The 109,964-nt window shown below is 51.5% G+C and overlaps 6 protein-coding genes across 7 annotated transcripts; 2 read left to right on the top strand and 4 right to left on the bottom strand.

Annotated features, from left to right (window-relative positions):
* Nucleotides 1-26,113: 26,113 nt before the first annotated feature.
* Nucleotides 26,114-28,542, bottom strand: RITA1 (RBPJ interacting and tubulin associated 1; the record flags this gene model as incomplete). The annotated part of the gene is made up of 3 exons (XM_084271861.1): nucleotides 26,114-26,500; nucleotides 27,055-27,814; nucleotides 28,310-28,542. Coding segments are annotated over 2 exons (777 nt in total), but the record flags the coding sequence as incomplete, so codon positions are not given.
* A 66-nt stretch (nucleotides 28,543-28,608) lies between these two features.
* DDX54 (DEAD-box helicase 54) lies at nucleotides 28,609-34,761 on the top strand. Its single transcript, XM_084271934.1, has 20 exons — nucleotides 28,609-28,671; nucleotides 29,294-29,435; nucleotides 29,521-29,591; nucleotides 29,677-29,862; nucleotides 29,952-30,001; nucleotides 30,121-30,162; nucleotides 30,379-30,474; nucleotides 30,625-30,746; nucleotides 30,954-31,015; nucleotides 31,170-31,301; nucleotides 31,635-31,845; nucleotides 32,299-32,433; nucleotides 32,680-32,901; nucleotides 32,990-33,063; nucleotides 33,174-33,371; nucleotides 33,547-33,692; nucleotides 33,771-33,884; nucleotides 33,971-34,075; nucleotides 34,275-34,378; nucleotides 34,475-34,761. The coding sequence occupies exons 1-20, from the start codon at nucleotides 28,627-28,629 to the stop codon at nucleotides 34,690-34,692; spliced, it is 2,475 nt and encodes an 824-aa protein (XP_084128060.1). The 5' UTR covers nucleotides 28,609-28,626; the 3' UTR covers nucleotides 34,693-34,761.
* Nucleotides 34,762-35,241: 480 nt separating this feature from the next.
* On the bottom strand, nucleotides 35,242-36,845 carry CFAP73 (cilia and flagella associated protein 73; the record flags this gene model as incomplete). Its single annotated transcript, XM_084272067.1, has 6 exons — nucleotides 35,242-35,310; nucleotides 35,392-35,550; nucleotides 35,806-36,027; nucleotides 36,132-36,332; nucleotides 36,423-36,545; nucleotides 36,687-36,845. The coding sequence occupies 6 exons, from the start codon at nucleotides 36,843-36,845 to the stop codon at nucleotides 35,242-35,244; spliced, it is 933 nt and encodes a 310-aa protein (XP_084128193.1).
* Nucleotides 36,846-36,993: 148 nt separating this feature from the next.
* Nucleotides 36,994-45,994, bottom strand: VSIG10 (V-set and immunoglobulin domain containing 10; the record flags this gene model as incomplete). The annotated part of the gene is made up of 8 exons (XM_084272066.1): nucleotides 36,994-37,160; nucleotides 38,626-38,789; nucleotides 39,196-39,208; nucleotides 39,668-39,778; nucleotides 40,291-40,584; nucleotides 41,399-41,680; nucleotides 45,157-45,441; nucleotides 45,910-45,994. 8 exons carry the CDS (start codon nucleotides 45,992-45,994, stop codon nucleotides 36,994-36,996), a joined length of 1,401 nt encoding a protein of 466 aa, XP_084128192.1.
* A 1,393-nt stretch (nucleotides 45,995-47,387) lies between these two features.
* Nucleotides 47,388-49,881, top strand: PEBP1 (phosphatidylethanolamine binding protein 1). Its single transcript, XM_084271941.1, has 4 exons — nucleotides 47,388-47,553; nucleotides 47,839-47,948; nucleotides 48,559-48,659; nucleotides 49,085-49,881. Exons 1-4 carry the CDS (start codon nucleotides 47,419-47,421, stop codon nucleotides 49,300-49,302), a joined length of 564 nt encoding a protein of 187 aa, XP_084128067.1. The 5' UTR covers nucleotides 47,388-47,418; the 3' UTR covers nucleotides 49,303-49,881.
* Nucleotides 49,882-50,602: 721 nt separating this feature from the next.
* TAOK3 (TAO kinase 3) lies at nucleotides 50,603-99,220 on the bottom strand. Of its 2 annotated transcripts, XM_084272213.1 has the most exons (20): nucleotides 99,135-99,220; nucleotides 97,727-97,937; nucleotides 93,797-93,868; nucleotides 92,666-92,767; nucleotides 92,170-92,215; nucleotides 91,126-91,222; nucleotides 87,703-87,816; nucleotides 86,548-86,639; nucleotides 84,498-84,591; nucleotides 82,990-83,071; nucleotides 77,165-77,332; nucleotides 74,189-74,395; nucleotides 66,843-66,977; nucleotides 58,682-58,918; nucleotides 57,958-58,086; nucleotides 56,738-56,941; nucleotides 53,857-54,096; nucleotides 52,779-52,991; nucleotides 52,330-52,512; nucleotides 50,603-52,243 (listed from the first exon to the last, which is right to left on the bottom strand). In XM_084272213.1, exons 2-20 carry the CDS (start codon nucleotides 97,844-97,846, stop codon nucleotides 52,082-52,084), a joined length of 2,697 nt encoding a protein of 898 aa, XP_084128339.1. In that variant the 5' UTR covers nucleotides 97,847-97,937; nucleotides 99,135-99,220; the 3' UTR covers nucleotides 50,603-52,081. The 2 variants fall into 2 exon arrangements, with proteins under 2 accessions (XP_084128339.1, XP_084128338.1); XM_084272212.1 differs by lacking the exons at nucleotides 93,797-93,868; nucleotides 97,727-97,937; nucleotides 99,135-99,220 and having other exon boundaries at nucleotides 92,666-92,681.
* Between the last annotated feature and the right edge of the window lie 10,744 nt (nucleotides 99,221-109,964).

Genomic DNA, 109,964 nt, shown 5'->3' with positions numbered 1-109,964 from the left:
CCCAAAGGATGTGTCGGTTCTTGCTCACAACAGAGACTTCCCTCCTCTGGCACCTCACGTTCCCCAAAGAGGGTCCATGCAAAACAGATCTTGTCAGTGCAAAGGGCTGATTTCCCCCTCCGAGGGGCACAGAAGCTGCGATACGGTAGCTTGTTCTCCCTGTGTTACCAGAAGTCATCTGAGAGTGGGGAAAAAATTAAAAATCAGGTTCTTTTCCTCATCCATGATGGGATGCTGAAGATTTGCTGCATCTCTTTGCTATGATGAAAAAAATCCTCATTGAATTTACTGCTTCGGTCTTGCTAGAAGCCCCTCCGGAGTGGGTAGTCCACGCCAAAACCTGCACCCATGGAGAGAAATGGCGCTGGGTGCTCCTGAGAGAGGCAAGGAGTGGGAAGAAATCAGAGAGCCCTTCAGAGATGCAGAGCCACGACTGCTTTTCCCACCCTCAAATCAAATGAAGATAATGTTATGTGGGGTTTGTGAAGACTTTCCAGATTGCATACTCAGATCGCTGAGAATCCTGCGGCTTTTAAGCCTATTTTTCTTCCTTGCTTCCCCCATAGCCTTAAAATAGCACTCAAAATCTGGACGAATGTTTGAAGGAGGCTGATTCCTCCCCCTCACCCCTTTCACACCTTGAAAGAGCAGAGATCTCGGGGAAGAAGAGAATGACAGAGAGCTTATTTATCCACAGCACCGCAGTGGCAGTCTGCTGGGGCTGTTTGCTTCTAACTAAAAATGACAGCAGCAGGCAAAAACCAGCAGCTTTGTATTGCAAGCCCTGAAAACTTCCCAAATGTTATTGTCTGAAAGCTTGTGATGTATCTACGTTTCAGAGAGACATCCTCCCTCAAACCACAGCCTGACAACGGGAACCTTCCTGCCCAGAACGCTTAAGGGAGCTGTGGAAGGAGCACGTCCTCACCACAACCAGGTCTTGCCACTGAAGATCGTTACTGCCCAGAAGACAACCATTTCCCAGTCCTCCTCGCCAGCCTGATGGATCGTTTGCCGCCAGACAAAACCCACTGCAGTCCCTGGGGCACAAAGCTGGGTCACAGCAGAGGCAGAGCTCAAAGTGACCTCCAGCCCCCAGCCCCAAAGACCTCAGGTGTTACCACGAGCAGACACAGAGCTATCAATATTCCCCTCCCCACCCCCCCAATATTTCCTAAGGCACGCAAGCGATGGGTGTGCCAGAGCACAGCGTGCCCCCTCTCCTCATCACACCCAGCCTGCTGCCTGAAGATGCCCAGAACCATCTCACAGTGTTCAGGGGATGTTGAGAAAAGCACAGCCAAGGCGTTGATTCTGTGCTGCCTCTTTTGTGGGAGGAGGACAGCACTCCCATGTTATCAGAGCAGTACAGTACACAGACATGTGAGAACACCGTTTAAAAACATCCTGTGGGTAAATCAGCAGAGGTTTGTAGCGTGAGACAAAAGCCCAAACCACTGCACCCTCCCAACAGATGTCCAAACTGCTTTTAACCCTAAGGTAGTTCTTTCACAGAGACCAACCTCTCTGAGAGGGATGGACACTAGGAAAAACCCAGGATCCCTTTCTGCATGACACACCGAGTGCTCGAAGCTCTCAGTGAGATCAAGGTTGTGCATACGAAAATAGCACTCAAAGATGCAAATCAGAAACAAAAAAAATAACTCTAGAAAGCAAGATGCTTTCTTCCTAAGCCAGACATCTTTCTAGGAGGCACAGACAGAAAACGTCCTGGTGAAGGGTTCCAGTGGGGAGCTGCATTTTGTGGATCAGCTCCTTCCCCATCAGGTACCAGAAGGTTGATCTAGCATCCCTGAGGCAACAGCATCATCTGGGTAATAAATAATAATAAAAATAATAATAAATTTGAAAGGCAACCCTCTGACTGTTTGCTTGGCAGCCCTCCAGCTAGCTAATTTCCTCAGCTGCTCCCCTGATAACAATGACACAGACTAATGCAACCTCCGCTCCGCTCGTGCTGCAGAACATCCCCGATGGCATTTACCATTAGTATCGAGCTCAATGAGATAGGAGGATCTCTCCACAGGACTCCCGTAATCCTCCAAGTAGATGGCAGGCAGCTCTCTCCACCACATGGCAGCTGCCGGGTCGGGAAGCAAGCATGCTTGTGTTCAGAGGTGGGGAGAGGGAGACAAGCAGGACCCGATGTTCCTCTCTCCCTCTGTCCTTCCCTCCCTCCTTCCCCTCCGCAAGCCGAATATCAATTTCACCACTTCCTCAAGGGAAGGCTTTCCTCTCTTCTCTGCCGTTTCCTCCCCTCCCCTCTGAGGAAGGTGGCTCAGGGTTAAACCATTTCCCCACGGCTGCCTTGGCAGGAGGAAGTTTCTAAGTGCAAGTGGCTGGAAGGCTGAGCTGCAGGACAAAGAGCTTTTAACCACCAAGCCTTGCTTGACCACCACGCTCGTGCCCGTGCCGTGCTCTCTTATTCTGGCACGCAGTGGAATCTGCTGGCCAGCAAACACAAACAACTGATGGGAATGGGAGTGGAAGTGCTGACTCGTCACAGCAAGGAGCCCCCCCACCCCCCACCCTCCACCCCCCTGTGGAAAAAAAACCCAGGAGAAAATAGAAATTTGTGAAGTTGATGGTACAAGGGGCGTGACAAAGTAAACGAACTGAGCTGTTCGCAGATGGCAAAGCTTCCTTCCACACTTGCGTAACTTCTCCCAGACGCTCCCTGGAAAGGGAGAGAGGGGGAGGGAAAAAAAAAAGAGAAAAAAAAGAAAAAGCAAAACCAGCTGGCTGCTTACACAAGGCATCCGGAACGATACTGCCGGGACTCCAGCACTTCCATTCAGTGCAGCAGAGCATGCTCCTGTGTAAATAGTTTCCATATGTCATCATTACAATAAAAACCAAAAAAACAAAAAGGAAAGAAAGAGGAGCATAAACTTTCCAGAGCCCAAACCTCTCCCTCTGCAAAACAAACTCCCTGCTCAGGGGAGGGAAAAGCTCTCTGTTGGCTGGGAGTGCAGACAGAGTCCTCGGGTTCGGGGGATCGAGGGCAGAGCTGAGAGCAGAATGAGAGTCATAAAACATCCAGAGGAGCCCAGGATAAATCACCCTTCCCAGCCAGGTTATTACAAGTCAAACTGAAGTCAGTTTGGACTTTCATTGTTTGATCTTTGGTGTCTGTGCTTGGTTTAATAAATAATAATTACAAAAAATAATCCAACAGACTAGTAACGTCCTCCAAGTTGAAGGAGTCACACGTCACTCCGCAGGGCAGCTCGAGGCTCCTCAGAGCTCCCCAGTCCGGCTCCATCAGCCACCTTGCCAGATGTTCCCCTTTCCGGAGAGTTTATGGCGCTGCGCTGACACCGGCTGAGATGCCTCTGGTTCCCTCCTCGGCTGACTCCAAAGTCACGTGCTGGACTCCCAGGGCTTTCTCCTAAGAATTTGGGGAAGGCCTGGGTGGAGCTGCCGGCTGCCCTCCTGCGCAGATGGCAGCATGTGTCCTGTGGTGAGGGCGATCTGTGAAGCGCGTGCGGGGCAGGGCGTGTGACACAGCCCAGCCAAGCCACCCTTACAGGCCGACCCGCCACCCGCACTGCCCGCGTATCACATCTGTGGCCAGTCTCAGATGGCAACACGTCAGCCTCAGGAGCTGCCCGTGCAAGCAGCATTTCTCCATACACAAAAGAAGAAACGCTGAGGGCTTGGAGACAGGGCTCAGCTTCATTCACATCGCCTTACATGGTTCCTGTGAGCGTGTGCACCCAGCAGAGCAGCAAGGGAGGCAAAGGGAGCAGTGAGCAGTTACCTCCCGCAGTCGTGCTCCAGGCAGCTCCAGTAACTGCCTCAGAGACATGCCAGCTGGTAAAACACACCACATGGCACCAGCCACAGGGCCACAGAAGAGGAGGAGGACATGGAAAGAGCAGGCCAAACTGCCAGCTACCCTCAGTTTCCTCCTCTGTTAAACATAATCTGGTACCAACATTGTCCTTTCCTCTTGCCATGGTGTCTGTGAGAGTGGGAACTGCCGTCACACCCATACCCCATCCCCTGCAGACACTATTTCTTCTTTGGGAAGAGGCGTGAATCCTGTTAGGGACCACACTGGCCCGCTGTGTGTTTTCATGGGAGCAGTGTTTGGCAGCTCCAGGAGGGCCCGATGCCCAAGGCAAGCGTGGCTTCCTGGAGCTGAGCAAACATCTTAAACACGTGCTGCAAGAGCCATACTGACACACAGGCTGACCTTTCCAGTGCAAGGGTCTCCCTGGCAGGCTGGGGTCCCTCTGCAAGCAGGAAGCAGGGTGCAGAGCAGCCTGGGATTCACTCAGCTGCAGCCCCTCACCCCAAGGACTCCTGCACAGCTTAATTGGAGCTGTTGCTTTTCAGGCTTTGCATTCTTCGCTGCGACACCACCTCCATTCCTCATCCCATCCACCCTGACTGTGTCTGTACCGAATTACTCAGTCTCAGCTAGTCACAGAGCTTGGGCTTTCAGTTAAACACCACCAGGCATCCAGCCACACCGAACACGTGCTGGTGGAAGGAGGCTCTCTCCCAGAAAGAGAGCCGCATCAACAGAGCCACACAGAAGCCACTGAAGAAGGTGCAACTCCATTAAAACCCCAACACACCCAAAGGAAATAAAGTAGATGGCTACCCTTCCCTACCACAACCTGTACAGGTACCTCCACCCCAAAGCCAAGGTTTCAGTAGTATTGCAACACAACCCAGGCACAGCCCTGGCCACGAAACAGCCAAGTCCTGAAGTCTCTAAGCATGTTGGAGTTGTACCAGCACCAACAACAGCATTTTCCCTTCCAAGTGCTTACACACCATGTAGCTTCACCTCCAGAGGATTTATCTTCCCTCCCTGTTCCAGCATGGCTGATAAGAACCTGGTCCTTTTCTTTTCAAGTGCTGAGGCACAACCATGTATGCATGTGTCTCTTCAAGGCCAGACTCACCTACCCAGGAGGGGAAAAAAAGCTGGAAGCTGCCTGGAAAGCACAGCTGGTTTGGCACTTGGCCACACATCTCGAGGTGAGAGAGACAGAGAGTGAAATCACTGCCTTCAGTGCCCGAATGCCAGTTCAGCACCTGCCAAGGGGAGCATGGCAGGACTGATCCCTGCCACTCAGAATGTCCTAGCGCCCATCCTGTTTTCGGGGGATGTTATGGAAAGGAACTTAACAGCCGTGAGGAAGTCAAAACAATTTACTATCCGTTTGTTGCCTAGGAAAACAGGGCATTTCCAGCAGCGTGCAGTGCCAAGCCCTTCTGTTGCAAGAGGAATAATACACTCCTGAATATTCCAAGTGAGCGCAACTGAGTCATGCTTTTCCTTCGAGACCGCTGCACAGCAGAAACATATGCAAAGGCCTCAGGGCTCTTTGTCTTACTATACTCTCACAGCACTCACTTGCTGTGAAGCTCAACAAATGAAGTCACTTCAGTTTCCTATTTAACACAGAGAGGTTTTTTAAAACAGATAATAATACTGGATGTTGCCACTTCCTGTTAGCAGCACGGGGCGACTGAAGCCTACCGAGGATCCAGCGAGCTGGCTTCATGCTATCATCCACCACCACCAAGGATGAGCAGACATCCCTCAGCACGGTAAGCCACCTGTTATGCATTATTGCTTATCAATTGTGCTGTCTTCTTATACCAAAGAGAACTTGAGCCCTGCCTTGTTTAGCTGGAGGAGCTGCAGTGCTAACACCTGCACTGCACACATGTAAAAATCCTGATGCGTGAGCTGACATGGTGACAGAAGAGCTAAAGCATGGTAGGAAGTGGTTTTGTCTCAGCAGAAGGCATGCCTCCAGCAGAACCCCAGCCCTCACTCAGAGCAGGTCAGAGCCTGTGTTCCGGTAGCTGCTGTGCTGCTCGCCCACCGCTCCGAACGGGCTGAGCTCTGACAATTCACACAGACATTCACTTCCTGCACCACCCTGCTGGGGGGAAAAAGGGACATTTTTAAGGAATAAAGGTGGGGGGAGAGAAGGAAGAAAAGTAAAAGGCTTTTAAGAACATGAAGATGAGAACAATTCTGCCCATCCAGGCCAGCCAAAACTGGTCGGTTGGAGATCTGCATCTGGGCAGCTTACTGCCTTGTCTCTTCAGGGCACCTGCTCTCCCTTGGTCTCAACCCAGAGTAATTCTGTGACTTGCTTCCCCCCCCGCCCCCCCCTTACAACAGTAGTTCTGACCAGAAAACATTTGCTCGCTGGACAATTTTCACTCCTGAATACACATCAGCAAGAGGCAGAGGGACAGACCTCTCCTGTTGGGGCTGTTTGGGACCTGCAGTCAGGTTAGCGGGGGGCTTCCATGGCTGAAGACAAACTGATGGATGCTTTGTCACCCTTTGGAGAGGCTGTTGGGCCCTGACCTCCTGTAGCTCCCTAATACAAGCCCATGCAACTTGAAAAGCTGCTGCAGCAGTCAACAGGGAAAGGGAGGAGGATGCTCCTCGATCCACAGAGCTGCATCCTGTAAGGACGACATTACCTACCCGCTACCTCTTGCTCCTACGCCTTCCAGCAGCACGTGCCTAAGCCCTCTCCCACAAAGCTCCTTTCTGACAGATGGGTGACTAAATCCTCCTGCACAAGCACGGCCACGAAATACCAGGGAGACAGAACAGGCACTGCCACAGTCTCCGACCACGAAACACGGAGTACCTGCTTCTTAAAGCAGCCGCAAAGCCAAGACCAAAGCATCTTTTAATCAAAAAAACTCACACAGAAGAAAAGGCTGCATTAGGAAAAGGACAATTAAGAATCCTGCTTGTGCATTAATCCAAACCGCCACCCGCCGGTTTCATACCCTTTATTTCTGATCTTAACAAATGAACCTCCACACCACAAAAAGGAGAAGCCAAAACCACAACAGAAGGCTCATCCACAGCCTTACATCACCCTCCCTTTTAGCAGCCAGTGTGCGTTGTAATCTTATCAGCCGGATTGTATCACAGCAACAAAGGCCTCAGACACAGAGATAAAATAGTTCTCTAACTGGAATTACAGATCTGGGCCATTGAGTGGCTTGTGAAACAACTCCTTCTGCATGGAAAAACAAGAGGAAGCAATAAAGTTTTTGGTGAACCTGCCAACAAAAGGAGAGACCAGCTCTGCTGAAGGCTGCGGCTCGAGAGAGGCCGGGCACGAGACACACACTCACATTTCCAAGGCATGGGGTTTGAGGAAGGGCCAGAAAGGGAAAGAGACACGATCAGGATCCCTCAGAGCATTTCTTTAACACATCCTGTTACAGGAAAGAATTTCCTCTTTTTGTCCCCAAAAGGGGAAACCAATGCCCCACAGCTTGAACACACTAGAGGTCTGCTTCAGCATCAGCAACTGCACAGCATCAGCGCTTCAGGAGCACGTTCCTCGTTTCAATTCTCCAAAGCAGAGCCTTTGGATTTTCCTGCTGCAGCTTGGAAAGATGTTTGATTAAGCTGCAATCTGGCCTTTTTAATGAAAGCAGCGTGCTGCCAGGTCCAGCTGCCGGTAGCTCTCTGGGGAAGTTGCAAAGTGGGAAGCCCCTGGGCAGTGGGAAGCACCTGCCTTACGCAAGACACTGGTATTCCTCTGGGCAGCAAACCTTCTCCATGGGCACCCAAAGCTGGAGCAGGACTAGAATGGAGGAAGCAGCAATAAGGATAACCATAGCATGGCAAGCCTTTAATTGTCACGACAGGCTGAGGTAAGCTATTGGTAACGGTACTGTAGTGAGAGGTATGTAACTGCGCTTTGTGGGGTTAGAACAAGACTGTCTGCTGCCCTGGTTCTTCTGAAAGACAGCACTGCCACATCTCCTCTGGCTCACAGTCGTGGCTCAGCCAGGAAAGGGAAGCTGCCAACTTCAGGGGAAGTAGCACTGAAAGGAACAGGGAAGACTCCAGCCTCTAGTGCTGTGCAACCCCTACTAAGGAGGGGGAACCTCCAAACTTCTGCACATTTGGTAGAAACCACTGGTGGCTGGAACCGAGAGGGTACAGGTACTGGCCAGAGGGGAAGGAAGGAGTTAAACCATCCGTGTGACACCTGCAGACAGCTGCCAGGGAGCTTTCCCTCAACTGGTCCTTACTCCATGTCCCACAGCCCTCTCAGTACTGTGTCTGCAGAAAATGGACAACTTTGACATTGGAAGTCTCCGACTCTTACAAAGTGGCTCCAAACGTTACGGTCACTGTCAAACACGTATCTCATTCTTTGTCTGGATTTTCCCAGTTTCAACCCACAGACATCATTCCACTGTCACCCAGTTAACCAAAGCCACCCTCAAGCCTCTTGGATGAGCAGGAACAAGGGCACCAGAAGCACACCAAGCACGAACACATGGATTATGCTAGAGCCAGCACAGACGGCAACTACCACAATCATTACTCTTTGTGGAAGGACCATCATCTCCCTGGAGAAGTGCCCCACGTGCTCAGGTTCAGGCTCAGTCCAGCCTCTCACCAAGGCAGCCCTCTCCACCCTTGCAGACACATCGCCCTACAGCTGCCCTTCACAACACACATGTGGCTTGCCTGCACCCACCTAACTAAGCACTCCTACTCACTCACCTCCCCTCCTCCCTCGTACTCTGCCCTCAACCTGTGATACCTTCTAGCTTGGTCCATAATTACTTCCTCCCTACTTTCCAGATCAGAGAGGAAGGTTGCAGCTGGCAGAGACAAAGTCTCACCCCTGTGACAGTCTCTGCTAATAATGTACCTATTCACTGACCGGTCCTAATAACCAGCTGGACTTTCAGACCCCTCTCTCATCCAGTTTGCAGAGCCATTTAGCTACACAGTGTTGATTCACATTGTTCATTCTCTCAATCGAACCACCCCATGAGCTCTAGAACAAGTGTCTTTGCAGAACAGTGTCAGTCTTGTAACCTCACCAAGTCTGTCAAGGTGTGACTTCAGGCTCACATGACATTCACTTGTTCATAAATCCACTCTGGCTGACATGAAAACCCTCCTTCAAATTCAGATTATTACAAGAGTTACTGCTGGTTTCCCATCATCTTGCCTGGAAACCTTGTTTGGCTCCGGCTGGCCTGCAGTGTCCCACCTGGTGCAGAAGATCTCCTGGGGCTGCAAGGAAGTCACTGTCGCAGCAGCACTCAGACTGCCTCAGCTGCAGCCTCAGGAAAGCCAGAGAGTCCTGGGATGTTTGAGATGCTGAGCTTTGGAATGAGCTGGTTAATCTCTCCTGTGTTTACTGTGGGGATGGAAGAACAGAGCAGAGGATGACCAGGTCATCTGCCTTTTAAACACACACAGAGCACAGGCAGTATCTCTCCAGCATTCCCATGGTGTTACTGACCAAGCAGCACCAGATTGTGACAATAAAGCCAGTGCTGGATACAGGCTTCAAACCCCCGCACTATGACTCAAATCACAGCAGCCATCCTCTTGTCACCCTCAGGACCTCTCAACAGCCACACAGAGCTGCGGTGGATCCACACACCCACCTTCTCTGCCTCCCTCCCTCCCAGGCGAAAGGACAATCGAGCAGCAAGGTGCACGAGCTTCCTGGGAGCAGATGGATGGAATCCCAACGCTGCTCCTAACAGCTCTCTGCAAAGAAAGCAGGCATGTGAAAACCAGCCAGCTTCCCAACACACAGACAGCAATCACGCTAAAGACACGGGGAGAGCCCAGCGAGGTCCAGATCAAAAGCCGGAGACATCGGAGGCGAGAGAAGGACCTGTCCAATTCGCTGCTCTTTTCCCAGCTTAAGGATCAGAAATGGAGCGTTCTGGCTCATAAATTCTACTTCCAGCAAATTCAAGCTTAAATCCCCCGAAGGCAATAAGGAAAAGGCAATCAACAACAACTCTAACCACTTCACAGATGCTCCTGTTTAGTTTATACAGCACTTCTTACAGCATTCAAATGGGTAAAATGGGATTTCAACGCAGGGGGGCTGACGGCAGCAGGCAGGATTCCTCGGTGAAGATACCAAGGGCAAAGGAAGTTCTGAGGAGCATCATATTGGTTATGATGAGTGAACTCAGCGTGCTCAGCCTTTGCTCATTTTCATCTGCCAGTAAGCAAGCTTGGCTAAACCGAACATCCTGCATCTACAGTGCCTTAAAAATCCACAGGAATCACAAAAAGGAGGGGGAAAACGAACAAACTGATGTGTTCCCTGGGAAGCCATGAAAAAAATAATCACTATTTGTTTCCAACTGTTGTTCCGCTTCCTGAGCCAAATGTTCTCAAGTCAGCTGCGGTGGCTGAGGAGTGACCGGTTGGAGCTGGAAAGTTGTCGATTTGAAACTGCAGCTTGAACACTTTCAAACTCCTTAACATCTTTTATAGCTCCACGACCACCTGTTCGACAAGCAGAGCCCTCCGACGCCGCAGCACGTGCCCCTACCCCTGCATCTTCTGAGTACAGCAGCCAGCTCAGGGAGGAAGCTCTTAGCCTCACCCCTCCTTCTGCTCTCACACCCAAAAAGATGGGAGCTGGAGGCAGAGGAAAGAAGGGAACGTTCCCTCCCTCAAAGCATCAAGGTCATCACTCCTGTCTTCACAAAAGGAGTGAGAAGGATCATGGAATCACAGACTGCGTTGGGTTGGAAGGGACCTTCAGAGCCCATCTAGCCCAACCCCCTGCAGTGAGCAGGGACACCTTCGCTGGGTCACTCAGAGCCCCGTCAAGCCTGACCTTGAATGTCTCCAGGGATGGGGCCTCCAACACCTCTCTGGGCAACCTGAGCCAGTGATCCACCACCCTCATTAGTGAAGACTTTTTTCCTAATATCCAACCTAAATCTACCCATTTCTCATTTAAAACCATCGCCCCTCATCCTATCGCTCCATCCACTGTCCTGTTGCTACCCACCAGGTAGCATCATAGAGTCATCGTGGAAAAGACCTTCAAGATCATCATGTCCAACCATCAGCCCCACCCCATGTAACCTCTGAACCATCTCCCAAGGCACCACAGCTACCTGCTATTTTGAACAGCCCCAGGGATGGTGATTCCACCACCTCCCTGGGCAGCCTGTGCCAAGGCCTGAAGCCTCCAGGCTCCTCAACCCCTTCGGCAGCATCCTCATGCAGGATGATACCCATCCCTTGTGCTCTGGGAGATGACAAAGGAGAAAGAACCATTTGACTCCGGGATAACTGAGCGCTAACCCGAGCCTTCTTTACCTCGTGTATGCTTTTTCTCCCTCAGATTTGAACAGCGTGGGCCATTCAAGATGAAATCACTAGGTTGGGGGGGGGGGTTCTACACTGACAGAAAGAGTCAACAGCGCAGAGCTTGTGTGTGACAAAGCATCCCAGTGTGGGGCACACAATGCAGGCATTGTGTGGGCTGATCTCCTGCGGGGCTGAGGAAACACTGCGGGCTGGGGGGAGAAACCCCCCAGGGCGGCTGCGGCTCACAATGCCTCCTGGTACTTCACTCTGCTTGTGGTTTTCCTTCTATAGGTACCGGCATTACAGAGTTATGTTGAGAATGTCTCCATACAAATGCTTTTGTGAGTCCTGGGCAGCACAGCGCTGTTTCTTTTCAATGGGAGGCACCGGCTTTACCTTCTCCTTACAGCACGCGTTTAATCACCGCCAAGGCGGTCGGTCCTGCCTTAAAACCCAAATTCTCAAGATAAATGACATTCCAGGGCATGAAACACATTCTTCTACTATTCCTAGCACCGTATCAAACGAGCCCCTACATCTCCTAGAGAGCAGCATTTCCCTCCTGCCTCTGAGTTTACGGAGCTCATCACCCAGCGAAACAAATCGTACCGAAGGAGAAAACAATAATCTCCTTATATTTTGGGTGTTCGTTTCCCTTTCCAAGATTTTCACCCCTCGCTCATCTCAGAGGCAGTTTGGCTTCGCTTTGCTTGCTTAAAACATTCATTACAAGTCATCTAGGCCAGGAAAGGATTAGAGAAGCGCTGGCAGAAGTTGCCAAACGCAAGGCTGTTAGGTCGGAGAAATGAGACTTGGAGCGGCACGAAGCCCAGCGCCAAACCGCTGCCTGTGCTTCAGCATCAATTCCCCTCCCTCTAAATGTTAAGCAGGGACATACTAAGACAATCAAATCGTGGGCAGCAATGTCTTCTCAACAACAGCCCACCTGTCCACTGCCACAAAAGGTGTCACCTGCACTTCACAGGAGGGGACACACTGAGCACAGTGATGTGAACTGACCCAGGTACGAGGACAAGTGGCTTGAACAGCAGAACTAGACTAGATCCCTGGCCTGCACCCTGGCCACGCTTCACCTCCATGAACGCGGCAGTGCTGCTATTAGAACTAATCAAAGGCAAATTGGTAGAACTAGGAGATGCAAAAATATCCTGAGCAGAATCCAAGCAAGCCACTGGATAATCCAAAAGGCTGTCTGAGAGCCTGGCCCCCAGATCCTGGGACCTGCCAGGTCCATCACAGGTGTCCACTTGTTACCTTGTCCCCTGCTTCTTCACAGCAATTAGACACAGCGTTTCATAAGTTGTGCCCAAGCCCAAGTAACAGTACCTGAGCTTACTTTCACACAAGGGACCAAGCCTACAGATCCTGAAGGATTTATTAAACCCGTTAGACAGCTGCCGTTTAAAACGCCCACTTGCCTTCAAAGGCAGCAAACCCAGCACGCTTTCACAGCACTCAGAGTGGTTTCCCAAAAGCATGGCTACCAAGGGTCTGTGTTTCCCCAGAGGCCAGGTATTGATTCTCTGTTTGTTCCCTCAGCCCATCAGGGAACATGCCCTCCTTTTCCACCCCGAAGTCTCTCATGGTGGACTGCACTGCTGCAGGCAGCACCATGGTGCCTGTTTGGGGAGTGGGGCTGCTGACCAGCTGAGCTGAAGCTGTGGGCTGTACACAGACGGACCTGCTGTCATGCTCTGTAACACAAACACCTTCTGGAACCAGATCCAATGCAGAAGAGAATCTTCCTGCTCTGGGACACATCAGTTACCAAGTGCATCAAAATCCAGGTGGCTCCTACATCACAGAAGAACAGAGGTAACTGCCCCCGTCCTACCTCACAGAAGAACAGAGGTAACTGCCCCAGTCCTACCTCACAGAAGAACAGAGGTAACTGCCCCCGTCCTACCTCACAGAAGAACAGAGGTAACTGCCCCCGTCCTACCTCACAGAAGAACAGAGGTAACTGCCCCCGTCCTACCTCACAGAAGAACAGAGGTAACTGCCCCCGTCCTACCTCACAGAAGAACAGAGGTAACTGCCCCAGTCCTACCTCACAGAAGAACAGAGGTAACTGCCCCCGTCCTACCTCACAGAAGAACAGAGGTAACTGCCCCCGTCCTACCTCACAGAAGAACAGAGGTAACTGCCCCCGTCCTACATCACAAAAGAGAGGTAACTGCCCCAGTCCTACCTCACAGAAGAACAGAGGTAACTGCCCCCCTCCTACATCACAGAAGAACAGAGGTAACCACCCTGATCTCGGGCTGCCCCCAGAAACATACATCTACCTGCTGATTAATAAGTGATTTCTTTATTCCCAAGATGAGTTTGTTGTGCACCACATCCCTGAATGCTGTAATTATGCTCTGTGTTCAGAAGCATCAGATGAGTTTCCATCAGCCAATTCTGCCCAAGCCTCTCATCCATCTCATCCATCGAGGAGCTGGGTGGGTGTGCAGCAGACAGGGAGAGGCCCTCCTTCCACAGCACAGACCCCGGGAGGATTTATGGGCGCAGCCAGCGCTCTCCTTACCCACTGCCACATGCCTCACCTTGGGCAGCCCCTCCCGACTCCACCAACACTGAAACACAATTTTCCACATGCTCCTTCACAGTGGCACACAGGGTCATGTGCAGACACAATTCTTCTACCCAAAAGGCCAGGCTGGCTCCAGTTTTCCTGACAATTTACTCCTCAGGCAGCAGAAACTGGGATTGCAAAGGCTCAGCTGAAACCTCAACATTCAAAGTTCTAACTTCCCATTTTCCAACAATCCTTCCAGAAAACATCGCCCTTCACCAGTGTGGTTGCTCCCCCCAGCTCCCTCCACACACACAATAACTCATTTTTATCTCAATAGCAGATGCAGTCGCTTCCCTGTAAGAACCCAGGGTTTAGAGATGACTTCTTCCACTTGCCACAACCCATTGTGTGGGAGAAACAGACACACAATATTGTATTGTTCCCTGTACAACACTTTGAGCTGTACTTTCTGCTCCCAACACACTGCAACTCCACTTGAGGCTACAGCAATTTTCATGCAGGAGGCAAAGGAGAATCTTGTACCTGATCTAATACCAGATAAACCAAGGCACACTCATTTATCGCTCATGGTTCCCATCAGCTCAAGGAGAGACACTGTCCCAGAGTTTCAAGGCCATCCAGTGCTGTCTTTGTACGTGGAAAACACACCCCACACCCCAAGGTAGTTCTGAGAACCCCATTCAGATGCTTCCCAGGAGTTTGGGTGAGGAATTGGAAGTCACCAAACCCTGGCTGGATCCTGCCATGTTCAATAGGTGATTTGGGAAAAAGCTACACAAGGATTGCATCCCCATCTTCACCTCCCACAGAAATTCAGTTAATATTAGTCATTCACCTCAGAGAGGTGTGGGGAAGCTTAATTAGAGTGTGTACAGCACTCGGGAGATTCTCAGATAAGATGTACTAGGGAGGGGCAGCATCCCATTAATTAGTGTGGATTGAAGGCATGGAAGTGTTTCCGTCTCCTTCAGCTGTCAGAGCTTGGAAGAAGAATTAGGCAGTGCCACAGCCCTATGTGCTGGAGTCAGAGAGCCCCCAGCACCACGTTCCTCTGGATGTGGTCTGAATTCCCTTGCAGGATCCTGACCTTTCGTGGTGGCTGTGGACAGGAGCTCCCTGGAAGATGTGCATCCTGCCATGAGTCGAGGAAGGCAGAGTTTTAATATTCCTCCCCACGCAAGTATTTTCTCCCATTAAGTGCTCAAGAGCTGTATGATTAGGGAGATTAATTTTTGCAGCTGGACATTTGCTTTAAGAATGTAATTTTCCACCCAGTTTTCTCATTCAGCTTGCTTTCATTCTAATCCCAAGGCATCCCCTTCCCCCAGAAAGGGACTCTTCCACCAGACTGGGAAAGCCATTCGCTCTTGCACTGCAGGCCTTTCTTTGTGCCCTTACACCAGGCTTGCTTTCAGAGAACCCCTTAGGTACTTTATATCAACCCAGGAACTCGCCTGCATTTCCAAACAATCAACACTGAGAGCTGGAAATTCAAATTCATGTGCCAAAGGACCTGGTTATAAAAAAGCCACCTCAGGGATATTTTTTAAAAAAAAATGATTATTTTTTAAAAAAAGCACCAGAAGTTCCTTAAAAAAAGGTGGGAGGTGATACACTGAAACCACCTGGATACACAGTGCTTAGGGAGGTGGTCATGGGGATTAAAATTTAGGGAGGTTCACTGACACACACAACAAGAGTGCAACTTAATTACTACCAACCTGGAGACTCATGCTTAGGCACCTGGGTGGGGACATTCACCTTGTCTTCCCCTCGGTGTCACCAGGGAAGAGGATGACAGGTCTCTCCCTGCAAACAGGGCCAGCTGGTATCAGCTTTGTGTTTAACCTGCTACCAAATCCCCAGGAGTGGAAGGCTGGGCACAGGAGGGGGTGAGCTGTTCCTCCACATTCTGCCTGGATATTTTACCACGAGAGTTTAGGCACAAGGACGACAAAACCAGGGGGAAACAGGCTCCTGACCTTCCCTGTCCCCATGCCCTCATCATCACCCTGGCAGGCTCTCCCTCTCCTCAAAATTGCTTCTCACACACTCTTTCTTTTTCCCCCTGAAAAAAGACAAACCTGGAATAAAGCCACGAAACGACAGAGTTCTGTTAAAGCCACGAAACGACAGAGTTCTGTTAAAGCCAGCGGAGGCAGAGCAGAGGGGAGATGTTTGCATTCCTCCAGCCTCCACCAGCCTGTTCTGGATTTCACAGCCCATTTTCTTTGCAGGCAGAGAGGAGAGCTGGACCACACGTTCTGTTTCTTAAGCAAGATCCTTGTGTGAGTGATGCTGTTATTCCGCTCAGTCACTAATTTAAGCTTCCCGCTTCCGAGAGATAAATGTGCCTTTCAAGTTGTTTATGCCAGCCTCCCCCTTCTGATCTTTCATCCCACTCTGGCAGTACCCACTGATGTCAGCAGGCTCCCTATCGTTCAGCATCACTTGCACAGAATAAGCTTTCTATTTTTTCCCCAGCAAATTCAACTTTAAAAGTGATTAAAACATATAGCCAGAGTAATGGGGTTTCAATACCAAGAGACGCTTCATTCAAAGAATTCCAGGAAATGACTTCTCAAAAGCCACCCAGTTATCTTTTAAGAAGCACAAAATCAGTCCCTAAACAATTTCCCTGTTATTTCAAGGGAAGCAGATTGTGGAATTTTATTTTTTTTAAGAAAATACCTTCATCCTCATCCTTGTGCTTTAACAGAGTCACGATGGCTTTAACCAAATGCTAAACCCCACAGAACTTCATCTCTAAAGGGACGGGAGGCGGGTGGAAGAAAAAGATGAGTGATTAAAATTAGTCACAAGAAAGCCTATAAATATGCCAGAGGATGCATTCTCTCTTCTATTTAAGTTAAAAATAGAGAGCTAAACTTTAAAAAGACAAATAGATGCAACTGGAGCAATGATGCAGCAGGGAAAGTCAACTGGGCAATTCAGCCAGGGGTGTGTATTGCAGGGGTGTGGGAGGAGGAGGAGGAGGAGGAATGTTCATTCCCAGGAAGAAGCTCAGGAAGTCACAGAAGGAGCAAGTTAAGAGAACTCATGTGATTGCAGGAGAAATCAAACGACAGGGCCAGCACAGACTAGAGGTATGACACAGGGATAAGAGATATAAAAAGGGATGCCAGGCCAGGAAACGATTTGTTTGTTACAAACGTTAAGCTTGTGGCAGCAAGAGCTTGAACAGGATCACGAGGCCTGTGCGTACGCCTGCAATGTCAACTGGAAGTCAGAGGGACGTGTGGAACCAAACTGCCCTGAGCCTTTCAGCGACCCACAACACACACCAGCCGCTCGCCAACACGCTCAAACACATCTGCTGCCACCGAGGGCGGGGAGGGGGCTTGAACTGAGGCACACCGGGGAGAGAGCAGTGCTTCTAAGAGATGGAGACTTTCTGTTTCCTCCTCTGAGAGCTCATAGCCTGGACCTGTCCTGATAAATACCTGGGGCTGGCAGGAGTGTGAATATACAGTCCAGGCTCCTTGGTAAGAGTACACTGAAACATGATTCACCATCAACACGCATCCCTTTCTGCATTGCAAAGCCAGAAAGTAAACTACAAACAGGCAAAACAGTTCACAAAGGGCAGGTGGCTCTGCAGCCCTCGGAAAATACAGTGTGAGTAATTACAGTCGCTGCACCTGAGAGCTCAGGGCAGTGGCACAGCACAGGGGGCCTGTGCCAAGAGCAGGAGATGCTCTGGGTGTCTGTGCAGGAAATGGGAGTTAGGCATAAGGACAGCGAGGGCAGGGGTTTTATGTGGAAAGCGCCCAAAAAAAGCTGTGTTAAGAGACGGCATCGGTGGGACCCGTCCGTCCCCGGCGCCCAGAGTAAACAAGCAACGCAATGAGCAGCTTCCTGATGTGGTTTTCTCAGGCAGCCGCCGGGCCGCCAGCTCTGGGAGTTCCGGGTCCCGGCAAGCCCAGGGAAAAGCCGCCCCCGCAGAGAGGGAAACAAGCCAGGCCACGGCAGCGGGCAGGACAGAGCGACAACGCGAGCTTACTTTCGTTAGGCAGCTCCTCCCGATCCAGGTCATCTAGAGGGGCCGAGGTGCTGCTTCCGCTGTCATCCAGGGTGAGGATGAGGGGGACGTCGTCATCCATGCTCACGGCCATCCCGTCCCTTCAGAGGCTCCGGGAACTTTAAATAACGCCTTTGCCAGTTCCACTGGGAAAACGCTGGGGTCAGAAAGGCTCCTCGGGAAGTCTTCCATCGGGACAGCTCTCCGGGCGCAAGGAGGGGAAACCGCGCGCGCCCATCCCGGCAGCAGCGTTCGGAGGAGGCCGCGGGTCCGCGCTGGGGGCTGGCGGCAGCGCTCAGGCGGGATTCACCGGCCCGGGCCCGGGCGGCGCGTCCCGGCCCGCGCGGTGCGACAGAGGCGAAGGAAGGGGCTTCCTGGGGAGCTGCGGGCCGCGCTCAGCGCCGGGCAGGCGTGACGCATCCCGAGCGGCGCGATGCCCAGTGCGGCCGCCACAGGCGGCTCCGGCCCGTGCCGCGCCACACCGCCCCGGCGGCGGGTGGAGAGGGGCGAGCGGGGGCAAGGAGCCCGCTTCGCCCCCACACATGGGGCTCCCGTGCGGCGGGGCTGCGGCTGTTGTCAGGGATTGCTCTAGAGGGCGGAGGAAAGGGCAGGGCCAGGGCCCGGCCCCGCTACCGGGCTGCCCCGCAGCCGGGGCCGCCACGCAGCCGCTGCTGCCCCGAGCCCTCCCGCGCAGGCCGCGGCGGGGGCGGGAAGAAGTCCCGGCGGACACCACGTCCGCCCCGGCAGCGGGCCGAGCGAGGCGCTGCTGGGGACAGGCCGCGGGCCGAGCCCCGCCGCGCTCCGCGGGCTGGCGCGCAGGACGCTGGCGGCTGGGCGGCGGGCGGAGCGGCAGCGCCCGGGCCCCTCCCGCGGCCTGGCGGGCAGGAACGCCGCGAGCGAGCTGCCCCGGCGCCGCCGAGACCCCGCACGGCCCCGCCGGCCCGCGCAAACCGGCCCCCTTCGCCCCCCCCCGGGTCCTGCGGTGCCCTCGGGCGGACCGCGGGCGAACCCGCCCCCTGCCAGCCCCTCACGCCGGCAGCCCCGGGGACACCCGGACCCGACACGACACGACCCGGCCTGGCCCGGCCGAACCGGCGGCCGCCGCGACACCGCTCCCAGGCGCCCGCGGCCCGGCCCCGCCGCTTCCCATTGGCCGCTGTGGCGCGGGCCTCTCCCGGAGAGGCTGAGCCTCGCTCCCGCCCCGCCAATCCACGCTCTGCGCCCGCTCCGCCCCGCCCGCCGCCGGCCTCGGCTCCTGCGAGAGGACACGGATGATTCCCGCCTCCTCCCCCCTCCCTCCGCCTGACCATTGAGCAGCGGCGCTGCCCCTCCAACCGGGCGGGGAAGCTGATTGGCCCGAGGACGCGGTGGGCAAATCACATCGAGGCCGAACCGCGTGAGAGAATGGGCGGGCTCTCCGGGGCAGAAACACGGGCCGCCATTGGCTGCATTGAGGCCCCACCCCGAGGTCAGAGCGGTCGCTTAGCAACGGCGGGACGCGGGCCGGGCAGAGGCGCCGCTGCCCCCGGGGCCCCACCGCGGTCCCCTCGGGGGGCTGCAGGGGAATGGACGGGCCCCGGGGAAGGGCAGCCCGGCCCGGGAGGCCGCGAAGGCCGATGGCCCCGGCGGGCCGGGGGTTGCCACGCTGGGAGCGAACAGCGCGTCGCGTCGCACATCAACCGGCACCAGCTCCCGGGAAGGCGCCGCGGCAGACCGGGCCTGGCCAAGGCTCCTGCTGAGAAACAAGGGAGGCGAGCAGAAGAAACGTAATACTGCCCACGCATCAAACCAGCTCTCGTAGCTGTTTGTAGCACCTAGAGCTGGGCACGGCTTATTCTGGAAGCCAAGCAGTTTCCAGACTGGCTGGTACTTGCTGAGATACAAGACAAGGCATCAGGGTTGAGTCAAAGGTGAGAGTGTGATTTATCACCGTGCTGAGCAGACAGAAAACTGACCAGTAAAGCAGCACAGGCAGGAGTCCTGGTGCAGTTCAGGCCTCTGAATCCACAACTCTTGCCTGAGCTGAGCATCAATGATGCTGAACAGGGCGTCTCTGGGGCTGGGAACCAGCTGAATGTTTCCTCCATCTCGCTGTATTCACAGAATCACAGACTGGTCAGGGCTGGAAGGACCTCAAAGATCATCATCAGATCAAGTCCTACCTCCTGCCATGGGCAGGGACACCTCTCCCAAGCCCAGGCTGCTCAAGGCCCCATCCAACCCGTCCTTGAGCACCAGGGGGGCAACAGCCCACCACCTCCCTGGGCAACCTGTGCCAGGGCCTCACCACCCTCAAAGTGAAGAATTTCTTCCCAATATCCAATCTAAACCTACCCCAGTCCAATTGAAACCATTCCCCCTCATCCTATCACTCCCTGCCCTTCTAAAAAGTCCCTCCCCAGCTTCCTTGTGGCCCCTTCAGGGACTGGAAGGTGCTGTAAGATCCCCCCGCAGCCTTCTCTTCTCCATGCTGAACAAGCCCAACTCTCTCAGCATGTCTTCACAGGCCCAGTGCTCCAGCCCCCTGATCATCTTCAGACTTGGCATTTGCCCCACACAAGCAGCAGCATCCTACAGGTAGCGCAGCCCACAGCAGCAAAGCATCTTTTGCCCTTGTGCTGGACTGTGCACCTCCAGTAGGACAAGAGGACAGGACAGGAAAGCAGGAAATAGGAGTGAGAAGTGTGGTATGAAACCCAAGCAACCCATCTGTGTTTTAATCAACAATGTCCTTGTGGGGCAAACAGCAAGGAAGTGCCAGTTCTGACCCCCTGACAGCCTGGGCCACTGTGGGACAGGGAAGAGCATGGCTGATGTGATGGGCTCTAGTTTCCCCCATTGATTCCTTGGAGCCTGAAGATGGCAGGGGGGGTAAACTGGCCACCCTCAGCCACACAATCCACTGTCAACTTGTTTTCCAGATACCAATCTCTGCTTCCTCTCCCCCACACTCCATTAACGAATTGTGTGCCCTGCTTTTGAGCTCAGCAGTCTCTGCCGTCTCACCCCACCCGGCCTGACTCATCCATCCACCTGCTGCTCTGGAACAGGGCTCTTGCTTTCCTCCCAATCCTTAACTCTCTTGTCTCCATCTAGCGTCCAAACCACGTTCCAGTTTCTCTCCCAGCCCACTTGAGAGCTCCACAGGTTTAACAGCTCACACGTCACCGTGCCAACATCCAAATCATGATGAAGAGGCCTCAGCTTCCCTCCAGCACCCCCAACACCTCCTCTGAGAACACCCTGATTGCTTCCATGCCCCAAGAGCTTTTAGCCAGGTGGAGAAAAGCTGCCAGATTGCTGCAATGCAAAGCATGGGAAGGACCCCCAACACTTCCTGCTCGTCACAAGTAGCATCACCTGCTCAGGTTTCAGTAACATTGGGTTATTCTTGCCTCCTATCTGCCAGGGCACCTGGAGCACTGACTCCCAGAACTGCTGGCTCCCCAATCCTCGGACTGGGAACCTCTTGGAAAGTCCCACTCAGGCACATTTCTGGGTTTCTGTGCTTTTGGGAAGGTTCAGTTCAGCAGCTGGGGGCAGTTCTCCCTGAATTTGGGATGGACAAAGCCCTGAAGGCTGCAGCTGGCAGAGAGACAAAGTCTAACCCCTGTGACAGTCTCTGCTAATAATGTACCTATTCACTAATAACCAGCTGGACTTTGAGACCCCTCTATCATCCAGTTTGCAGAGCCATTAGCTACACAGTGTTGATTCATATTGTTCATTCTCTCAATCCAAACGCCCCGTGAGCTCTAGAACAAGTGCCTTTGCAGAACAGTGTCACTCTTGTAACCTCACCAAGTCTGTCAAGGCGTGACTTCAGGCTCATAGGACACTCACTTGTTCATAAATCCACTCTGGCTGACGTGAAAACCCTCCTTCAAATTCAGATTATTACAAGAGTTACTGCTGGTTTCCCATCATCTTGCCTGGAAACCTTGTTTGGCTCTGGCTGGCCTGCAGTGTCCTACCTGGTGCAGAAGATCTCCTGGGGCTGCAAGGAACTCACTGTTGCAGCAGCACTCAGACTGCCTCAGCTGCAGCCTCAAGAAAGCCAGAGAGTCCTGGGATGTTTGAGATGCTGAGCTTTGGAATGAGCTGGTTAATCTCTCCTGTGTTTACTGTGGGGATGGAAGAACAGAGCAGAGGATGACCAGGTCATCTGGCTTTTCAACACACACAGAGCACAGGCAGTATCTCTCCAGCTTTCCCATGGTGTTACTGACCTGCAATCACCCTTGAATTCCTAACAGGTCAGCAGCACCAAACACGTCTTTCTAATTCCCAAGTCCTTCCCAACACCTTTAACACTGCTGACCACATTTTTCTCCCAGGGGATCTTCTTCCACTCCCAGGGTCTCTTCCTTTGGTTGTGATATAACAGCACAGCTCCTATCACGTTGGCCAGTACTGGCACGTCTGCAGTGTGGCTTTTTGCTGCTCCTCCAACAGCTTTAAAGCCTCCATGAGCAGCCTCATTCCATACAGATCTGGGCATGCTCTCTCAAGCATGTAAATAATTTTCCATGTTTTGAAGTCTTGCCTTTTGCAGGCACTAGACGTAAGGTCCTGCCACTGGCCTTGGATTTGAAAGGAAGGGGCTTTGCCTCTGTCCCCTCCCCACAACGCTGATGCCAAAACTCCCGTTGGCAAGCTGCTTGTGACCATTGACTTAACACAGGCAGGGCTGGAGTGGTCACTTGTCTGCACCCACCAGCGCTTAGGGAAAAGCTGAACATTCAATAGCACTGGCAGGTAGCAAGGCAGAGCCACGGAGAGAAGGGCAGGCGTTCCCCTCTTCAGCTGTACTTCCAGCACCGCTCAGTGCTCGGGAGAAACCACACTCCTCCCTGTGCCATGAGAAGCAAACTGCAGCGTTTCCCCTCCCTGAGGTGCCCCTGGAGCAGGCTGCCTGCCTAACCACAGGGACCAGGGCGAGCCAGACCCATCACACCACAGCCCTTTGTGCCTCTCGCTCGGTGCGGATCCTCTCCAGCCAGGGTGACCTGCCACAGGAAGAAGGGACAGACCACGGAAATACCGTGGCCACCCATTTCTCTGGAGCCCTGCTCCTACAGCCAGCGGCTGCAAAAGCTGCAGAGGATGGCATTCCTTCCTTCCTCCTCCCACAGCAGGCTACCCTGGGAGTGCCAGAGCCAGCTGGCCCCCGCAGTGTGACCCTGGGGACCTGGCAGCGCTCCTGCATATGGGATTCATCCCTTCACACGAATGCCACAGGGATTCCTCCCCTGAGCTAACGGTGAGCAGGCACAGATCTGTGTGTTCCAGTGAACCCCCTCACTGAGCAACGTTACCTCTGTGCAACAACCCTTCCCAAACCCACTGGGAAGAGGGAAAGTGTTCTCAGGAAAGCAGCTGCAGTGGGAATACACCACAGACCATCACAGAGTCACAGGTACACGCACACGTGTGCTCAGCAGTGGTATAGGAAGCACAATGAGCAGCTAAGGTGTCCAGCCCCCCAGGACCGGAGGGGTATCCCTGTACGGAGATACATCCCAAGGAAGCAGGAAAAGCAGAGCCTCTTGCACCAGGCACCACCAGATTGTGACAATAAAGCCAGTGCTGGATACAAGCTTCAAACCCCCGCACTATGACTCAAATCACAGCAGCCATCCTCTTGTCACCCTCAGGACCTCTCACCAGCCACACAGAGCTGCGGTGGATCCACACACCCACCTTCTCTGCCACCCTCCCTCCCTCCCTCCCTCCCTCCCTCCCTGGCGAAAGGACAATCGAGCAGCAAGGTGCACAAGCTCCCTGGGAGCAGATGGATGGAATCCCAACGCTGCTCCTAACAGCCCTCTGCAAAGAAAGCAGGCATGTGAAAACCAGCCAGCTTCCCAACACACAGACAGCAATCACGCTAAAGACACAGGGAGAGCCCAGCGAGGTCCAGATCAAAAGCCGGAGACATCGGAGGCGAGAGAAGGACCTGTCCAATTCGCTGCTCTTTTCCCAGCTTAAGGATCAGAAATGGAGCGTTCTGGCTCATAAATTCTACTTCCAGCAAATTCAAGCTTAAATCCCCCGAAGGCAATAAGGAAAAGGCAATCAACAACAACTCTAACCACTTCACAGATGCTCCTGTTTAGTTTATACAGCACTTCTTACAGCATTCAAATGGGTAAAATGGGATTTCAACGCAGGGGGGCTGACGGCAGCAGGCAGGATTCCTCGGTGAAGATACCAAGGGCAAAGGAAGTTCTGAGAAGCATCATATTGGTTATGATGAGTGAACTCAGCGTGCTCAGCCTTTGCTCATTTTCATCTGCCAGTAAGCAAGCTTGGCTAAACCCAACATCCTGCATCTACAGTGCCTTAAAAATCCACAGGAATCACAAAAAGGAGGGGGAAAACGAACAAACTGATGTGTTCCCTGGGAAGCCATGAAAAAAATAATCGCTATTTGTTTCCAACTGTTGTTCCGCTTCCTGAGCCAAATGTTCTCAAGTCAGCTGCGGTGGCTGAGGAGTGACCGGTTGGAGCTGGAAAGTTGTCGATTTGAAACTGCAGCTTGAACACTTTCAAACTCCTTAACATCTTTTATAGCTCCACGACCACCTGTTCGACAAGCAGAGCCCTCCGACGCCGCATCACGTGCCCCTACCCCTGCATCTTCTGAGTACAGCAGCCAGCTCGGGGAGGAAGCTCTTAGCCTCACCCCTCCTTCTGCTCTCACACCCAAAAAGATGGGAATGTTCCCTCCCTCCCTCAAAGCATCAAGGTCATCACTCCTGTCTTCACAAAAGGAGTGAGAAGAATCATGGAATCACAGACTGCGTTGGGTTGGAAGGGACCTTCAGAGCCCATCTAGCCCAACCCCCTGCAGTGAGCAGGGACACCTTCGCTACGTCACGTCACTCGGAGCCCCATCAAGCCTGACCTTGAATGTCTCCAGGGATGGGGCCCCCAACAACCTGAGCCAGTGATCCACCACCCTAAAGTGGTGGTTCTAATTATAGTGAAGACTTTTTTCCTAATATCCAACCTAAATCTACCCATTTCTTGTTTAAAACCATCACCCCTCACCATATCGCTCCATCCCTTGTCCTGTTGGTACCCGCCAGGTAGAATCATAGAGTTGTAATAACTAAGATACAGGAATCTCCCCTTTTGAAATGTTGTATGGGATGCCATATGACCCCAAGTAAAACACCTGGTGTATTTGCCCTTGTGCTGGACTGGGAAGGGCCTCCACTTCCCCAATCCTTGGACTGGGAACCTCTGGGAAAGCCCCACTTGGGCACATTTCTGGGTTTCTGTGCTTTTGGGAAGGTTCCGTTCAGCAGCTGGTGGCAGTTCTCCCTGAACTTGGGATAGACAAAAGGATCCCTCCATAGGGACGTGCAGGGAGAACCTGCAGAAGGCCCTCAGGCCTGCAGGAACCAGTGTGGGCCATCTCACCAGGCTGAGCAAGAGGCACTTCATGCTGCCTGCACCAAAGAGAAGGCCTGGCCCCAAGGAGAAACACACTGTGCTTACCTACTGTCCCCAGCCCCAGGAGCAGCACCCAATGTGGCACATGAGGGAGCCAGCTGTGAGCTGTGCTGCCACCTGCGAGCTGTGCTGCCACCTGCATCCAGAAAAGCTGCTGGATCCAGACATGTCTCACACTGAAGATGAAGGGAAAAAAGGGAAGAGGGCAAGAAGGCCAAGAAATAAGCACAAAACCTATCTTCTGTCCTCCACTCTTTCCTCCCAGCAGGGCCACTTGCCCCCTGGGGCTCAAGCTCTCCCAGACCACAAGCAGCAACAGCGACAGTGCTCCATGAAGGCCTGAGCCAGCCGGGGCTGGCTGTTGGACTGAGGACAGGAGAGCAGTGGTATGACATGTCTCACCATTTCAGGTTGAGCTCCGCTGCCTTTCAAAAGCAAGAATGACCTTTCTTGCCAATGGACCAGGAGCATCCCTCCTGAGCTGGCCTTCCCACCTTCAGGGCCCTTTGTGTGCTGGAGAGGGTCAGGGCCCACTCCTCAAGGTGCCAATAAAACCATTTCCAGGGCCCTTCACTCGGCTTGTTTTGCCCTTTGGTGAATCTGAGAGAATGTTCTACTGCATGGAGGGAGCTACCAAACCCCCAGTGACTCCCCTGTGGTCCCTGACATCAGCAGCTCATCACCGCAGCCCCCACTCCCAGGGGAACAGTGACACCCTGCACCCTTTATCCACCCCCCTGCCTGTATTCCTGCAGGCTGAGTTGCTCTTTCTCACCTCAGGAATGGGAATGGAGGAGCTGCTTTGCCCAGACAGGCTTTGGAGACACCAGCTGTGCCCGAATCACAAAGCAGCACCCTACGGACCGAACACGAGGTCCCAGCACATTCTCCTTGGATCATTTATTTATTCAGTGACAGGTGTGGCACTGCTGGGAGAGCCCCTCACAGCCCTCAGTACAAACCATGGGACTGCAGCTCCACTCAGCACATAATCACCAGAAGCTGCTGAAATCCCTGTGGCCAATCCTTCTGTCACAAACCCCAACCAGCTGAAGGACGTCCCACCAGTAGGACACAGGCTGATGCCATTCCTCACCTCTTCACTCCTCCTCCCTTCTCCTTCCTTGCCAAAGGAGATCATTAAAGCGTTGATGAAATGGAGCAAGGCCAGCAGAGATGGTCAGGTCTGGAGCATGCATCCCACACGCTGAGGGAACAGGACTCGTTCAGCCTGGAGAAGGGAAGGTTTGAAGGTTTTGGGGGACTCAGAGCAGCCTCCTGGTACCTAGGAATAAGAGGTGATGGAGGTTTAAATTGAGCTTTGTGTGCAGCAGAATGAGAGCAGACACAAATGGAAACAAGAAAGGCTCTGACTGGATAGAAAGGGAAACTTTTCACCCCAAGGACAGCTGAGCAGTGGGAGGGGGTGTTGGGACCCCTCTATCCTTTAGGGTTTCCACCACCCAACTGGACAAAGCCCTGTGTAGCTTTGCCTGAGCCCACAGCTCACCTGCCTCAAGCAGGAGGTTGGGCTAGAGACTCCCCCCAAGTCCCGTCAAGCCTGAGCAATCCCACGATCATATGTGATGTGCAGGACAAAGCAGGACACTTCTACCCCTGGAAGTGGTCAGTGGAAGGTGCCTGTCAGGGCTCTCGGACCTTGAGTGTCCTTGGCCAGCCCTGCTTGGGACCTCCACCCCAGTGGCACTCTCTGGGAGCCTCCCAGAGCTGTGCTGGAGGTGTACCTGTGCCTGGACAGCCATAGGCAGCCCTTTTTCCTGCTGTTCCCAGTTCCCAACTGGACTTCCCAGAGAGAAGGAACCTGACTCGTTACCACACCTTGTCTGACGACCACCACGCTGTTGACGGAAGCTGCTGTTGCCACCAAGCTTGACCCGCTCCGGTGCTGCAGCCACCCTCGGCTCCCGGCTCATCCTCCCATCCTTTACTCGCAGCCACAGGAGATCTCGGGGGGTGCGCAGACTCGCTCTCCAGAACCTCAGGACCCACCCGGGCAGGTTCAGGCTGTAGCTGTGCCCAGAGGGACACTCGGCTTCACTTCCAGGGAGGCCGGGGCTTGCAGCCGCCCGCTGCCGTGGAGGTCCTGGCCAAAGGAGGTCTGGACGTGCTCTCTGACCGGCCCCTCACCAGCCAGCCTCGGGGGGTAGCGGGGGCCGTCACAGGGCTCTGGTTTTTACACCTTTCTGTCCTGGGATTGTCCGAACCCGGGCTGAGCCCATCTGAGGGGGTGTTCAGCCGGCTGAGAGACTGGGAACGTCCTCTGCTGCGAGCACCCCAGCCTTCAGAGCCCAGATGGCCCTCGGGACGCTCCCAGGCGCAGGACCGGCCCTTACAGCCACCCCCAGCCCCGGCTGCTGCCGGAGCCGCAGGGGCTTGCGGGTGGACGGCTCTCAGCGGGGCCGCCCTGGGGCGGGGGGCAAGGCCGGGCTGGCCCCGGGGGGCAGGCGGCGGGCTCCAGAGCAGCGGGTGGAGCTTGGCTACATCTTCCTTCCTCAGGCACGGCGCGGCCCGGGCCAGACCCTGGGACTGGGCACCGAACAGGGACTCGTCGCAGAAGGACGGCGTGTGGCTTCTCAGCCTTGGCGGGAGGCAGGGATACAAAGGCCGGTGGTCACCAGGGCGGGCAGCCACGGCACCGGGCCCGGCCGCGGCACGGGGGCGAGAGCCCCGGGGGGCAAACCCGCCCGGGGGGCGAGAGCCCCGGGGACAAACCCTCCCGAGGGGGACAAACCCTCCCGAGGGGGGCAAACCCACCCGGGGGACGAGAGCCCCGGGGACAAACCCTCCCACGGGACAAACCCGCCCGGGGGGCGAGAGCCCCGGGGACAAACCCTCCCGCGGGGGACAAACCCTCCCGGGGGGGGCAAACCCGCCCGGGGGGCGAGAGCCCCGGGGCCCCTGAGGATGCGGTGGGGGGTGCGAGCTTTACCCGCGACCCTCCCGAAGGCTGCCCGCCCTCCATCCCCCCCCAAGCTGGGTCCGGCCCCGCTGGGCAGCCCGGAGCCAGCGAGGCTTAAGCGAGCCGCGAAGCGCCGGTGCCGGCCCGAGGAGGAGACCGGCGGAAGCCGCTCACCTGCACTTGCTCCTCGGCCGGGGGCCGCCGCTACCGGGAGGAGCCGCCACCGCCCAGGGAGGCGCGAAGGCGGGTGGCGCCGGGCGGGCCCCCGCGGGGCTGCCGAAGAGCGACTCGTCCGCGAAGGACGGGCGCGCCCGGCGGGAGCCCCGGCCCCGGCGGGCAGCGGGAGCGGCACCAGGACCCCCGCCCAGGGCCGGCCCCGCCGCGCGCATGGCCACGCGCCGCCCGGGGCGGGGGGGGGGGCAGGCCGAGATGAGACGAGCCCCGCCCCTTCCGGGCACGCGCCGCCGCGTGCTTCCGCCGCCCCGACTGATATGGCGCCGCCGCCGCGCGCCCGCCGCAAGCCCCGGGACGGGCCGGTAGGGACGGGAGGGGCGGGGGGGGGGGGCGGGGGGAGAGCGGGAGGGAGGCGGGATGGGGCCCGGGGGCGGCGTCACGCCGGCGTCCCCAGCCCCGTCTGCTGGAGTCCCCTGCGCCCGGTGCTGGCACCCGCGGTACCGGTGTCCCCAGTGCCCGCGGGCTGCTGGGGCTGGCACCGGTGTCCACAGGCCCCGTGTGCGGCGCCACCAGTGCCGGTGTCCCCAGTGTCTGTGTCCCCAGTACCGGTGTCCCGGTGTCCCCAGTACCGGTGTCCCCAGTACCAGTGTATCCAGTGCCGGTTTCCCCAGTATCTGTGTCTCCAGTGCCAGTGTCCCCAGTGTCTGTGTCCCCAGTACCGGTGTCCCCAGTGCCGGTGTCCCCAGTACCAGTGTCCCCAGTACCGGTGTCCCCAGTACTGGTGTCCCCACTGCTGGTGTCCCCGGTGCTGGTGTCCCCGGTGCCGGTGTCCCCAGTGCCGGTGTCCCCAGTGCCGGTGTCCCCAGTACCAGTGTCCCCAGTACCGGTGTATCCAGGGCCATTGCCCCAGTACTGGTGTCTCTGTCTGCCAGGCCTGGCCCAGCCCCTCCGTGACCGCAGCTGTGTGCCCCTCGCTGTCCCCAGGTCCCCGCGCCCCCGCTGCCCGCCTTCCCCACCGCCGAGGAGGAGGAGGAGGAGGATGGCGCCGATGCCGAGCCGGACACACGGGCCATGGTGCGGGCCCAGAACCAGAAGAAGAAGAAATCTGGGGGCTTCCAGTCTATGGGTGCGTGTGGGGCAGGGGGTGGCCGTCCCGGTAGAGGGACTGTCCCCTCCTGCCCAAGCCCCCTCACGTGTCCCCGTCCCCACAGGGCTCAGCTACCCCGTCTTCAAGGGCATCATGAAGAAGGGCTACAAGGTGCCCACCCCCATCCAGAGGAAGGTGAGCGCAGGGGGGATGGTGGGATGCCCGTCCCTGGGGGGTGGCAGCAGGACGGGGATGGTGATGGCAGCGCGGTGTCTCGCAGAGCATCCCCCCGATCCTGCGGGGCCGGGACGTGGTGGCGATGGCGCGGACGGGCAGCGGGAAGACGGCCTGTTTCCTCATCCCCATGTTCGAGCGGCTGAAGGCGCCCAGCCAGGCCGGGGCACGGGCCCTCATCCTCTCGCCCACCCGCGAGCTGGCCCTGCAGACCCTGAAGTTCACCAAGGAGGTACGGGCGGCAGGGGGGTCGGTGCAGGGAGTGTGGGGGTGAGGGGTTTGCTTTGGCCCCCCCTGATGTGTTTCCTTCTCACCCCGCAGCTGGGCAAGTTCACGGGCTTGAAGACAGCCCTGATCCTGGGAGGAGACAAGTAAGTGACCCCCACATCCCTGCCAGTCCCCTCTTCCCTAAAGCCTCCCGGAAACCTGGTGAGGGGCTGAGCTGCCCAGGGCCGCCCAGCACCATCCCAGCCTCTCCCCACTCTCACAGGATGGAGGACCAGTTCGCTGCCCTGCACGAGAACCCCGACATGTGAGTGGGGGCGTGGGGAGGGGGAATGGCCCCCAAGAGCTACCTGCCATCTGCATGTGCCTTGCTGTTCCCTTGGAGCATCTTCCTGCGCTCCCTGTGGGGCACAAGGCGGTCTCTGTGGGTCAGGTTTGGGTTGGATTTGGGCCCTGCACCCAGGATGGTGTGGGAACACTGTGTCCCCCCAGCCTGGTCCTGTCACCAGCTCTGTCCCCGCAGAATCATCGCAACGCCCGGGCGCCTGGTGCACGTGGCGGTGGAGATGAAGCTGAAGCTGCACACTGTGGAGTACGTGGTGTTTGACGAGGCTGACAGGTCAGTGGGGCACAGGGGGGTCCCTGGGCTGCCTGGGGCTGGCAGTGTCCCTGCACACGGGGTGAGTGGTGCTGGGGACGAGGTGCCTGGCAGGGCTGGGCATGGCAGGGCCTCACAAGCGCTGCCACATCCTGTGCCCCTGCCCCCCAGGCTCTTTGAGATGGGCTTCGCCGAGCAGCTCCAGGAGATCATTGCCCGGCTCCCAGACTGCCACCAGACCGTCCTCTTCTCAGCCACGCTGCCCAAACTGCTCGTTGAGTTTGCCCGGGCCGGTGAGGAGTGTGGGGTGGACAGTGGCTGGGGAAACGGGGCGTGGGGGGGGGGGGCCTGGGGGTGGGGACATGGCACGGCCCCAGACCTGGGCTGGGCCCAGGACTGCCAAACCCAAGCTGGATTAGTGTTGGGCCAGGGGGTGGGGTTGGTCCCAGCAGAGCATCCCACCTGTGACCCCTTGTCCCGCGTGTCACCACACCCCACAGGTCTCACCGAGCCGATGCTGATCCGTCTGGATGTGGAGTCCAAGCTCAGCGAGCAGCTCAAGGTGCGATGGTCCGTGGTGGGGCTCCAAACAGGCTTTGTGCCCCCAGCCCCCTGCGAGCCACCCTGCGGTGGCTCCAGACTCACGAGGAGGGGAGAGGGGGTGGCTGTGTGTGTCGGGGGGACACTGGGGGCTGAGCTCAGCCCACTTTTTGCAGCTGGCTTTCTTCCACGTGCGTGGGGATGACAAAGCAGCTGTGCTGCTCCACCTGCTCCGGAACGTGGTGAAGCCCCAGGACCAGACGGTCGTCTTTGTGGCCACCAAGCATCACACAGAGTATCTCAAGGAGGCAAGTGGCATTTGGGGGTGCCCAGCATGTACCCCTGTTCAAGGGCAGGCTGCTGGAGGTGCCTGGGACTCCTTTCCAGACCCAGCATGGGGGCTGCATCTCTGGGCATGTTCCTGCTGGACTCTCCACCTCTGTTTTGCCCAGTTGAGAGAGACATCCCGGTATCTGTGATCATGGTGGTGCTACGTCCGCCTACTCCTCGGAAAGAGGGGGGAGCACAGTGGGATTTGAGGGTCCTGGTGGGCTCCTTTGGGTCTCAGGGCTAGGGGTCCTTGCTCCTTGGCTGAGGGTGCGTGCCCAGGTGGGATCTGATCTCTGTCCTCCCACCTCCAGCTGCTGACAGCCCAGGGTATCCGCTGCACACACATCTACAGCTCGCTGGACCAGACCGCCCGCAAGATCAACATCGCCAAGTTCTCCCAGGGCAAGTGCCCAGTGCTGCTGGTCACCGACGTGGCTGCCCGTGGGCTCGACATCCCCATGCTGGACAATGTCATCAACTACAGCTTCCCTGCCAAGGCCAAGCTGTTCCTGCACCGTGTCGGTGGGTGCCAGTGCGCTGCGCAGGGGTCCCTGCAACCTGGGTTCCCTCTGGGTGCCAGGGAGGATGTGGGTGGGCTGTGCCTTGTCCCCTGTTCTGGCCATCCCTGTGGCCTGCTGGGCTGGTGCCGATGCCCCTGATGTGGTGGTGATGTCTTTGGAGCAGGAGATTAACCTGTTGTGATGTGAGATGAGCTGGGGACAAAGCGGGACAAAGCAGGAATGTCCCCGATCTCCCAGCTGGACTGTGGGGGCTCCTCAGGGCAGTGCCTCTCCTTTTGGATAGCACTGTGCCGGGCTCCCCTTTGTCTCCCTCCCTGGAGACCCACAGCCCCTTGCCAGCCATGGTAAATCCCACATGTGTGGGCACCCAGGGACTCCGGTGGGTCCCTGCCTGGGTGGGGCAGGCCGGGCCAGCACTGGGTCTAGTTTCTCACCCTCTTCCTCTCCATACCAGGGCGTGTGGCCCGAGCTGGGCGCAGTGGCACTGCTTACTCGCTGGTGGCTCCTGATGAGATGCCCTACGTCTTCGACCTCCACCTCTTCCTGGGACGCCCGCTCATCCTGGCTGGTTCCCAGGAGATGCCTGCTGGTAAGACACTGAGCTGGGACACCGACCAGGGCTGGGGTTGGTGGCCTTGTGCTTGGCATTTGCACGGAGGGGTGATCAGCTCTTGTTATGGGGGTGCAGCTGGGGAAATTGGGGCGCTGGGGATGCAGATTTAACACCACCGAGCTCCGCACGGCTGTTGTTAGCTCCACGCTGTTTAATCCTGGGTTACTGCTCTGTCCCCTGGGTGGTTTCCTGTGAGGTGACGCTGTGTCCCCTGGGCTGCAGATGCTGGGGGGGTCTTGGGCCGTGTCCCCCAGAGCCTGGTTGATGACGAGGAGTGCCTGCTGGTGACGGACCACGAAGGCTCGCTGGAGGTGCGGAGCTTGCGCCGCGTGGCCGACAACGCCCACAAGCAGTACCTGCGCTCCCGGCCCGGCCCCTCGCCTGAGTCCATCAAGAGGGCGAAGGACCTGGATGTGTCCCAGCTGGGCCTCCACCCGCTCTTCAGTGAGTGCCTGAGGGACACCAAGGGGGGGCACCCTGTCCCCCTCACCAGGGAGCTGATCTGTGCCCCCTCTGTGCCCCCCTTCCCCAGGCGCCCGCTTCGAAGACAATGAGCTGGAGAGGCTGAAGTTTGTGGACAGCATTAAATCCTACAAGTCCAAGGCGGTGAGTTGAGACCCGTCCTGGGGCACGAGGCGCCGGGGTTGGGTTGGAGAGGAGGTCTGTGTGGCCAGCCACGCAGCTCACCAGGGCTTCTGCTTCTGCCACGGGACCAGACGATCTTCGAGATCAACGCCACGTCCCGGACCTTGGCCAGCACCGTGATGCGCTCCAAGCGGCGCCACGACCGCGCCCTCATCGAGAAGTACCAGCGCGGGCAGCAGGAGAAGCGGGCAGCGGCCCTCAAAGGGCAGGGGCTCTGCCCAACCGCCCCCGGGCCTCAGGAGGGAGAAGGAGAGGAGGAAAACCTCAAGGTAAGGGGGCAGAAATGGGGGGGGGGGGGTCTGTCCTGGCCATGGGACCTGCTGCAAGGCAGCCCCAGCCAGGTGCTGGCAGCATGGGAGCGGCTGGGCCGGGCTGGGGTCAGGGGCTGGTGCAGCGGCTGGTCAGGTGATGTGGCTCCCCCAGGCCCTCACTGTCTCCTTCCAGGATGTGTTCTCCACTGTGGTGGGCCAGAAGCGAAAACGGGGCCAAGGGGGAGAAGATGGCCCCAAGAAAAAGCTCCAGCAGCCGGCGCAGCAGGACAAGGACTTCTACATCCCATACCGGCCCAAGGACTTTGAGAGTGAAAGAGGGTGAGTCTTGAGGGGCTCCTGCCACTGGCCTGCCATGGCTTGTGTGGGAGGGCTGCTCTCACCCCCCACCCTTTGCAGGCTGAGCGTGGGTGGTGAGGGCAGTCCCTTCGAGCAGCAGGCAGCTGGAGCCGTCCTGGATCTCATGGGTGACGAAAACCACAACCTCAACAAGAGCAGACAACTGCTGAAGTGGTGAGTGGGGTCTGGCCATGGGCTGGGGGTGGAAATCAGGGCTGGGAGTCCCCCCCACAACCCCACTGCCCTCCCTTCTCTCACAGGGACCGCAAAAAGAAGCGGTTTGTGGGGCAGACGGGCCAGGAGGACAAGAAGAAGGTGCGGACAGAGAGCGGGCGCTACATCAGCAGCTCCTACAAGAACAACCTGTATCCTGCCTGCGAGTGCTGCTGCCCAACTCTGCTGCAGCAAGCGGGGCTGGACCTTGGGGCAGCTGCAGGACATTGTGCCCTGCTCCCTGGGATCTGTCCCTGGCTGGGGCAGCGGGCTGGGGAGGGAGGCTGGCTGCTCTGGGGTGGGTTGGGTGGTGGGCAGTCAGCGCACGTTTCCTTAACCCCCCCGTCCCAGCTACGAGAAGTGGAAGCAGAAATACAAGGTTGATGAGCGGGACGAGGATGAGGACGGTGTACGAGGCAGGGAGCAGTTCAGAGGGAAGCACAGGCGTGGGCAGGGTGAGTACCCTGAGCAAGTGACGGACCCCCCATCACCCCCTCCCCGCCTTGCTCTGGCCTCCCAGCTGAGCATCACTGTGTGTGTCCCCCCCCCAGGGCCCGGGCAGCCCCCAGCCCGCGTGCGCTCGGAGCTGAAGACCAAGCAGCAGATCCTGAAGCAGCGCAAGAAGGCGGCCAAGCAGCGCTTCCTGCAGAGCGGGGGGCTCAAGCGCCTGAAGGCCAGGAACCGGCAGCGGGTGCAGGAGCTGCGGCAGATGGCCTTCGGGCGCCGGGTGGGGACGGCCAAGAAGGGCAAGCTGCGCAAGAGGGTGTAGGGGATGGGGGGGGCCGTGCCCCGGTGGTTCCCCCACGCCTGGGCTGGGTGCAGGGAAGGAGACATTAAATATTTGTCTGGTTTTACATCCTGACTCTGCCTGTGCTGCAAGCCCCACGCCTGGGGCAATTCCTCCCCCGCGCGCCACCCCCAAGCACAGCGCTCAGCCAGGCAGGGGCTGCGGGGCCACAGCTGGGTTGTATTGTGACAGGAGACACCTTCACATGTACCGACACCCTGAACATGAGCAGCAGCCCCCCTTCCTCTGCAGCAGCCAGGTCCCACACTGCAGCATGGTGCTGTGTGGCTGTGCCACACCATCCATGTCACCTCTTGTCTGGGGGTTCCCAGACTTGTCAGGGGGCGACCTCCAGCTCCATGGTGGGTACTGGGGCACCACGCTGGCCGTGGCAACATCTCCTGCCCCAGGAGTGTGGGGGGGATTGTCCCCAGGGGCTACTCCTGGGTCAGAGGCTGCCTGGCACCCCTGGGGTGCAGTGGGCGGGTGCTGGTGGCTGCAGGCAAATGTGGTAGGCACAATCCCAGCTCTCTAGGGCACAAATCGGCACAGATGGCAGCCAGGTCCTGCATGCAGAGCAGCACCTGCACAGAGGAGAGCCTGATGCCACAGCCATCCTGAAGCACGAATGTCCCTGTGCATCCCCCAGCCCCCCAGTCCCAGGCAGAGGGCTGTGCTGACCGTGTCCAGCTGGGCCTCGGTGTCCTCCAGGGCCACATCCGTGGGGAGCCTGAGCTGCGTGGTAGCGAGGTGGAAGAGGTTCAGCACTGCCAGCTTGACCTGCCCCAGCAGCAGGGTCTGCTGCGTGGCTGTGCTCTGGACATGGGCCCAGCGAGACTCCTGAAGGACACAGCGAGAGAAAGCCCGAGCCCCCAGCCACACCCCACCCAGCCAGGCAGTGGGACCCCCGAGTCCTGTCTGTGTGACCCCCCCAAGTACAGCTGCTGGTGCTTTCTGGGCAGCCTGGGACCCCCAGCTCACCGCAGGAGGTGCTGCCATCATGTGGATGATCTCCACATCTCCCCCTTGCAGCACACTTGGGGTCTGTACTGCCTCTCCCCAGAGGAGTCCTAGGACACCCTGTGCCCCCCTTACCTCCTGGAGCACGTCATGGCGGGCAGCCTCCAGCTGTGCCCGCAGCTGGGCCAGCTCGGCATTGGTGCGCAGGAGCTCGCTGCTGGCTGCCTCCTTGTACCGCCGGAGCCGTGCCCAGCTCTGGGCCAGCTGCTCCTGCCCAGCTTCTGCCTGCTGTGCCAGGGCTGCCCGTGCCCCCACCAGCGCCCCAAAATGGGCCAGCATGGCTGGGACATCCTGGAACTGGGCAGCAGGAGGGAGTTGAGAGGCTGTGGGGGTGCAGCCCTGGACAGAGGGCTTGGGGACATGCATGGGGTCCCCACCGCAGGATGGGACCTGGCACTCACCTTCCCCATCCTGGCCAGCACGGCCTGCAAGTAGCTGCCGAAGCTGCGGAGGCTCCGCAGGCGCCGGGCCAGGCGCTCCCTGCACCGCAGCAGCCCCTGGAGCTCCCGGTGCATGTGGGCAGCCCTGGCACCCTGTCCCGCTGCCTGTGCCCGCTCCCCGGCCGCCCGCTGCAGCATCCGCTCCTGCCTCGCCGCTGAGGCCTGAGACATGGGATGGCATCAGCAAGGCCCCGACAGCCAGCGCAACCCCAGCCCCTGCCCCAGCCCCAGCCCCAGCCCCAGCCCCGGCACCTCGCGGAAGGCGTTGAATTTGAAGATGACGTCCTGGAGCTGCTCCTGCCGCTGACCCAGCTGCTGCCGGCGCCACACCAGCCGCTCCATCCTCTGCCCAAACTCCTGCAGGACTGCCAGGCACTGAGAGCATGGCCCCACGCAGGGCACCGGGACAGGGATGGGTGCCAGCCCACGCATGGCTGGGGATGTGCCCGCTGGCTGCAGCCCCTGGGGAGGGGGGACGTGGTAGGGGTACATGGTGGGGGTGGCAGCCGCCCTTACCTCCCGCTGGCTCTGCAGCGCCCGCTCCACTTCCAGCGCCTCCCGCCTCTTCAGCAGCAAGCGCGAGGAGGGCAGCAGCGTGGTGGCATCCCACGCTGGCACCGGCCTGCCACGGGTCTCATGGAGCTCACCGTGCCCAGGAAGAGACACTCCCCCCATCCCACAGCATGACCGGGATCCCCCAGGGACTCTGCTGGGGCTCCGTGCCGGGTGCTGCCTGCTCTCCTCTCACCCTCCCGCGCTCCCACCCCTCCCTCGCTCGGAGACCCCCAGCCGCCGTCCCAGGGGGAGGATGGAGGGATCCCACTTACTGCAGCTGCAGCTTGTTCTGGAAAGCTGTGAGAAAATACTGCTCCAGGTCGAAGGCCATCTTGCCCAGTGCCTTCTCCTCAGCCAGGGGCTGGCAGGCAGGAGTTGGGAGATGGCGGCTGCACAACACTGTTGCCAGGGGCAGCAGGAGGCTCCCGCAGCTCCCTGGGATTTTCCCAGCGCGGCTCAGAGCATTGCTGTAAGGCCCAGTGCCAGGTGCAAGGACTGCAGCTTGCAGAGCGGCCCCACTCACAGCCCTCCAGCCACACTCCATGCTCCCACCCGCACTCCAGCCCCTCAGAAACCTCCGCGCAGGCTCCGCACCCCTTCAGACCACAACCAGACCCCAACCTCTGTCCCACCAGGTGTTCAAGTCCCCCATACACCCTACACTCTCTCCACTCCTGGGAGTGCTCCTCTTCCCCTTCACATGCCCTCAGGTCCCTTTGTTCCCTTGTGTACCCTCACACTGCCCCTTTACCCTCCACACACTGATCTCTTCCACACTCTCTCCATCACCCTCCCCGCACTCTCTCCTACCACTCCCTGCTTTACACAGCTTATTCCTGCTCCCCTCCAACCTGTCCCACCCCATCCTGCTCTGTCTGGCCAGTCCCATCATGTCGATCCCCTCCAGACACACTCACACCCCTTCCTGCTCCCCTCGGACCGCTCCTGTCCATTGCCCACGGTGTTCCTGTGCAGTCCCTCCATTCACCCCTGCAGAGCGCTCAGATCTGACCGGTCCTTCCATCCCCTCCTGCACGCCCTGGCTCCTCTGACACCCACCCTACAGTTTCCTTCCCTGACCCTCCCCGGCCAGATCCTGCTCTCCTCATCTGTCTCTGTACAAATTCCCTCCCTGCTTTCCATCACAGCCAGGCAGCCCCTCAATACCGCACCGCTATGACATTAGTACAGAGCAACGTTTCAGAAGGACCTGGGAAAAAGTATTGTAGTAAAAACAAGTGTCCCTGGAGTCAGCATCCCCCATGTCCTGTCCATGCTCCCGTTGTTTCTTCTGTTATCCCGGGATCGCTGTGGCCCCACGGTGACTTTATCACTCTCCCCGCAACCCCAGCACTGCTCATGGTGACCCAGCCAGAACACTGTACTGGTACTGGAGTCCATCACAAGCATCAGGATGGGTTACTGGGACCCGCTTCCCGAGCTCTGCCTGCTCCGGGTGCCACCTGGTTGGAAAGGACACCCCAGGCCAAGAGCAACGTGACAAGATGAGGGGAGGAATGGAGAAACACGGCCAGGGAAGGACGGAGTGACAGCTGCGGGAGCGGCGAGCGGAGCGGCGTGGGGCCGCTCTGAGGGACCCAGCCCGCTGCAGGACACCAGCAGCCCGTGCTCAGCCACACAGCGAGGGGGACGCGCTTCACGCTGGGCGTCCAGCCAGAGCTCCGTGCAGGGCGGGATGAACACTACGTGCCTCGTGTCTCTTCTCCCCTCTTTCCCTGCAGAGACACCCCGTCCTGCGGCTCGCCACCGTCACCTACGCAGGGCACAGCAGCAGCATCTCAGCAAGAGCGAACATGCCAGACAACAGGAACTCTTCCCTCCCTGGCAGCTGCTCCTGGCAGAGCCACAGCTTCGCAGGAGAGCCAGCAGCAGGGCTCACCTTCTGCAAGGGAGTTGAGGTAAGCGGCGTGGACGCTGTTCCCGTTGACCAGCGCCATTGCCTCGTGCTCAGTGGAGCTGTTCATGGTCTCCTCTTCCCCCTTCCTCTCATCGTCATCATCGTCTGAGTCCACCAGCACCAAGATATCACCTGAGTCTGGACTCCTGCGAACCACAGAGCGAGAAGAGGTGGGGTGAAGGGCTGAGGAGAGCCTGTCCTGCCCCCGCCCAGCCGTGACAACCCTCTCCACCAAACCGACTGATCCCCAGGGACTCCAGCCCTGCACTAACCCTGTTCAAAGAACAAGCGGGGTCAGTCCCTGCAGGCAGCACCACCAGCACCCTGCAGCACTCCCCATTTGGCACCCCATAGTGCTCCCCTTCATCCACCAAAGCCCCCAACCCCTTCATGCACCCCCCCACCATGGAGCTGCATGAGCCCCAAGTCACCCCCTGGTCACCCCCTCCTCCTGCAGAGACAGGAACGTCTGTCCGGCCCCCGGGGACATCACCTCTGCCAGGAGGACTGGCGAGGCCACGCGGGACGGGGCTGAGGGAAATCAACACCCACCTGAAGGCAGCACCTGAATGGGAGAGAAGGGAAGGGGAAAGGCAGCATTAGAAACCGGCCCCAGAGCAGCTCCTCAGGCAGCACAGTGCTGGGTTTACCATACAAGTCTGCCTGCGGAAGGATGGGCTCTGGCAGCCCCACGTACAGGTGCAGACGCGAAGGTGACCTGCCCATGTATACAAGGAGAGCACCAGACAGGTCTCAAGGAATGGGAGAAGGCCCATCACAGCACAGCTCCCTGGAGAAGGGAAGGTGCCTGAAGCACTCAGCTGGGGAAGGGCCTTGTGTTTCCAACCCATCTGCCTCCGGGGCAGACAGGGCTCTCACCAGGAGCAGGATGAGGCCCAAGGGCTGGGCTGATCCTCAGTGGCTGACTCCAGCACACCAGAAGGGACAAGCCCGGTAGGGACAAAAGCTGGTCACCCCAGGAGGGAGTAACCCCTCTCTCCCTTGTCCAGCAGAGAGCTCCTACCTCTCAGGCACAGGAGGGGGTTGTAGTACAAGACGACCCCGGTGATGGTGAGAACAGCCAGCAGGGACAAGACCACCACTGTTCCCACAACCCCAACGATGTTCACCGGCTCTGCAGAGAGGAGACACAGGAGATCAGCTTGTCACCAGGTCACGGATGGATGAGGACATCCCGGTGCAAGCAACACAGCAGGTCCCAGTGCTGCCTCAGGTCCTGTTTCCCATCATGGCAACAGTCCCACCAGCACAAGGGCTGAGAGTTTCAGGCACTCAGGCTTCATTGATATGGAAACCACCATCACTGAGGCCTCTATTTTGTGCCCACATGCAAACCAACCCCCGCCCAGTGTGCCCTGAGCAGCCTGGGAACTGGGAGGAGCTTCTCTGTGCCCACAGGAGGGACCACAGGCGCTCCTCTCTTGGGCTCGTTTCACCAAGGCAATCAGGCCTTCCCACCCTGGGATGAAAGGACCTGGTCCTGCATCTGCACTTGCACAAGAGCATGGAAAACACCCAACAGGCAGAGAGGGCTCGTAGCGGCAACAGGAGGGAGCCCCTGGGGGCTTGCTGACGGCCCCCACAAACTGTGTCCCTGCGGCAGCGACCCCGGGCAGCCCCACTCACGCTTCACGGTCAGGCAGACGAACAGCTCCCTCAGCCCCACGGGGTTCTGGGCCTTGCAGACGTAACAGCCCCCGTCGATGTCCTGGGAGCAGTTCTGGATGGTGAGCTGGGACACGTTGCCCTCCTGGGTGATGAAGTACCTCCCTCCGGGTTCCACCTCCAGCTCAGGCTGGGCGATGCCCCGCAGCCAGGTGAGCCTCGCTGCTGGGTTGCTCTCGGTCACCCGGCACGTCAAGGTCACGTTGTCACCCACAAAGCAGGTCTTTGGGGGCTCTGACTCCAGTGAAGGCAGCTCTGAACAGCCCACAGAGGGAAAAAGAGGTCAAGGAGGAAATGGAGGAGTTTAACAACAAGTAATCAGCCAACTACATGATTAGTAATTATTAACAGAAGGAAGTCAGACCGGAGAGTGGGACTCGAGCACTGTGTGTTTGTGTTTGGCATTCAGTTGGTGCACAAGACTTCAGCAGCTTTCCAAGGAGCAATCTGAGCAACTTCCACGCTGCCCAGTCCTCTTTTGGACACCTGTCTCCATATCCCTGGGAAGAACTGTCAGAGAGGAGCCAGCAGGGAGCCAGCAGGGAGGAGAAAGGCCTCCCAGGGATTTTCCTGGGGATCAGCACAGCTCTTGTGTAGCCCCGACAGCCCTTGCAGGATAAACACAGCTGCAGTTTCCAAAAGCCACTTCAGTCAGATCCCCTTAGATGTTTAAAGGGAGACTGGGGGCATGCACAACCCCTCTGCTCTAAACCCAGCCTTGCTCAACTTAGTCTCAAGCTGCTCAAGGCACCAAAAGCTTTCATGCAGGCATGAGTGCTGGCACAGGTGAAAAGCTTGCTGTGGGGAGATCTGCTGGCCCCTGAAGATGCACTCCAAACACAACTCACCTGCAACCATACTGTGATGGACCTCAGCTGCAGGACTTCTGTGCCTCGTGCAGTCACCTCTGCAGAAGCCAAGCCCTGCCATGCATCTCTCCCACAAGCCTGGCTTGCCTGACCACTGCCTTAGCATTCCAGAGGGCAGAGAATGTCGGGGTACCTGTCTGCCCCACTGTTAGCAGTTAATTAATTCATTAATAGTTAATAAGGTAGGCAAATCAACTCACTTATCTCTACAGTGCACGCAGGCTCCTCCTGCTTGATGATGTGGCTCCCAACACACTTGAACACCTTGCGGTGGGAGAGGTGGGAGCTGTTCAGCGTTTCCACATGGGTGTCTGAGGAGCTTGTGGAGCTGATCACCCAGCTTGAGTTGTCCAGATCGTGCCCCTCTTCTCTCCAGTGCAGGGTGGGGTGGGGGTACCCCCCAGGCCAGCTGCAAAACAGCTGCAGCAGCATCCCCAAAGAGGAGGTCTCAGCCCAGCACTTTGGGGTGGAGTGTGGTGGATCTGTCAGAAGAACAGCCCCCAGTCAGAAATGCTGCCAAGTTGCAGTTCTTTGCACCTCAGGGCTAGAGCTCCCCTGAAAGTGTTTGGGTTTGCCATTGCCCCCCTTGAAAGTGATGGTTTCCCTGCCCATCCTGCTCCCCAACTTGAGTTCCACAGCCCCAGGGGAGCACAAGTCTGAACAGCAGCCAAGAGGGACCGAGCAGGAGGCCATCCTGCAACAGGTGTGACAGTGACCACGGCCAGGCCTCGAGGGACCAATGCACAGGGTCCTAACACACCATCGCCACAGCTTCACCCAAGGGGAACAAGAGAAGCCCCTACAAATGCAACAGGAGAACAAGATAATGAGATCTCCATGCTGCCCCTGGCAATTCATCCCCACGCAGGCCCCGATTGGCACTGCTTGAGGACAAGGCTCTGCCCACCACTGGTACAAGCACGTGGGTCTCCCAAGGGAGCACAGAGAGCGTCAGGGCTCATGCCAAGGGACAAGTAACCAGCACGGCAGAGGAACCAGCTCCAAGCTGGAGGACTTCCCCAGCAAGCCCAGCACGCTGCTGGAGGAAGAGGCTGCTCCTGGAGTAGAGGAGTCCTGGAGCCCCAGAGACTCCATCAGGCAGGGTGAGGCCCACAGACATGTGCCACTGAAGCCACGGCAGACGCGCCCGGCTCCCTCTCATGCCCCTCGGCCCCACACCGCTGTGTGTCTGCACCAGGGACAAACTCCAGCCAAGAGTGTGGGTAGGGCAAGTCCCCACTGGCCTCACGCCAGGGCCGGCTGTGCAGCCACCCCCACAGCAGTGTGTGTGTGTCACTTAACTACAGCAACAGCTACGTGATGGCAGGAGCGGGTCAGAAGCCAACAGAAACCCAGGAGCACCCCATGCCTTCGGGCAGAGCAGGGCTCTGGTTCCAGGCAGACTCCTCCATCCTGTGGTTTCACACACACACACGGATACACACAGGTGTTCGTTTAACAGCCACAGGGATCCTGGACTCTGATCTGGGCAGAACGAACACCCTGTGCCTGGCTTGCCTAACCCAGTGCTGAACAAGGCCCCCACTGGGAGATGGGGTGCTGCTGAAGCAAGCCCCACACAGGAGTCAGAAGGATGCCCCATGTTCATTCCCAGAGCATTCAGGTGTCTTTCCACTGACATGAGTTAAAAAGAACCCCAAGACATCACACCAAAATGCCCCGTGAGTGACAAGGAGATCCCCTTCTAGGGCTTGGCTTTCCAGAAACTATACACGTGTGATCTTTGAAACCAGCCCTGGCAAGAAAAGTTCCCTACAACACTTCCTCTGTCCCAGCTCCGGGGAAGGTCTCATAACCATTCCTGAATCCTGGATTGATAAGAACAGCCCATCAGCCTGAGTCACCAGAAACCACCCTGCGCTGAGAGGCGGGCACAGCCCTTCCAGGACAACCAGCCAGAGAGCTGCACTTTCTGTGCTGGTTCCAGGAGCCTCCCCATGAAGCCACCAGCATTACCTCCTGCACTCCCAGGCTCTCCCAGTACCTCTAAATGCTAATCTGTTCCCAAAACATTAACAAACCAAAAGCCTTAACAACACTCAAACATCCCTCACAGAACATCAGGAAGAAGGACCTCGTGCCCACAGAAGAGCCACCAGCAGCTTCTGTCAACCTGCACACAAATGTACCAAGAAATCCTGCTTTGGCAGGCAGCTGGACTCGATGATCTCTTGAGATCCCTCCCAACCCCGATAATCCTGTGACCCCATGGTCCCTGGAGGTGTGCAACTACACATTCCCTTCACACCATCCTATCCAGAACCCATACACAACAGCAGGTCAAGCCCTGGCTGCGCCTCTGCAGTGCTGCTGGAATGTTTCCTCAACTGTGTGTGGGGTTTCTCAATGTAGTTTTAAGCAAAAGAAGGTCACTTTTTCGTACAACCCACGAGATGGGTTGAAGACTGACAACTGGTAACTCCCATACAGAGCCTACAGATCCCAGGTGGCTCTTCCACAGCTGTGCCAGGTCTAACTCTGAGGGTCCCTCCAGTCCAGGCTAAGCAGTTCCAGAAATGCTGGATGGGAAAAATAGGGCCTGTGACTGTAGCCTTGAGATTGAGAAACTTCAACTTCTGGCCTCCACCAAAAGAAACCTCTCTCATTATCCCAGTTTAACCTTTGCAACCTCTGGAAATTAACTGGCACATTAATCCCATGCTAATAAGCACAGTTCGGAGTGCGGTACCGACACCTGCCATGCCACAGATACTGTTTGCACCAACAGTCCAGACTGAGGGGTCCCCCCTCCCAAGCCCCACGCCCCAATGTATGTTCTCTGGGGTTTGAGTCCTTCACTCCAGCCCCCCATGACCCTGCAGGTTCCCTGCAGGGAACATGAACGTACAGAGATTTAATCTGCACAAAATGGGTACAACTTTTAAGACACACAGCCTTTGCCAAACACCCAGAAGGAAGGAACACCCTGAATGCAAACAAAAACCAGGTCTCATGGTGTTGACGGAAAGACCAGTAAGAAAATCAGGGGCCAAAAGAGCAGAGTGCCACTGAAATAGGAAACTGGCAGCGATCTTCCCCTTTTCTCAACCCTCTAACATGGGCTCAGCTGGCACAAAGAACAGCAGGACACAGCCTGAGGGGCCAGAGCCTACAGCACTTCCAATTTGGGTCAGTGAAGGGGCTGAGAGCACTACCAGCCACAGGATCTGCTAGTCCAGAGTGGGATCTTCCCACCGAAGAGTTAGGCCATCTGGGCAAGACAACAATCCCTGCACTGGTGGTGTGCAAAGTGATCAACTCTCCAGCCTGATCTTCCAAGAGAATGAATGAATAAAATAGGGATGGGAAAAGGAAAGAGTACCAAAAGATAGAACAGGGGAAAAAAAGGCTGAGGGAACATCCTGCACTGGTAGGAGGCACGCTCCCAGGACAGTGCTCCCAGCAGTGAGTCTGAGGATGGCTGTAAGACTGAGCACAGGCAACTTGTCAGCTGAGGACCCTCCATCCTCATCCAAAACAATGGCAAGAAGGAATGGCCCAGCACATGTACTTCAAACACCGATTTCCTCAAGGGAAAAAGGCCAGTGAGCAGCGGTCCCCATCCTAAGATCTATGACCGCTCAAGTCAGCCAAATTTTGAGGCAAAGGGCCACCCTGGAACAGTTACAGGATATGAAATGTCTGTCCAAAATCTCATTTCTCATCATCACTGAAGAAGGAACTGAAGAGACATAGCGAGGAATTAGCAGCTGGCATGTTGTCCTCTGCCTTGCACACAACTGACCCCTGACAGCCCATTTAGACACACATCTCAGTGCCCACGAGTGAACGTGTAACGGAGTGGTAGCAGCCTGCTCATGGATTTTGCATGAGGAAGCCACCTTGCCCTTCTTTAAACTAGTTTTCCACCAGCATGAGATGAATGTGGGCACCTGTGAGACTCAGGGGAGGGAATTCAGACTCAGGACAGACTTACTGGCTACCAGGAGCTGGACCCTGTGCTCGTGGTCAGTCTTGTTCAAAACTTCTTTGCAAGTGTAGTTGCCTTCGTCCTGGACACGCAGCTCTGTGATGAGCAGAGAGCTGTTGTCAACCAGGGAGAAACGGACGTCTGGAGGGAAAGCAACCTTTGAGGAGAAGAGTGGGGGGAAAGAGTGTGGATCCCCTTGAAACCAGACCACCTCGGTTGCTTCTTTGGAGACATTTCGGCACAGGAGGAGGATGCTTCCTCCAGCTTCCCCAAAGACCACCTCCTCTGTTCCTGCAAAACAGAGAGGGATCTTAGGAAGCGGCAAAACCCCCTTTCCGTCAGCAAACACCTGCACAGCTGATATACATCGACCCTCTGGGGTGTTGGCAGGAGAACTCTTGGCAAACTGTCTCCAAGATGCATTTAGCAGCTTAACAACACTTACTGCAGACAAAACCCGCCCCAGTGCCGGCGGCCATTGAGGAAGACAACGCTGCTGTTGATATCACCCCTTTGCTTTCCCTACTCTCCCCTGGCAAATGGCAGCCAGACCCTACCGCCAGCTGCAGGACCCGCAGGAGCCTCCCCTTCCACCCGCGCCCGGCCTTGCTTTCCACGGGCAGCGTGATGACTTCCAGCACACACGTTACTTGGCTTGAAGAAAGGAGGCCAGGCGCAGGGCAGCTCCCCGCAGGAGCAGGCGGGCTCCCCCCGCCAGCCGCACACGGACGCCGCTCCCCTTCCCTCGCTCCCCTCTACCTGCGGCGTCCCGGCGCGGCACCAGCTCCCCGACGCAAAGGGCGAGTAAGAACCGGGCGGGCAGCGTCCCGCCGGGGAGCCGCATCGTCGTGTGCCGGTGCCACGGCCTCCCGCCTCAGAGAGGCGGTGCTGTCTGGCCCCCGCCCTGCCGGGCGGGCACGCCAACCCCGCCCGGCCGTACTCCCTCCCTGCCCTTGCTCGCTTGCCGGGGCCGGTGATGAGGGTCGTGTATCAGCCTCCGCCGCCTGAGCCCCGCCATCTTGGGCGCCCGCCATCTTGGGCGCCCCCCTATGCCCCCCGCCCGCCATGTTGGGGTCCCTCCCCCCCGCCATCTCGGGCAGCCCCCTCAGAGCGGCTTGAAGCCGGTTTCTCTGCCCAGGTGAGACGGGCACTGGCGCGGGGTGTGGCCCAAGGATGGGGCACAGTGAGGAGGATGGTGTTCCCTGAGGGCTAAACCCAAGTGAAAGTAGTAAGGGACCCCCCCGCCTAGAGGATCTTCCCCCTTAGAGGCACCCCAAAAGCAGCGGGAGCAGGAGGAGCGGTGACAAATTGCTACGAATGGTGCCATAGTATTTGCCTTTGGTTATGGAAAAAACAAAATAAGCAGCAGTTTAAACCAAATCTGCAGAAGAAAAAAGCGGAGCACAGACCGACGAAGGGCTGGGGGGAGGCGACAGGTGGCAATAGCAAGGGATGAGCGGCTGGGCGGCCACGGAAACAGGCAGCAAGGACAGGTAGGGCTGTTCCCGGTTTCATTCCAGGTCTCCTTTGGCTGGGGTGAACGTAACAAAACGCAGCCAGCGCGCTTTTAAATTTCCGCATCAGATGCGTTAAAGAGAAACTGTCCCAGTGAGGGGGTATTTTTCGCAGACGCCAGGTGGAGCCGATGGCCCTGCCCTGCCCACCATTGCAGCCTCTGGGCTGGGTGGTTGTGTGGCAGTAACGGGTAGTGTGTGTCTCTGTGCGACCCCACAAGGGCTGTAAAGCGCACAGGTACCCTTGTTACCTTATGCCAGTAATCTGTTGAGCCAGTAGTTGTGTGCGTAGCAATATTAATCACTATGGAAGATCCTTAAGTGCCTTGTTAGCCTATAGAACGTACCAACGACTCCAGAAGACAGCTAACCCGTGGGACACCTCACTGCTGGGGGAAGGCACAACGGGTCAGCTCTCCAGCGGCCATCGCACGCTGCGCTCGGGCGCGCATAGCGCTGCGAGGGGACGCTGGCTCCCGGGCCTCAGCGCCTAAATTACAAGCTAATTAACGGCAAGACCCTTAAGCGGGGCCTGCAGCGCGGCGCTGCCCGGCCCGCTCCGTGCAAAGACCGGAGCGGCACCAGTGCCGCGGCCCCCGCCTGGGGGCGCTCTAACAGCAGGCTAGCGGGCGCGCCGCCGCCAATGGGAGCGGAGCGCGTCGGCGCCGCAGCCAATGGGAACGGGGGGCGGGCCGAGCGGGGCGGCGCTGGGCCGGCGCGGGCGCAGTGCGCGGAGCGGGCGGCAGGAGCAGCCATGCCGGTGGACTTGGGGCTGTGGACGGGGCCGCTGAGCCTCACCGAGGTGGAGCAGAAGCCGGCGCACCCGCTGCGCGTCAAGTATGGCTCCGTGGAGATAGATGAGCTGGGCAAAGTGCTCACACCCACGCAGGTGAGCGGGGCTGGGCCCCCGGGGTGGCGGCGGGGCGCTGTGCGCCTGGGCTGCGGCGGCCTGAGGGGAGTGCGCTGCTTCGCTGCCGGCTCTGGTGCGGGGGAGGCGCGGCCGGGCCTGGCTCCGTGCCGCAGGAGGAGCCCCGGCGGCTCTCGCAGGTTGGCTGCGGGCCGGCGCGAACGGCCTTGAACTCCTCGGGCGGGCTCTGCGTGCAGGGCAGGTGGCCGGCCAGGCTGCGTGGTGCAGGCCAGAGGGCTGGCTGTGCCAATGCTCTCATCCCTCCAGGTCCAGCATCGCCCCACCAGCATCGAATGGGATGGCTGTGATCCCCAGAAGCTTTACACCCTGGTTCTCACGGACCCAGATGCTCCCAGTAGGAAGGACCCGAAGTTCAGGTAATGGGTGTGGACAAAACAGAGCATCCCTCTTGGTCTGAGCAGAGGTTTAGGAGGTGGTGAATGTGTTCTGCCTGAGATGCAGCAGTGAGTTTGTGGCTTGGGATGAAACAGGCACAGCCGTCACATCTGTCCTTGAAACAGGGACAGCATGGGGAGGAGCAGCTGCTTTTGCCAGGGGTGTTTGGAGGTCTCTTGTATCTTGGAGAAGTGCATGTCTGATGTTTGCTCTGATTTGGCACGTGTGCAAGTTGGAATTAATCTGAACTAGCAGTGAAGTCTTAAATCTGGGACCAGCTCATCTGCCTCCAGGGAGGCTCAAAACTATGTCGGATACCTCCTCTTAAGAGTCAGAAGCTCTGGGCTTCCCAGGGCTCCAGAGCGGGATTACAGAGCAGGTTTTGACAGGCTCTGTGGCCTGAAGGAAGCGGTACCTGTTCTTGGACTGGAGCTCCGTGGGTTTGGTAAACCAGGGTCAGTGGCTCGTATCTTCAGCTAGCCTCCACTGAGAGCCTTATGGAAAAGCAGCAGCCCTGAACTATGAAGGGCCTTAGCTGGGGCTGTGATGTGGTTTGATGGGTTTTTGCCTTGTTCTTTCATTGAATCACAGGGAATGGCATCACTTCCTGGTGACCAACATGAAAGGCAACGATGTGGGGAGCGGGACTGTGCTGTCGGATTACGTCGGCTCTGGACCTCCCAAGGGAACAGGTTGGTTCCCAGGCTCCGAGCACGGGGGTGCTGTGGATCGGCTGTGGCGCGCAGGGGCGGGCGGGAGGCCTGCAGTGGGCTGCCTGCCGGGCCCGCGCTGGGCAAACAGCTGTGCTGCGGAACGGCCCACACAGGGCTGCTTGTGGCCACAGCCAGCACGGACACGTTGCCACTGTCCCTGTGTCACGACAGGCGGGTGCTTGGTAGGCAGCACTGCCTGCTGTGGGGAGCACTGGCCTGGCAGATGTGAGCTGTGCAAGGAGATGTAGCACATCTTCTCTCAGCCGCCTTATCTCTGCGCTGCTCAGCCTTCTGCTCCTGGAGCGCGCGGGCGGCCTCTGTTTCCCTGTGTTCCTGGGGTGATGCCAGAGCAAGCCCGACGCCAGGAATTCCAGGGCCTGTGAGTGGTAACGCTGTCCCCGCAGGGCTGCACCGCTACGTGTGGCTGGTGTACGAGCAGCCGAAGCAGCTGTCCTGCAACGAGCCCGTCCTCTCCAACCGCTCTGGTGACAAGCGAGGGAAGTTCAAGGTGGCGTCTTTCCGCAGCAAGTACGAGCTGGGGGTGCCGGTGGCTGGCACTTGCTACCAGGCAGAGTGGGATGACTACGTGCCGAAGCTCTACGAGCAGCTGTCGGGGAAGTAGGGTGAGCGGCCCCCAGTCAGCGCTGTGCAGCACCCCCAGTGTCCCTGGGTGGCCAGAGCACATCACTCTCCTTTAGTTTGGTTAGTGAGTTGAACCCACCTGCTCCTGCACTGGACCCGTGTCCCTGTCCTGATCCTGCTTCCGTGTCCGTGTGCTTTGGCAGGACCCCGCAGGCGATGGTGAGCTCATGAGCTGCTGAGGTGTCAGCCAAGGGCCCCAACTGACCTGCATAAGGGAAACCAAAGCCTCTGCTGGTCAGTGGTGTGTCACAGCGTCTCTGCCACAGTGTGTGGGTACAGAACCACTGCGTGGGCTGCAGAGTCTCCCCTTTCGGGGGGGGGGGGGGTGGCAGTCTAAGGGAAACTCCCACTTTAAGTTTATTTGTACCTTCAAGTGTTGGGCCGGTGCTTCTGTGTAGCTGAGGTGAGCAGCCAAGGGAGAGCTGGTGGGAGGTGGCACCACCTCCTGTTCTCTGTGACCGCTCAGAGCTGAGAAACCCCTTCATTTCCTCCCAGTCCCGGTGTGACCCGCTGTTAATGTGCCGTTTGCTCACAGCGCCATTAAAAACTTGCAGAGGTGGATGGTGTGGTTGTCTTCTTGGGGGATGGGAGGTGCTTACAGGAGGGGCTTGGTGGCAGGGTGTTTCTTTCCCCCTCCTGGTGTAAGCAGGCTGCACCCTCTGACAGGAGATCCCTGTCCTGGCAGCAGTGCCTGCAAGTGCTGCCACGGGAGCGTCAGCCCAGCTGTGGACGTGTGTGTCCTCCCAAGCCTCACACCCCTCGGGGCAGCTGCCAGAGTGGCTCTCAGCACCCCCAGCAGCACCCCAGCTTTCCTGGTGCTGCCCAGCTGCGCTAGGGCCTGGGCTGTTCCTGATCCCTCTGCCCATGTGGGCAGAAAGTGAACCCAGGGTCTGTGTGACTGCATGAGGAGGTCACAAGACCCCAAAAGCCGGCAGCTTTGTGTGGAGTGGAAGCCCCCAGCCCCGTGACACACTCCCCTTCACAAATTACTGTCCCTGTAAGGTACAGGGCAGGCCCCCTGACCTGGGGAAGGCACCAAGGGTCACCCCAGCATTGCTGACCCCACCCTGACCAGTAAAGCGGCACCAATGGGGTTTTAGGAAGACAGCTGCTCTCCAGGAGCTGGACAGCGAGCTGCAGCCTGTGCTGGGACCAAGGGGGCAGAGGTGGCTGCTGCCCTGGCACACGGCCCCTGCCCAAAGGAGCAGCCAGGGGCCATGTCACCCCCCCCTTTGCCCTTCAGGCTCTGCCGCTCTCCCCACAATGAGACAGCCAGGCAGTGTGATGAACACTTTTATTTACAAATATAATTAAAAGCTCTGACAGTTATTCATGCTCTTCTCGGAACCTGAAAAATGTTTTTTTTTGTTGTTGGTTTGTTGGGTTTTTCTTTTTTTCTTTTTTTTGAGGTTTTTTTTTTTTAAAGTGCATGCAAAAGAAGTAAAGCCTTTTTTTTTCATCTTTTTATTGTAAGAAAATACACGGTTTGAAAGTGTGAATAATGCAATATTTTATGACCAAGATCATGGGGTCAGGGGTGGACTTGGGGGGGAGGAACAAAAGAACAAAAAAAACAACCAAAAAAAAAAAAACCAAAAGGAAAAAAAAACAAACCCCACCAAAAGTAAAAAACCAAAACTGAAAAGGGCCGGGATGAGCAGAGGGACAGTGTGGGGCTCCAGGCACTGACCCGGAGAGTGGGCCGGGAGCACGAGGGAAGGGGAGGGGGCTGGGGGGGGGGGGGCTGGGTGGGGGTGGGGAGGGAGGAAGTAAAAAAATTTTTGATCAGAGAAACAGTTAAAATACAATATGAAAATAAGTAAAAGCTCTCCTTAAATTCCTTCTATACACAAAATACAGGATTTGACGAAGCCCAATTTGTGCTACTTGGGATCCCGTGGGCTCATTTAAGTGTATTCACATTCTCTGCGACAGCAGAAAATGATTATGATACAATCAAGAATATGCCGAGGGCCGAGGCCCCGCCTGGCATGGTTCTCCTAAAAATCACCAGGGCTGCGCCCCCCCCGCCCCTCCCCACCCCCAAAAAAGTAATAATATGTCACCACTGATATGTACAACAGCACAATTAAAGGTTTTTTTTTTTCCTTTTTCTGTAAAATGTATCAAATTTTTTTTTTTCAATCTTTAATAAAATTTTTTTAATTATTTAATTATTCCTGATGAATAAATACCAAAAAAATAAAAAATAAAATAAAATTATGCAGCAGCTAGTTAAGGTAAGGCTGCGGATTTAGTCTCTCTCCCCCTGGGTTCGTTTTATCTTTTGATTATTACTCTTTCATTAAGTTGGTTTTGTTTTTTTGCTTGTACTTTTCACTGGTTGGTGGTAAATGAGTGATTGCTCAAAAGCAACAGACATCCACTTTGTTTTTGTTGGGTTTTTTTTGTGTTTTGTTTTGTTTTTTTGTTTTTGTTTTTTTTCTCCATTAAAATCGTCTCCAAAAGTTTTCACTGAAACATTTTTTAATCATTGCACAGAGACATCGATACTGTGACGTACTATGGAAAAAGACCGCCAGGAGCCGTCCTGCACCGGGACCGGCACGGGGGGGGGAAAGGGGCCCCTGATGGAGTAAGAATATACAGGCACTAGTCCGACACGATGTCAGTAAGAGACAGAAAGAGAGAGAGCACGCCCGTTCACATGGGGAATGTTGGTTTTGCAAGTTTTAGAATCATTTTGTTTGCTTTTTGTTTTTGTTTTTTTGTTTTTTAAATGGCGAAGAAATTTAATCTCATCTATAGTCCTCCTTGGGGTATTCTAATGTGACCAGATTCCCAAAGCCCATTCGCAAGCTCTCCACGTCAAATGTCTCGATCTCTCGCTCCTGCCTTTCCAAAAGAAACTTTATCCTCTCGCTGCGTTCCTTCTGGAGGGCGGCGAGCTCCTCTTCGATCTGGAAGAGGCAGAGTCAGCAGCCCCGTGGCACCGCTCCGCCGCCCCGGCGCCCACCCCGCGTCCCAGGCGTAACCCTGCACGTACCTTCTGCTCGAGATGCGCCCTGCGCAGTGACACCCGTTGCTCCAGCTTCTGGAGCTCTCTTTCATGCTGTGCTTCTGTCTGCATCTTAATTTTGCTCTGGTAGGCGTTGAGCAGCTCCATCTCCTGCTGGAGTTGCAGTCTCAGGGCTTGGCATTCCGCTTCTTGGGCCTCATCCAGCCGGAGCTGCAAGAGCATCGGGACAAACAGCAGTCACACCTCTGCCAGTAACTTCTCTGCTCCTCCTCCTCCAAGCCAGGGAGTCTCTGGTGTTTGCAGCAGAATGGGAAAGCAGGAAGGGCGCCCAAGTGCTGCTTCACTGCTCACACAGAGGCAAAAGCCTCAGAGAGGATCCATGCACCACACCACAGTGGGCAGCCCAACCGTACCCCACTGCCACACACCCCAGGTGGGGAGTCCCTGCCCAGGGAGGTGCCACACGCTGCACCTACCGCTTGCGAGGCCATCATCTCATTGATGCTCTGCTCATACTGCTCTGCCAGGATGGCAAGCTTCCTCGTCTGCTCGTCCTTCAGACTCTTCAAAATTGTCTTGTGCTCACTCTTTGGAGTAACTTCCAGCTGGTGATTCTTCAGTGCTTTGTACTGCTTCGTTTGCACTTTGCATGTGTCCTGGAACTGCTTTTTGATCTGCATTTCCATAGCCTGCCAAGGGAGGAATGGCATGAAGAGCAGGAAGAGCTCTGGGAGAGGTTATAAAACACACCCAGTGGGTGGGCTGGTGGGACCACTGCAGTTCCCCTGTGCTCTGTGCCGTCTCTGGCCCTGCAGACCCAGCACCAGCTCAGGCCCTGCTTCAGCACTGACCTTGGGCCTGGAGCCCAGCCTAGGGCATCTCCCCCTCCCACCCTGCATCCTGCCAGCAGCCTGTCCCATCACCCTGCCACCTGCCTCCCAAAAAGCATTTCCTTTTGAGGCCTCCTCCACAAGCTGCCTCAGCTCTGGAGGCTGTGGATCTGAGAACCAGTGAGAGTGTGATGCAGTAAGCGCCACGTGCCTTTCTGGATGCTCAGAGGAGGATGGGAAATCTCCCATGGCAGCTCATGGGTTTCTAATCAACCTGCAGAGCCGAACCTGGGCAGAGCACAGCGCTCAGCACACCTGTGTTCTCTCCCACTAGTGACTTGGGAAGTGAGGCACCATCGCCCAAGCCCCTTTCCCTGTCAGGGTTTATATAGGCTGACACCAGCCAGGACCTGCAGAAAGCACAGCTCAGCAGAACCCAGCTCTGTAAGGCTTTGCCAAGGCCTAGCCTAGTTCTACTTGGCAGCCTCAATTAACACAGCACTTCAAAACCCTCAGTGAGCTCTTTGCTGTAACAACTTGTCTTACACCAGAGCAGCGCTGCGCAAAGAAACTGGGTGCAAAGGAGAGCACGTGGTGCTGAGGAGAGCGGTGGCTCTGCCACACAGCAGAGGCAGCAAGCAGAGGGACCAGCCTGCCTGGCAGGGCAGAGGCTGGAAGAGGAAGGAAAGCTTCCTTCAGCCAGAGGAAGGAAAGCTGTCAGCACCTTCAGGTTCTTTGGTTGCTGCCGGAGTTCCATGAAATGCTTCCTGTGCAGCTCCCGCTCTCGCCGCTTGTTGTATTCCAGCTGGTTCTCGAGCTCAGTCTGGTGCTGCAGCCGGATCAGGTCCATTCGCAGCTTCTGCAGCGTGTGCAGCTGCCTGTACTCCAGCTCACGCGTCGACTCGTCGTGCCGGATCAGCATGGCATGCTCCATCTCCTTCTGGGTCCGCTTCTTGTTTAACTCCTGCACAAGAGGACAGCAGAGGACAGAAGCTGAGGAGCGATCCTCTCTGCCCTGAGATGGGGTAGTCAAGTTCACAAGGCTGGGTGTTCCGGGCACTCCTCTAGGTGACATCAAGGACTTCCACGTGCCACAGAGAATCACAAACCCAGCAGCATGATGGGACCGCTAATAAAGTGGTCACCTAGCATCCATCCATCCATCCATCCATCCATCCATCCATCCATCCATCCATCCATCCATCCATCCATCCATCCATCCATCCATCCATCCATCCATCCATCCTCCTCTGGCTCACCCAGGGAGTCTCCAGCAGGTGGCACTGGGACCACACACAAGCCCCCCGTGGCTGCTGCGCATCATAGACATCCCTGCTAAAGACATCCTGGGGTGCTCGGGCCTGGGGGGGCTGAGCTGGGGTGACTGACAGCACCCGGGGCTGTTACTTGTCTGGTTCAGATCACCCCGAGGCTTCTCCCGTATCACACTGGAACAGCTGCGGCTGAGCTCCAGCACACCAGGTAAAGGAACTGCCACTGCAGATGGGTGGGTTTCACCCCAGCACAGCATGATTCCTGAAACAGGGATCAACCCAGGCCTCACAAGTCCTCAATGTGCACATAAGAGCTGCTGCACAGCACCCCACAGCCCAGGGAAACCTTCTCCAGGTGACAAACCCCGGCAGAGAACGACAGTGGATCCTCTCCCTGATCACCACCAGTGTTTCTGTCTCAAGCTATCAGCAACAACCTGCGGAGCTGAATAATCCAGCTCAGTCAAGCAGCAACTACAGCTGTACCCCTCACTGATCTCTGGTGACCCTCAACAGATGGTCTGCTGGTACGTCTCCGTTTCACAAACCCATGGCTGTGCTTCACGCCAGCCAGGCAGAGTGGGGCAGCCCCACTCTACGCACAGGTACGGTGCCCAGCACGGGGAGGGCTCAGTGTTGGCTCAGCCTAACGAGTTTCTGCAGCAGAAGCAAAAAAATATAATCTAATTATTCTGAGTTGTTGCTTGTGTGTTGTAACCCTGTTGTAATCCAACATCCACACCTGCAGACAGGCGCTTCAGCCCCTATGGCTGCTGTTGCTGCAACAGGTTTAAACTGGGAGAATGGGGAGGGGAACAGGGCAAGGACTTGTCCCTGTAGACTTGGCCTAAGGACGTGGTGCACATTTACCTTTAAGCAAAAACTTGCACCTTGACAACCAAGACCAACAACTGGATCTGGTGGTGATCGGTGGTGCAGAGGATTCCACATCGCACAGAGGCAGGTGACACATGTGGCCAGCACGGCAGCGAGCTGGGGTGCCTGTGCCTTCTCTCAGGACAGGCAGCCAGCCTCCCTCACACCCCGTCCACACCTGGTGACAGGCAGGGTCACTCCACTCCCCTGAACACGGGAAGAACCTCTGTGGTTACTTAAAACACCAAGAAAACCCATTCCTGAAGCGTTCCTTCCTTCAGCTCTCTGATCCCACCAATCCGAACTAGTTCATAGGAACATTATTTCCAGGCAATAAACACTCAGATTGTTCTGCAAATTAGGGGTGTCTCAAGAGCTTGAGCACAGGAGCTCAGAGTGTTTCTCCTGGTTCAACTACCATGCTGGGTACCCGCATTCCATTCCCATCCCTGCGGCAGACCTTACGTGCTGCCACAGGGGTGCCCAAATCTGGGTTTCAGAGTCATTTGTTTTCAGGTCACCCGAGTTGATCAGCCTGGGTGTGATGTGCAAAGTGGCTGGGCAGCCCCAGGCACATCAGGGGTCAAGGGCAGCAAAGCTCCCAACAGGTAAAGCACAGGGCAGCGTTGGGGGCGATGGAAAACGTGATGGCAGCAGACTAAGTACAGGACCAGTCTCAGCCTTCACCAAAACACTTTCTCATCTGACAGTCTTTATCCAAAAACACCACCCAAGAAGCATTCAGGTTCTATAGTGGCAACCACAGACAGACCTACAAGTGCCAACTCTCCCTCCAGAGTGGTGTTTGCCTATGGGCAGCTGGTAAGGCAAGGGTTAGTAACTAATGAGGAACAGCAAGACACAGACTGGTGTCCCACTAACGAACTACGGCCCCTTCTCTGCACTGACCTGAGCAGAGCCCAGTGGAAAAGCCACACTGGGATATTTGAAGAGAAGTGGGGTGCAGACACTCAACTGTATTTTTGGCTTTTCTTACAGCTGTGGCATTTCACTCTGCACCTTAATATTGCTCTTCTAAGGTCCTTACTGGTTTGCTACACATATTTTTCTTTACCCACTCCTTGCATGATGCTTTCGGCCACCTCACAGCTCTCCCATGGGCAGCCCTGGCACTCCCCAAGGCACAAGCTGCCCTGTGCTGGGAAAGCAGCACAGTGGGATCCCCCCAAACTGAACACCCAGGAGCCCAGAAGCAGCATCTGACCCAGAGTGGGTGCCCCACGTAATGTGTCTGTCTGCAAATCAGCTCGGCCACCCCTCCCGAGTTAAGAAAAGCCGCAAACTATTTCCCAACACAGGTTTCCTACACCTTCTCTCAGCTCCATTTAGCAGTTGGAAGCAGGAAGGCCACATGTTGGGCAGCCAGCTGTCTGACAGACACGAAGCTACAGCAGTTACAGAAATGCCTGGGAACAGAAGTGAAGGGTGCCATACTTCCCGAATGTTCTGCTGCTCCATCTCGTGCCTCTTGATCATCGTTTTTCTCTTGAAGGAACGGCAGTTTTTGTCATAGTAGAGTCTCTGCTGGCTGAGAAGATGGGCCTCCTCTTCAGCCTGTGTGTGCTGCAGGTTCTCTTTATGCTTGGATATCCTTTCTTGCTTCTCTTTCTTCGGCGTGCTGTGGTCCTCATTCATTTCCTGCATGGATACAAGGGTGAGAACAAGGCTTCCCTCGGGATAGCAGTGACACAGGACTCGGGACTTTGTGTCACTGGCTACCCCTCTGTCATGACAGGACACCAAAATCCCAACTACAGGACTAGACCTGGCACCTGGCCATGCCCAGCCCTATCATCCATGGAGCTGTATCACCCCCACAAGAGAAGAGGAGGAAAAGGTTGGATGAGGCTTTGGGCAACCTGGTCTAGTGGAGGGTATCCCAGCCCATGGCAGGGGGTTGGAGCTAGATGACCTTCAAAAGTCTCTTCCAGCCCAAATTATTCTATCATTCTATGAAAAACCAGCCAGGAAACACAAACATCTCAGGGGCTAAAAACAGCCAGCATGGAAAGAAACTCCACACACCACCGGGGTGGAGGCTCTGGCTGTTCAGGAAAGGGACCAGCTCAAACCCCACAGGCTCCTTCCCCAGCTTGTGTTTTACAGCAGAGTCCAGCTTGGGCTTAAGTTTTATTTCAACAGGAGTCAGGTTTGACACTGTCGAATCAGACACCTCACAGGGCTCCTCACTATTCACTCTCTCCCCTCACTTCAGAGCAAATCAGTTTGTGATGTGATGGGGATACTGTTAAGTAAAGCAATGTGGGATAGATAAGCTATATATTAATTCTTCTAATTAAATACAAGCAATCACAGGGCTTTTTAGTCAAGTGACATCTACACAGCTGCTCTGACTTTCAGCTTTAGCAGAAAACCCAAACAGATGAGGAAGAAGAACTCTGTGATGTCCCATTTTCCCTCATCACCTTTGGTTTCAAAGATTCTGCTCCACAACAGATTGTGAAGGCACCTCTAGCAACCTTAGAGAATATTCTAGAAATGCTGCCAGATGCTCCTGGTTCCTAAGAATCTAAAGCTGCTTCCAAGTGTGACAGCGTCCCTTAAACCCCTGGGCTGGCCCAGGTTTATCAAAAGGAGAGCCTAGTTCATGCCCATTCCACACCCCTTCAGCCCTGAAGATGATGGTTTCTTGCCTCTTTAATCTTTTCCTTGCAAAGCTTGTATTGTTTCTTCTGACTTTCTAAAAAGGTCGCCAGGTCTTTCTTTTGCTGAGCCAAAATCTGTTGCTGGAATTTCTTTTCATCTGCTGCAGCTGCCTTTGCCTGCAAGGCACAGAGGAGAGAAAACCCACAAAACAAAGGGTGAGGGAGCAGGTACTGAATCCAGCACTAATCAGCCTTCTGCTGTGTGTGTCAGGCTGTTGTTCTCCCACCACTGTGTCAGGCCAAACCGTGAGTATTCAGCTACATGAAAGCCACCTACATAAAACACCCGACCCAACACACATTTAGGAGTTTCCTCATGCTTCTCCTCCACCAAAACCACCCCAGAGGGTAATACCCCAGAGGACTACTTAGGTGAACATGGGGAGGTTTGAACAGAGTAATAAGCAGTGTTGTCACAGCCTCGGCCGTGAGGCTGAAGCCCCCTCCAAGGTCTCCACAGAGTTCTCCCATGCCCACCAGCCAGCTGTCAGTAGCTGCAGTGCTGGTCCATGCCAGGGAGCACCCATCAAGCAGAAGACTGACTTGTAGCTGTGAAGCTCTTTCACCAAACGGGCCAGGGCAGCCCCAGACAGTAACCACACAGCGTGCTGAACGCCACAGGGCATAAGCAGAGCTTCACAGTCTCCTCCTAGAGATCTGGCACACACCTCTGCCCCCAACTTCTTGTAGGGACCCCTAAGTCTCTACTCACCTCTTTCTCCATCACAGCCACTTGCTTCTTGGCCAGCTTCTCCAGCTCAATGGACGAGTTGTTGGCATGTGTCTCCACCTCCTTCTGCAGCTTGAGGCGGTGCTCGTCCATCTCGGCCTTCAACTTGTTTTCCAGGGCGATCAGCTGCTTCTGGTGCTGGCGCCGCATCCGCTTATATCCTGACATCTGTTCCCGCAACTCGTTCTCCTGCTCATGCTCATGGATCTGTCTTGTAACCTGGTGTCAGGAAGAGGGAAGAGGTGCTACACGGCCTTCTTCAGCCAGCCTGTCCCCGTGTCAGCCGCTTACCTGCCAGCCAGACCCTGCCCCCCTTTCAGGGAACGCTGTTCCAGGTTTCCTGGAGCGCTGGTACTTCATGTCACCAGCCAGGCCATAGTATTTCTCTCTCCTGATCCTCCCCCCAGTGACAATTTTATGTGTGTTTTCAGTGACACAGCAGAAAAAAAGTCACGTTATGAGTGAAGGAAGGAGCAGGTTACTTCTGGAAACAACAGCAGCTGCTGGACAATGTTCTGCAGACGCAGGACTTGACAGTGAGGGTGACGTGGACTTACAAGACAGTACCCATTCTAAGAAACCCAAATGCCCCATCCCACCCATCCTGTCCTTCCTCCCTAAGTCACTGTGGTTCCAACTCAGTCCCTCGATACCTATTTTCTGCCACGACTGGCCTCCTCCAAAATTTCCTCTTAAGAAGAAGAGGGTGGTGGAACTGAGCTCATACCCTACCAGAACTGAAAGTTTTCCAACAAGGGAACGCTGTTCTGGAACTGTGTGCTCTTAACAAGATCCATCAGATGGTCTAAGCAGATTTTAAACCCTACTCAGCTGAAACAAACTCACAAGTTCCACATTCATTTCCATGCCTAAGTGCATCCGTGGGAAAGGAGGAAAAAACCTCCAGTAAGGTGTGCCAAGAATCTGCAGAAGAAAAAGCAAATGGTAACACTGCCATTCCAAGAGGAAGAAGTGCCCCAGACTGAAATTTTTACTGTATAGAGTCCCAGAAATTCACATATAAACATCTGCTGGTATGACAGACCTGGGAGCCAGAAGCTGGAGCCCTTTGAACACACGCAGAGGCCGCAGTCCCTCAGCCTGTGCAGTTCTCTCCCTCTCGTGCTGAAGTACGAAGCAAAGAGCTCAGCCCTTTCAAGGTGACCACTGAAGCTTTGTTGATGCCAACAGTCTGCACTGAACCAAGAGTCCAACCAAGAGTCTGCAAGCGCCCAGCCTTCCCTGTGAATCTCCCTGCAGCCATCCAGAGAAAGAGCTGGCACCTACTCCACACTGCTGTCACCCCAAGGCTGTTTTCCGGAGATCTTCAGAGTCAGCTGAGATGTAGGATGAGATGCACCTACAGACCTGAGAAGCTTCAAGTCCAACAGAAGAGCAGCAGCTGCCTCCCCAAGCAGCAAACCAAGCCTGCTCGCTGGCAGCCCTGTGCCTCAGCTGGTAGGAACAGTGATCAAAGAGAAGCTCCAAAAGCACCACGGAAGCTTCACACCACAACCCATGCGTCGCCCGCGGCAGACCTGCCTCAGCTCGGGTGACTCCCAGTGCTTGGGAGGGGTGTGAAGAGGAGGTGAGGGGGAGCCTTGCCCGGCCTTCACCTTGAAAGAGATTGATACAGCAAATAGTCACCAACTAAGAAAGTTATAGCCAGACTCCCAGAACAGAACCAAAACATGGAAGGATGATGCCACCAGCCAGCCTCTGTTTTCCCCACGTCCCTTCCAAAGGCAACTCCAGAGGGAAAACCAAACATCTGAGTGCAAAGACAACAGAGAACACATCTGACTACTGACATCAGTGCTGAGGTAAGTGATGAGAAGTAAATCACTTCTTCCTTGTACAAGAAATTCTGGGATGTTATGTTGGAGTTGACTGGATTAAATATAAACTTAGACCTCAGCAACTGGGGTGACACAGCAGCCTTCAAACGCTTGAGGCTGGTAATGAAACAGACCCAAGCTGGACAGGAGGAACTTGTGAGACTGTAGGAATGACTTCAGAAACGTGAGCACAGCCTTAGCCCTGTGCTCTGGGAGAGCTCAGAAAGCTGCTGGGGTTTTTAGGGCCTGGCACGACAGCCATACATGGCAGCCAGGAGCTGGTAAGCTTGAAGGAACTTCTGCTTTTCAGACAAGCTCAACAAGACTAAAATCTCCAACAGAAGCTTCCAGGTAACAAGTGTGTCTCTGAGAAGTCGCCTAAGTGAATTATAACCAGACAGATGTCAGGTAAGACAGGGAAACCCCCAACATTTCAACACAGGGCACTTCCCATGTTAAATGACATAGGACTTGCAGAGAACAGACTTGGTCAGGGCCATGCAGAGGCACGGAGGGATGGCAGCCACCAGGCAGCAGTACAGGACCTCCCTGGGAGTGCTGTTTTTGAGGCCCAGCCTTTCTGGGAGCAGTGGGATGCTCCACAGGGCACACTCCGTTCCAAGAAGTTGGCAGAACAAAGCCAACAGCAAAAGCGTAAGGAAAAAAAGTGGATCTTTTGCCACTCCCCTCTTTAGTCTTCTCTCTAATGAGATTTAGGTGGTGAGCTTGGTCTATTTACAGCTGAAACCATTGACATTTTATTATTTTCCTTTTTCCCCCCTGCTCTTGTGCACCCCATTCCCAGTTTTGCTCCACTTGTCCCTGTCAGGACAAGAATTTCATCTCAGAGATTTCCCATTAGGTCTGGGATATTTTCCCCCAACACTGGGATGCAATTACTAATTATAACACTCCCTGATAAGGCCTTTGAATCACAGCAGAAGAGGAGTCATTAAGAAGTCAGAGGCAAACAAAAGCATCTCATTCCCAGAGGCAGGAGAAAGGAGAACAGGCTTGGTGGACATCTCGTAGATGTAGCATCCGTGTGCTTGTGCCACAGACCTAATTTATCCCCATCATCTCTAGTGGAGATCAACACATCAAACTCTGGCTTCCAAGGGAGTTCTCCAAACAGGGATCTCAAAGCATGGGTGAAGTTGGAAGAAATGAACATCAGTTATTGAACATGAGCAGTTCTGTACCAGAGAGGTTCTCCACACCGAGCGCGACAAGACACAGGTGTTGGGTTCATAAAGATGGAGCCCCCAGTGAATGAACAGCTTGAGTGGGCATTGCCAGAAGGAGGTCTGGGGAAGTTCCAGCAGTCACAGCTCCAGTGGTCTTAGACAAAGGGACCTGGACCTTTGCAAAGTGTGACACTAACATCACCTCCCAGATTGTCATGGGGAAAATGACAACAACTGAATTGCTCATTGCAAAATTTGTTCCCCACGTCAACCAGGAAATGTCAGAGAAGGGAAGTTTCCTGAAGTTCAGTCTGCAGCATGCAACAATCAATCAGGTCATCAGCAGAACCAAAAAAACCCTGTACAGAACTGAGCAGCCTTCATTCAGGTACAACATCTTCCCAGTCTCTTATCTCTCAGTATCTTCTGGCACACACAGAGCTGAGAAGAGAGATGCCTTTTCCAACCCACTCCTACAGGCAACTTCACTTGCCATAAAATCCAAACTTGCTTTCACCCCTCCAAGATTTTTGCTTCCCATAAGGAAGTCAGGCTCACAACTTCTCCTCCAAACTGGCAGCTCTTCCAAGTTCCTGTTTCTACAGGGTTTAACCCAGATAAGTGAACACTCTCCCCAAGGATGGTTATCCTCACCTCTCAAGAAGCAAATGCAATACTGAGCTCCTCTCTGCTGGGTGAGGCAGAGTACTGACCAGCAGCCTCTCACAGCACGAGGAGAACTTTGAGATGAGAAAGAGCAAGTTCAGGATTTTTAGAGCAAACAATCTATAAAGGCAGCAGCTGGATTGAATCCATCAGGAGAAACTCAACCAGCTGGAATAAAATGTCCTGGCTTCAGCAGAAGAAGGTGCAGGGTAACAGCCTCCATCCAAACACACACAGGTTGGGAGTCAGGCTGCCCTGGTGTCGTTTGGGTGGCCACATCCAGAGGAGCCTGCTCACACCTACCCAGGTCATCAGTCTGCAGGTCCTGGATGGTGAGATCACCCAATTCTTTTGCTGGCATATGGATTTCGAAGACAATAATGCCAAGGCCTTCCACAGAGTCCACATTATCTGATCTTTTAATGAAGTTTTAGCTATTAGATCATTTCATTTGACAACTGTAAAAGCAGCTACTGAGGAGATGCAGGAGGTGGTGAGGAGACAAGGGGCCAAGCATGGAAGACAACCAGAAATGAAGACCAGTGCCTCTCTGCACGTTTTTAAAATGCACCTTTCACTTGACAGTGTTGACCAGTGCAGTGTGACCAACGTGCAGAACCTCTACCCTTCTGTGTGAGCAGCAGCTTCCTGAGCCCCAAGGCTCAGCTTTCTAGTTGTTACTTTTAATTTATGGCTCACTGATAGTCTGCAAAACAACCATCTCCATTTCAGACAGGAACTTTCCCTGCACCAGCAGAACCCTGCAGTGTGTTTCCCACCGCTGTTGGGAGCGCTGGTTCCTGCTGCCACAAGAACATCATGTAACAGAGGAAAAAAAAAGAGAAAGAAAAGCAAAGTGGAGGGATGTTGGTCTGCACAGTTGCCCAAGAGAAAGGTGGTCCATAAAAGAGTGACTATGAAAATTGTTGCTTGAGTTACAACCAAAGGTAAGCTCCTCCAGCTTTCTTAACCACACTGGCTCATTTTTTTGTTGGCTTTTTTAACCTGAGCAATATCAAAGCACCACTGCAAGACCAGAGAGGCCCATTCCCAGCCCGTGTCTCTGTGGACAGCCTGTTTCACTATCTTAGCTGCAAGTGGGTCCAGTTTCCTCCCTGTTCCTGTGATGCTTTTGCAGAGCAGCAGGGCAGGGGAATTAGGCTGAAAGTCACCAGGACACCTGGGGCTGCTGCAAGTGATTCTCCTGTGACCTCTGCGCTTGCTGAAACTCTGAGCTTGTTTTTGGAATGAGATCCAGCTTCCAAGTTGAGAGCACCTCTCAGAAACACCAGCCTTTCCTCTACCTGCAATATCCCCATCTCAGGGTGAGTAACAAGGGCTTGAGGGCCCAAGACCCCGGACTCCACCAGCAGAAGAGCTGTCCAACACCAGGCACAGCCCCAGCCCCCAGACTCGGTGCTTCTCTGTCCTGTTGCCCTCCTCTCACATTGGTTGTTAGTGTTCAGCAACTCCCTCAAGCAGAAGTTTTAACACCCAAATCTCATCCCACATTATTGAATGTGGGGTCAGAACTCCAATTTTCTGTTTCTTTCCAATACAGCCACCCAACTCTCTCAGTGGTGGCTCAGGAAGTGGTGTAGGGAACCATATCAAGGCATGGTGGCTTGCTTATTTTTTAACCCTGTGGGATCCATTCACACAGGATGCTCCTGAAAGACTAAATTAACAAGGAGAGATGCATAAAGTCTGCATTTCTGGTTTCACAAGATACATTTCAGACATGTTTAGGTCATCCTCCCTGTATCAGCTACACAGCTGACCTTGTCCTCCCTGGGCAGCAGCCCAGGGAGCAGGCAGGAGAGTAGTTTTCCCTTGGCCAGAAGAGCAGCAGCATTCAGCACCACTACCTGCTGACATCATCCAGCCACCCAGCAGTGACCAAACCCACAGTGACAACAAAGCGTGCTGCCAGCCATGCCCACACTCCAAACCCAAGCATATATGCTGCCATTCCCCATGCTCTATGGAACAGGTCTCAGCTCTTTGGTTTTCTTGTTTGGTTCCCCACCCCTCACCAGATTTCCATGTTAGACCATGAAGAGGTGGAGATGAAAGCATTTGGAAAGAGAGCCCACCACAAGACAGAGTGAAATGAAGCATTTCTGTTGTAACACAGGGAAACTTCTCCCCCAGCACCTCAGGATGGAAGTACCACCTCCTGTAGCACCAAGGTGGTGCTTTGGGGACTTCCCTCTATACTGGGAAGGGGATACGTATGCATGTGATGGGGACACCAAAGCTTTTGCCTAACACATGCTACTGTGTCCTTTTCTAAAGGTCCACTGGCTGACAGCAAACTAACTGGTGGGACTTGCTTCTCCTCCAGCAGAGATGTGCTGCTCCCAGCATGAGCCTGGACACGCTCTGGATCAGAGCACGTGCTGCAGAAAGCAAGAAGAAAAAGTTCTCCCAAAAGCCCAGCACCTTCCCCACAGTACTAACCCCATCTTTAGCATCATTTGGTTACTGAAGCAGAGAGACTTAGCAAATCTGAGTGAGAAGGTAAGGTAGGCACACTCCCAGCCCCACAGGAGGCTGCCATGGGATTTAGGAGTGACCTTGGGACATTAGCCATCTTTCTTGGAGCTCAGAGGTTGGGAAGACCTCACAGACTGTGAGGTACCTTCAGACCAACATCTTCTCAGGGGGCCTGGCCATGCAATACCTTCAAGCCACCCGAGCAGCGCAGGGATGACATACCCAAGCGAGACAGGAGTTCCAGGCTGCTGCTGAAGGCAGGACAGAAGGTGCAGCAGCTTTCCACAGGGAGTAAACCAATATGAATACATCCAACACAACTATCTATCAAATTGTACATATCTTTGGAGTATGATACTCGAGCCATTCATCCTTTCTTCCCTCCAGACAACCTAACTGGATCCTACTTACATTTGCTCAGTGCATGCAAGAGTGTTGGCACTGTCCTGGCTGCATGCACACACACACACACACACACACACACACACACACACACAGAGAATTCCCAAGGCAGAGGGTCTCCAGGAGAGCAGGGGTACTGTCTGTGTCAGGTGTGCTGCACAAAGTCCTCTAACACACATATTTCTAGGTCACTCTGACTCAGGGTGGGGAGGAGGGAGGGAAAGGGGAGCAGGGGACACCAGCCTGGGGAGCACTCAGGCTGTGGCTACCCAGTACACCTGATAAAGATGGAACTCAGATGATTCCCCCCTGAAACATCAGCCCATGAAGCATTCGGCCACAGGTCTGAATGCCACAGCATCGCTTGAGATTTTAACAGCAGCAGCAACAACCACACAGAACAATCTGGGCTGCTGGCACTGCTGCTGCTTTTCCCCTCAGCTCACAGCCTCCAGCTGTGTTCACACACACGTACTGCCTGTCGTGCTCATGTAGAAATGCAAAGCGATTCAGGGTGGGGGGGGGGGATCAAGAAATGGTGGCAGAGAAGGAAAAAACACCCCCCCCCCCCCCTCCGTTCAGGCAGGGTAAAACAAGAAGGGGAGGGCTCGCTGGTGTAATTTCGGGGTTGGTCTAGGATGATGTCATAGCACTGAGCAAGTGCCATGGCCAAACAGTGGGTACTTTCTAATGCTCTCCTTCCTTCTGACCTCTAATATCACCGGGCTGAAACGTTTCAGATTACATTTATTTTAGCTTAAAAGGCCATTTTTCCCCTCCTTTTCCCCCCAAAAAGGTTGCTAGTGACTGCAGCCCGTGCGGACGCGAGGTGGGGGAGGCGGCACGACAACTAACTCTTCCGGCACACACCCCTTTCCCTACTACAAAGGCATCCACAGCAATCACATTTGCAATAGTACAAATCTCGATGGATTCATCCCCATCCCCCCCCTCCTCTTTGTAAGCCCTCAGCCTGCTGTAAGCCCCCTCCATTATCTGGAGGCAGCAATCCTTCCCAGGGCTGGAGCTGAAAAATGCAGTCACGGTACAGTTGCTTGAAATAAATGAATGAATGAAAAAAAACCCAGGCAGCAGCTCAGCCGGGAAGCAGCCAGCTTATTGTTTCAAACCCCCCATCTGCATCTCCATATCTCACACCAATACGTACAGAGACCCTATGCACATGCAAATAAAGACATTAACAAAAGAGAGAGGTGGAAAAAGAGGAGGGGAAGGAAAAAAAAATTCAATCAATCTGGGATTATATTAACTTCCCCCAGGAAGGAGCCTTATCTCCCACACGCTGGAAGCGCACAGAAATCAGGTACATTCTACATTTTGCACCTCACACACACAGAGCTAAAACATCTTTCAGTGCAATATCCAGTTGCTATGCCAACGACAACAACCCCCTCCTTCCCCCCCCACCCCAACCCCGACCCACCCCCCCCCCCCCCCCCAATTCGGGAGAGGGATGAAGCCCCAGATTCCTGACCCCTTTTTGCAGAGGGAGAAGGGGGAGAGGGGAGGTGGGGTGGGGTGGCTGCTTACCAAAGATGCTGATTTGATTGTGGCAAAGCGCTCTCGGTTCCGGTAGTGGAGGGCCTGATTCTGCACTGACTGGGTAGGCCGCACCTCAGGCCTGCGATCCCTGTGGCCCACCTCATCCCTTATAAATACATGATCCTGCAGAAATGGATAAAAACAAGGAGAAAGTCCGGCTGTGCTCTTCCCGCGGCGGCTGCCTCTCTCTCACCCCTCTGTCTGCACAAGCGCGGCTGTTTGAGAGGCATAGTTCAGCTCTCCGCTAGCCCCGGCAGCTCCCACGGTACAAAATGAATAAGCAACACATTGCAGGCTGGGGTTCGGCGCGTCAGCTGATCGCTAGCGGGATGCCTTCCTTCCGAATCCCTTGCCTGGGCTTGGAGGGGGGAGGGTGGGGGGGGGTGGGTTTGGGTTTTTGGTTTTTTTTTTTGGGTTGGTTTGTTTGGTTTTTGGGTTTTTTGTTTTTTTTTTTAAACCTCCAGAATTACAGATGTGGCCAAAAAAGGAGACAGCCTGGAAAGCAGAAAGCGATGCAGAGCAATCGGAGTCCTCGGAAAGGTCGGGTTCAAGCGCTGCAAGCCAGCAATCCCCTTAAAAACGTGATTTCCATGGTTGGCAAGGAAGATGCTGTTCCCTTTTAACACAAGAGCAACATTTTGCCTCATTCCCTTTGCAGAGTGGTTCGTCCTCAGTAGGGTTTCTTTGTCTCTCGTTCACTATCTGCTGCGGAGGACGAGCATCCTGGCTAAAACCACGGCAGGCTGGAGAGGACCAGCAAAGCCTCCGTGACCACTCAGGGATCCTGCTTTCCAGTCATGATCCTGCACAGTTCTAGCACTTTCTCTCCACAGCCCACAAAGGATTTTTTTTCCCCCTTTTAAAGCAACAGCTCCCAGGTTTTAGCATGCACGGCTCCTGGTGCAAACTCTCTCTTGCTCAGTGGCCAGGAATGGCTGTGCATCCATGAAACAGGGTGTGAAAATTTTGCAACGGAACCAAGACACCCTAATGAGAAAGGCCAGTGAAAAACACCCCTGCAACCTTGTTAACTGAAATGGGGACTGCCAAAAGCAGCCCACACCCTCAGGAGGGAGCAGCCTCTGGACCCTGCAGCGTGGGCTCCACTGGCCAGCAGCGATGGTAGCCGATGTTGGCACATCCACTACACTACCTACCATCTACCACAGTTCCACAATTCCCACCCTCCAGTTCCACCTCCTAAAAACTCCAAGGAAAACTGAGATTCTTCCTGAATTAAGTCAGGTTCCCAACTGTGAGGGTGCAGAATTAAGGCTGCTGGTACCTATGCCAGAAGGCAAATAAGAGACACCAACCCTCACAGAGAATGGCTGCCCCCGTTCCCCAGGTGTTTGCAGGTGAGCAGAGGCAGCTCTGCGCCCGTGCCATGCCAGAGCAGACACCTGTAAGGTCAGAAAGCCCTACGGTGTGACACCAGCTGACATGGTGTAGCACCTCACACAGAATCGTAGGGGTCGGAACGGACCTCCAGAGGTCACCCAGTCCAACCCCCTGCCAGAGCAGGGTCCCTGGGACAGGTCACACAGGTTGGTGTCCAGACGGGTCTGGCATATCTCCAGAGAAGGTGACTCCACACCCCCTGGGCAGCCTGTCCCAGGGCTCCCTCACCATTAAGTTCTTCTGCATATTGGTGCGGAACTCCCCGTGCTCCAAACTTGAGGCCATTGCCCCTTGTCCTGTCCCCCACAGACACCGAGAAGAGGCTGGCCATTTCCCCCTGTGTCCCACCCTTCAGATATTGATAGCCATTGATCATACCTCCTCTCAGGCTTCTTTCCTCCAGGCTGAACAGCCCCAGCTCACTCAGCCCTTCCTCGCAGGGGAGATGCTCCAGGCCCTTCATCATCTTAGTGGCCCTTTGCTGGACTCTTTCCACCACGTTCTCCTCCTTTCTTCCACTCTTTCTCCACCATGATGCTGCTCTTGTACCAATGCTCTCTCCTGCTCTGCAGACACTTGTTTCCCTCTCTGCTGTCCTCAGTTTCTCATACCCTTCATTTTGAGCATTTACACTCCACACTCGCCTTTCACTCGCCTTTGCATGGGGAGCACAACAGCCAAGACCATCACAAAGCCAGGCCTGCACCAGCTCCTCCATACCCACCCAAGGGAGACAGAACGAGCTAAAACAATTAAAAAGGGACAGTACTCCATAGAAGTAGCAGGAGTACAACATGTAATAAAAACCTGCAGCTTCATTTTATATCAGCCACCCTTATCCTGGACCTTCTGTGGCACTGTTGGCAAGAGAAGACAGCATTACAGAAGGACAATTGCTGGCCATTGGGATGATCTTCACCTTGCACGTGTTTGTAGGACAAGGATGGCTCCTGGCCTTGCATGCTTCCCTGAGAAAGGTATGTCTCAGGCTCTAGAATAGTCATACTAAAAAATCTTGATTAAAGATTTGAAGTTTAGCAGCGTCACTCAGGTGAATGAGACTCATGGCTTCACTGGAACAGCATCAATCTCAAGCTTCCTAGAGCTCTGCAGCATTCTCACCTATCAAGTTCAGGCAGAGAAGGACCTGGGGGTGTTGGTTGACTGCAGGCTGAATATGAGCCAGCAGTGTGCCCAGGTAGCCAAGAAGGCCAATGGCATCTTGGCTTTTATCAAAAACAGTGTAGCCAGTAGGTCTAGGGAAGTAATTGTGCCCCTGTACTCGGCATTGGTGAGACCACACCTCGAGTGCTGGGTCCAGTTCTGGGCTCCTCACCATAAGAAGGACATTGAGGTCCTGAAGCGAGTCCAGAGAAGGACAACCAGGCTGGGGAAGGGGCTGGAGGGCAAAGCCTATGAGGAGCAGCTGAGGGAGCTGGGGATGTTTAGTCTGGAGAAGAGGAGGCTGAGGGGAGATCTTTTCCCCACCTACAACCTGAAGGGAGGTTGTAGAGAGGTGGGCGATGGTCTTTTCAGCCAGGGGACAGGAGATGGGACAAGGGGCAATGGCACAAAGCTGCACCAGGGCAGGGTCAGAGCAGATATTAGTAAAAAAAAATTTCACTGAAAGAGTTGTCAGGGCCTGGAACAGGCTGCCCAGGGAGGGGCTGAGTCACCTTCCCTGGATGTGTTCAAAAAAAGGGTAGATGAGGTACTTAGGGATATGGGTTAGCTTAGGATGGGAATGGTTGGACTTGATCTTCAAGTTCTTTTCCAACCTTGTGATTCTGTGAGTAGCCATAAGGAAGGCTCTGAAATATAGACTGGGGATAACCCAGATGACCCAAACCAGGCGGGCTGGCTACTACCATCACCTTTGGGTTTGGTATTTCCACTGGTGTGTTTTGGAGCCTTCTGGCACAATGCCACCCTAGCCAGGCCTCTCCCTCTCCAACAAGATAAATCTGCCTTCTTGGGGCCTGAGCAAACACAGCCTCATGGAAGCACACCAGTAGGGAGTGAGCTGGAGCAAGGGGAGGGGAGTCACCAACTACAGAAGGGAACTCCTTTGTCATAAGCTGAAATTGGAGCACCTCATATACAAAATAAAGCCGAATAAAAGTGTCCTGTGGTAAAGAGCAACACAAGACTCACCCATCTGAACCACAGAGGGCTGAAGAGAAACTAAAATACACAGGAGTCACTATTCCCCTACTGCAGCTGTGAAGCTAAGGTGGAGGCAGGACCCTGAATATTACCCGTGGTCACACACAAAGCTGGAAGCAGCATGTGTGAATGGTCAAGGTTCTTAAGGTCTGGCAGCAACACCCCAATCTCTGCACCATCCTCCCTACATTAGTATGCCAGGGTGAATATGAAATGTTAAACCCAGAGAAGCAGTGTATCACTTAAAAACCCCAACAACTCTAAAATGGGCATTCAGACTCCTCAGAATGCTCAAAAACACCCCCTAAATTGACACTTTGAAATTATAGCTACTTCTGAGATGGGAAAATTCAGCTGTGGGTTACTTTTTGGGGGGGTTGGAACTAGATGATCTTTGAGGTCCCTTCCAACCCAAAGCATTGTATGATTCTATGATCTAAGAGGTGGAGTCTTAGAGAGCAGAATGTCATCCTGGTCTCAGTTTATGGGACTTCTAGTTACTTTGGTGCAGGGAGGCAGCTCACAGCACAATTTAACTGCCCTTCAGCAATGTGATTTAACTGCCTCCCCCACTGCAAACTGCACTGGGCAAGGAATGGGAAATTCCCTTTGCTGCCAAGCAACTGAGAGGTCCGGATTCGAGTGCATGGAAAACTCAGTGGTGGCCCTGGGCACCCCTCAACCTGGGATCAGAGGCTTCTGCATGCGACAGGCAACCACCATTAACTCTCAAACAAGCTCATCCAACCTTAACAGGCAAAACAGTCTCCAGAAATCTGTCACACTACCAGAAAAGCAATCACTTGACATGAAGAGTCACCAAATCTAGCAAGCTGCACTAACAGAGAGACTCCTGCTAAGCAGAGACCCATAAAACAAATAAACCTACGAGCAGCTGTATCTCCAACAACCTTCCCTGGACAATGTGACTGATGGGCTACCATGACAGACATCTCCCTACAAACCCAGAAAATCACATTCTGCTCTTTTATTTTCTTCTCCCAAAAGCTTGCTAAGAGACTCTGCAATTGTATCTCCCCGTGGGCACTGGTACAAATGAGGAAATTCTAATTCAAATTCTTAGGTCTAGATTTGTGGGAAACCAAGATCCAAAACCAGCACCTCAGCTCAAATGACTCAAAGCCCTCAGAAACTCATGGAGTTTGGGTCAGGGTAGCTCAGCAGTTTAAACATTGGTTTCCTTTTTAAAAAAATGTGTCTTCCCTGTATTCTGTTTTGTGCAATATTTGCCTTGTGACTACAGCTTTAGGCATCCTCAGATCAAAACTCACATGAAACCATTAAAATCCTTCTGTTTAGGGTGAACAACCTAGAACTTTCAGCTCCCCACTAAAGAAATCATCTGTTCTGTGTTACCTGTGACCAACAGCGTTCAGGCTGATGTCAGGGAGTGTTTGGCTAGGTGCAGGATTTGAAATTGCTGATCTTATTTGCCAGAGCAAAAGCTCTCACACATTTCTATGGTATTCTCTGATCAGAGAGGTGGTGGAGCTTCCACTTACTTAAGTGATGTCAAATCTCTCAAAAGCAATGAACCCCCCCACCAAAAGGTAGGACTCCTACCTATATTCTAGATTAATAAGTAGCCCTTAAACAAAAAGAAGAATTGTTCTTGTGGAAGTTGGTCTCTGGATAAATAGAAACCCAGAGCAACTGTGTGAACATCTGTTTGGACAGGGTTCCAGCAGCTACCTACCTCTGGTGTATCGCCCGAGCATCTCGCACTGTGCACGGGTTTCTGCTCAAACCCTTGTGTCTTGCCTGAGGTCACCCTACAGTGTAACAGCCTGAACTCCACTCCCTAGAGTCCCACACCAGTTCAACCACACATTGTCTTTCCATCACTGATAAAAGGGCTTCACCATCCTGTTGCCAGGATTTCGGGAATGTCTGCTTAACGCTGATGCCCACGAGGCATCAACTGATGCCAAAAATCCTCATCCTCATTTTAAGATTAATCAACACCTACCTATCTGCTTTTAAAATCTGGGCTGTGTGTCTTTGAGGCACAGTGCATTTGGAGATGGACACAAGAATATGTATCCATGGGTAAGATGATCCTTGCACGTCTTCAAATGAGATGCTAGAAAAATATCCCAACTCAGACTGATCGTACTGCGACTTAGAGAGGGGAAGCCACCAGCCTGAAACCCACACAGGAGCTCCTAGCAGGACAGCTCACCCCAGTCAGACAGCTCAGCTTCCTGTGATGAGTTTGCTGGTGATGAAGACATGCTCCTGAGAAAGCAGGCTAAGGATCAACAAAGGATCCCAGGAAGGGAAGATGCTAGCATCTTGCTGGAGCGTTGCTGTTGCTGCAATGTTGCTCCTCCCAGGGGTTTAGAACACCCTATGAATTAAGCTGTATAAAAAGCTATGCTTCCAATTAGGGATTATTAGGATCATCTTCCTGTCTGGTGATTTTTCTTCTAATCTCTAAGTTTTACCCTGGTGATGGTTGGACTCACCTTTGCTCTAAACACAAGCTCAGTAACACAGAGCTCTGCTGCTGCCCTGAAGCTCCTGTACTGTGGAAGGGGTGAGGCTGTGGCTGCTTTTCATGGAGGAGTTCTCACAAATTCTATTCTCCACCAGGCAAAACATGAGGAAAAGCTCCAACCCCCCAGAACATATGATCTTCATTCAGGATGGTTCCTTGGGCTGGTGTTTGGTACCTAACACAGGGTTTTTTCTGAGAAGGATCTCTCAAAAGGTGCTACTGTAAATGCATTTGAAAAACAACCCCCTGAAAAACCTGTGCAACTTCTTTACCTGTATCTTTAAACAAGCAAGGCAATCTTTTGCTGAAGGCAACATTTCTTGAGCCCTCCCTTTCATAAGCACTTCAATATTCAGTTTCAGAAACGCTGGATTTCAGGGGGGACATTGTTTACACATAGTTAGTTAGCTGGAACCAGGCTCTGCCCTAGCCCAACAAATGAGAAATTCACACTTTTCAGGCTGCTGTAATGCTTTAGCTGCTCTGGCAAAAAGCAAATGCACACTGTGAAGCTCTTTGCAAATGTAATTACACAAACCACCTACATTTTACTGCCCACTAGCAAACGACACTGCTAAGGCCGAGCCAAAACTACTTGAGTCAACCAGTCCTAGGTGAGATGCTGACTTACAGCTAGACAACTTCAGCTTGACGTCTAGCACTAAGAAAACAAAAGGCAACACATGGCAGCATGCAGCAAAAGAGCAGAAAAGCATCAAGTGGAACTTGACTCAAAACATACCTCGTGGGAGGGGTCCAAAGTTCTGCACACTTCCAGTTCTCATGAGGGAAATCCAAGTGCAAGCAGATTTTAATCATACAGTGTGACTGGTAAAGGGTTAGCTTGGCTGCTGTGACCAGTTGTCATTGCACTGCACAATACAGCACAATCATTCACAAGGAAGCAAGGGCTGATGTTGCAAGCAGAGAGGAAGGAGTGGCACATGCAGGGCTGGGTAAGGAGGCATGCAGTAAGTCTGGGTGAACCCTGCCTGGACACTGACAGGGCTACCTTCTGTTAGCAGCCTCTGTTTTCAGTGATCATCTAAATGCAGTTTAGCTTTTACAGAAAAAAAACCCCAAAACACACAGAACTTGACTCTGGCAAGCCCAGCACCAGCTCCTGCTCCCAGCAGATGGCTCAACACAAGACCACAGCAGGCTGATCGTTGGGCCCTACGCAGGTGAGCCAAGGTGAGCAATAGCAGGGACTGCAGGAAGCTACAGAGAGCACCAGAGAACATACCTTCTTATGAACAACAGAGGAAGTGGAATTAATTGTGCTCTCATCACTATGCATCATGACCAGTTCGGGGCTGCTCTCATCCAGGACCTCCTGCATGCTGCTCACACTGCTGCTCTGACTGCCTGTGCTCACAGACATGCTTGGGATGGAATGGTTGCTGCCCAGACTGTCCATCTTCCTACTCAGGTTTGATCCATGCTCACTGTCCTATAAAACAAGGGGCATCAGTTACAAATACTGCAGGAGATTACCTGCAGTGCCCAAAGTTTGTTTTTAAAGGTGACTCTGCAGGGTTAAAGGTTCTTTGCTCATGACTTTGGCAACAGCCTCTCCCAAGGCTGCTTGGGTTATGAAACACTCCAGATGGGGCAGGCAGCTTTGCCTTGTCCCCCTGCAATCTCACTGTGTCAGGCTTCAAGCCATTTTTTGACATGGATCAGTAAGCCTGGGCATGGCTTCTGGCTTGAATAGGAGACATCCAGGAATAATGGATGGCTGGTGGAAGGAGTCTGATAATTAAATAGGTGCAATCTAAGTTTGTAGTAAAACAGTGTTCCAAGTCAGGGTATGCTACAAGACATCCTGTGACTCAGAGAAGATGTAAGGCAATGAACCTGCTTGGTTATAGCTATCGCACGGTGCTCAACAGGCACAGAGGTCTTAACCTCCATGTCCCAAGCAGCCAGCAATTACATTTTGTCAAGCCAGAAGCCCCTTTAACCTTGTGTTTTCAGCCAAGATATACTCTTCATTCACCTTTAAAGTGGCTGATGCAGAACAGCCTTCGATATTACAGTGATTAAAACTGCTGTAATCTACTTAGAAATAAGTAAATAAATATTCCTCATGTAGGACTTATTTTTAATTCTACAGACAAATATCAGAAGTTTGCATCCTTTTTTCTTGTTGCATATTCATACCAGCTCAGTAATCCCAGAATATGAGCTTAACATGGCCTGACTCAGAGAATTTACGGAGTCCTCTGTAATGAATTAGAGGCACTGAAGAGGCTTGTGAGGAATTCTGTGTGGAGTAAGAACTTCTTCAGCTTCTGGTCTGAAATAGCCTCAATTTACCCAAATGAATGGCTTGCTACTGCACTCAGTTTGTCCTGGCCTTCAAAGTGAGTTTGGGGAGAATTACATTACAAATCAATTAACAGGGTACTCATTTGGTTTGAAACAAGCAGAAAGATAAAACTGACAGATTTGTATTTGATTGTGTGATCATTTTTTAAGCCATCAGCAGATCATTCAGAGCCTTAGGAGCACTTAAAATCCAAAGTACAATATATGAGAATAAACAGATTTCCAGGATGCCTGTATAAAGCTGCAGAAGGAATAACGTAACGAAGCATCCAAGATAAGGATATGTAATTAATGAATTTATATGCACAAAGGACAGAGATGAGATTGCATATGCAACCTTAACACTGACTTCCTAACTGGAATACTTTTCAAATGACCTCAACTTTCTTGCAAGAGCTCCAAGGAAAGCATTAGTAGTATTTTGAGTGTTAAAAGTTTGTAAGGTTCCTTTTCCACCTCAGAAAGTCCAAGGTAGAAAACAGAACTGTCTTGTGGCATTTACAGTTGAGCAGGTTCTGTTAACCAGTTCAGCAGTAACTGAACCAAGCTGTATACTTCCTTTTCACTGTCAAGTTAGTGATTGCCATGAGCAATACACCCTCGTTTTGTGGCACGCAAGCTCAGTGGTAAAACGCAGTGCAGAACATGCTGTGCACATGCAGAGTGTGAGCTCCATTAGAGTGTTAATTCCTGGGTATACAGGTTCTTTTCTCTCCCCTTTTTTGAGAGGTGGGGACAGGAGCAACAGAACACAGATCCTGGAGTTGACTAGCACCACAGGTATCCCGCTTTGCTGTTAAACTTGGATCTGCTGAACAGTCAAACTGGAAACACATCCCCTCATGCTTCCCTACCCTGTCACTCTCCTAACAGCTTTTCACACATAGGTAGACAAAGCTTGAAGGTTTTGGTGCAAAAATCTACAAATACCCTCTTTCCCCACCTCAACAACTAAGCTTGAGGTTTAGAAGTTGCCTGGCTGGAGGGCTACAACAGAAGCACTGTAGCTTTAACCACAGTCTTGCTCCTTCAGTCTGCTCTCCTACCTGACACCCAAGCTCACCCACTGCTAAACCAGAGCTCTTGTTCAGCCTGGAAAGAATATCTGATACACACAAACCTCAAGCTACAGAGCAGATGCTGAGCTTGGGCATCTTGCTGCATGTTATCCTGCTATACTGCAGCCAAAAGGAATACAAAAAGCAATTTGCCCATTTTTTCTGTTGTTGTTGGAAACCAGTCATGGATTTACTTATCCAATGTGCCTGCAAATTACATTCATTTCTATCTAATCTCATCAATGGAAAATGTGACTGGTTTCCTTCTCTAAGCGACAGTCAGCATCAGTTATCACACACCTAAGTGGGTTTTATGATAAGATTTAAACTGAAGCTGAATTTTAGGTCTTTATTACTTTTTTCTTTAATCTTAAAGAATGTTTTCAAAAATAAGTCTTACTAATTAATTGATTTGCTTTTCAGCTCATGACAGCCCAATTACTTTATTATAAAGTTATGGTAATCAAGTGGTCTTGACCGGGCATCTGAGACTGAAGCAGCTTGGACTGTCAAGAAACCCTCTCTCACAGGGGCTGTAAGCTATCTTCTCACAGCGCATTTCCCTCCAGAAGAGTTTCCTCCCTAAAGCTTTCAGAAGAAAGGCCACCATGTGAAAAACCCTGAAGCTGTAATGTTGCCAATAAACCCTCATCTAACACTGAGTAAAAGGCTTCTGTCACTCACTATCCTACCCTTCATCTCTGTGGATCACAACGCTATTCCAACAGCACGGATTGCGTCCCCACCAGGCTGTGCTGATTCTGCTCCCTTTGGGACAGGAACATCTCACTACCTGTAGCAGTGCAAACGAGGTAACAAACCCACAGTACCTCCTCCTCTTCTTGAGACTCGTTCAGTGGGCCGTTGCGGGTCTCTTGGAAAAGGATCTTCTTCATCTTCCGGTACTGCAGGTTATCCAGCTCCCGTACTGCATCTTTTGTCCTCTGTATCAGGTCTATTAGTACCCTTGGGGGTCGGTCCCGGCGAACAAAATCGTGCTGTATTGAAGGAAAACAAGCCACATGGTTTCAGACACGATGCTGGTATGTTTGATGTCGGCTGACAGAACAGCTCACGGTCAGTAATTGGTCTGTTTATACTCATTAGTTTATAGTCATTAGCAACACCATTATGAAAGGCTCCCAAACACACTCAGCACTGAGTACACCGAGTTCCCAAGCTGCCCAAGGCTGTGGCCAGCGCCAGGAGACCTGCTTCTGCAAGGACTGGAGACACAGACTGTGGAGAAGCCCCCTCAGTACTGAAACCTGCTGGATGTGCACGTGCTGGAGAAGCACACACATGTTCTAGACGTTTCTAGAGACATTAACAATGAAATGGAGAAACAGGAAAGAAGTTGTCTGCTGCTCTGTACAGCAAACACCATGCTGGCCCTTTGTTATAAGCTCAGGAGCTGGGCACCAACTGCAAAGAACCTCGCCAGGAGAGTCACGTCTGCCCCTTGGCCTCACAACCCTCTCAAACCTGGTGACCACAGGGTCTCATAGGAATGGGAAACACACCTTTGCTCTGGATGTGCTGCCGTTCCTCGGGTTCAAGAGCTAGGACATGCAACTGTAGGTGGAGTAACGGGTGTAGAACCCAGTCTTCCTTGCAAGAGGAGTCTCTTATTCCAAAAAGCTGAAAGGATGAGCTGATCTTTTAATGGCTTGTTAATAAACATGGACAGTATCGTGCCACAGGCTTATTTCTGGGGTTTAATTTAATTCAAGCCATTGTGCATTTGAGTTTTGCTAATGGGGACAGCTAGTCATTTCACTATCAGGTTTTTTGCTGGTAGTGATGGTGTTTGATTTTGAATTAAGGGTAAAAGTTCTAAATATCACCTCCCACAGAAGCAAAATTATTTTTTTCTACACAACGGAGACAACCACCATTTATTCTTCTGTAAACAGCAACAATCTGCAGCTGAGCTATGATTAGAAACAAGGTAACCATTTTTTCTCTCCTTGTAGATAACTTTCAGAAAGCAGGAATGTATTGGAAACAACCATCCTGAACTGTAACCCTTCCTGTATGTCCAGGGACATCCTGCAGCAGAGCCGATACGTGTTTCACTGGGCAGATGATGCGTTTCACGTTCCAGCACTACTCAAGGATTGGGATGTGACCACATGGAATCCCAGACTGGTCTGGGTTGGAAGGGACCCCAAGGATCATACTGTTCCAAACCCCCTGCCACAGGCAGGGCCACCAACCTCCAGGCCTGGAGATACACAAGGTTGCCCAAGGTCCCATCCAACCTGGCCTTGAACGCCCCCAGGTACGACGGGGTATCCACCCCCTCTCTGGGCAGCCTGTTCCAGCCCCTCACCACTCTCTCTGGACAGAACTTCCCCCTAATATCTAATTGAAACCTTCCCTCCTTCAGCTTCACTCCATCCCCCTTGTCCTGCCATTATCTACCCTTTTAAAAAGTTGATCCCCTCCTGTTTCTCTGCTCCCTTCAGGCACTGGAAGGCTGCAATGAGGACCCCCCATGCAACCTTCTCTTCTCTAGGCTGAACAAGCCCAGCTCCCCCAGCCTCTCTTCCTAGGGGAGCTGCTCCAGCCCTCTGATCATCTTCGTGGCTCCTCTGAACCCTCTCCAACAGTCCCACATCTTTCTTGTATTGCAGGCCCAATAGAAATAAGGACATGGAGATGTCCAAAACTCACCCAGATGTGTTCTGTGTGATCTACTCTGGGTGACCCTGCTCTGGCAGATGGGATTTCAGGGTCCCTTCCAACCCCAGCCAACCTGAGGTTCTGGGAAACCATCGGGTAGGTGCACGAGAGTGAAAATCAAAAGGCTCTTTCACATCAAGAATATAATTTTGACTGTTCATTTCCATCATCTAATTGCCCAACTTACACATAAAAACCAGAGGCACCTCTCTGCTAGGCACTGTGCAACACCAAGAAACGATGGCTAAAGGACTTAACTCCTCGACTTTCTCCAAGCGACAAGGAAAATTACACCAACCCCAAGCAAACAACAAAACCAAAACAGACTCAAAGGAGAAGGTGAGCTCTAAAGGCATGTGCCAAGTCCCATGGGAACATCTTGCAAGCTGAGAAAAAGAGGAGGAAAGCATTTAATAGAAGCTTTTATAATTGCTTTTAATTTTAGAATTGAAAATTAGAAGTGAGATACTTTGGGGGGGGGTTATTTATTTCATTTCAACAGCATTTAATATCACAACAATTGTTTGACCATTTCCACCTGAGATAAGCAATGGAAACTGAATTTAGTGCTTAAATACCTCACTTAAAGTGCAGTTCTCTAAGAAAACGTGGCCACAACAAGTTTGCTCTATCCCTGTTTACCACACACGAGTGAAAAGCCCTTGAAAAACAAAAGGCTCTTCAATCTTATAACCCAACAATCTTTAGGGAGAGCTACTGCAGGAGGGAACAGCCAGGCTACTGTTCTGAAAGTCTAAAACTAAGTAAGATGAGTGAATATCCACGATTTAAGATCTCAGCTCCTGTCGTTCACACAGACTCCAACCTAAGGTACTCATGAAATCACATCCTTCAATGAACTTACACTATTCCTAGAGAGCAGAAAGGCTGCCAATCCACAGGAATGAATCATTCTGAAACCCACAACATAAACCTATTAGCTGAGCAAAGGCTCGTCAGGGAGCTGCAAGCAGAACCAGGGAAGAAAACGCTGGTTCTGCACAACAGCACAAATGTATCACAGGGAAAAAAATACATCTCTGGGCTCCCTAGAGATGGTACAAACAAGCCCACTCATCAGCCTTCACCTGAGAGGGAAGGCATGAGGGTTAATTAGTCTTACAGGCTTAAAGCAAGGCCAGAAGTGAGTGCAGAGCTAGCTGTGCAGTGAAGAGAGCAGGGTTTCCATTTCTCCCTTCAGGAACCAAGAGGCTCAGAGACATTCATGAAAATGCATTTAACTGAGCTGAAAGAGCAACAAGAGAAGCCACAAAACAAAGGCTGAACAGTGGCCTGAGAACAAAATTCAGCATGGAGAGGCTGTCAGGTAGGCACAGAGCAGCCATCTAAGCTACTGTGGAAGTTAAATGCCCAGTGGAGTTAGCAATTCCTCAGCTCAAGTATTGGAGAAGCTGGGTCCTGTTCACCTGGTGTGGAAGAGCAGCATGCCAAGGGCTGCTCACCAGCAGCTACCACGGCAACCAGGGCAACAGCAAGGCCATGGAGCAATTTTAACAAAGGCAATACTGAAAAGAATCCAAACCCCACACAACCCACAAGCCTGATGGAAAAGGGGCTGGACAGGATTTCACACATCCCTAACCTTTTCCCAGAATGCTGCTCCTGAATTTCCCAAACACAGAGCCCTTGGAGTTATAACCAGTTCCTGTACTCTTCAGGTAAACTGAAGCTCAATGATTTAAGCTGGAACTGATTTTTGATTCACTGGCAAACTCTGGATGCATCAGTCCCAGCACAAGACCCCCTCCTAACGTGCTCTTGGCAGTTATGAACCTGTACAAGGCACTTTCCAAAATGATATGGTTATTTCCAAACCAAGCTCTCTAATTAATTTGGTTCACTACAGAAACCATTAAAGGGATATAAGTGACTTTTGGCTTTAGTGCTTTGATGAGGGGAAGAAGTTAACCCAGGCCCATCTTGTTAGTGCTACTCTGAACAGCTAAGTGTGATGTGCAAATACAGAAAAGCAGCAAACACTTTATACAAGATGTTAGTGAATCAAGAGGAATTGCTCAAAAGCCACTGGGGAGAGGGAAACAGCTAGAAAATGGACATCAGAAACCCAGACAGAAATACTGCACTGCATGACTAGAGAGAAGCTGGGAAAAGTGTGATGCCTGGAAAGAGAAACAAAATGAGAAATAAAAATAAGTAATAAGTGAGTAATAATATGAAGAGGGATCCACAATGGGCACTCATCAATAAATCTGTCAGGGCTTCTGAACCAGACAGCAGTGGAAAGCACAGCATCAAACCTTCCCACTGTAACAGCACAGAGCAGAGGCAGCCTTTCCCTGCTCCCACCTAACCACACCTGGAAGGACACTTCCTGAGATGCATCCTAGTGCCAAAAAACACCCATCCTGCCAGAGGAATGTCAGAAAAAGGGGGAAAAAAAGAAAAGAAAAGAAAAAGTGGATTAGAAAGGCCCAAATGAATCACTTGCAAGAACAGAGCAAAACCAAGAACTGAACTGAGATCAGGCAGAAAGCTCATGAAAAGATACATATTCAAAAGGTATGAAGAGATAAAGAATTAATCATGCTCACATTAGCATTGCAAGAGAAAAGAGGTCAAGATAACCTTCCTGAACTTCATCTGCATCTGTCTGGTTTTTGACAAGACAGGGCAGTTCAGAGCACCCCACAGAGACCAATCCTGCTCCAGCCAGGAGATAAACCCAACTCATCCAGTCTTTTTCCATCTCTAATACCCATGTTCCTTTAAATAATCAGCCAGTATCTGTAAATCTTTATGAAGAGCTCAATCCTCTGATCATGTGGAGCATAATTCTCAGCGTACTGCCAGCTCTGCAAAAGATTTGCTATTGCCTGTGCATCTTATGAGGACTGGTTAAGTCGAGATTCTCAGTAGCAATTAAAATGGCTCTTTAGATTTTCTGCCACTTCCTCAAAGACATCCTGTAGCAAATTGTAAGCTTCATATCTCAGTGACATTGTATGTAAGCTTTCATAGCCAGCACAGCCTGCTACACAGCAGAACAATAACATTTTTCTTTACTGGGGATGGTAAAGAAAAGGTGGGGGGGAAGAAGGACCATCAGCAAGTCAAGAGTTACATTACTTTCCACACAACTGTGTAACTTCTCCAAAAGGGTCTTTGCTTTTCACACAAGCTGCCCCAAGTTCTAGTTTCCACACAGTCTCTGCCATTCAGAGGGTGGACAGGGTTGCCTCCTGTTTCCCTCTGTATTTCTACCTGCTTTTTCAGAGACCACATAGCTCAGCAGAGCGACAACTCAGGGCATCCTACCAACAGCAGAGTATAGCAGAGAGGCTGCTGAAGATTCCTTCCTCAAAGCAGTAGGAAACACGTCCCCAAGTCCTACCTACACAGAAACTACTGGTTGGAATTCACTTCTGCAGCACAGATTTAAGCCAGCCAGCTCTGGCCCTGTTTGTCCTTGGTAATACTTCCAGATGAAGTATGTACAGTACTGCCTTGGAAAGCAAAGATAAAAATTAAGATTAAATCCTTCTACCCATCCCCTGCTGATAGGGTCGTCCCTCAGCTAAAAACTGTGCTACTCACAGACTGTCCCATGAGGCTGACAAGTTCTCTAGCACAGGCACAGCCTCTGCAGAGCTCTGTGTGTAAGAGGAGCAGGGTGTTGGGCTGCTTCCCCAAATAATTCCTCATTCAACAGCATAACAGATTTACCACAACAGCCTGCCTCTGCTTTCCCTGGCAGTTTGACTCACAAGCATCATGTTATAAAGAGAGCTGTGGCTGATGGCAGAGCCAGGAAGCAGCCAGCCTAGAACACTCTCCAGAAGACCCCAGAACTCCACTGATTCAGAGGAGAGCAAAAGCAACTTTTAAAACTTTTTTATAAGGGCAAATATTTGTGCACCATCTTGAGAATTTTTTGGGCAGGCAAACAGATTTCCCCCAAATTTCAGGCAAAGATTTGAAAAATTACCCGTAGCAGATCTGTTGATGATGGCCTTTCCTGAGGTATTTTCTGTAAGCAGTAATCAACAAATCCCCTAAAGGAGTCTGACCTGTGAATAAAACAAAAAGTTCTAAATGAAGACAGCACTCAGGATCTGCAACACACACACATTCCTTAGCACAGAGCAAAAGAAAAACCTTGACTTAATTTGTTTGTAGGTTCTGGGGCAGAGTAATTAACTGGACCTTTCCAAATTCTGAGTTGACCCCCATCAGTTCTCTCAACAGTTACTGTTGAAACAAACGTGGACAGACGATTATCCCCAGCCACTAACTGACAACCAAGAACTATGTGTACCAGCCACAACTATTTCCCATTTTACTTCAACTACTCAAAAATAGGTGACAGTGAAATCATTGGTAACTCCAGAAATGAAGCTGTTAAATTAGCTGATGAGATGGCTCTCTATTCTAAGAGCTTCCCACCATTTGTGACACTGACTCAGTGACTTGAAACAATACTTAGCTCAACAAAACCTTGGGCATGTATCACAACTGGAGAGAAGAAAACTCATTTTCTAGGTGCCTTTGAACTTGAGAGCAGTATAAAAGGCACCTTGCTTACTCTTCTGTGTTCTCAAAGCCACAGAGAGCAAACAGAGAGCAGAGTGCTTGCAATCAAGAACACTGATTCTCAGTCTGCATTTACAAGCTGCCTCTACTCTGCATTGCAAATTCTGCAGAGAGCACCACAGGTATCAGCGTGCAAATAGGACACCAAGTTCTTTGAGTCTTGATAAATGGACAAAACAGAGACGATGAGATAAGGACACAGCAGTGGTTTTGATAAAGTGATCAGCAATAAAACAACTGTGCTACTTAAATACCCAGCAGTGCAACTAGGGGAGCTCTGCAGCTCTCTGGTAGCTTTGGTTTCCAGCTGCCTGTGGACTCTGCCAAGCAGCACTCCACAGCTACACCCTGCTCTTGGGCACAGAGGAGAGGAAATGGGGCAATCCCTTTTCTCCCACAGAATGACAACAACAACACAGTCTTGTAGTAAAGCTCAGATTCTGGCACAAGTCTGTAGTGTAGGGATTATTTACAGGCTACAGAACTCTGATAAGTCACTCACTGAAAAGCCATGTAATTACCTCTATGTTTTGTGTACCTCTTCCCTCCCTTTCTCCGTGTTTCAGCTGCTCTACAACACTAACAATTCTTCTGTCAGGGACCTTTTGCAGCCAGAAGCTTTGCTGATGCTGAGCTACAACTGGTTTAATACATCCACAAATATTTTAATTCTAACAGCATCTACACCTCCATAATTAACACCTCTCCACACTGAGATTGTAGCACAGCCAAAGTGACAGGAGGTCAAAACTGAGCCAACCTACACCACAGTGGTATTTGAGAGCACAGTCCAATCACTCCACTGCAACACACACTCTTCTAGTCAGAAAGAACAATGCAGAGTGTGTCACAGAGCATTTTCAGGGAAATAAACCAAAAATAATCCAGTAATAACTCTCTTACCATTCATCTGACTGTAACATAGGGGAATCGTTCTGGGCTATGTGATATAAGGCACTCATTGCATTCATGTTGAAAAGTGGAGGCTTCCTTTCAGCTAGAAAGAGAAGAGAAAGGTGTGAGCAGGCAGTCTGGAAAGAAAGGCAGAAAGATACTGAAGTCTGAGCAGGGTATCGCTGCTGTGTCAGTAGCTCAACACTGTCATCAACAAGTTTAAGCTAATTATTTTAATATTCTAGGTCAGATCAGGCCAAGCTCTCAAGGAAAGCTGCCATTCACTTGAAGGAGGGATGATGACATCCAAGGAGAACAGGGTGCAGTAAGTTCTGCAAGGTTTCACACTGATGCTGCTACGGTAAGATCAGCTGAGTGAGCCAGAGCCCAGACCTACAGCACGTGCCAGAGGCAGGAGACTTGTGGCTCAGCCCCTGCACTGCTGTGTGCCTGTGCTGCAGGAACAGAGTGGCTGCCCATTTCATCTGTCACTGCAGTCACCTGTCAGGGGGACAGTTTGCCAAGTCCACTTCCCAGATGCATCACGAACCCCCCTCTAACTACAACTCCTCCTAGACCTTGCTCCAAGAGGACACCCACCTACCAGCCCCTGACCTCTCCCAAGTGTAGATCTCACACAGAAATTGGGAAAAGCTTCTTTTCCCCACCAGATCTCTTAGGCCAGTCGTGCCCATCAGCCCCTGAGACCTGGATTTTTAAGTTGGGGTGAGGTCAGTGCAATCACTTGTCTCTGACATGTGGCACATGCGTGCCAAACATTGCTTTTATTTCCTCTCTTCTTTAGGCACTACTTACTTTTGCTACACAGGAAATTCTGACATTCCAAGAAAGCCAAGAGATTTCCTCCCCCTGCTGCCTGACCCCATGTCTGGGTATGGAACCATGTGAAGGCAGCACTCAAAGTTTAAAAAAACTTCAATCCTTCTCACAAGGGTAACGGGCAAAAAGCAAACCCAGCGACTACGTAAACTGGCTTGGAGGGTCTTGGCTGAAAAGCTCTGTGGAGGTTCTTGTATCAAGACTTGGTGTCTACAGAGGGCAGCACTGTATCTGTTCCACCACTGCGATTTACTCTTTGAGAGGCTGCAGCTACTCTAAACTCCACATGAAAATAAATAATTACATACAAAATAAATCGGTGAGCATGTGGAAGAGAATCATAGAATCCCAGACTGGTCTGGGTTGGAAGGGACCCCAAGGATCATACTGTTCCAAACCCCCTGCCACAGGCAGGGCCACCAACCTCCAGGCCTGGAGCTACACAAGGTTGCCCAGGGTCCCAGCCAACCTGGCCTTGAACACCCCCAAGGATGAGGCTTCCACCCCCTCTCTGGGCAGCCTGTTCCAGCACCTCACCACTCTCCCTGTAAAGAACTTCCCCCTAATACCTAATTGAAACCTTCCCTCCTTCAGCTTCACTCCATCCCCCTTGTCCTACCATTATCTACCCTTTTAAAAAGCTGATTCCCCTCCTGTTTCTCTGCTCCCTTCAGGGACTGGAAGGCTGCAATGAGGTCCCCCCACAGCCTTCTCTTCTCTAGGCTGAACATGCTCAGTTTCCCCAGCCTCTCTTCACACGGGAGGTGCTCCAGCCCTCATCTTCATGGCTCCTCTGAACCCTCTCCAACAGTTCTACATCTTTCATCATCAGAGATGGCTAGAGAAGGCCAGAACTGCTGATTTCTGTGTTCTTTATATTGAAGTTCAGAGCGTCTCAGCGAGGCATTAATGCTGGCATGTGAAATACAACACTGAGTTACGAATCATTGACATCATCACCATCTCCACATCAGAGTCACTGTTTGTCATGGTTTAGCCACAGGTGAACATTAAAGCACAGCAGCGTTAGTGGCATGTTCTGGACTTGCCAGTGAGTAAAAGATTGAACTTAACTGTCAATGTATTCCAAGTCAGGCTTTTTAAAGAAAGAAAGAAAACCAAAAAAAAAAAGGAATAAGAATCTTGCATTATTTCAGGAATTCCCAATAAGTATTGCAGAGAGTCAATTATTCATCTCAGCTGCTCAGTATTTACTCACCTAACTCAATACACGTGATCCCAAGAGACCAGACATCCACCTTTCCATCATACTGTCCCTCGTCCATAGCAAGGATCACCTCTGGTGCCATCCTACCAACCACAGGGCAAAACACAGGGGTTAGAAGATACAAACTGTGACTCCCAGCACATAGTTTAACACGAGGTGGCCTTGTTATCCTCAGCACAGCACAGCAGATCACAACTTCAAAGAGCCAGCATGGAGCTGAGTGAAGCCGTGCTGCAATGAAACGCTTGCCTGCACTAGCAACTCTTCCCAGAGGCAGATGAAGAACAGAAAGTAAGTAAGAGGCCAACCTGATCATCTTGCTGTTAGCACAACATGCTGGCACGTGGGAGACCCACACTGATCTCAAGGGCTTTGTACCTGCAGGCAGACAGCAAGGGCTGGGAGAGTCCTCAAGCCATCACTTTCTCCCACACCAGATACAGTGGGGTTTCCACTGGCACACCAGGAGAAGTTTCTAGCAGATATATGCAGCCTGTGAATGTAGCTATGAATGGAACAGGGAAATCTGGAACAGTGGGGAAATACAGTGGTCCAGGATAAAGGGGGGGAGGAAGGGGAGGGCGTGGGAAGAGAAGCAGCAGGCACAGCCTGCAAAAATTCAGCCTCTTAACTTCTATTCTTCAAAGATGAAGCAGGCTTCCTGCCAAATGAACTTGATCAGAGGTTGGGTGATAGGTGACCTCCCATCAATGCCTGGGCCATCTGCCACAAAATAAGTGGAGCATAAAGCTATGCTGGCCAACTATGTCAGGAATGCCAAGCAACCTTAAGCAAGTTTCTTCAAAAGAGAATTTCAGTAGCTGTGTGACTTCCAGTTTGCGTGGCCAGGTTAACAGGACACCCTTTCTCCATGTGGCTGTCTTAGCTTTGCTACCCATGGCAAGCTTAGCAACTTGTAAGCCCAGTTGAAACATTTACCAGTGCTGTTTCAAAGTGCTCCACAGCCTACCTCTACTCATGGGCACCAAGGAAGAACACATTTCCTGAAGAGCTGGACACAAGGATTTTAAAAACTTTGTTAACCAACAAGTTTCCTTATGACTGATAGTGTTTCCAGATTGTGAAACACTGGAAATGGAAGAGAGCAGCCTTATAAAGAACTGAAACACTACAGGCTTTACTCACCAGTAAGGCGTTCCCACGAAGGAATTGGCAGGGGACACTATAGATGCAGACCCAAAATCAGCTAATTTCACTTGACCTGGTTCTGTTAGAAGAATATTTCCAGCTTTAATATCCCTTTAAATGAAAAAAAAAAGAAATATATATTTGGTTACAGCATAGAAAATTTCCAAAGTTTACACGCACACAGAAATCCACTGATAAGTTCCCAAAGTATTCCTAAAAAACAGAGAACGTTTACATGCCCAGTCCTGTGGAAAGCTAGAGAAGTCTGATGCATGGGGGTGTTGGGAATAGAAACCTGGAAGTACCCACAACAGGCAGGGGGTGAGGGAAAAGATGAGCCCTGGTCACAAGGCTGAGGCCCCAAACTGAAATTAAGGAGAGGTGTATCCTAACACCCAGCTGTGACACCCCTGAACAATACCACGCACGTTGTTTCCACCTTCAAAGGGAAATCCTGTCCTGCAGCTCCCCTGATTCACACATCTGAGAGACTAACGAGGGTGACACTACTGGAACACAAAAGGCATGAGATGTATTCCACACCTTTAGTGCTATAAATTTCTAAATTCCAGCAGGAACCAGGGTGATTTCAAATTACCTGCCCAGGAGATGCTGAGAGGTGAACTCTGTCTGCATACCTCCCAGGACACGTGGCAATGACCCTGCTCAACATCTGATACAGACTTGCCAGCTATAGACAAAATGCATTTTCCTTCTGACACAAAAGGAGGACTGCTTCAGAAAACTCAAGTCTCCTTACACACTGCCAGCTGAAAATCCCCATATAACAGAATATAACACCCTGAGACAGTGCTTCAGTAACAAAGGGAAAGCCACACACCAGGGATGTCACAGGTGCCTTTACGTGGTCAAAGCTACTTGGCTCTTGCAAAAGCTGACCCTCAACATAAACAGGGTGTGTAAGAGATCCCTGCCAGTCAAGTACATCCCATAGAGTCTGGAGTGTCTCTTTGCCATCTCTACAAAATATATAATGTATCTTTAGACAAAAAGATGCACTGAGAAAAGTATCAGCTTTTCTTATCTGGTGTTCAACTGCATTTCCTTGCACACTAAAGCTGCTTATCAGCAGCAACAGATCTCAAACACAAACAAGTTACTGTGTATTGCAAGTGTTCTCATGCTCTGGCCCCTCGAAAACCAAGTTCATTAGATAAATGGGAAGGAAAGAAAGCTGGAGAGAAAGAGTGTACACAGAATCATCGTGCTAACAGCTGAAACAAGAATTTGTGCATCAAATACAAACCCAGTATTGCTCCAGACCCACAGAACGGGCAAACTGAAAGACCCTTCAAATCCCACATGACACAAACAACCCCTGAGGTGCACTTGTCTCCAACAGGCAGCACAGGATAGAGCACCACAGAGCCTCGGATTTACTGGGAGTATTTCAGCAGCAGAGCCTGAGTAAGAGCCTCTATAGCCCCATTCCCTATACTGCCTCAAAACTAACACTGCGGAGTTTCCCCCCCCACACATGCTACTGGGATACATCCTGCCATGCCTTCATGTTTTGGGTCTGTGTGTCTGTCACTTCTGCTGGAGGACAGCTGTTAAAGGTGTCTTGTATGTGTGAGAAGGAAAAGCTCAAAAGCAGAGAAGGGACAGCACCACCTCTCCTCTCCGCTGCTGTCTCCGCTGCCACCTTCACTGCACAACCACCACAACGGACTCAAACTCAGTTGCTGCCTGGGGTTTGCCTGCACTGAGCAGAAAACCGGCCCGGCCTTTGCCTGCCCCAAGCACGCCGTCAGAGCCGGCAGCAGCAGAGATGCTCAGGAGGCAGCCCGGAGACTTGCTTTATTCCTCTATCCCCACAAGGTGTCCCTCCCTTCTAGGTCTCGTCTCGCTTTCCTGGGTAGGGAAACCAAAGCTGGGCCCACCTGCCAGCTTCACCCCTTCTCCCGCAGCATCTCCCCGGCTCTCCGAGGCATCATCGAGCAGAGCACCCCGCCCAACACTCCAGAAGCAGCACTCTGTCCTCCCTACACCTATCAGAGAGCGAGCAGTCCCTTGCTGGCTGCCTTCCCCAGGAGAGAAGCCTTGTCTTCCCACCTCACAGGGCTGGGCACTGCTTGGAAGAGAGCCAGTGAGGTGGGAAGGTCCTGCGTGGGACCTGAGCAGGAGCTGCCCTTACAGTCACTCTCCACACATGGCAACCAAAGCCACTTTTCCCAGTCTGAAGGAGACAAAACCTCCTGGTGCTCAGCACACAGTAAGTGAGCTCATGGGAAGCGTGCACAGGACATTGGGCATGGGAAACTGCTGAGCTTACAGCACATGAACTGCACCGTGTTAAAAAGTTCTGATGAGGATTGAGAGAAGCTCCTTCTCAATACTGTTCATACAGGGAGCCATTTGCTATGAATAGGAATTCAATGCACTCTGAAAGCACGTAAAATAGTTCAAAACAGGTCATTTTTATGCTCAAGTAAGGGCATATATGACAAGGGCTGATAAAAAGTCATCTTAATTTAATAAACTGGCATTCATATTTAAATGAGTATTTCCCTTAAATATGGTTTAATGCCCAGATAGTTATTCTAACAAGGGACAAATAATTCCTGTCTCTCTAAAGATCCTTCACTGTCCAGCCTCAGACTGAAAAATGTTTTTCTCTCCAGCTTGCCAGTGGATGACAAAAAGGCTTTTAGCCCCATAAATTTAGTTTAAAATTGCCTCCCTCTGATGACTCCCCATTCCCATTAATCTGATTCTTTCCAATTTCACAAGTCCCTGTCATATCAGTAGTACACAAAATTAAGACTAATTCCCCCATAAAATGAGAACACATGACAAATGAGCAAACGAATCAAAACAATCCCAACTCCTGACACATACCACATTATGAAGGACAGATCCAGGAGCTGGCATCCATGAACAGTGTGCTATAAAAATCTCCCTCTCCCTGTGTGCTCTGATTACTCCTAAGGTATTTTATCCCTGACTTATGCTTTCATCCACTGATTTCTGAAAGCATGAAGTTTTACTTACTCCTAAGTTGAAAACTCTCACAATGACTAGTCTCAAAAACAGTCTAGCTCTAACACTCCACTTTACTTGGCAAATTTACAGTGATATTTTCCTGTCAGGCAGCCAACATTCAGGTGTATCCTTTGTTACCAAGGTCCACAGAGAAAAGATGCTAATGTGGAAGAGAATTCAACTCTGAATATGGCCACATTAAATCATTTCAAAACAAAAATGCACTCCTTAACAGCCAACAGCTTTCACTTACACCTTTTACCCCAACAGCAGGAGTGCTGACAAGTCTATTAGAAAAAAATTTGGTGGAAATTTTTAACTTTACCAAAGCTGCTTAAAGACAGAGAAGCAATTTTCAGACTCCAGAGGGTGGAAGAGGGAAGGACATTCAAGCAGCACCGAGCTCAGCCTTACCTATGAATCTTAGAGTGAGAGTGCAGGTAGGCCAGCCCCTGCAAGGCACCGTGGGTGATGGCAGCGATCTCCACTTCCTGAAGTGGTTTCTTGTGAACTACAGGGGGGAGAAAAAAAAGAAAAAAAAAAAAAAAGGAAAAACCCTAAGAAGGTAAGTGTGATCTTGAGAAAGTGTTTGAGAAGGAACCCCACCAATTTTGCCCACCATCTTCAGCATGCTAGCTTCCTATGGCCTGGTGGCCATTAGCAGCTCCAAGCCTCTGCATGCCTGGGAATGTATTTCACATCACAGGAAACCACGTTTTTCTTTCTGCTAAGGCCAACAGCTATTGTTAACACCAGGAGATATGTCTGAGTGCAGCTTGCCAAATGTATTTGATACAATCATTTGATCCTTAGCAAGGAAAATTTGGCACTTTTTCCCCAATAGACAAAAAAACAAATCCAAAATGAAACAGGAAAATGAGGAATATCAGCAACAAAAAGACATGCCAACATCCCTTCCCTACATCCCTAAAAATGATCAGCACGAGCCGCTGGCTGACTGTATCTTAGATACAAGAGATATAGCCCACAAAGAATAGTTCTTGCAAACTATTTAGACTCCCTATTCCCTTGCTGTTGCTGCTGTCCTAGTTCTGAGGTCATGTCAGACCTCAGATGTTATATAAAAACGTCTGTAATTAATCCTGCAAGCGAGGACCAAGGTGATCTCTGCAGGTTTGTGCTAAGGACATTCAGAAAACAGGCAGTCTGCTTAAGCCATCAAGGCAGCATAAATTTCAGGAACATACATTTATATATGCAATATATACATTTATACACCTTCCTTTAACAGCACATGAATATGCATGGCAACTACACGTTATGCTGGCCTCCTTGGAAAGTCTCAGCTTACCCTTAGTACCACAAGCACAGGCATTCTAGCTACAGAGACAGAACTGTTTCTACCACCTGCAAAACAGCAGTCTGGGAGAAAACAATTTCCCACTATACTCAGAAGGGACACCAGCAAAAGAAAATCAAAGGCTATATAAAACTTACCCTCTAGCAAATCAGAAGCTGATCCTAAACAGTACTCCATAACCAACTGCAAGGAAAAAAAAAAACCACTCAAATAATAGGGCAAACACTCACCCACCAACAGTTACTGCTTGGATGGCTGGGAAACAGTAGAAACAAAGAGAACCTGAAGTCATAATACATGCAAGAAGTGATGAACAAATCAAAACGCTCTGAACACCCTTCATTGTTGTAAAGAAGGTTTAGCACTGAGAAGTCCATGGGGAGATACTATAGAAGACATCCCATAATAATGGTTTAATCTGCATGAACAGAGAGCCATCCCTCAGAGAAGCAGGGATTTGTTCCAAGATCCTAAATATCTATTCCCTTCTAATTACCTGGAAGCTTATTCAGATGAAAGGGACTACAGGTGGCATGGGATGAATCCTGCTGCATGCAGGACACTGTGTGTACTGAATATTTGGTTGCTGTACCCTACACATGTTCTGCTCATGAAGACCTCTACATCACTCACCCATGCTGTATGCTCTTTCAGGTAACAGCCCTTATACTCTATGGTGTTGGGATGCTTCAGCTGCTGTAGAAACTTGACTTCTTTGATGATATCCTGCCATTTCTAATTAGAAAAAAAAATAAAGCAGAAAGGTATAAATACATTTCTCTGCTCCATCCTCTACATAGTCATACATGACACACTGTAGTACTGTCTGAAAATCAACCACAAAACTATTTCACAACATAAGATGGTGAGACTCAGAATTGCAAAAGCCCAGGGGTACAACTCAAGTTGTCTGGATCTCTTTTGCATTCAGACATGATACACGACCCCCCCGGCCCCGGCATATTTAAATAGCTTGAGGATTGCAATTTTTTCCCCTCATTCTAGCTACAATATATTTTACTTAATGCACTCCTACTGCTTTGCTGATTGAGCTATCCAGTGGTCTCACACTTGGTACAAACCCACTTGCCCCAAACCCGACACCACCACCTACAGAAGGTGCTACAGATGGTAGCACAGCAAGCTGCTCATGTCCTTCTGTAACACAGCACAAGGCAACTGCCACTTGGAAGACTTCAGCCCATGTGGGAGACCAACAGGTAAGCAAGGCAAAATGAGTTTCAAACATTCCTGCCGAGTCCTAGCAAACAGATTCCTTACTGCATCCCAACCCACCAACCCAAATGAACAGTCAATCCAAGGACAGAGCGCTGCAACACAAAGGAGGAAGAGGAGCAATTAATAAGCATCAATTGAAACAATACTGATATTTTGAATAGGAAGTCTATGTAATTTTAGACCACAGATTCTGAAAAGTGTTTTGCATCAGCTGCATGTTTCAGCTGCCACCTCAAAGAGCTGTGGTCATGGCTCCTGCAGCCGCGTGCCCGCAGCGCACTGACTACTGACACAACCACCCCACAGCACTCTGAATTCCCAGCCGCTTCCTGAAACTCAACTACTTGTCCAAATTTACATCTAGTCCCCTGCAAACCTCCAAGCTTCCTACAGAAGCCAGCAGCAGCTACAGCAGTAAGAAGCTGGTCAAATGTGTCCAATGAAATACGCAGCTGATGTCGCTGTTCAGATTCACATTATGGCTGCAACAGCTTCTGCGTGTGGAACGGGCTCTGCTCATCTTACCTCATTCGTTTGCTTTCCACTGTAGGACATTTTCTTGACTGCCACCACCTCATTAGTGTGGGAATTTGTAGCCTGGAGTAGGGAGAGAGAAATAGATTAGATTGCAAGAAGTTTCTTGGGTTTTTTCCTCCCTCTGCGCCCCACAGAACGAGCTGAGCCCTTGGCAAACGCAGGTTTCCTCTCCCATATCGCATCCTTCCAAGCCCCTGTGCTGCAGAGGCATCTTTTACCAATCAACTATTATGTCACTTTACCCTGACCTTATCTATCCGTAGCCATTGCTCAGCCCGCAGCCCTTTCTGCACTTGCTACCTGTCTTCTCAGATGCAACCCAAGGCCCAATATCACAGCTACTGAGAACATGCCAAACACACTTACTGGACTTGCAATAAAACTGATTTCAGATCAACCTTTGGAAAAACGTTTTCCAAGGAAACACAGGCATGTATCAAAAGCTCTGATTTCATCCAAAGCCCCCATACAACAATGGTATTCTTAAAGAGCTATTTCAATTTCCAGTTTCAAGAAGAGGCTTTGTTCTGGAATTTATTTTGATTTTAAAAAAAGGGCCCTTCCTTTCACAGCTTTGCAATGAATTAGTCACCATAATTCTACTTCTTTAGCAGCCTGGATGATACAGGGGTAGGACTTCAGGCACTGTCCTCGCCTGTGATTGGCACTGCCCTTGTTTCTGCACGTTAAGGACAGAAAATGTGAAGGTTTAAATTTGGAGTTGTTGAAATCCCAGTACCTCCAATCATCTACCATTTTTTTTGGGACAAAAATTAGCGACAGTTAAATGCTTAGAATACAACAGAAGCTAAATATGGTAAATCCTCCTTTCTGCTGCTTGAGAGGATGACTACTTCACACTTTCAAGTAAAGTATTAATGAAAGACATGTCATGATGCATGCAGTGACTTCAAAGAAAAATGATGGGAGGTGAACCAACAGAGCCCAGGAAGTTACGACAGGAGCTGACACTCTCCCCAGCATACACTCCTCCTCCAGTCAGTTAGAGAAACCTGAAACCAAATTATTTTGGGGTAAGGCAAAGCCCTTCCTGACTACTCACCAGCTTGATTCAGCACATAAAAGACCGAAAATATTTTGCTCAAAGAGACTAATTAATGCTGATAAGTCTGGAATTGCTTGGAAACCTTTATCTGCTACGTTAACTCCAGGTACCTTCACATGAACATGGTACCTCCTGTTTCAGCCCCAATCCCTGGCTGAATGGTCCATGTTCTCATGGTTGTGGGTGATGTTCTTGCTGTACCAAGTGCTCAGGATCCTCCTGGCTGAAATAACTTCAAGGGCTGCACAAGCACACTTGACAGAAACATCCACTTGCAGTGGTTTTGGCCATACTTGTAGATCTTTAGAGAAAAGCTTGGCAGAAAATAAACACATTTTGCTTGCAAAACCTCCTTTACACTGTCCTCATCTGTTTTATCACTTTTCTCTATTTCTGACATGGATATAAGTAGGTTGTTCTTGATGAAAACTATTCCTCTGAAGTGTGAAATCAACTTAGAGTTGATTTCAAGTCAAGTTAGTGTCAACTTCAAAATCTTGTGAGAAGTGACATATTTTTTCCTTAGCCCTCTGATACATGAAGCATTATTTCTTTCAAGCATTAAAAGAAATTTCAAATGATCTTGCCAAGCCTTGGCAACAGTACACTGGAAAACAAAACAGCTTGCAAAATCTGAGCTTAAATTGAAACGTGTACTAGAGTAATTGTATTAATCCACAATAACAACAGTGACAAGATACACAGCGACGTATTTGCTGTTTGTAGTAGCATCAGGACCAATTTAAATAAGGTCACAGAGATGCAGCAACAGCCTAACCTGCCCCTTTTTATGTATCTGAAGTGCATTCCCCATTCTTTTGGACGATTTACGAAGCCCTCCTCCTTCAAAGTTCTTTTTGATACCAAGCACGTCAGGATCCCTGGAACTTTGCCATGATGATCCAAGATCTTATCCTCCCTCTGCCCCTGCTTTACTCCAGCAGACAAAAGAATCAAGATGTAAGACAGTAAAAAGGAAAAGAAAACACCATGAAGACACAGAGCATCCCTGTGTGGTAGGGAGAAGCCCTAGTGTGACCCACACAAAACAAGGGATGGCTGCAGCCCTTCCTCAGGGGAATGGATGGATCCCAGGCTCCTGTGCACTGAAAGCTGCAAACAGGTGAGTTCCTGCTCAGGATTTACTCATAAAGCACAACAGGGCAAAGACTCCAAAGAACAAATTACTGGATGCCAAGTGCTTCGTGCACAGGAAGGGAAGCTTAAATTTCAGTGCCACAGAGAAGTGGTGATGCATATAGTTACTCTGTTACTACACTAATTTTACTACAGGCATGACCACAATCACCATCATGCTTATAAGATGCAGTTGCTGCTAGGATATTGCAAGGAGCTGCAGTCTGCCTGAACTGCAATGTTTATAAAGCACAGACCAGTTTAATGAAGTATCCAGGGAAAGGAGGAAAAGGAGCATTGGGGAACTGCAAATCTTTTATGCAGCCACAGCGACACTCCTGTTGTAACCCCAGATATCTCTACCACTCCTCAAGCTCTTCTCCTGGAAGAATGAGGAGCTTCTGAACATCACCGCTGAATGATTAAGGTGGTACCCTCACTACTTCATCTTTACCCTAAAGCATACCATGAATCCTTTCTCTTTGGTTTGGAAAACACTGGGTAGAACCTCTCCACTCCCATCTTCAAAAAAAAAAAGATATCCTTGCTCTTATGGAGCAGATCAACATGTATTGTAAATTTTACAGCCTCATCCTCTTACACAGGTAATTTATTTATCATTATACTCTCACCAACCTGTCACTTCCTCCTACATCTATAGGATAGCTCTCCCACTATTGACAATCCATGGCAGAAGCTCCCCCACCCCCCATCCTTACAACCAGATTACACATTGAGGAATTGAATTGTTCTCCCTCAAAACATTCACTGCTTATCTGACACAAAATGTCAGGCTCCTCTCCTGGTCTAACAACAGCCCCACCAGCACTTCTATCCCTATGTGCATCTACACATGGTAATAGTTCATCCCAGTTACTACCAGGACCTGCAGTTACTGGTGTCAGGGTACTTACCCAGCAACCTCACGGTCTGATATTCAGAAATCTCAGTTCTAACAAACTTGATCTTCTGGAGCAGGAGGCCAGGCTACCAAGCAGCTTTATTTTGGCTTTGACTGAATTTTTCATAGTGAATTCTATTTTAGTTTCACTGATAGCAATTAGATTATTATTCTTTCTAAATCCAGAATTTGGTGCTATTATTCTCACTTTCCAGATTAACAGATGATATCCTTCCTACTAGAATTCCCACTCCTGTTAAGACTTTCTCTTTGCTTTTGCCACGAAAGCATTTGCTATTGAAGATATCATCTTATGAAATGAATGTTGGAACAAGGATGGTGGTAAACCAAATGGTATTTCAAAAGACCCCTTTAAGTCCTAAATTATCAGACCAGCAGAGAAATCATTCAAAAGCCTAAACACAATTTGAACCATTAATTCACTGGATCTATTCATTTGTAATGACTTACAAGCCTATGAGCACCAAGTAGAGCATCTTGAAATTCCAGTTTGACAAATTTATTTCCAACTCTTTGAATTCAATTTTCAGCATCAGAGGGCACAAGATGCCATAGACTTAACCTGACTGGTTGGGTCCACTACTAAGATTATAGTCAACTGCTACTGTGAATATGGTTCTAGCAGTCTAGAGCTCTGTAGCACCCTGGAAACACTTACTTTTGAGATGTGTTCTGAGAAAGCTGGCACACACACACACAGCACTACAGGCCCAAAGGGCACTTACAAATGCTGGAAAAAAAAATCTCTGCACCATCACTTTAAAAGGTTCTTTAGGTAAAGAACTGTACTTACAAAGTAAACTGCTCCAAAACTTCCATGTCCAATTTCATGTAAACCCACAAATATCTCTTCAGGATCATCTTTGTAGAACAGGTCAGCTATTTCTGGGTCCTTTGGCACCCCTTTGCGCATGTTGAACACTATTATGGACTAGTTTGCGCTTTCAATTCCCAAGCAATTTCCTCCTTCATGGACAAAGCAGTTTGTAGGCAGCATTCAGCACCTGGTGAAAAAGTTAATCTTTAATATTTCCTTTCTGCATGTTTCTGTCCTCGCTTCTGACGGCAGAATAAAAGGAAACACTTTCAGGAGCAATAGACTTCACTATCATTTCCTTCAGCTAATTCTTTTTAATTATTAGTCCCATTTAGATATAGAGATTAAAATGCATTCAGAGTACAACAGTTCTTTATCTCAGACAGGAAGCAAGTGCTGCAGCTACACTAAAGTCCACTTGAAGACAGGAGTTTTGTTGCTATGCAAAACATCCTGTGATACCAGTTTGTTATTCTTCACGCTGGTCTCTAATGTGTCAGTTTTTAGACTACCACTATTGTTCCTCCTCCTTTTCTCTGCTGTTTGCTTTGTTTCTCTACTCCCACTGGCCAGCTGGTGCTAGGAGAAAAGTTGCTTCTAACCCACAGAAAGACTTCACAGTCACCTGATTTTTATTTATTTAGTCAGGGCTGTAAGACAGCTAATGCTACTGGATTGTGATGGCTCTGGTCACAGAACTGTTTTTGAAAATTCCTAGAGTCCACCAAGGACAGCAGATCTTTACCACCTTAACATCTTCCTTTAGCACAGGCGTACAATTAGACGGCACAGAACTGAGCTGCACTGAAATGAAGAGTTTAAATATTCACCCCTCAAATTTTTATTTATTAAAAAGATGGAAATATCACATTTTGTACCCAAACCCCCTGAAAAATCTGCAGTGGTTCACTAGACAGTGGTGTGCAAAGCAACGATGGATGCCTCTAGCCCACTGCTTTTGACTTCTGAAACCCAGCAGATTACCCACAGTTGAGTCAACTGGATCCATTTCTACCAACCATCTGGAGTAAGTCTCAAAACTACTGCAGAAGTTATGTGGCCTCAATAAACGAGGTGCTGAACTACATGTCTGTGCATAAAAACAACAGACTTCTGAAAACGTACCCTAAAACATTCAGCCTGCCTCATAACACAGACCAGGGTAACAGAGAGACCAGCTGAGATTTAGCAATCAGACAAATACATGTAAAAGGCTCTGGCAGGTCTCGATCTGCAGGTGCCACCCTGACAGAGCGATGAAAGCAGAGCACAAGTTTGGTCCAGCTGAGAGAGTCTCCTTGGCTGGGGAAGGTAAGTGATGGAGCAAGCAGCGCAGCACACCGCGGCTCATCAGAGCTGTGTGAAGTTCTGTGCTGGAGCCTACCTGGGTAACTGTGGCACAAAGCATGCTCTGTGGCTCAGATTCCTTTCAGCAGCATTGTCCTGTGCTCTCGTCCCCCCAGACTCCACGTGCTCTCTTATTCTGCAAAGGAAAAGCAAATAGGAGTATTAAAAAAATGAATTTTAAGTTTTATACCTTATTCTAATATACAACAATGCCACATCCAGAAAAGACCACTGACTATCAGGGCATCATTGGGAAGTGCAGCTGAAAGGAGTGCTGGCTGTAACTGCTCAAGGTGCAGATATTCACTTCCTCTGCTCCACAGCTCTTGGGCTTGTTATACATCATCATAAGATAGGAAACCAGGAAAATGCCAAATGTTAAATGCCAAATTCTTTCACTTTTATAAAGACTCTTAAGCTTGCTGGGGCACAGGAGGAACGTGGAAGTTTGCTCTCAGACCATGCCTTTTACATTGTGAGCTTTGTCTTTTTATAGGCAAAGCCAGGTCTAGTATTTAGCTCAGTGCATTGTACTGGATGATGTAAGGGACTCCTAAGAAAGTCCTAGGCATTAATAAGTCAAATGTTTGTTGGATTCCACTGGAGTGAGAGTGAGCAATGGAAAGATTAAAAGGGAGGGCAACCAGTTAGACACATCAGCTGCAATCAGGTCTAGACTGCTCACGGTTAAGGATGCAGCTGTCTGCAGTCACCTATTCCTACCATGTGCAGCAACACCCCCAAAGTGCCACAGCCAACTTCTTGGGCTGGGGGCCGGGTGTCAGCCACACCAAGAGCTTGGAATTAGCCAGCCATCATAGAAAAGGCCCTTGTGTAGCCATGTCCACAGGCAAAACACTTCACAAGTAAAGCATACAGCATAGGTGAGTTGCCAAAATGTGAATTAAAGTACACCTGACTTGATGACAAGCAAGCTAACTCATCTTCTCCTTTATTAGGAACAATTATATGAGTAGAAATCTTCCTGTTAGCTAACATTACCAAAAAATGGTATTTTGGTCAACTGTTCTCAACACAAAAAGCTGTTAAAAAGCTATTTGAAGAGCTCCAGAACAAGGTTCTGCAATGTTTAGTTTAAAAAAACCAAAACCCTAAAACAAACCCATCAAAAAAACCAAACAAAACCCACCCCTGAACTATAAACAAATGACAAAAGCCAGATGAATGAAATGATTATTCATTCCCAGCTGACTGGCCTCACCCAAACGTGCTATATTTACTGCACCCCTGCAGACAGGGGCAAAGAATGCCACATTTCAGGTCTGGCATTCTTCAGCCAAGTGAAAAAACTATTTGGCTTTAAAACAATAAAACCCAAACTGATGAAGAAAACAATTTATCCAGCTCCAGTCAAATGAACCTCCCTGCCATAAGCAAAGCCCATGTGGCTCTAATAGTCAAGGATAAATTAGTAATTAAAACGGGAAAGTACATGTCAATAATTAAAGTTAAGCCTTAAGTAATGATGTCATTCTTCAACTGGGACAGGCGTATATAGCGAAGCCATGTGCTAAGTCTTCTCAGCAGGGCTCTTATTTTCCAGTAATTACTACCAGAAAAACTTAGGATGGAAAGTGTATGAAGCAGAACAGGGGTCCTGTTGATGTGAACGTGACTACAGACTGCTCCTGGCAATCCCACAGTGCCTCTGCCCAAACTCAGAGCACCCTTTGCGTGATGACATCACAGCGCTAGAGATGCGACTCACGGCCTACAACAGAAAAGATGCAAATCACACCCCTTTGAGGTGAGCCAGTAAGGTCACAAATTCTTACTGATACTATCCTTTTCTAGACACACACAGACCGAAATAAAGATGGTTTTAACGATGGCAGAGAAATACAGGAGCCAAATGCCACTACCAGAAAAACCTCCAGTGCCGGGTATGGTCAATTGGAGTTCTTCCAGTCACTGAACTAATGCATTGAGAAAAAATTCCTACTAGAAGCCTAATTTCTGTTCTTCATACTCCAAAACCTACATGTAAAGTAACATCTGAGCCTCTGCACGGTGGGAAGGCCTCAGATGCAAACAGCATTCGTCACACTGGCGGTGACTGATGGAAGTGATGAGCAATTCAAAGCTGTCAGGGTTTCTGGGGTCAGCATTCTGTTCAGATCTGGCCATCTGGAGATGCCTCAAACTGCCTACCTAGAAATTAATGTTCTCATCAAGAGTTACTAGTGAGAAATCCCTGCCTTGGAGGAAAAACTGCTTATGCCTCATTTCTGAGATACCCTAAGGGGCTAGAAAAAATAGGATGAATTCTTGGGAGTAAGTTTAGCATCAGAAATTATAGTAAGAAGGATATTTATATGATTCTCTGAGAAAAACATCTCTAATGAAGATTGCAGAACATATATGAAAACCAGAAAGAAAAAAAAATAATTTAAAGGCCAATGACTATTCCAGCTACCATTGGGAAACCAGCATTACACTGGATGTATCGATATGGCAGCATCTCTGACACTTCTGGGAGACACAGGTAGAGGAAAGAAAAATCACTTTAAAATTCCCCTCTGCATGGGAAATGTGCCCAGCAAGCTGTGGCCCACCCAGCAGCCAAGTGCCCAAAGCAAGAGCAAAATACTGAAGAACTGTATTGAAAGCCTCAAGTTTAATTCATTCCTGACCTTAAACCAAGGAGCAGCTCTGCTTAGAGCAGTGTGTGTCTTACTCCCCCTCCACTCCCACCCTTCCAACACAGGAACAAAACCCAGCCAGACAGCCCCACTCCCGATAGATGGGCAGTTACTGCCACAGTTCTGGCCCACTGTCATCTTTTCATGGGGTTTTCAAGGATTCTCTACTCCTCACTTATGCTAAATGTTGCTTTTAGTGGCTGAGGCAAGATGACAGCAGGTCTCATCATGGTGTTTCAGCAGAAAATGATGGCAGACTATGGAAACAGTCAGGCCAGGAGGCGGAGAACAGCATGCTGCTGCCTGTGTGCAAGAAACACTGAACATCCTGTATGCTACTTGTAGCCTGAGCCCTGGATAATGCTGCAACAACTCTCACTACCCAACCAAGAAACCAAGTCACTTGGATTCTTCCAACAGTTTCTTCAACCCCACGCAACCCTCATCTAACAAGCACGTGTTACTGCTTCAGCTACACGTTTGCACAAAGATTCTCTTGCTACCAGTTATGAGCTGAAGGTGCTCTATTAACAACACAGAAAAGACTCTGACCTGAACATAAAGGAAGCAACATGGCATAGCCAAAAATGCCTTTAAGAGCAGCTGAATCACCAACATTTCCAAATACTTCATGGATCTCCGACAATACCTGTATATACAATGCCAGTTATCACTGTGCACTCAAATTCTGCAACAGCTAACAAGATGTCTTCGTCAGAAGAGTTAAGACATTTACTTCTTTATCACGTCCACTGAACACCCTTTCCTCACAGCACACGCGAGACACACAGCACCGCTTCCACCCCCTGTGAGCACCTCAGCTTCAACACTCCAATAAAGCACAAGCACGTGGCCTGCAAAACTCTGACTGAATTATATCTCACAACACTACAGCATCATAGAATGCTTTGGGTTGTAAGGCACCTTAAAGTTCGTCTCTAGTTCCAACCCACTCCCATGGGCAGGGACACCTCCACTAGACCAGCTGCCCAAACCCCACACAACCTGGCCTTAAATACCGTCAGGGATGGGGCTTCCTATAGGCCCCTTTCAAGTGTGTACAGAAATACACAGAATCAATATTTGTTCCTAGCTACACCATGGCGTTTCCCAAAATAAGGACAAAGTTTTCCACTTCAAGCAGAAAAACAAATGACAGGAAACAGGGTGGCAGAGCAGCAGGTTCCTCTCGTAGGAGGAGCGACACAACATGGCTCATGGGTTCATTTTTAGATTTACATTTCTGGGGGAATAATTTTACATCATGATTCTTTTTCCAAGAATGCCAAACACACAGAGTCCACTTCCTTCACTTCAGTCTACAAAGTCTCCAAAGATCTGGAAGACAACATTAAGGGGGGAATCCTCAGAAAAACGCAGCCGATAAAAGCTGTCCCGAGTAAGAAACCTTTTGAGCTCCAAGTAGGCACAGGCTCAAGTGCCGCTGAAGTCCTCGCACATAAACTAATACCAGTCTGACTGTCTGATCTTGGGGGTTTGTTTAAGAGGCAGGAGCTTTCCCCCCTGCCCTCCCTTTACTTGGTACAGCAATCCAGGTAGTGCCAAGGCTGTGCCCGGCGGCCCTCAGCCAGCTCCCGTGTGTGCAGGCCACAGCCAGGCTGACCAGGCCGCTCCCTTACAGGGACATCAGCTTTTAGAAAAAAGGCTCTTCCCCTCCGTATTTTAAGCTTTCCAGTATCATTTCTTTGACTTAAGAATTACTTTTCCAGCTAACATTATATAACTGGCAACAACATACGTATTTTTTTCCTAGTTTATTAGCACTTAGTATATTTTAATGCTTAAACCAGTGGGATACACATATCTGGTATATAAATTCAAGCTACTTACAAGGTTGCTGACAGCGTACAGAGAGCCCAACAGTACACAGCTTGCTTAAATTCAGAACTGATCCCAACACATAACTCTGAGATTTCCCTTTGGTCTAGAAGCAGCAAGTCCCCTCACGTCCCATCTGCAAATTTCTAAGTGGCAAAATAACCCAAACTGTATCTAACAGCAGTGGAAGGTACTCAGTGACCTTCAGTAGCAAAGAAAGATATTTTCGAGCACTTGAAATCACTCTGTTACGAGGACAGCGCTTCCTGAGGGCGTGTGGGAGGGGGACCAGGTTCAGGAACTGGGACACACTGCCACGAAAGCTGGATAACGCAACCAGAACATAAGCATACGAGGTGCCGGGTCACACAGTTAGAAGTTCAAACATACCCTCACTCCTCAAATACCACCTTTTTCACTCTGCTTTTCAAAGAAATAACTTCCCAGCACATTCAAGACAACGACATGCACCAGTTTTATTACCATTTACATACTATTTGGATGCAACTCCAGCTCTTCACTACTCACATCTCCTTAGAGGAACTGCAAGGGTTTTTCTTTGCCAAGCACTCAGCTCAGCAATCCACTCTGACCATCACCCTGGCACCCACACTTTGATTCTGTGTTCTCCAGTGCTCACATGTGCATCAAGTCATTTACAGTTAACAAGATTACTCATGCTAACAAAACCTCCTGAATCAGAACTTTAGTAAAGTGATCACAATGCCCCCGGAGACAAAGTTAAATGAGTCACTACTGCACATACATCCCTTTACCAAAGAAACTTTTTTACCCTGATTGGAGCAATAGTTTATAAGGAAATGTTTTTCCATTTGCAACTTCTCTATGACTACTATTTGTGTGTCATGAACATGACGATAAACTTATTTAAAAAAACCCCAAACATATAAAACCACTGGACTTGAAAGTCAAGAGACAAACTGTCAGTTTCAGTCATAGGGATGGAACATTTTAAACAAGTATGAAGTCAAGCACCATGCCAGCCTTCCAAAGGAAACCATACCAGTTGTCTTCACTGGAAATCCTCCTGGCAAAGCCATACCAGCTACTGCAGGAACCTGAAGGGTTTTATAAGATGTGACAGAATGTAAATGTATCAAAGCCTGGCTATATGTTGGCTTTCTCCTTGCTCTCTAAAAATGACCTTTGTTAAGTTTCGGTAACGCAGAATGATGATTAGGCACAGCAATAAGGAACCAGTGACACCTATGGCACCGATCCATCTTGACTTAGCACCAGACAGTAACAATTGGCCCCTCTCCCCCCAAAAAACCTAATAACTTATGTTATTGTTTAGGAACTTCCTATAGAAACGTTTGACATGCAAGGTGAAAGTTGCACCGATCCTCTAATTTTCTTAAAAGGAATGATACTCTGAATTGTGCCGTGGAGATATCCTGGGAACTAAACACACCACCCTGGACACAGGGAGCACAGGACATCTAAGAGGACGTACTTCCAATCCTACTGTTCAAAGGCAAAGTACCAGCTCTTTTCTGTTTTTGATCTGGAGCTCATGACTCAATGTTTCCACAAAGGCCAACACTGGTAGTCCTACTGCAATCTGTTTCTTCAAATTCCATCAAATTTCATAATTCAGCCTGCTGTTTCACAGGTTTTAGTTTCACTTGTTACATTTTCATCCAATGGTTGTTTAAAAAAGCAGGAAGAGAATGAGGAGGTATAGTCTGGGAGACTCCCGACACGCTTGTTTAGGCCAATACAAACATACTGCTTGATCTCTCCCCCTGAAACACTGCATAGCCCATCTGAAGTATTAAACCCAGCTTAAAACCAGGTATCTGTAAATTTTCTCTATAGTAACCAGCCCTGTCTACCCACAAGCCTCCATGAAAGCAGGCAAAGAAGTCTGGCAACCATGGCGGTCTTCCCCAGAATCATGCTCCTGTAAGACAATTCTGTGACAATGGAGCCTTTTTCCCTCCCCAAATGCCAAAGAAGAACACCCCTAAGGGTCTCACACAATTTGAGTATTTCTCATTTTCCATGAACCAGAAGCATTTACAGTGTTACCTGCTAAATTCACAGCATGGGAACAGCACAAAGAGAAGGAAATGTGCTGTCCAGCTCAAAATTCGTGTGACTTTTCAGACAGGTTCCCTAATTGAGCCTCAAAACTGCTGCCAGGAACAGCCTGGCTTTGCTCTTGTCCACAAAGCAGAAGCGGAGGGGGTTGGTTAGTTTGTTTTTCTCTTCAAGGAACATCAGTAACACCACAGTTAGCATCAGGCAGCCTTTCCCTTAATCCCACAGAGCTCAAACCCCCGCACATGACTGACACATACGCTTCTGACTACCCCGCTGCGGATGGTTTAGTGGTTTGAAAAATTTTTACCTGCCATAACATTAAAAGATAAAATCATATAATGTTTTAATGACATGATTGTGAGGAAACCATGAAGGAGTTAAAAACACAGATGATTAACCCAACCTGGGAGAGCCAGCAAAAGCCACACACAAGCTGGTTCCTCCCAAATCTTGTCCGCAAGCGGCATTTTAAGACCGAAGAGAAATACAAAGTACGACAGCACTTCTTAGTCCCCAGACACTTGTATCTTATGGGCAAGAGGCAAACCTTTTACCTGATCTCTGCTTTACCAAACAGGCATAATTGTAGTTAGTCGAGATCACGGGGTGAAGTCCAGGCTTTATTTAAAAAGCTGAGAGCATCGTGGTTCACAACAGATATGTAATGAAAAGCCAAACTTCACAGCAAGAGACAATGGGTGATGCTTCCCAGTAATTTCCCAGTGAAGTTTAAAACAATTTAATGAAAATATGCCTTTATTTTGGTTAAGTGTCATTAAGATTATGACATTTCTTGGACTAGAACCTGTATTTTATCATGAAGTCGAGCGTGCACTGTTTGTGTTTTGCAGGTATACTTGACAAGATTAAAAACTTGGAGTCAGGAAATAAACCTTGTGTAATTTTTTTTTTTTTAAAAAAAAGGAGAGGAAAAGGCCTCTTGCTCCGAACAACATCATTTCACAGCATTTCATCATGGTACACTTGAAATAATTCAGCAGTACATCTGGAAGGGAGGAAAGATACATGAATAATTTTAAATCCTGATGTACATAGCATCACACAGAAATATAAATTTCATCAGATCTTCTCATTCAAAACATTTCTAAAACATCACATATGGGTCATGAAATTGAGGAAATTGCCTCCTTATTTTCATCAGATTTTTTTCCATAGCATTTTTATCAGGCCCTTCATCACGTTGCTTGAAAGACAGTGAACTCCAGACAATTATGAATTCATGAGTATTATGCTGTGTCCTACTCAGAGGCAAAAATAAGTCATCTAATTTGTTTATGAAAGCCTGAATAGACACACCAGCGCACTCAGAGTTTCCTACCTATTAATATAATGGCTTCCAAAGAGCTGGAACCATTTTGTGGTTAAAGCTATTTATAGGTATTTTTTAAACCATTTATATTTTGACCATCATGTAATCAAAAAAAAAAAAAAAAAAGGAGACACCAACTAGATAAATCTATTCCCACAGCTTTCCAGAGTGTGTAGGATACGCTGCAGTCAGGGCTGCCCTACTCCTACTCACCTGTATTATAATTCAAAACTGTAGGATCGACACCACTGATGCTGAAGCAATCCCAGCGACCACCAGATCTACAGACCACACTGTAAACACCTAGTGAGGCCACAAGCACATCTCCACCTGCATCTCAAGCTCAGCTTTTCAGAAACATAGGAAGCCACTGTTATCATAGCTCCCATCACTAAAAAATTCTATGGGTTTGAACATCAGTTTTCGTATTGTGAGCTTCAACAACAGGACTTTGATTCACAGACAGAGTAAGTCTGGACCTGTGGAGAACAGCTGGATGTAACAGAGGTCAGCAGATAATTGTGCTACTGAAGGGTTACTCTGCACTTCCCATGGAAAAGGGGTGTTTTAGTGGAGGGACCTGTATATATTCACACGTGATACCATTTGGGGCAAAAAGCAATTTTGCTACAGAAGTGTGAGGCAATGAGTAAGATCTTTAAGGTAAGAGAGGCGAATGAAGCAGCACTGCCTTGGCTGTAACACCAGCTGTACTTTGGACAAGTACTGTTAAAAATTGCTTATTCCACTTTTGCAAGAAAATGTAACTCAGGTACTGATTTTCTGGAAGCTATACTGCAGCAAAACTGGCCAAGAAGAGGGTCATGCAATAGATCCTCCCCAAAAAGCATGGAAGAGAACCTCTCACAACAAAGCAAACGGACTATTTCCCCCCTACACCACCTCTTTAAAACAGGGGAAGGTGAGGAAAACGTTCTTCATGATTCTAAGCAAATCCATGGATCATCTTCATGAGCATATGATCAGTAAAAATCCCAAACCCTCTGAATTTCTAGCGAGTGGCACAGTGCAGCATGAGTTTCTCCCTCTCCAGCAGCACGTCTAGAGAGAAAGGCTTCAGAATCCTAACCTAGCACTGCTCCTGCTGCCAGAGCCAACCCAGTGCACCCCAATGTGCTCCCCACCTTGCCAGCCTTCGTGGTGTCAGCTCCCCCCTTGCTCTGCTCTGCCAATCCCCCCCACCACACACATCTCCCCTTCTGTGCCAGCCAGAAGTAACACTTGGGGAAACAGCCTTTGTGACAACTTTGGTTTATCATTTCAGCTTGGTCCGCTCTCCTTGACTCCAACACATCTAGCTCTCTCTCCCTGACCTCTTTTTAGGCATGACTACAACCATTAAGATATGTAAGAGGATTTTTTTTCCTCCCCACAACTGTATAATTAAAAAATGGCTACATCTGTTTCATTCAGGTGTTCAAAGTCTGCTTCAGGAGTGGAATTAAATGTGAAAAAGTTTACTGAAAAACACACAAAACATCAATTTCTTCTGGGAATACTATTATTAAAGATGACAAACTTAAATCCAGCATGTACCAGCCAAGACAGAATCAGTCATTAATACTGCACCACTTACCCACTGGCTTTGTAAGTTTATTCTTTTACAGCACATGTATTTTTTATGGCTAGTAATAAGACACACATAGATGAGAAATATGGATGTCTCATGTCAAAGACATTATTATCCAACAATTGTGTTCATCCTCTATGAAAAGAGCACTGCATGGCTGAAAAATCTGGTTAGAAAGATAGCATGCTGCTTTTATTCAACACCCAGGAAGCACTGAAGGTTTGCTGTAGCAGCCAGAGACGTGCTGGTGAGCTGGCCCTCTTGTGCACGCCTCTCCTTCAGGATCATTTTAACATCCTCGTGACAATTACAGCAATTGTTTCCACGCAGCAGTTCTCACTAAAGTATACTTGGTACTGTGATGATTCTGTCTGCTCTAACACAGTAAGTCATCCCTACACACTGCACACACCATGAGAGCATCCAGCTTTACACAGTATACTCATGAAAGGGACCAGCAGCCTGTTTTACCACTGTAGGCATTTAGTTTCCTGGGCAGTCTCAGTGAAGCTAGGAGTTACCTGGTGTGTAAGGCAGAGATAAAGCCCCGTGGAACCCAAGGACACATCAGGGAGGATGCACAGCAAGGGGGTCTGGCAGTACCTGGAACCTTCTAAGGGTGGATTTTGTCCCACAGAGTTAAAGACTGCAAATATCCACACTTTACAAGACACAGCTGGTAAAATGGGCAAGAAAACCTGTTCAAGGTCACCCAAAAATACAGGAAATACAAGTAAACCCAAGGTTTCCAGGTTAGAAAGAGCTGGGGCAGCACTCACACGGAAAAATGATCTTCCCGCTCCCCTGTGCCCCCACATCTGCCTGTCACACTCAGTGCCAGAGTTACCAGTTTTTCTGGCCAGGGCAGCATTCATAAAGAAAATCACCCCAAGATCCCTTAAAGATCTCAGTCAAAGTAAGTGTAGGATACTGACAAATACATGTAACCTTTCCATGACACTAATTTCTGCAGTACCTTGACACTACAAGCAGGAGGGATTTCCTCGTCACCCAGTGCTCTCTGAGTCACACAGATGCCACTGAAGGAACCCCGTCACCCCGGCAGCCGCTCTCTAGCAGGGTGCACACAGACCAGCGCTGCACAAAGCATGAAAGGAAGAGCCTCACTGCTTGTTGATGTCCTTTCCTACCTCACAGGGTACAAACTGATCACTGAGTGAAGGAAGTAATCACAGAATGCTAGAACGGCCTGGGTTGGAAGGGACCTCAAAGCCTGGGCAGTGACACTCTTCACCCACCCTATGCCAGGGCCCCCCGGGGAAGGATTTCTGCCTCCCAGCCCCTCTCCATCTGCCCTCCTGCAGCTGAAGGCCATTCCCCTGGGCCCAGCCCTCCTTGCCCTTGTAACCAGTC

This window comes from Gallinula chloropus, assembly GCF_964237585.1.
Source record: "Gallinula chloropus genome assembly, chromosome: 17".
Taxonomy (NCBI): domain Eukaryota; kingdom Metazoa; phylum Chordata; class Aves; order Gruiformes; family Rallidae; genus Gallinula; species Gallinula chloropus.
The sequence above is the reverse complement of the archived record's forward strand: the minus strand, read 5'-3'. Positions and strand labels throughout refer to the sequence as shown.

What these genes read in the sequence shown, in the direction of transcription:
- DDX54 (XM_084271934.1), top strand. Translation starts at nt 28,627, where the DNA reads ATGGCGCCGCCGCCGCGCGCCCGCCGCAAGCCCCGGGACGGGCCG. An exon ending in CGTTGAGTTTGCCCGGGCCG is followed by an intron (nt 30,747 to 30,953) that starts GTGAGGAGTGTG and finishes CACACCCCACAG; the next exon opens with GTCTCACCGAGCCGATGCTG. An exon ending in GACTTTGAGAGTGAAAGAGG is followed by an intron (nt 33,693 to 33,770) that starts GTGAGTCTTGAG and finishes CACCCTTTGCAG; the next exon opens with GCTGAGCGTGGGTGGTGAGG.
- PEBP1 (XM_084271941.1), top strand. Translation starts at nt 47,419, where the DNA reads ATGCCGGTGGACTTGGGGCTGTGGACGGGGCCGCTGAGCCTCACCGAG. An exon ending in AAGTGCTCACACCCACGCAG is followed by an intron (nt 47,554 to 47,838) that starts GTGAGCGGGGCT and finishes TCATCCCTCCAG; the next exon opens with GTCCAGCATCGCCCCACCAG. An exon ending in AGGAAGGACCCGAAGTTCAG is followed by an intron (nt 47,949 to 48,558) that starts GTAATGGGTGTG and finishes ATTGAATCACAG; the next exon opens with GGAATGGCATCACTTCCTGG.
- TAOK3 (XM_084272213.1), bottom strand. Translation starts at nt 97,846, where the DNA reads ATGCGCAAAGGGGTGCCAAAGGACCCAGAAATAGCTGACCTGTTCTAC. An exon ending in TGGCTGTGATGGAGAAAGAG is followed by an intron (nt 58,087 to 58,681) that starts GTGAGTAGAGAC and finishes TGTGCCTTGCAG; the next exon opens with GCAAAGGCAGCTGCAGCAGA. An exon ending in GGGCGCATCTCGAGCAGAAG is followed by an intron (nt 52,244 to 52,329) that starts GTACGTGCAGGG and finishes TGCCTCTTCCAG; the next exon opens with ATCGAAGAGGAGCTCGCCGC.